Genomic DNA, 114,100 nt, shown 5'->3' with positions numbered 1-114,100 from the left:
GGGGTCCACGTTTTCCTCCACTCACTGTCAGTTGCATCTTTTCATCTAAACAGGGAGTTTGTGGAGCTTTGAGCTCAGATGATTTCTTATTTCTTCACAGCTCATTCAGGTGCAGTTCTCCTCAGGTGAAATCAGCTGAGCTGTTCATATTAAGGACAACAATGTTCTCCTTCTGTTTGCACTGGACTTGAACTTTCTCCACTGTGTGTGTGTGTGTTTTTGATTTATTTATTAGCAGGGTTTTTATTATTATTCCCAATATTTATTGCATGCTTTCGACCTTTTATCTTAAGTGTGTTGATGCTGCTGGAACTGTGGATTTCCCGTGTGGATTGATAAAGTATCTCTCTCTCTCTCTCTCTATTGGGCTGTATTTGAAATGAATTTCATTGGATTTTATTCAGTCATTTGATTTGATCAATGCATGTTTCATTAGTTCCTATTGAAATGTGTGTAGTATTATTTTATGATGTCCAAAAGTGCTTGCATTGATTTGATTTGAGCATAAATGAAGCGTGGAATAGCAGCAAGCTAAGCTGCACGTTTGCAGCCCTGTCCTTCCGGGGCCTTTCTGTGTTAAACTGCGGCTTCCCCGCTAAAAACCGGCTGTCTGTGAGGGTGTTTAAGCTCAGTGTCATTAAACATTAAAATCATATTCAATAGAGCCCAAAAAGCGCGATGGATTTGCTGATCGAAGCCTATTTACTGCGTGATTCCGCTGTCGAGCATGCTTCACTGAGACACGGTGGGGCTAACAATGGCGGAGGCGCTGTCCCAGAGTTCTCTGAGGCAAAATGGCTGTGAATGTGGCTGAATCGTGCTTGAAACCGTTGGAAATGGCGACTTTACTCATGTCAGCAGTGTTGCTGGTTGTTTCCTCAGTACTTGGCGGTTACTGTTGTGAAGAGCGGCCATTTGGCACCGTAAGGGAGGTTGTGTTCCCGGCCAGTGACTCCCCTACGGCGCCATCGTTCTAGCTTTTCGGCTACTGCTAATCTTGTTAGCAGCCGTGTCGCTGCGTCCGCCATTACAGCGAGTTCTTGTCATGTGACTCCTTTGCTGCTTCCCATTGGCTCCAACTTCTAGTGCTGTACAAGTATACCTCCCTCTGGCGGACAAACCTGGGAAGTGCAGGCAGCGCTGCACACACTATTTACACATTAAAAACCCATTTTATTTGCATTTATTCTTCATTTTATCCGCCTTATTTAGTCTAGATTTTTTCAGCAGAGCTTTAATGGGTTTTATTTCCATTTATTTGAACTTTCTTTCTATATTTTCTTACGTTTTCCTCCACTCACTGTCAGTTGCATCTTTTCATCTAAACAGGGAGTTTGTGGAGCTTTGAGCTCAGATGATTTCTTATTTCTTCACAGCTCATTCAGGTGCAGTTCTCCTCAGGTGAAATCAGCTGAGCTGTTCATATTAAGGACAACAATGTTCTCCTTCTGTTTGCACTGGACTTGAACTTTCTCCACTGTGTGTGTGTGTGTTTTTTGATTTATTTATTAGCAGGGTTTTTATTATTATTCCCAATATTTATTGCATGCTTTCGACCTTTTATCTTAAGTGTGTTGATGCTGCTGGAACTGTGGATTTCCCGTGTGGATTGATAAAGTATCTCTCTCTCTCTCTCTCTCTATTGGGCTGTATTTGAAATGAATTTCATTGGATTTTATTCAGTCATTTGATTTGATCAATGCATGTTTCATTAGTTCCTATTGAAATGTGTGTAGTATTATTTTATGATGTCCAAAAGTGCTTTGCATTGATTTGATTTGAGCATAAATGAAGCGTGGAATAGCAGCAAGCTAAGCTGCACGTTTGCAGCCCTGTCCTTCCGGGGCCTTTCTGTGTTAAACTGCGGCTTTTCCCCGCTAAAAACCGGCTGTCTGTGAGGGTGTTTAAGCTCAGTGTCATTAAACATTAAAATCATATTCAATAGAGCCCAAAAAGCGCGATGGATTTGCTGATCGAAGCCTATTTACTGCGTGATTCCGCTGTCGAGCATGCTTCACTGAGACACGGTGGGGCTAACAATGGCGGAGGCGCTGTCCCAGAGTTCTCTGAGGCAAAATGGCTGTGAATGTGGCTGAATCGTGCTTGAAACCGTTGGAAATGGCGACTTTACTCATGTCAGCAGTGTTGCTGGTTGTTTCCTCAGTACTTGGCGGTTACTGTTGTGAAGAGCGGCCATTTGGCACCGTAAGGGAGGTTGTGTTCCCGGCCAGTGACTCCCCTACGGCGCCATCGTTCTAGCTTTTCGGCTACTGCTAATCTTGTTAGCAGCCGTGTCGCTGCGTCCGCCATTACAGCGAGTTCTTGTCATGTGACTCCTTTGCTGGCTTCCCATTGGCTCCAACTTCTAGTGCTGTACAAGTATACCTCCCCTGGCGGACAAACCTGGGAAGTGCAGGCAGCGCTGCACACACTATTTACACATTAAAAAAACCATTTTATTTGCATTTATTCTTCATTTTATCCGCCTTATTTAGTCTAGATTTTTTCAGCAGAGCTTTAATGGGTTTTATTTCCATTTATTTGAACTTTCTTTCTATATTTTCTTACGTTTTCCTCCACTCACTGTCAGTTGCATCTTTTCATCTAAACAGGGAGTTTGTGGAGCTTTGAGCTCAGATGATTTCTTATTTCTTCACAGCTCATTCAGGTGCAGTTCTCCTCAGGTGAAATCAGCTGAGCTGTTCATATTAAGGACAACAATGTTCTCCTTCTGTTTGCACTGGACTTGAACTTTCTCCACTGTGTGTGTGTGTGTGTTTTTGATTTATTTATTAGCAGGGTTTTTATTATTATTCCCAATATTTATTGCATGCTTTCGACCTTTTATCTTAAGTGTGTTGATGCTGCTGGAACTGTGGATTTCCCCGTGTGGATTGATAAAGTATCTCTCTCTCTCTCTCTCTCTATTGGGCTGTATTTGAAATGAATTTCATTGGATTTTATTCAGTCATTTGATTTGATCAATGCATGTTTCATTAGTTCCTATTGAAATGTGTGTAGTATTATTTTATGATGTCCAAAAGTGCTTTGCATTGATTTGATTTGAGCATAAATGAAGCGTGGAATAGCAGCAAGCTAAGCTGCACGTTTGCAGCCCTGTCCTTCCGGGGCCTTTCTGTGTTAAACTGCGGCTTTTTCCCCGCTAAAAACCGGCTGTCTGTGAGGGTGTTTAAGCTCAGTGTCATTAAACATTAAAATCATATTCAATAGAGCCCAAAAAGCGCGATGGATTTGCTGATCGAAGCCTATTTACTGCGTGATTCCGCTGTCGAGCATGCTTCACTGAGACACGGTGGGGCTAACAATGGCGGAGGCGCTGTCCCAGAGTTCTCTGAGGCAAAATGGCTGTGAATGTGGCTGAATCGTGCTTGAAACCGTTGGAAATGGCGACTTTACTCATGTCAGCAGTGTTGCTGGTTGTTTCCTCAGTACTTGGCGGTTACTGTTGTGAAGAGCGGCCATTTGGCACCGTAAGGGAGGTTGTGTTCCCGGCCAGTGACTCCCCTACGGCGCCATCGTTCTAGCTTTTCGGCTACTGCTAATCTTGTTAGCAGCCGTGTCGCTGCGTCCGCCATTACAGCGAGTTCTTGTCATGTGACTCCTTTGCTGGCTTCCCATTGGCTCCAACTTCTAGTGCTGTACAAGTATACCTCCCTCTGGCGGACAAACCTGGGAAGTGCAGGCAGCGCTGCACACACTATTTACACATTAAAAACCCATTTTATTTGCATTTATTCTTCATTTTATCCGCCTTATTTAGTCTAGATTTTTCAGCAGAGCTTTAATGGGTTTTATTTCCATTTATTTGAACTTTCTTTCTATATTTTCTTACGTTTTCCTCCACTCACTGTCAGTTGCATCTTTTCATCTAAACAGGGAGTTTGTGGAGCTTTGAGCTCAGATGATTTCTTATTTCTTCACAGCTCATTCAGGTGCAGTTCTCCTCAGGTGAAATCAGCTGAGCTGTTCATATTAAGGACAACAATGTTCTCCTTCTGTTTGCACTGGACTTGAACTTTCTCCACTGTGTGTGTGTGTGTTTTTTGATTTATTTATTAGCAGGGTTTTTTATTATTATTCCCAATATTTATTGCATGCTTTCGACCTTTTATCTTAAGTGTGTTGATGCTGCTGGAACTGTGGATTTCCCGTGTGGATTGATAAAGTATCTCTCTCTCTCTCTCTCTATTGGGCTGTATTTGAAATGAATTTCATTGGATTTTTTCAGTCATTTGATTTGATCAATGCATGTTTCATTAGTTCCTATTGAAATGTGTGTAGTATTTTTTATGATGTCCAAAAGTGCTTTGCATTGATTTGATTTGAGCATAAATGAAGCGTGGAATAGCAGCAAGCTAAGCTGCACGTTTGCAGCCCTGTCCTTCCGGGGCCTTTCTGTGTTAAACTGCGGCTTTTCCCCGCTAAAAACCGGCTGTCTGTGAGGGTGTTTAAGCTCAGTGTCATTAAACATTAAAATCATATTCAATAGAGCCCAAAAAGCGCGATGGATTTGCTGATCGAAGCCTATTTACTGCGTGATTCCGCTGTCGAGCATGCTTCACTGAGACACGGTGGGGCTAACAATGGCGGAGGCGCTGTCCCAGAGTTCTCTGAGGCAAAATGGCTGTGAATGTGGCTGAATCGTGCTTGAAACCGTTGGAAATGGCGACTTTACTCATGTCAGCAGTGTTGCTGGTTGTTTCCTCAGTACTTGGCGGTTACTGTTGTGAAGAGCGGCCATTTGGCACCGTAAGGGAGGTTGTGTTCCCGGCCAGTGACTCCCCTACGGCGCCATCGTTCTAGCTTTTCGGCTACTGCTAATCTTGTTAGCAGCCGTGTCGCTGCGTCCGCCATTACAGCGAGTTCTTGTCATGTGACTCCTTTGCTGGCTTTCCCATTGGCTCCAACTTCTAGTGCTGTACAAGTATACCTCCCTCTGGCGGACAAACCTGGGAAGTGCATGGCAGCGCTGCACACACTATTTACACATTAAAAACCCATTTTATTTGCATTTATTCTTCATTTTATCCGCCTTATTTAGTCTAGATTTTTTCAGCAGAGCTTTAATGGGTTTTATTTCCATTTATTTGAACTTTCTTTCTATATTTTCTTACGTTTTCCTCCACTCACTGTCAGTTGCATCTTTTCATCTAAACAGGGAGTTTGTGGAGCTTTGAGCTCAGATGATTTCTTATTTCTTCACAGCTCATTCAGGTGCAGTTCTCCTCAGGTGAAATCAGCTGAGCTGTTCATATTAAGGACAACAATGTTCTCCTTCTGTTTGCACTGGACTTGAACTTTCTCCACTGTGTGTGTGTGTGTGTGTTTTTGATTTATTTATTAGCAGGGTTTTTATTATTATTCCCAATATTTATTGCATGCTTTCGACCTTTTATCTTAAGTGTGTTGATGCTGCTGGAACTGTGGATTTCCCGTGTGGATTGATAAAGTATCTCTCTCTCTCTCTCTCATTGGGCTGTATTTGAAATGAATTTCATTGGATTTTATTCAGTCATTTGATTTGATCAATGCATGTTTCATTAGTTCCTATTGAAATGTGTGTAGTATTATTTTATGATGTCCAAAAGTGCTTATGCATTGATTTGATTTGAGCATAAATGAAGCGTGGAATAGCAGCAAGCTAAGCTGCACGTTTGCAGCCCTGTCCTTCCGGGGCCTTTCTGTGTTAAACTGCGGCTTTTCCCCGCTAAAAACCGGCTGTCTGTGAGGGTGTTTAAGCTCAGTGTCATTAAACATTAAAATCATATTCAATAGAGCCCAAAAAGCGCGATGGATTTGCTGATCGAAGCCTATTTACTGCGTGATTCCGCTGTCGAGCATGCTTCACTGAGACACGGTGGGGCTAACAATGGCGGAGAGCGCTGTCCCAGAGTTCTCTGAGGCAAAATGGCTGTGAATGTGGCTGAATCGTGCTTGAAACCGTTGGAAATGGCGACTTTACTCATGTCAGCAGTGTTGCTGGTTGTTTCCTCAGTACTTGGCGGTTACTGTTGTGAAGAGCGGCCATTTGGCACCGTAAGGGAGGTTGTGTTCCCGGCCAGTGACTCCCCTACGGCGCCATCGTTCTAGCTTTTCGGCTACTGCTAATCTTGTTAGCAGCCGTGTCGCTGCGTCCGCCATTACAGCGAGTTCTTGTCATGTGACTCCTTTGCTGGCTTCCCATTGGCTCCAACTTCTAGTGCTGTACAAGTATACCTCCCTCTGGCGGACAAACCTGGGAAGTGCAGGCAGCGCTGCACACACTATTTACACATTAAAAACCCATTTTATTTGCATTTATTCTTCATTTTATCCGCCTTATTTAGTCTAGATTTTTTCAGCAGAGCTTTAATGGGTTTTATTTCCATTTATTTGAACTTTCTTTCTATATTTTCTTACGTTTTCCTCCACTCACTGTCAGTTGCATCTTTTCATCTAAACAGGGAGTTTGTGGAGCTTTGAGCTCAGATGATTTCTTATTTCTTCACAGCTCATTCAGGTGCAGTTCTCCTCAGGTGAAATCAGCTGAGCTGTTCATATTAAGGACAACAATGTTCTCCTTCTGTTTGCACTGGACTTGAACTTTCTCCACTGTGTGTGTGTGTGTGTGTTTTTGATTTATTTATTAGCAGGGTTTTTATTATTATTCCCAATATTTATTGCATGCTTTCGACCTTTTATCTTAAGTGTGTTGATGCTGCTGGAACTGTGGATTTCCCGTGTGGATTGATAAAGTATCTCTCTCTCTCTCTCTCTCTATTGGGCTGTATTTGAAATGAATTTCATTGGATTTTATTCAGTCATTTGATTTGATCAATGCATGTTTCATTAGTTCCTATTGAAATGTGTGTAGTATTATTTTATGATGTCCAAAAGTGCTTTGCATTGATTTGATTTGAGCATAAATGAAGCGTGGAATAGCAGCAAGCTAAGCTGCACGTTTGCAGCCCTGTCCTTCCGGGGCCTTTCTGTGTTAAACTGCAGGCTTTTCCCCGCTAAAACCGGCTGTCTGTGAGGGTGTTTAAGCTCAGTGTCATTAAACATTAAAATCATATTCAATAGAGCCCAAAAAGCGCGATGGATTTGCTGATCGAAGCCTATTTACTGGCGTGATTCCGCTGTCGAGCATGCTTCACTGAGACACGGTGGGGCTAACAATGGCGGAGGCGCTGTCCCAGAGTTCTCTGAGGCAAAATGGCTGTGAATGTGGCTGAATCGTGCTTGAAACCGTTGGAAATGGCGACTTTACTCATGTCAGCAGTGTTGCTGGTTGTTTCCTCAGTACTTGGCGGTTACTGTTGTGAAGAGCGGCCATTTGGCACCGTAAGGGAGGTTGTGTTCCCGGCCAGTGACTCCCCTACGGCGCCATCGTTCTAGCTTTTCGGCTACTGCTAATCTTGTTAGCAGCCGTGTCGCTGCGTCCGCCATTACAGCGAGTTCTTGTCATGTGACTCCTTTGCTGGCTTCCCATTGGCTCCAACTTCTAGTGCTGTACAAGTATACCTCCCTCTGGCGGACAAACCTGGGAAGTGCATGGCAGCGCTGCACACACTATTTACACATTAAAAACCCATTTTATTTGCATTTATTCTTCATTTTATCCGCCTTATTTAGTCTAGATTTTTTCAGCAGAGCTTTAATGGGTTTTATTTCCATTTATTTGAACTTTCTTTCTATATTTTCTTACGTTTTCCTCCACTCACTGTCAGTTGCATCTTTTCATCTAAACAGGGAGTTTGTGGAGCTTTGAGCTCAGATGATTTCTTATTTCTTCACAGCTCATTCAGGTGCAGTTCTCCTCAGGTGAAATCAGCTGAGCTGTTCATATTAAGGACAACAATGTTCTCCTTCTGTTTGCACTGGACTTGAACTTTCTCCACTGTGTGTGTGTGTTTTTTGATTTATTTATTAGCAGGGTTTTTATTATTATTCCCAATATTTATTGCATGCTTTCGACCTTTTATCTTAAGTGTGTTGATGCTGCTGGAACTGTGGATTTCCGTGTGGATTGATAAAGTATCTCTCTCTCTCTCTCTCTCTCTATTGGGCTGTATTTGAAATGAATTTCATTGGATTTTATTCAGTCATTTGATTTGATCAATGCATGTTTCATTAGTTCCTATTGAAATGTGTGTAGTATTATTTTATGATGTCCAAAAGTGCTATGCATTGATTTGATTTGAGCATAAATGAAGCGTGGAATAGCAGCAAGCTAAGCTGCACGTTTGCAGCCCTGTCCTTCCGGGGCCTTTCTGTGTTAAACTGCAGGCTTTTCCCCGCTAAAAACCGGCTGTCTGTGAGGGTGTTTAAGCTCAGTGTCATTAAACATTAAAATCATATTCAATAGAGCCCAAAAAGCGCGATGGATTTGCTGATCGAAGCCTATTTACTGCGTGATTCCGCTGTCGAGCATGCTTCACTGAGACACGGTGGGGCTAACAATGGCGGAGGCGCTGTCCCAGAGTTCTCTGAGGCAAAATGGCTGTGAATGTGGCTGAATCGTGCTTGAAACCGTTGGAAATGGCGACTTTACTCATGTCAGCAGTGTTGCTGGTTGTTTCCTCAGTACTTGGCGGTTACTGTTGTGAAGAGCGGCCATTTGGCACCGTAAGGGAGGTTGTGTTCCCGGCCAGTGACTCCCCTACGGCGCCATCGTTCTAGCTTTTCGGCTACTGCTAATCTTGTTAGCAGCCGTGTCGCTGCGTCCGCCATTACAGCGAGTTCTTGTCATGTGACTCCTTTGCTGGCTTCCCATTGGCTCCAACTTCTAGTGCTGTACAAGTATACCTCCCTCTGGCGGACAAACCTGGGAAGTGCAGGCAGCGCTGCACACACTATTTACACATTAAAAACCCATTTTATTTGCATTTATTCTTCATTTTATCCGCCTTATTTAGTCTAGATTTTTTCAGCAGAGCTTTAATGGGTTTTATTTCCATTTATTTGAACTTTCTTTCTATATTTTCTTACGTTTTCCTCCACTCACTGTCAGTTGCATCTTTTCATCTAAACAGGGAGTTTGTGGAGCTTTGAGCTCAGATGATTTCTTATTTCTTCACAGCTCATTCAGGTGCAGTTCTCCTCAGGTGAAATCAGCTGAGCTGTTCATATTAAGGACAACAATGTTCTCCTTCTGTTTGCACTGGACTTGAACTTTCTCCACTGTGTGTGTGTGTTTTTGATTTATTTATTAGCAGGGTTTTTATTATTATTCCCAATATTTATTGCATGCTTTCGACCTTTTATCTTAAGTGTGTTGATGCTGCTGGAACTGTGGATTTCCCGTGTGGATTGATAAAGTATCTCTCTCTCTCTCTCTCTCTCTATTGGGCTGTATTTGAAATGAATTTCATTGGATTTTATTCAGTCATTTGATTTGATCAATGCATGTTTCATTAGTTCCTATTGAAATGTGTGTAGTATTATTTTATGATGTCCAAAAGTGCTATGCATTGATTTGATTTGAGCATAAATGAAGCGTGGAATAGCAGCAAGCTAAGCTGCACGTTTGCAGCCCTGTCCTTCCGGGGCCTTTCTGTGTTAAAACTGCAGCTTTTCCCCGCTAAAAACCGGCTGTCTGGTGAGGGTGTTTAAGCTCAGTGTCATTAAACATTAAAATCATATTCAATAGAGCCCAAAAAGCGCGATGGATTTGCTGATCGAAGCCTATTTACTGCGTGATTCCGCTGTCGAGCATGCTTCACTGAGACACGGTGGGGCTAACAATGGCGGAGGCGCTGTCCCAGAGTTCTCTGAGGCAAAATGGCTGTGAATGTGGCTGAATCGTGCTTGAAACCGTTGGAAATGGCGACTTTACTCATGTCAGCAGTGTTGCTGGTTGTTTCCTCAGTACTTGGCGGTTACTGTTGTGAAGAGCGGCCATTTGGCACCGTAAGGGAGGTTGTGTCCCGGCCAGTGACTCCCTACGGCGCCATCGTTCTAGCTTTTCGGCTACTGCTAATCTTGTTAGCAGCCGTGTCGCTGCGTCCGCCATTACAGCGAGTTCTTGTCATGTGACTCCTTTGCTGGCTTCCCATTGGCTCCAACTTCTAGTGCTGTACAAGTATACCTCCCTCTGGCGGACAAACCTGGGGAAGTGCAGGCCAGCGCTGCCACACACTATTTACACATTAAAACCCATTTTATTTGCATTTATTCTTCATTTTATCCGCCTTATTTAGTCTAGATTTTTTCAGCAGAGCTTTAATGGGTTTTATTTCCATTTATTTGAACTTTCTTTCTATATTTTCTTACGTTTTCCTCCACTCACTGTCAGTTGCATCTTTTCATCTAAACAGGGAGTTTGTGGAGCTTTGAGCTCAGATGATTTCTTATTTCTTCACAGCTCATTCAGGTGCAGTTCTCCTCAGGTGAAATCAGCTGAGCTGTTCATATTAAGGACAACAATGTTCTCCTTCTGTTTGCACTGGACTTGAACTTTCTCCACTGTGTGGTGTGTGTTTTTTGATTTATTTATTAGCAGGGTTTTTTTTATTATTATTCCCAATATTTATGCATGCTTTCGACCTTTTATCTTAAGTGTGTTGATGCTGCTGGAACTGTGGATTTCCCGTGTGGATTGATAAAGTATCTCCTCTCTCTCTCTCTCTCTATTGGCTGTATTTGAAATGAATTTCATTGGATTTTATTCAGTCATTTGATTTGATCAATGCATGTTTCATTAGTTCCTATTGAAATGTGTGTAGTATTATTTTATGATGTCCAAAAGTGCTATGCATTGATTTGATTTGAGCATAAATGAAGCGTGGATAGCAGCAAGCTAAGCTGCACGTTTGCAGCCTGTCCTTCCGGGGCCTTTCTGTTGTTAAACTGCAGCTTTTCCCCGCTAAAAACCGGCTGTCTGTGAGGTGTTTAAGCTCAGTGTCATTAAACATTAAAATCATATTCAATAGAGCCCAAAAAGCGCGATGGATTTGCTGATCGAAGCCTATTTACTGCGTGATTCCGCTGTCGAGCATGCTTCACTGAGACACGGTGGGGCTAACAATGGCGGAGGCGCTGTCCCAGAGTTCTCTGAGGCAAAATGGCTGTGAATGTGGCTGAATCGTGCTTGAAACCGTTGGAAATGGCGACTTTACTCATGTCAGCAGTGTTGCTGGTTGTTTCCTCAGTACTTGGCGGTTACTGTTGTGAAGAGCGGCCATTTGGCACCGTAAGGGAGGTTGTGTTCCCGGCCAGTGACTCCCCTACGGCGCCATCGTTCTAGCTTTTCGGCTACTGCTAATCTTGTAGCAGCCGTGTCGCTGCGTCCGCCATTACAGCGAGTTCTTGTCATGTGACTCCTTTGCTGGCTTCCCATTGGCTCCAACTTCTAGTGCTGTACAAGTATACCTCCCTCTGGCGGACAAACCTGGGAAGTGCAGCAGCGCTGCACACACTATTTACACATTAAAAACCCATTTTATTTGCATTTATTCTTCATTTTATCCGCCTTATTTAGTCTAGATTTTTTCAGCAGAGCTTTAATGGGTTTTATTTCCATTTATTTGAACTTTCTTTCTATATTTTCTTACGTTTTCCTCCACTCACTGTCAGTTGCATCTTTTCATCTAAACAGGGAGTTTGTGGAGCTTTGAGCTCAGATGATTTCTTATTTCTTCACAGCTCATTCAGGTGCAGTTCTCCTCAGGTGAAATCAGCTGAGCTGTTCATATTAAGGACAACAATGTTCTCCTTCTGTTTGCACTGGACTTGAACTTTCTCCACTGTGTGTGGTGTGTTTTTTGATTTATTTATTAGCAGGGTTTTTTATTATTATTCCCAATATTTATTGCATGCTTTCGACCTTTTATCTTAAGTGTGTTGATGCTGCTGGAACTGTGGATTTCCCGTGTGGATTGATAAAGTATCTCTCTCTCTCTCTCTCTCTCTATTGGGCTGTATTTGAAATGAATTTCATTGGATTTTATTCAGTCATTTGATTTGATCAATGCATGTTTCATTAGTTCCTATTGAAATGTGTGTAGTATTATTTTATGATGTCCAAAAGTGCTATGCATTGATTTGATTTGAGCATAAATGAAGCGTGGAATAGCAGCAAGCTAAGCTGCACGTTTGCAGCCCTGTCCTTCCGGGGCCTTTCTGTGTTAAACTGCAGCTTTTCCCCGCTAAAAACCGGCTGTCTGTGAGGGTGTTTAAGCTCAGTGTCATTAAACATTAAAATCATATTCAATAGAGCCCAAAAAGCGCGATGGATTTGCTGATCGAAGCCTATTTACTGCGTGATTCCGCTGTCGAGCATGCTTCACTGAGACACGGTGGGGCTAACAATGGCGGAGGCGCTGTCCCAGAGTTCTCTGAGGCAAAATGGCTGTGAATGTGGCTGAATCGTGCTTGAAACCGTTGGAAATGGCGACTTTACTCATGTCAGCAGTGTTGCTGGTTGTTTCCTCAGTACTTGGCGGTTACTGTTGTGAAGAGCGGCCATTTGGCACCGTAAGGGAGGTTGTGTTCCCGGCCAGTGACTCCCCTACGGCGCCATCGTTCTAGCTTTTCGGCTACTGCTAATCTTGTTAGCAGCCGTGTCGCTGCGTCCGCCATTACAGCGAGTTCTTGTCATGTGACTCCTTTGCTGGCTTCCCATTGGCTCCAACTTCTAGTGCTGTACAAGTATACCTCCCTCTGGCGGACAAACCTGGGAAGTGCAGGCAGCGCTGCACACACTATTTACACATTAAAAACCCATTTTATTTGCATTTATTCTTCATTTTATCCGCCTTATTTAGTCTAGATTTTTTCAGCAGAGCTTTAATGGGTTTTATTTCCATTTATTTGAACTTTCTTTCTATATTTTCTTACGTTTTCCTCCACTCACTGTCAGTTGCATCTTTTCATCTAAACAGGGAGTTTGTGGAGCTTTGAGCTCAGATGATTTCTTATTTCTTCACAGCTCATTCAGGTGCAGTTCTCCTCAGGTGAAATCAGCTGAGCTGTTCATATTAAGGACAACAATGTTCTCCTTCTGTTTGCACTGGACTTGAACTTTCTCCACTGTGTGTGTGTGTTTTTGATTTATTTATTAGCAGGGTTTTTATTATTATTCCCAATATTTATTGCATGCTTTCGACCTTTTATCTTAAGTGTGTTGATGCTGCTGGAACTGTGGATTTCCCGTGTGGATTGATAAAGTATCTCTCTCTCTCTCTCTCTATTGGGCTGTATTTGAAATGAATTTCATTGGATTTTATTCAGTCATTTGATTTGATCAATGCATGTTTCATTAGTTCCTATTGAAATGTGTGTAGTATTATTTTATGATGTCCAAAAGTGCTTTGCATTGATTTGATTTGAGCATAAATGAAGCGTGGAATAGCAGCAAGCTAAGCTGCACGTTTGCAGCCCTGTCCTTCCGGGGCCTTTCTGTGTTAAACTGCAGCTTTTCCCCGCTAAAAACCGGCTGTCTGTGAGGGTGTTTAAGCTCAGTGTCATTAAACATTAAAATCATATTCAATAGAGCCCAAAAAGCGCGATGGATTTGCTGATCGAAGCCTATTTACTGCGTGATTCCGCTGTCGAGCATGCTTCACTGAGACACGGTGGGGCTAACAATGGCGGAGGCGCTGTCCCAGAGTTCTCTGAGGCAAAATGGCTGTGAATGTGGCTGAATCGTGCTTGAAACCGTTGGAAATGGCGACTTTACTCATGTCAGCAGTGTTGCTGGTTGTTTCCTCAGTACTTGGCGGTTACTGTTGTGAAGAGCGGCCATTTGGCACCGTAAGGGAGGTTGTGTTCCCGGCCAGTGACTCCCCTACGGCGCCATCGTTCTAGCTTTTCGGCTACTGCTAATCTTGTTAGCAGCCGTGTCGCTGCGTCCGCCATTACAGCGAGTTCTTGTCATGTGACTCCTTTGCTGGCTTCCCATTGGCTCCAACTTCTAGTGCTGTACAAGTATACCTCCCTCTGGCGGACAAACCTGGGAAGTGCAGCAGCGCTGCACACACTATTTACACATTAAAAACCCATTTTATTTGCATTTATTCTTCATTTTATCCGCCTTATTTAGTCTAGATTTTTTCAGCAGAGCTTTAATGGGTTTTATTTCCATTTATTTGAACTTTCTTTCTATATTTTCTTACGTTTTCCTCCACTCACTGTCAGTTGCATCTTTTCATCTAAACAGGGAGTTTGTGGAGCTTTGAGCTCAGATGATTTCTTATTTCTTCACAGCTCATTCAGGTGCAGTTCTCCTCAGGTGAAATCAGCTGAGCTGTTCATATTAAGGACAACAATGTTCTCCTTCTGTTTGCACTGGACTTGAACTTTCTCCACTGTGGTGTGTGTGTGTGTTTTTGATTTATTTATTAGCAGGGTTTTTATTATTATTCCCAATATTTATTGCATGCTTTCGACCTTTTATCTTAAGTGTGTTGATGCTGCTGGAACTGTGGATTTCCCGTGTGGATTGATAAAGTATCTCTCTCTCTCTCTCTCTCTATTGGGCTGTATTTGAAATGAATTTCATTGGATTTTATTCAGTCATTTGATTTGATCAATGCATGTTTCATTAGTTCCTATTGAAATGTGTGTAGTATTATTTTATGATGTCCAAAAGTGCTATTGCATTGATTTGATTTGAGCATAAATGAAGCGTGGAATAGCAGCAAGCTAAGCTGCACGTTTGCAGCCCTGTCCTTCCGGGGCCTTTCTGTGTTAAACTGCAGGCTTTTCCCCGCTAAAAACCGGCTGTCTGTGAGGGTGTTTAAGCTCAGTGTCATTAAACATTAAAATCATATTCAATAGAGCCCAAAAAGCGCGATGGATTTGCTGATCGAAGCCTATTTACTGCGTGATTCCGCTGTCGAGCATGCTTCACTGAGACACGGTGGGGCTAACAATGGCGGAGGCGCTGTCCCAGAGTTCTCTGAGGCAAAATGGCTGTGAATGTGGCTGAATCGTGCTTGAAACCGTTGGAAATGGCGACTTTACTCATGTCAGCAGTGTTGCTGGTTGTTTCCTCAGTACTTGGCGGTTACTGTTGTGAAGAGCGGCCATTTGGCACCGTAAGGGAGGTTGTGTTCCCGGCCAGTGACTCCCCTACGGCGCCATCGTTCTAGCTTTTCGGCTACTGCTAATCTTGTTAGCAGCCGTGTCGCTGCGTCCGCCATTACAGCGAGTTCTTGTCATGTGACTCCTTTGCTGGCTTCCCATTGGCTCCAACTTCTAGTGCTGTACAAGTATACCTCCCTCTGGCGGACAAACCTGGGAAGTGCAGGCAGCGCTGCACACACTATTTACACATTAAAAACCCATTTTATTTGCATTTATTCTTCATTTTATCCGCCTTATTTAGTCTAGATTTTTTCAGCAGAGCTTTAATGGGTTTTATTTCCATTTATTTGAACTTTCTTTCTATATTTTCTTACGTTTTCCTCCACTCACTGTCAGTTGCATCTTTTCATCTAAACAGGGAGTTTGTGGAGCTTTGAGCTCAGATGATTTCTTATTTCTTCACAGCTCATTCAGGTGCAGTTCTCCTCAGGTGAAATCAGCTGAGCTGTTCATATTAAGGACAACAATGTTCTCCTTCTGTTTGCACTGGACTTGAACTTTCTCCACTGTGTGTGTGTGTGTTTTTGATTTATTTATTAGCAGGGTTTTTATTATTATTCCCAATATTTATTGCATGCTTTCGACCTTTTATCTTAAGTGTGTTGATGCTGCTGGAACTGTGGATTTCCCGTGTGGATTGATAAAGTATCTCTCTCTCTCTCTCTCTCTCTATTGGGCTGTATTTGAAATGAATTTCATTGGATTTTATTCAGTCATTTGATTTGATCAATGCATGTTTCATTAGTTCCTATTGAAATGTGTGTAGTATTATTTTATGATGTCCAAAAGTGCTATGCATTGATTTGATTTGAGCATAAATGAAGCGTGGAATAGCAGCAAGCTAAGCTGCACGTTTGCAGCCCTGTCCTTCCGGGGCCTTTCTGTGTTAAACTGCAGCTTTTCCCCGCTAAAAACCGGCTGTCTGTGAGGGTGTTTAAGCTCAGTGTCATTAAACATTAAAATCATATTCAATAGAGCCCAAAAAGCGCGATGGATTTGCTGATCGAAGCCTATTTACTGCGTGATTCCGCTGTCGAGCATGCTTCACTGAGACACGGTGGGGCTAACAATGGCGGAGGCGCTGTCCCAGAGTTCTCTGAGGCAAAATGGCTGTGAATGTGGCTGAATCGTGCTTGAAACCGTTGGAAATGGCGACTTTACTCATGTCAGCAGTGTTGCTGGTTGTTTCCTCAGTACTTGGCGGTTACTGTTGTGAAGAGCGGCCATTTGGCACCGTAAGGGAGGTTGTGTTCCCGGCCAGTGACTCCCCTACGGCGCCATCGTTCTAGCTTTTCGGCTACTGCTAATCTTGTTAGCAGCCGTGTCGCTGCGTCCGCCATTACAGCGAGTTCTTGTCATGTGACTCCTTTGCTGGCTTCCCATTGGCTCCAACTTCTAGTGCTGTACAAGTATACCTCCCTCTGGCGGACAAACCTGGGAAGTGCAGGCAGCGCTGCACACACTATTTACACATTAAAAACCCATTTTATTTGCATTTATTCTTCATTTTATCCGCCTTATTTAGTCTAGATTTTTTCAGCAGAGCTTTAATGGGTTTTATTTCCATTTATTTGAACTTTCTTTCTATATTTTCTTACGTTTTCCTCCACTCACTGTCAGTTGCATCTTTTCATCTAAACAGGGAGTTTGTGGAGCTTTGAGCTCAGATGATTTCTTATTTCTTCACAGCTCATTCAGGTGCAGTTCTCCTCAGGTGAAATCAGCTGAGCTGTTCATATTAAGGACAACAATGTTCTCCTTCTGTTTGCACTGGACTTGAACTTTCTCCACTGTGTGTGTGTGTGTGTTTTTGATTTATTTATTAGCAGGGTTTTTATTATTATTCCAATATTTATTGCATGCTTTCGACCTTTTATCTTAAGTGTGTTGATGCTGCTGAACTGTGGATTTCCCGTGTGGATTGATAAAGTATCTCTCTCTTCTCTCTTTTGGGCTGTATTTGAAATGAATTTCATTGGATTTTATTCAGTCAAATAAATGGAAATAAAAACCCATTAAAGCTCTGCTGAAAAAATCTAGACTAAATAAGGCGGATAAAATGAAGAATAAATGCAAATAAAATGGGTTTTTAATGTGTAAATAGTGTGTGCAGCGCTGCCTGCACTTCCCACGTTTGTCCACCAGATGGAGCCACAGCATCATGTCACTTTACACTCACTGTATGAATCTAATAATAATATTAATAATCAATACTTAAATAAGAACTGATCAGTTAAATTAAAAGGTTACAAAAATCTAAGTAATAATTATATGTATTTAATCAACCAAGCCATTTATTTATTTTCAGATAAAATAAAATAAATATAAGGAAATTCATTGAAATTAAATGAAGTTAGACTAATCTTAAAAATATTTATATTAAACACATCTTTTTAAATAGAAAATAAGTCAAAATAAAATAACTCAATGTTGAATATAATTAAAGAAAATAATTTCAATATATAATGTATTAAATTAATTTAGTAAGTGTAGATTAAATAAAGCTATTAGTATATATGTGTACATATATATATATATATATATATATATATATATATATAGTACAAAAAAAATAAAAAATTGAAAATGAACGATACTAAACTGATGTTAAAAATATAACATAATTATAATCAATAGGTAATTTTTAAACCTAACAATGACCAATCAAGGACACCTTAAACAACTGAGATCTTTAAATGGAGTTTGGTGTGAAGTCTGCTGGTGTGAGAAAAAAGATTAAATGTAGTTTTGACAGGATGAAGTCAGCGTCTCTAACACACTCATCTCCATTCAGCAGTCTGTCAGTTCAACCAAACACTGGCTGAAATTCCTAATCTGACTAATTAACGACTTCTCTTTGAAACCTAATGTTTAGAGGTCGGACTGTTTGATTCTGTTTCTAAAATGAAACTTCAGCACAAACATGTGCAGGGGGTTTTTTTGCCTCAGTGTTGAAAAGTAAAAGAAACAGTCTGTACTAAAAACTGTCGTTTTTTAAATGGACTTCTGAATGGGAGGTTTTAACCTTGGACCGTCACAGCATCTGTCTGTGGATGTCATGGAAACCACACAACCGTGGTGTTTCCTGTTTTCTCAGCCGTAATGAACTGAACAAAGCCCGATCAGACTTCACGCTCACCGGTCTGTTTCTCCGCGGGGGGTCGGGGGGGTCGGGGGGGACAAAGCAGGGAAGCGAGTGATGCCATTAACTTCAAACGCCTTTGAGACACAGATGAGGGCATCGACAACGTCCTGTCTGCGGTTCGACCACATCCTGCAGCAGCCGACCCCCCATCAATGACCCTGTTGTTTCCCGTCAGCCAATCACACTCTCCCCTCTGGGTGGGGGGGCTGGCAAGGACACCGCTCCCTCTCAGCTGGACTTGACTCTGTGTTGAAGACTTTCCTCTGAGTCCTGCAGAGCTGGCAGCCCCCCACAGGATATTCTCTGGAACCGGACCTGGAGCCCCCCCCCCCCGACAGGGAGGGAGGCAGGGAGGTAAAGACCAGGACTCGCAGGAGACCTGGAGACTCTGAGTGTCGCCGTCATGGACCCAAGTATCTGCGCTCTGGAGCTGCTGGGGGTCTTCTTCTCGGGGGGGCCTGGCTCTGCTCTCTGGCCACCACCCTCATGTCCACCTGGCTCACCTTGTCCACGGAGCTCCTCCCCACCGAGAGCTATGAGCTGGGGCTGTGGGAGACCTGTGTGGTGCAGGACCTGGGGGGTCTGGAGTGCCGGCCCTACAACAGCCTGCTGGGCCTCCCCCCAGACATCAAGCTGGCCCGGATCTTGATGTGTGTGACGCTGGGCACCGGGCTGCTCGGGCTGCTGCTCGCCATCCCCGGCATGCACCTGGTCAACAGCTGTGACGGCCGGCTGTACGACCTCAGCTGTAAGAGGGCCCTGAAGATGGCGGGGGGGGCGCTGTGCCTGGTGGCCGGGGTGCTGGGTCTAGTCCCGGTCTCATACATCGCCCACCACACTGTGGTGCAGTTCTTTGACGAGTCAGTTCCGGACATGGTCCCACGCTGGGAGTTCGGGGACGCTCTGTTCTGTGGCTGGACGGCGGGGTTCCTTCACCTGGTGGCGGGGACGCTGCTGCTGACGTCATGTCTGCGTCTGACCAGGGACGACTGTAACACACCTGCCCCCATCCCTCAGGTGAGGGGGCCGCCGGGGTACCCCTTTATCAAGGCCAGGTCCGAGTACGTCTGAGACCTCTCCCTCCAAAAACCACATTTCATCCTGACCAGAATCAGGTCTCTGATCCAGAGACCAGACCCGGAGTAAAACTGTGTGTTTTCTCAGTGAAGTTCTGAATGACAGAGTCTCAGTGTTTTCTGAAGGTTCGACCAGAAACGTTTAGTCCTGAATCATCAGGAGACGAGTCTGAAATCAGTCGGCATCAGAGAGAACAGAACGAACCAGACTGTTCAAATCCACAGATGCTTTAACCTTCAACAGAAACCAATGCTTCATGAACCAAAGGAACCAAAGCTGCACTAAAACGTTTGTTTTCTCAGTGAAGTTCTGAATGAGAGAGTTTTTAACTCACTCCATGATTAAGTGTGTCAGTCTGAAACAAAGCTTGGACTCAGATAACTCAGGTTTTTGTTGTTTGTTTAAAACAGTAAAAATGTTCATTTTCTTAATGGACTTCTTCATGTCAGAAACAAACAGAAAAACTGATTTGAAATGTTTAATTTTCAGATGCAGATAAAATCTTTTTTCTCAGTTTCACATGTAAAAATGAAACATTCAGACTCTGATGAAGAAGTTCACTGAGAACAGACGACGCTCTGTCTCCGATCAGAATCAGAACAATCACAAAAAAAAAACCAAACATAAAATCAGATTTTAGACCTGAACTCTGTAATGAAGAACTGCATTCAGAAAACCAGTGTTTTTACTGACTGAGTTTCAGACTGAACCAGGTGAAACATGTTGTTATTGATCAGAGACGTGTTTAATTCTGCTTCAATCATCCATGTTTTATTATTTTCAACCAAAGATAAAAAACCTGCTGCTGTTTCCTGTTTGTGCAATAATCTTGTCCCTGAACGTCACAGAATATTCTCCTTTAAAAACCTTTGATTTCATCTCTGAGAGTCAGGATCAATACAAACTGATTGATTAGAAAACATGATCAATGTTCAGCAGGTTACAGATGAATTCACTTTGTATATATGATATAAAGCAGCAGCTCCAGTGACTGTTGGAGAGAGAAAATCATGTCCAATCAGACCCAGATGAGTGATTATTGATTATTGATTGTTGTGATTGCAGATGATTGTAAAGATGAGCAGCTTGTAAATAAAGTAGCTTGACAATAAAACGGACGTCTGAGTTTTACTGAAGGAAACTTAAAATCTGCAGGATTCTGAATGGAGTTCTGCAGGAGCCCCCACAGACCAGGACCAGGACTGAACCATCGGCTGACTGAGACTCCGAGAGCACACAGGTCCTGGTCCTGGTTCTGGTCCACGTAGAGCTCCTGGTCTTTTCCTGACGTCTGATTGGTCGGCTGCAGCTCCTCAGTAAAGACTTGACTGTTGTTATGCCTCAACAATAGGCTCTTTATGATCCACATCGGTCCACCAGGCAGTCCACCATGTGACCTGAGACTCTGACGTCACCTGACACTCAAGCAGAAGCTGATTGGTCAAAAACCAACCTGTCAGAAAACATTAGAGACAGACACAGAGCTCACAGTAGATCTTTAAACTGGTTCATGATGGTTCACCTGGTTCACCACTTTAACCTGTTTGACTAGTTGAACCATCATGAACCAGTTGAACCAGGTTAACCTGCAGTATAAATAATGTGTTTTCCACCTGAACAGACTGTTGATCAGAGCGTGATGTGTTCAGGTGTTTTTGATAACTTCTATCACCTGAACTCATCCTGGTTCTCAAACAGGAATCATAGAACCTGTTTCTCTGATTCTGTATGTGTACCTGAACATCACACACCCGTCAGGTAAAGCTGGTGTCATATGAGATGGTTCACATGGTTCTGGCTCTGTCTCTGAGACCTGTGAAGACCTCAGGGCCATGAAAACGCGTGTTCAGGTGCAGCTCAGGTGATGGTCTCTGCCGGTCTGGTCCTCACAGTGATGTATAAACCCACAGAGGGACACACACTCTGACATGAAAGACCAGGACCAGCAGGATCTCACCGCCTGCCGCCTCCTCTTTAATTGCCCTCTTCCTCTTCAGGACAATAGAGCTGTGATTTGGAAAAACCTGGTTCTGGGTCTTTGTCGATGGGGGTGCGTCATGTGGCGCGGACAGGAAGTGGACCCTTCACCCTTGCATTGTTTCACGGCGGCTCTCATCACGAAGCCAAACAGGGAAACGCTGCCACGCTCGGCTCGGTCTGCCAACGCTGACAAATCCTCAGGTCTGCATGGACCAGGTCCAGGAGGCTGAGCCGGTCCCTCCTGGTTCCTCCACATGTAGAGATGCTGGGAACCTCTGCTGATGTGTTTCTCAGATGCTCAGCTGCCATAGGACGACTGAGGACAGTCTGAGGACATTTTGTTGTGTCCTTTGGGATTGTGGGATTGTTTCTTTGTGAAATGCATCCTGGGAGTTGTAGTTGTATCTTTGTGTGTTTGGTTCTGATCACATGACGAACAGAAGCAGTTTTATTATCGAGCTCCAGGTGAGTTTCCACATTAGGCCTTGTTCAGACCACATGAATTCAGGTTCCAGCATCAGACCTGAACAGACCGTCAGGAACCATGACCAGGTCCTGTAATTTGATGACCTCTGACCTTAAGTCTGAGTGACGTCTCCTACGACATGTTCCTTCACACTGACCAATAGGAGGGTTACATCACTTCCTGTTTGTCTCCTGACAGTGTGTTTACAGTTTCCTGACGACACTGAACGATGATTGGTCCATGTCCAGGAGACAGCAGGAAGTTATAGACCGTCTGATTTATTATTTTTGAAGATGTTTCCTGAAACAGCAGCTCATCGTGAGACTCTCTGACCCTCTCTTGTGGTCCTGGTTCAATTCTGGATCAGAGCTGATAAACAGAAGAGACGAGACAGGAATGAATCAGGAGTTTTTCTTCCTGCTCTCAGGCTGTTTTCTGTCCATCAGCTCCTCTGTGAAACACAGTGAAAACAAAATGGCGGCGTGTCCCTGCAGACTGGAAGCTCTGGACTCATTGTTATGTTTCAGGAAAGAATGAGTCCGGAAACTTTAATCTGCTGGAGCCGGAGGCCATCTAAGACAAACAGCCAGTGAAAACACAACGGTCATAAATCCTGCGCTCCACAAACACACCAGAGTTTCAAATTAAAAAACCTGAGTGTTTGATATCAGGTGACCTCAGAGCAGAGGTCCGACGGAAACCCTTAGAGGACACAGTGAATATAACAGTGTTAGCTCCTGTAAGCTTCTATTAGTTTGTGTTAGCTTCTGTTAGCTTCTGTTAGCTTCTATTAGTTTGTGTTAGCTTCTGTTAGCTGCTGTTAGCTTCTATTAGTTTGTATTAGCTCTGGCCTGTTAACTCTTTATTGTTAGCTTCTCCTGATAGTTTCTATTAGCTCCTGTTAGCTTCTGTTAGCTTCTATTAGTTTGTGTTAGCTTCTGTTAGTTTCTATTAGCTACTGTTAGCTGCTGTTAGCTTCTGTTAGCTGCTGTTAGTAGATTGTGTTTGTTCAGACATGTAACCGTCTGTCTGACAGTCTGAGGGTCTGAGGACGTCGTAGTGGACTCACACAGTGAACAGGTAACTTTTGCTTTGCACAAATAATCCTTATTTATTACTGTGCTGTGTGTGTGCGCGTGTGTGTGTGTGTGTGAGACACTGGTGACATTGTTCAAACGGAGTGTGGACCAGAGCTCTCAGTATTGTAACAGTCAGGAACAAAAGATCCAGTTTTCATCTGAGTCCAACATCAACAGAGGACAGGAAGTCATTCAGCAGATCAGATGGGCCGAGTGTGTGTGTGTGTGTGTGTGTGTGTGTGTGTGTGTGTGTCCTCTGCTCACATCACATCCTGTACTGCAGTAAAAGTACCACAGAGTAAAAATACTCCATTACACTGGAGCTCCTGCAGTCAGACACACCAGGACTATCAGCTGTCAGAGACCAGGACCAGGACTGAGGAACACATTACTTACTTAGTTAGTTACTCAGAGTCCAGATCAGGGTTCATCAGACACTGAAAAGCAAGTTCTCAATCCACCAGGGGCCACACAGTCCTCGTCTTGTTCTGGTCTAATCCTGTATTGATTATCTGGGGTCAGAGTGAATTCAGGTCTCATGTGATGAGTGTTTACTGCCCCCTGGTGGCCACAGTGAGGAACTGCTGAAGTACAGGAGGGTTAGGGTCTCTGTGTCTTTAACAGTCCAGTTTGTATTGAAGACATCAGTGTTGGTCTCAGTGTGGTTAACAGCAGTCATTAGTCCAATTCTAACAACAACATTTAGTCTTTTTATCTTTTCTAAACACTTGATGTCACCTGTGTTCATGAGACTGACATCATGCAGTTTACCTGTTCACCACCAGAGGGCGACACCACCTCCTCATCACAGTCACAGATATTGGATCCATCAGAGCTCAGCTGATCAATGATCAATGATAATGAGAACATGGAGACAGCAGCAGAGTGTTGGTGTGTTCACACTGAGACACTCAGCAGAGGGATGAAGTCCAGAGGAAAACCTGAGTAAGTGAATCTGTTGATTGGTTTGATTTCTCCTCGTTAAAGCGACGTGGTTTCCTCTGGTTTTAGCTGCAGGAACTGGTTTATTCTGAACGTTTTCTAGTTGATGGAGTGTGTGTGTTTGGAAACAGTCACAGTGGTGTGTGCAGCAGAGACAATGTTTGTCCTCACCATGATCACTGAAGGAGCTTCTCTCCCCATGAGAGCAGGATGTGGTGGTTCATCATGTCAAATGCTGCTGACACAACAACAAGATCAGACTTCCTCCTCCACAGAGTCCACCATGTTTCTACAGGAGCCCAGGAGGGACAAACTGAACACACTGTGTTTCTCTGTTGATGCTGCAGCTTGAATTCGTTTTACAGACTCATAACTAAACACATTGTCTCCAGACATCTTTAGAAACGATGCTCGTCACTGACAGAGTGGTGGATGTTGTAGTCGACACCATTTTGTCCCCTGACGGCCACCATAGCCTCTCTGAGAGTTCAGGTGACAGGTGTTTGGTCGGCTGCAGTCTGAGTTCTCACCACTAGATGTCAGTAAAGCCTCTACACTGCTTCCAAATAAAACCGAACTGTTTATTGATCAGTGATCAGACTCTAACTCTCTGACCTGTTCAGTGATGCCTTCAGTCAGCTGCTCGACCTTTCACAATAAAAGCATGTGTTTGTCTCCTCAGGCTGCTCTACTGCCCCCTCCCCCTCCCTCCCTGTTGTAACCTGATGCTCACCTGAGAGACTCGTCCCCTCAGGTGAGGACATTCCTGGACCAGCTGCAGCAGGTCTCCATCAACAGGAGTGTTTCTCACAGAGGACGAAGACATGGAGCTGGAAACAGTGTGTGTTCTGCTGCTGCTGCTCTGCTGCAACACTACAGGTAAACTACACAACAAACTACACACAACACTACAGGTAAACTACACAACTACACAACAAACTACACAACACTACAGGTAAACTACACAACACTACAGGTAAACTACACAACACTACAGGTAAACTACACACTACACAACACTACAGGTAAACTAACAGGTAAAACCAACACTCACTATCTCTACAGGTTCAATACTTTTAAACGTTGAAATTCTTAAATAATAATTGATCTATCAGTCTATAGAACTGATCAGAGAGACCCACACACAGTCTGAACTGAGCTGACGTTTCATATCTAAAACCAAAACAAAATGTAAACCCAGCGAGTCCTTCACACGTCCTTCCTCTGAGAGGAGGAGGAGGAGGAGAAAGAGAGGACTGTGGAGGAGTGTGTTTGGCTGCAGGGACAGATTTCACACCAGAGACAGACAAAGACGTCCTGCTGAGAAACAGCTGATGATCAGACCCTCATTAACACTGAGCTGACTGCTAACAGGCTAACTGTAACAGGCTGACTGTACGCACTGCTAACAGGCTGACTGCTAACAGGCTAACTGTTAACAGGCTGACTGCTAACAGGCTAACTGCTAACAGGCTAACTGTACAGCTGACTGCTAACAGGCTGACTGTAACAGCTGACTGCTAACAGGCTAACTGCTAACAGGCTGACTGCTAACAGGCTGACTGCTAACAGGCTGACTGCTAACAGGCTAACTGCTAACAGGCTGACTGCTAACAGGCTGACTGCTAACAGGCTGACTGCTAACAGGCTGACTGTTAACTGCCTCCTCTGATTCACAGGCTGTGTGTTTAAACTCCTGGAGCTGCTGTTGATCAATAGACATGCTGATCAATAACATTTAATCATTGATCCTCGTTCACTTTAGTTCTGATAATCTGGAAGTGACTAATGAAACGTTCAGCTCAGAAAAACTTAAAATAAAACATCTTAAAAATATTAGAAAAACATAGATCTGGAGCTCCTCATCCAGATCCTAGTCCTGATCCTGGTCCAGATCCTGATCCTGATGAATGAGTGAGTGACCTGTAGTCTGGTTTCTGTCCAACAGGAAGTCCAGCAGGAGGAGACCTCCATCAGCTGCTGAACAAACCAGACGGTGAGACTCCTCTTCTTTAAATAAAAACTAAAACACATCAAGACAGACAGACCTGAACCTGGACCAGACCCCCCACCCTCCTGACCAGGACCCACACTGAGTCTCTCTTTGGTGGTTCAGGGTCTCTGTTCTTTATTTTATCAGGACCAGGGACCTCCTGACCCCCCAGGCATCTGAGAACGCAGGTCCTTCAGTCTCAGTCTGATCCTCATCAGACTGATCCTCATCAGACTGATCCTCATCAGACTGATCCTCATCTCGTCCTCAGACTCTCTTCTGTCGCAGCAGTTTTAGAAAGCTAAAGTCATAAGAAAGTCGATGTGGTCTGGGATCAGCCTGCGGAGGTTTTCACACTCTGCAGAGTGATGAGGTCTCATCTGTCTGATGAGGAAACATCTGTATTTAGACCCACAGCTGATGATGATGATGATGAAGCCTGAGGGGTCGCTGCCGTCCGTCTGACCTTCACACTTACTGCTGCTGCTTTTATTTTGAAAATCCTCACTAACGCTGTGTTGTTGGTCAGAGAGCGGGCGGACGGGGCCCCGGGTGGCGGCGGTGGCGGCGGTGGCGGCGGTGGCGGAGGTGTCGGCATCCCCCGTTCAGGCCAACGGGTTCCTGAACAGACTACGGAGGCCCAGGAGGAACATCTGGGACCGCAGCAGGCCAGATGTTCAGCAGTGGATCCTGCAGTTCATGAGCATGGGATACGATGAGGCGGTAGGTCAGAGGTCAGGGATCAGAGAGGCTTTTATTTTGACAGTTCCTGAGTGAAGGTGGGTGCTTCCTGTGTTCCAGAGGCTGGAGACAGACCTGTCGTACTGGAGGGACCAATGGCGTTCGTCCGATCAGGGACGTCAGCATCACTACGACGAGAACGCCGCCGTCGGGCCTCAGGACTCCGCCTCCTACAGACACGGAGCCAACGTCAACTACGACTACTACTGATCAGATTATTGATCGATCACACCAGATCAATGATGATTGATTTACTGTGGCTGTGGCCAATAAACAGGTGGATCAGAATCTGTGTTCTCTGGTTCCAGTGTTTCTGACTGAACAGGTCAGGTTCAGGTTTAAGTGGCTGGAGTGTGAGTCCTCGGTTTAGTCCTGGTCCGGTCAGACTGCGTCGTTCTTTGATGACCTCATCGTTCTCCTGAGGCAGAAACACGAGTCTGTAACCCTGAGTCTCAGGAGCTGAAACCTGATCCAGGATCAGACACAGAGGATTCTCTGACTGAAACCAGCCTCTGCAGGGTCTGTAGAACTGACCCTGGTCCAGCTGTGCTCAGGTCCATTTCAGACAGAGTTCTGGTCCCTGTAAGACCAGGTCTGATCACTTCAAGTCCATGTCAGAACCTGGCCTGGGTTCTACTGTCTCTGTGTTCGGTTTGGGTTGGGTCCAAACATCTTCAGACCAGGTCCTCCAGTCCTCAGATCCACCTCAGACTGGGTCCATCTCAGATCAGGGTTTTCATTATGTTCAGAGAATCAGATCCAGTCACAGGACAGAAACTAAAACCTAAAACCTGTTCCTGATTCAAGAGACCCAGTGAGCAGCTTCATTCAAAACCTCCACTGAAAAAAGTCTCATTTAAGTAAAGATGGACAGTGAGGTGACAGACTGAAAGTGAGTGGTATTTTTTACAGTGTAGATAAACATGTCACATGATCACCATCAGAGCTTCCTCCTGCTGAGCTGCTCCGAGGCTGCAGACTAAAATAAGCTCATTGGTCGAGTTAGTGTGAAAAGAAATGACAGCGTTTTATCACCACAGCTGTTTACGCCCCCCCCACACACACACACCCACCACACACACACACACCACACGCACACACACACACATGCACAGAGTGAAAACACCACAGAAGAAGACACAATCCTGAGGATCCTGTCCAATCAGACAGGTGATGGTGAACCTGTCGTACCTCACCTGACCTCTGTCTACCTGCAGAGTCTTAACTTCCTGTCCGTCCCTGATCAACGTCCCACCCTGCGTGAGTCCCCTGAAGTATCCGTCACTCCTCTGAGCTCAGGACTCGGTGAAGGAGAAGGAAACTCAACATGGCCGACGTCCCTGAGCAGCTCCATCTGGAGAGCACAGCTGTCACCACCTCCGGCATCAGACCCCATCAGACCTGGACCCAGCTGACCCCCATCAGACCATCAACACCCCTGGAAGATGGAGACTGACAAGTGGAGACGAGGCTGTCCAAGCTCAGGACACTCAACACATTCAATCTGGAACAGACGAGACCACCGAGTCCAAGTCAAACCAAACACCTGACCAGGTGTCACCTCCTCCATGTCTGAGCCCACCTGATCTGAATCACAGGTGATGGACCTGACCTCTGACCTCTGAGGTAACACAGCTGCACACTGACAGTGTTCATCATCTGGATCTCTGTGCTTCTGTGTCAGAGCGATGGTGATGAAGATTATCTGTCCAGTGTGAACACACACACACACACACACACACACACACACTGGATTTAATAAAACACCACAATAAAAGCCTGAGCACATTTCACACACACAACATGAATGTAATATAATGTAATGTAATATAACATAACAATATAATATTAGATTAGATTAATGATATTCTATTAGATATTCTATTTATTAATCAAATATTGTTTTGTGAATATTTAATAGAATTCTGCTTTTATCTTTGAATATTAGCAGTAGTAGTTTTTTGGTAAAAATCTGACCTGACGTGTTCAGATCATTTTTTTCAGTGGGAGAAGGTAATTTCCGACTTTCTGTCGTGTCTTGAACGCAGCATCAATATCCCGCAGCAGCAGGTGAAAGTTTCAGTTCTGATTCTCTGACCTGAGATCAGCCGCGAAATGAACCAAACTCCAAGTTACAGTCAATGAGAAACAATCAACCGCTGGTCTGTCTGTCTGTCTGTCTCTCTCTCTCTCTCTCTCTCTCTCTCTGTCTCTCTCTCTCTCTCTCTCTCTGTCTGTCTGCCCGGTTCAGGTTCTGTTTGTTCATGATCTTTACATCAAGCACCAAACTGTGAAGCTGTTTTTACGGACTGTATTCGCAGTAATGAACGCATCATTCATTACCAACTGTTTTGAATGTGAAAACTTCGTCGTGTTTTATTCTGGAGGGGTCTCTGGTTTCCGGTTACATCAGTTTTATTTGTGTGTTGCTGATCAGCGGTCCTCAGTCTGGCTCTGTGTTTATGGACCCGGTCTGGACCCGGTCTGGTCTCTGGGTAAAGTCCCGCTCCTCCGCCGCTCACTTCTTACAGTGTGGAGAGTATTTAACGGCGGCGCGGCGGCGCGCGGCGTCAGAGCGGCTGAACCCTCAGGTCTGAGTCCACAAAGGGAGCAGAGAGGACCTGGACCAGGACCTCCAGGACCAGAACCGGCAGCGCTCCACAGTATTTAACTTCTCTGTGCCGCGCGGTGCCGCTGCTGCGGCAGAGGATGGAGCAGAGAGCGGCGGTCAAGCTCCTCCGCCGCGCCTCGGCGCGTCTCCTCAGGACGCGTCTCCTCCCGCAGCTGCAGTCCGAGTCCGGGTCCGGCAGCATGTGAAGTCCCGCGACCTTCACCTGGTTCACTTTCTCCGCTGAGAGCTTCACGCGCCGCTGCGCGCGTAAAAACCCCGCGGATCACTTTTACGCACAGACAGCTGGAGCAGCGCGCGACCGAAGTCCCGACATGTTCTCCGAGGTGAGCGACCTGAACCAGACCTGGAACCTGAGCGAGCCGCTGGACTCCCCTGACCAGGACTGGAGCGACGCGCCGCAGGAGCGGCTGTCGCGCAGCGGTCACCGCGTGGTGTCGGTGTTCCTGGGCTCCATCATGGTGTTCGGCTTCCTCAACAACCTGCTGGTCCTGGTCCTGTTCTGCAGGTTCAAGACTCTGCGGACTCCCGTCAACATGCTGCTGCTCAACATCAGCGTCAGCGACATGTTGGTCTGCGTCTGCGGCACCACGCTCAGCTTCGCGTCCAGCCTGCGGAGCCGCTGGATGTACGGCCGCCACGGCTGCATGTGGTACGGCTTCATCAACTCCTGCTTCGGTGAGTCTGAGCCGGACCCGGTCCTCACCTGGTCTCTGACGCACAGAGCGCGTGCTGCTGCGGTTTCAGTCTGGATCAGGTTTTATCTCTGCTGTGGATCAGGGTCTGAGACCTTACACCAAACTCCATTCAAAAACCCACCGTTTTAAAGTTTCTACCAGTTTAAACAGGTCAGACTGAGGTGGGTCTGGGTCTCTGAGTCTCTGAGTTGGGTCTGGGTCTCTGAGTCTCTGAGTTGGGTCTGGGTCTCTGAGTCTCTGAGGTTGGTCTGTCTCTGAGTCCCTGGGTTGGGTCTGTCTCTGAGGTGGCAGTACTGACAGTACTCAGTGTACTGCAATAGCTCAGAGTCATTAGCAGGTAGAGTGTGTGTGTGTGTGTGTAGTGTGTAGTTGTCTCTTGTTGAAGCTTCATTAGCTTAGCGCCCACACAGAATCAGCTCAATACTGATCAATACTTGATTAAAATCAGCTCTGATATTTGTTTATTGATCCCCGTCAGTTGAAACTAATAACCTGTGAAGGTCAAAGGTCACCAATCAATAACCTTTAAATTAAAACTGTTTTTTCTTTTTTGAGAAAATGTTTCTTGTGAGACGACAGCTAGCTCTGATGCTAACTGCTGCTAACACTGCACTGTCTGTAGCTGTCAGTGCTAGTGCTAATATTAATATTAGCTGTTTATGCTACACAGCCTGGGAGTTCTCCTGTGCTTCTTCAGTCTTTGTGCCAAGCTAGGCTAAATACACTCTGAATCTATGTCTGTCAAAGACCCATCTACAGAGGAAACAACTGTTTATATCTGAGCCTGACGGCTAACAGGCTAACATGTCAGCTCAGTGATGTTAGCTCTCTAGCCAACAAACATTTTATCATTCATTCAGTCTATCATTGTTAACAGTACCACCAGGATCATATGGGATCAGGTTTTTGTGACTGCTGTGGTGTTAACAGCTCTGGGATAGAGTCAGTTAGCTTCAAGCAGCTGACTAAACACTGACTGTGCTAGCTGTTTGATGGCTAAGATAGGCTAAGCGAGGCTTGGTATAGTCAACCACAAATAGCTACTATAATATTGGATAACCTAGCTGTTAGCTGATGTACTAACCAGCTTCAATGCTGGATATGTAAACTAGCTACTGTAAGCTGTGGTTTGTCCCTGGTTAGCTAGGTATTAATGCTAGCAGTTTGTAGTTAGCTGATATGTTGGCAAGACGTAGCTACAACTAGCTTGAAACACCTCATATTGTAAGAATCATGCTAGCTATTTGTGGCTATGCAGGCTAGCAGTTTCCCTCTGCCCCCAGTCTTTGTGCTAAGCTAGGCTACATTTCTTCTTGTTCTGTCTTCAGGTATCGTGTCTCTGATCTCCCTCTCCGTCTTGTCCTACGACCGCTACAGCACCCTGATGGTGTGCAACAAGCGAGTCCCAGACTACCGGCGGCCCCTGCTGGCAGTGGGGGGGTCATGGCTGTACTCAGTGGTGTGGACGGTGCCCCCCCTGCTGGGCTGGAGCAGCTACGGCCTGGAGGGGGCGGGGACCAGCTGCTCGGTGACGTGGACAGAGCGGTCGTCGCGCTCACACTCCTACATCGTCTGCCTGTTCGTCTTCTGCCTCGGCCTCCCCGTCCTTGTCATGGTCTACTGCTACGGACGCCTGCTCTACGCCGTCAAACAGGTGGGTCACGTGACCACGGTGGCCAATCAGAGAGCAGGACTGACGCCTGACAACCTGTGGTCTCCAGACTCAGGGAGAGACAGGATCAGACTTTATGGAGGGTCAGTGAAGCATCCAAGTCACATGACTGAGCACACATTCCTCAGAGTCACACACACCCCACACACCACACACACACACACACACACACACACACACACACACACACACATAGTCATGTGAACCAGGACCAGGATCAGGTCAAAGACCAGGATCAGAACTAAGTCCATATTAATGAATTCCTGCTCTGTCTGTTCTGATGGGCTCTGCCCTGTGTTCTGTCTGTCAGGTGGGTCGTATCCGGCGGACGGCGGCCCGGCGCAGAGAGTTCCACATCCTCTTCATGGTCGTCACCACGGTGGTGTGTTACCTGCTCTGCTGGATGCCGTACGGCGTCGTCGCCATGATGGCCACCTTCGGCCGGCCGGGTCTCATCAGCCCCGTTGCCAGCGTCGTCCCGTCGATCCTCGCCAAGAGCAGCACCGTCATCAACCCTGTCATCTACATCCTCATGAACAAACAGGTGAGTCACTCAGGTGTGTTACAGAGCAGTAGTTTTATTTAGTTTGAGTAGAAAACAGTAAAAAGCAGCAGAGGTGAAAGAAGCAGATCAGAGACAGAGTGAGTGTGAAATCACATCAATTAAAAATACAGCAGGTTTGAGAGGACAGTGAATGCACCATCTGCCCTCTATGGAAGACCAACTCTGCCTTTTTAAGACAAAAACAATGACAAACAAAACTAGGTGTCGGACTCTCTGAGGGTCGACTGATGAACTCTTGGTCTTATCTCCATGTTTCTGGGTGTAAATGATTGATAGGAACAAAGATCTGTTCAATACTGAATCAGTTCAGTATTGATCAAGAAGCCTGACAATCAATACCAGACTCCATTGACAAAAATAGGAATTTAAGCGGGAGCTGCTGGAATACCACTGCCTCTATCTGTTACTGTGTCTGTGTTACTGTGTGGTACTTTTACTTCAGTAAAGTATCTGATTACTTCTTCCACCACTGAAAGTCTCACAGTAACACAGACACACTAACAGATGGAGGCAGTGGTATTCCAGCAGCTCCTGGTTAAATCCCTGTTTTTCTCTATGGAGTCTGGTAGAGATATATAGAGATGTTTCTGGTTAAACTAAAAGGATCTTCCTCTGTAATAAGAAGCTGTGTCTCTGTAGGAATCCTATCATCATGTTAGAAGAGTTTGTTTAAAACGTGTCAGTACAGATTATTGATCAGTTATCAGTTTAAAATTAGATCTATGTTGGAGGTGGAATTTCCCAGCCGCCCCTGAAGGCCTCAGGCTCAGGTGTTCTCACAGTGGACCGAGCTGAACCCTCTGAGCGTGACCTTCCCCTTCGTCCTCAGCTCGTGGTCGCTGCCCTCGTTGATCCTCTGGACCAGCAGCTTCTCGTATAAGAGGGGGTGGTACGCCCCCAGCGTGCACGCCGCGTCCACGTAACGCTCGTGGTAGTGACACAGGTCGGTGCGCCGCACGGACGGGATGAACTCATACACGCTGACCTCACGGCACAGTGACATCATCAGTAGGATCCCTGTGACATCACAGGAAAATAAAACAGGAAGTAAACATGAATAAATAAAGGTTTGATCTGACTGTCGGTGTCTCTGCTCCTCAGTTCTATCGCTGCTTCCTGATCCTGTTCCACTGTAAACACCACCTGACCGACACCGGACAAACCTCCATGCCCTCAAAAACCACCATGGTCCAGCTCAACCGCAGAGTCTGTGACGGCAGCCCCGCCGCCGCCGCCACCACACTGCCGCTCACCGTGCCCTGCCCCGTGGAGCTGGAGGGAACCAGCGCCGTGGTGTCAGACAAAACAGACCCAGCTGAACCAGCAGAGTCCTCCCCCTGAGTCCTCTGAGGACCAGAAACCTGACTAAAACTGGCTCAGACGGAGGGTGGAGGGGGCGTGGCCAAGAGGATGCCCCGCCCCCCCTCCGTGGTGTCATGTGTCACAGTAGCTCCGCCTCCTGGAAACATGTCACTGATGTGTGCTTGATGTCGCCCCCATGTGTTGGTGAAGTGTCGTAACGCCCGAAAACCTCAGAGGTCATCAGAGCCGAGGTACGGAGTCACAGGAGTGTCAGTATTTACAGTCTGAACCAGGAGGTCACGTACCTGCTCACACCTGTCTGACACACCTGTACCTCTGCGCTGATGACCCTGTATGAAGGGGGGCTGTCTGAGTAAAATGTGAATATTTTTCTATGGTCTCTGGTTTGTTGAACGTTTGTGTGGAGTTGTTGTAAAATGGATTAAAGTTCTGTGAGCTGCTCAAACTCTGACTCTTATTTATATCACAAACATCTATTAAATCTAATTTTATAATAATTTAAAATTCAAATGTAAATTATGTCTCAATTTTAAAAATTCATTTTAGTTTTTACTTTTCTCTATTTAATATATTTAACAATGTTTTTTGTTGTTCTTGGTCTTCCATAACTGGTAGTTTCTAAAGTAAATTTTAGAGTTTTTCTCTGTCGGGGCGTGGTGTCAGTGATCGTACCTATGAACCCAGACGACGGGGGGTTCGGCTGGATCTGGTCCTCGGTGTTGTCCTGGATCAGGTCCCACAGGCTCCAGATGAACTCTGGGTGGAGGATGTAGAACGGCTGCTCAGGGCGGAGCTGACGCCGCTCCACGTACGCCGAGAACAGATCGAAGTCCGGCTTCTTGAACCACTGCAGGAAAACACAGGATGTTTTGTTTTACAGAGTGTGTTTTACAGTGTGTGTCAGGTGACCAGTAAAGATGGCGTCCGTTACCGTGGAGAGGTTGGCGGAGTATGGAGCTGGATCCCAGACGACCAGAGTGACGTCCTGATACAACGAGCTGCTGCTGAACTGATGTTTGGGCCGGGCCACAATCTGGAGAGGGAGGGGTCAGAGGTCAGAGGTCAGAGGTCATCCACAGGTGATACACAGGTGAGGTTGGTGGGTGGAGCCTGTACCTGAGAGTTGATGATGCGGATGGTGGTCTTGTTGCCCACATCCTTCTCAAAGCCTCTGGTCGGGGCAGCGTTGAACCGAAGAACTGCATCATGGGAATCTGAGTCCAACAGGAAGAGGACAATTCAGGTTTGTCCCGTCCCTGAACCTCACCTGAACCTCACCTGTCTGTTGTTGTGTTGTAGATGTGACTTTGACTTGACATTATTTGTCCTCGTCCACCACCAGAGGGCAGCAAAGACTCTGTTGCAGTGATTTTGATCCAGGTGATGTGAACTCCCTGGCCCTGATCCAGGATGTGGTCTTACCAATCTCCGGTCCCAGCGATGAGTTCAGAACCGCTCCGGCTGAAGTCACCACGGCGCAGCTCTGGTACTGAGATCTCCGCAGCTCCTGCAGGGTCAGTGAAGGCACCAGCCGGTCCCAGCCAAAACCAGAGAACGGCTCCTCGGTCCCGTCCACAGTCCGGATCCTGGTCCTCCTCTTCAGGTCACAGTACAGCTGCAGACCGGACTTGTGGACCCCCCTCTGGCCCCGGTACACCACCTGGTGTTTGTTGGAGCTCAGCTGGACCTTCAGAACCTTCTGGAGACGAGGACTCAGCATCCTCACAGTCAGGTTCCCGGTCCACAGTCTCTGCAGGACCTCCAGAGACCGCCTCCTGTAGTAATCCCTGGACCTGAAGTCAGTCCTTCTTTTCCTCCAGTCCTCCTCTGAGCGTCCTGCAGGTCTCAGAGACCAGGTCCTGGTCTGAACAGAGGCCAGGTGGCGGGTTTCAGTCCTGCGGAGTCCAGAATCTGCTGCGGACCTGGTCTGATGAACTGAGGCGGATCTGAGGTCCAGGATGTGACACAGCAGGGACAGGAAGAAGAGGAGCCAGGCCAGCAGGACCACCAGGATCCACTTCCTCCAGGACTTCATTCTGGATCACAGAGTCCAGACCTGAGGGGAGGGGGGGCAGAGACTGGGTTATTTCAGATTCATTCTGCTGCTTCTCTAACTGCAACCCCCCCCCCAACTACCCCTCCTCCTCTGACTGCCCCTCCCCCCCGCATGTTAACGAGCTTCAGCTCATTAACAGTCCGGCAGAGTTCCGGTCTGTGTTCGGTAACCAGGCAACAACACAAACAGACTAAACAACAAACAGTAAACAGCTGCAGCTTTAATCAACACGTCATCATCAGTTTGTCTGTTCAACATTAAAGTTTGAATAAAGTTCTTCCTCTGAAGTTTGAAAGATTAAAACTCAATCAGTCAGAATCAATACCTGATCAATAATCAGCTTCATCAGACAGAAACATCCAGAGAACCAAACCCGACAGGAGCACCGAGGAGAGCCGAGGAAACCCGAGTCAAAACGTGAGAACTAACAGGTGTCAGAGTGCACGCGCCCTGTCCTCCGCCGTGTTTCCGGTCAGAGCGGCTGTAGGCGGAGAGGAGACCCGGGATCAGAGCTCGGAGAGCGGCTCACATCCTCCGCTGTGTCCGCAGAGAGAGAGAGGAGAGAGGCCGGAGAGTCAGACTGATGCTGCCCGGGCTGAGGGAGGGGAGGGGGGGGCTCTGCCGGCGAACAGCAGGTCATCACCCGGAACATCCTCTATGTTTGAACTCCAATGCCCAGCATCCCTCTGTGCTCTGATACCACATCTTTCTCCATGGAGGTCAAAGGTGAAGCAGGAAACCGGTGATTTCAGCTGGTCAGTGTTTAATGTTCTGATCGTTGTGATTTAGTCTGCATCTGAACAGACTCACGTGTTTCTACTGACACTAGATAATTAGTCTTTAGTTATTCCTTTAAAGAAATACGTTTTAAATACTGTGAGATTCAATAAGAAACTTTATTGATTGTGTTCCAGACAACAAATTAAATAATTCAAACACAGATTGACTGATAAATATATGCTGTGGCATTAGCTTTCTGGCTAACATTAGCTGTCTAACTGATATTAGCTCGCTGGCTAACGTTAGCTCACAGATTATAAGTGAATCAGAATCTGAGATATTAGTGATAAATGAGTAATATTTTAACTTTGTGACACATCACAGTGTTAGCATGTTGTTAACAGTCTGAGAGCAGACCGTCATTAAAACGTCTACAGGAAGAGCAGATGTATGAAACACGTGGGTTTAAAGAGCTAATGTGGTAAACAGCATGAAGGTAGAAATAATCAAACTAAAACACAGTAGAAATGATTTTCATATGACAATAAATAGAGAATGAAATGTTAATGTCAATAACAGAAAAGAGATCATTTTTATTTTCACTGCCAGTTGGAGGAACATGAAGCAGGAACAAACAGGAGTGAATACCGTAAATACTGATATATAAAATCATTTATATATAATAAATGATACACTGACCCCCCCCCCCCCCCGTTTCTAACAGAGGTTTACAGCTTTAACACTGTGTGTATTTTTGTCTCAACACAACTTTATTTCATAATGTCACACATTCCTCCTCCTCTGACATTAGGACTTTATCAGCTCTAACAGACACTCTGTGTGTTGTGTTGTATTGTGTTGTGTTGTGTTGTGTCCTGCAGCAGAGTGTTGTTGTCATGTGGACACTCATCATGTGATCAGCTGATTCTCTCAGTTCAAACTCAGACGTTTCATCACTTCAGCCTGAAGACACAGAGAAACACGGTGAGTCCATTTATTCTCTTCATATCTCTAAACTCTCTTTATTCTGTCTCTGTCACTCACTGTTGGTTTTATTGATTCCTTTTTATCTAATCATTGAATTCAATAATAAAACTGCCAATGAATTAACATCTGTAAAACACCCATCAGTTAATTTAATTCATGACTTTAACTCTGACTCAAACTGACTCAGTCAGGTTTAACTAAAGACACTACAGAAGAAATCTTAGTTAGTGTCTTTTATTTTGAAAGGGTCAATCAGCTGTTTGTTATTTAAAGGTGAAATCAGTGAAATCAGTGAACACGTTGAGATCATCGCCAGGGTGTGGTGACAGAACGAGACTGAACAAGCAACCAGCAACTGAGCAACCAACAACTTAGATCAAAGCAGCAACTTTAATTTAACTCAGAAACCTTTAAATAAAATAAAGTCTCAGCTCAGACATCTTCTTCTTAAAGACATTTAGACATAAAAAGCATTTAAATTCAGTTGTATTGTTTGTGAACACAGCTCTCAGGTCAGTTTGTTGTCTGTGAAGATGTTGTTGTTGTTTGTTGTTGTTGTGAGACACTGATTAAAACCAGAATGTTCTGGGGTTTAGTTTGAAACTCTGGATCCTACATGTCCCATAGTGCATCTGGATAGAGCCTGTCATCAGAGCCTGGCTGCTGGTTGGATGGTGGATGTTCGTAGTTTGATGACATCACTATGACATCATCTGGACACAGATAATGTCATACTGTCTGTCTTATTACTTAGTAATATTATTCCCGATAAGGACATTTTAAAAATATTTAAACTTTTCATTGAAATAAAATTTTAATTTTTTCCTTCGTAACGGCTTTTCTCAGACTGCTGTCGTTAGCTGTCAGCGTTAGCTACTGTTAACTGTAGCTGCTGTCGTTAGCTGCTAACATTAGCTCATATCCCGACATCGGACTAAAACGTAAAGTTAAAAGCCACAGAGATCTGATCAGTGTGTTTTGAAGATGAGTCTGACACCTGACAAACTCTATGTTTGTTGTTGTGTGTGAACAGAGAGAAGACGCCACCTTCAGGCTGCACTTTGACTTTAACTCCACCGTGTTGGGATCATTTCAGTGTCATGGAGCGTAAACTGGATCTTTCCCGTCTGACGGATGAAGAAGCCAAACACGTCTGGGAGGTGATTCAACGAGACTTTAACCTCCGCAAGAAAGAAGAGGAGAGACTCGGGTACGTACAGCGGCGCCCCCTGCAGCTACAGTGTATATTACCCATGATCCTCTTCTTCTCCTGCAGCAGGAACAGACCAAACTCTGTTTCTGATGCTTGATGTTTCAGTTTCCTGCTGGATATCAGAGATGAACTCTGGCTCACCTACAGCTCAGTCTGTCACTCACTGACAGCTGTAGGTTAGAGCAGCTCACCTGTGCAGGTGTGTCTGTGTGTAAACAGTAAAGTGAGAGTGTGACTGTGTGAAATCGTCCGGTTCATGTGAAGTCTGGAGGAATGCGAGCGTGAAAGATGTCGTTGTTGTTGCAGTCGATCATGACTCAGTCACACGGACCAGAGTCTGCTGCACTAAACAGAAAGCTCACAAAGACTCCCACTGTTTCCACTGAAGACTGCAACTCCCATCAGCCCCGGGGGCAAACTCATAAACACCCAGAGTCATAAACAGCTGCAGAGAGTCTGAGTTTAAATATGAAAATATTTTATTTAACAGCGTGAGATTTGCTGAGTCAGTGAGAGGACTGATGTCGATCACTGATAATCAATAACGACATGATCAGTTAGTGAAACACTGCTTCTGTCTGAGCTCTGTGTGAATGGATGAATACGTCCTCTGTTAGAGCAGGAAGCTGCTGTGATAGTCTGATTATCACTGTGACAATTACATTTCTACTGGAAACATCCAGATTAAAGTGATTACAACCAATGTGAGTTTGATTTGATTTGATCCTTCAGGGTTTAAACACGCTCTCAGTTTCATAACAGAAATGATTCTCTCAGCTTCAGTCTCACACCAGGACCGACTAAAATCCTGTTCCCTGGTCCATCTTCTCTGAGTCTCTCCTGTTTCCAGATGCTGCAGCTCTGAGTCCAAAAAACAATTCAGGGTCATTCTGCTGCTTCACTGTGACGAGAAGAGGAAACAGCTACAGCTGATCAGTTACAGGTTTTAAACCAATGAAGAAAAACAAAAACACATCTTTGTGGTCCTAACATTAGCCAGCTAACGTGCTGTAACTGATCAGCTGAAGCCGTTTCCTCTTCTGTTCGTCGTCATAGTGAAGCAGCAGAATGAAAACTGAAGCTTCAAACTCTCAGGAGGTAATTTCCTGCCACTAAGGGGCTCTCACTCTAAATGATCATTTAAAAACTTTTAGTTTAATGAGGTGGTGGAGCAGTGTGGGATCATGGGAGTTGTTGTCTTCACTGTCTCCTTCAGTGTGGATCAGATGATCTGATCAGACAGATCACATCCTCTGTTCTTTCATGAAACTGTGATGACGACAGTTTGACCTTCTCTGAACTCATCAGATCTTCTCTGAGGTTTAACTTCAGACTGAGTTCGACAGTGAACGCAGCACTAACTGAGTTCAGAGGAATCAGTGTGAGAGTGTGAATAACAACAGACGGTCTGTGTGAGGGTTAGAGTGTGGAGGCCCAGATTAACGATGGGAACGACTCGACCTCGTCCCTCAGAATCAGCCTCACAGATCACAGCTGCTGGTACAACCTCTTTCTACTGAGTCCATTCCTCAGACCAGAACCTGGAGGTCTGTCCTGTCTCTGCAGGACTCACCTGTCCCCCCTGTTTTCCCGCAGGGAGCTGAAGACTAAGATTGAGAAGGAGGACACAAAGCGAGAGCTGCTGGGCTGTCAGAGCAACGTGTCCGACTCACTGTGTATCCGCTGCCTGCAGCCATTCAAGTTCCTGGTCAACAGCAAACGCCAGTGTCTGGACTGTCACCTGTACACCTGCAAGTCCTGCAGCCGCTACAACAAGAAGGAGCACGGCTGGGTGTGTGACAACTGCCGCATGACCAGGTGAGACTGAACCACCAGGTGAGACTTGGTCAGGTAGGTCCAGATACAGACAGAGACTTCACACCTGAACCCAGGTCTTTGCTGATCCTCATTGACTGAGATAAAGTCAGAGATGAAACTGTGTTAACGTTAGCATGTTAGCGCTAACTAGCCTAGCCTGCTGTGACAGGTGTAAGGAAGCAGCCAGTTACCACAGGAGTGCTAAGATGTTAGCATGAGGTCAAAAGACCCAGAACGCACTGAGGAGTCACCTCTTACCCTCTGTGTTCTCCGTTGTGTTGTTGTGTTGTTGTGTTGTTGTGTTGTTGTGTACAGAGTGTTGAAGATGGGGACTCTGGGTTGGTACCACGACAATGTCAGAAACCGATTCAAACGCTTCGGCAGCGCTAAAGTCATGAGGTCACTGTACAAGAGGCTGAACGGAGACGGTGAGTCATCATCACACCTGTTACCTGTAGGACTCACCTGTGTGTACCTGATGAGGAGGTAGATAATATAACTCCTGTGTGTACCCCTGCAGGTGGTCGTGATGACGACACTCAGAGTATGCCAGACGTTCGCAGCCGTGAGTCAACGATTAAACGCACCCTGACCCTGTTTGTTTCAGTCTTTACCTGAGGTCACAGACTGTACAGGTGAGTTCACCTGCAGACTTCTCTCTCTCTCTGTGTGCACCTGTAGACATGTATAACGGTGCCGAGGACGACCCCGGAGAGGCCGAGGCTCAGCGCTACAAAGTGGTAAAGCTATAAAACCATGTGATGAGATTCAGATGTGAAGCTGCAGGTTTAACGTCACCTGTGTTTTCAGATGAGGAAGAGTAAACGTCTGCTGTCCGTTCATCCCATGGACTTCGACTCAGAGGAGTATCTCCCTCATTCACGACGACCGTCTGTCCAGGTACGCCACTCACCTGAGGCTGACGGGTCAAATCCCTCCTCAGGACACTCAGTCATGTGACCTGTGTCTCTCTCTCATGATGTCATGTGACCTGTGTGTCTGCAGCAGATGCAGGAGGATCGGTATTACAGGAACGACGTAGACTACGACCCGTACAACCACCGCCCCAACCGCAGGAAGAGTCTGGACCGATACGCCATGAGACCTGGTCAGTACACACGCAGAGTACTACAGGATCCTGCAGTACACAGAGTATTTACCTGTGTGTTACCTGTGTGATCAGATGACTACGGCGAGAGCAGGATGGTTCGGACTCGCTCTCTGTCTAAGATCAGCTCGTCGGTTGCTCGGCAGCAGTACGTCGACACCTCTGACGAGGACGAGTACCAGAGGTACCCCCCCATGTACCAACAGCCCCCCCACCGCCGCAAAAACAGCAGAGCATCTTCCCAGGAGAACCTGGGACAAGCCCCCCCCGTAAGACCAGACAACAAATCACCAATCAATCAATCAATCAATGATCACAGTGTCAGTGTGTTTGAACTCTGTGGTTTTCTCAGATTAACGAGCTGAACAAACGAATGTCGGCCATCGAGAGTCTGCTGAGTCGTCTGGAGGAGAAGATGACGCCGGCCGACGAGGTCAGACACTCCACTCTCTGTTATTGATCCATTAATGAAAAGAGTCTGATGACTGATTATTGATTGGTCGGTGTTGTCCATCAGTCGCCGCCTCCGTCGGGTCAGAACGAGGAGGAGAAGCTGAGGAGAAAGCTGAGCGAGTTGGCGGGGAACCTGAGCGATAAGGGTCCGTCGTCGGACGAGGAGGCCGGGAGGAAGCCCTTCTCTCTGGGTAAAGGTGTGGGCGGAGTCAGGGGCGGCCCCGCCCTCAACCTGAGCTCTGTGAGGGACAAAGAGCTGAGCTCGTCCAGCGACGAGATGCCCACCGAGGCTCAGAAGGTGAGAGAAGGTCAGGACTGCTCTGATTGGTCAGTGCTGCAGCAGGTAGGAACCTGGAGGTTTCTGAGTCCACGGATCAGAACCGTCCAGGTTCAGGAAACATTGGTGCTTCCACAGCATGGCTCCGCCCTCCCCAAAGAAAACAGTAGAAACAAATAGAAACACAAAGAGCTGCAGGAGTCGAGTCACAGGAACTTCCTGTCTGAAGGAGTCCTGATCCTTAACACTCAGTCCTGTTACCATAGCAACTAACCACTGCCTGGATCTACTGCTTAGGGTCTGGATCAGGTCCTGACCCTGGTTACCACATCAGGTGTTCCTGTGATACGCCCCCTGGTGGCCTCAGTAAACAACAACCTGGATTATTGATGATCAGATTGTATCAGTCGATCAGGTTCATTGATCTCTGCATGACTCCTGACTAACAGGCCGCTTCCTGCCTTAACTACCTGCTCACACACCAGGTGTTCATGTGAAGGTCAGCAGCTACCTGTCTGGACCAGGGTCCACAGAAATCTCAGGATCCTCAGAGTCTTCAGAGTCCTCAGAGTCCTTAAGGACCACAAAGTCCTCAGGATCCACAGAGTCCTTAAGGACCACAGAGTCCTCAGAATCCTCAGGATCCACAGAGTCCTTAAGGACCACAGAGTCCTCAGAATCCTCAGGATCCACAGAGTCCTCAGAGTCCTCGGGATCCTTAGGATCCTTAGGATCCATAGAGTCCTTAAGAACCACAGAGTCCTCAGAGTTCAGAGACCACAGAGAATCCACAGGGACCAGGTCTATCCTCGATGTCTCCAGATCAGAACCTTAAACCTGCTGCTCTGATTCATTCACCACTGAGAACAGATTATTTGTCAATAATAAATCAATTATCAACAGTCACTGATCTGAACCCAAGAGACTGAGCAGACCCGGTCCAGACTCTGGTGGTGTCTGTGGGTCCAGGCCGGTAGCTGCTGCAGGATCAGATGTTGTTTTCCAGCTGCTAACATCTGTCCCTCTGCCTGGCTTTCAGAGATCAGCTGCTGCCGCCCTCTGTGACCTCACCACTGAGGTCCTGAGAACCATTAATGCCACAGAAAACGCAATGGTCGAGTTCGGCTTCTCAGAGCCGACCGACCGGTCCCACTTAGCAGGGACTGACGTAAAGCAAGCAGATGATGCTTTCAGGGAACTTGAGGAAAATGTAAGCTTCAAACTCAAACTGCACGCCTCGTCCTCCCCCCAAACCTCCCCCCTCTGTCTGGTCAAACTAAGCCGACCCCCCACCACCCCCACCCCATCTGAAGCATGACGGAAACATGTGGACTGGCTTTAACCCCCCCCCCACAGAGCTGAGCATCAACAACAACAGGCTGAACTCTTGTCCTGTTAAATTACAACGTCCTGACCGATGAAATCCTGTTTCCTGGTCCAACTTCTCTGAGTCTCTGTCCCGTGTTGTCTGGACAGAGTCCAGAAAGAAAAGAGGAAATACGGTGCCAAGGTGCTAACGTTAGCCAGCTAACCTAGCTAACCCAGCTAATGGAAAAAAACAGGTCCCCGATATAAGCTGTAGGTTTTACAGGTTGTTTCTTGCTGACTCACATCTTCATGTTTCAGTTGTCAGCTAGCTAGGTCGTCTGTTTTCACCTGTGCTGGGTGAAGGTAGCTCGCTAACACCAGCTGAACTGGCTGAAACATGAAGATGTGTTTCATAGCTAGAAACAACCTGTAAAACTCAGAGCTCATGTCAGGGGAACCTGTTTTTACTGTTAGCTAGGTTAGCTCGCTAACGACCAGGAAACAGGATTTTCATCAGTCATGACGTCAGACGAAGACCATCACAGGATTGGAGAGGATTTTACTGTCAGACATGAAATCTTCAACTTTAAAAACTCAGAGTCTGATTCTCACTCAATAACTCAGAGAAAATTAAATTGTAAAAACCATCGTATGTGCTGGGTCTGAATCTAAAGCCCTGGACTCTTTAAACCCTCAGAGACACAGTCTGTGTTGTAACATGATGCTCAGCCCTGTCAGTATCAGTGGTGGTCTGCAGGTCTTAGCTCTCAGGTGACTCAGGTGTGTTTGTCCCGTCACCTGTCCAGGTGTACATCACGGCTGGTCAGTCGTACGAGCTGGAGTCGAAGCTTCGGAAGCTCGAGCAGAGCGCCAAGAACCGGTTTGGAGGGACGACCGACTCCGAGCTGTCGGAGCTGGAGGACGTGGTGGCTCTGACCGCTGCCAGAGTCCAGAGCGCCGAGAGCGAGGTCAGACTCACACCTGAACCAAAACTGACATCACCTTATCACAAGAAAACAAGCTACCAGACTCCATTGACAAAAACAGGGATTTAACCAGGAGCTGCTGGAATACCACTGCCTCCATCTGTTAGTGTGTCTGTGTTACTGTGTGACTTTCAGTGGTGGAAGAAGTAATCAGATACTTTACTGAAGTAAAAGTACCACACAGTAACACAGACACACTAACAGATGGAGGCAGTGATATTCCAGCAGCTCCTGTTAAATCCCTGTTTCTGCTCAATGGAGTCTGGTAGAGATATATAGAGATGTTTCTGGTTAAACTAAAGGATCTTCCTCTTTAATAAAAAGCTCTGTCTCTGTAGGAATCCTGTCATAATGTTGTCAGACACTTCTTTCTGCAGGTTTCAGACATCGAGAGTAAGATCGCTGCTCTGAGCGCCGTTGGGTCAAAGAAGAAGGTCATTATATTTATTTTAGTCACAATTGAAAATTATCTCAGCTCATTTCTTTATCCTGTGATTACAACAAAATGATCTTTTATCACAGAATCTTTTCCCATGTTTATAAAATCTGTTTCTCCAGGTTTCTGGATCTCATCAGAGAAAAAAGTCAACACAGGATTTTCCCAGTGAGTCATTTACATCATGTACAGATTATAGATTATAGATTACAGATTATATTTCATCTTCTTTCCTGTAACAGATTCATTCATTAACTTTATTTATTTTGTTTTTTTTCTTCACAGAGACAAACGGAGCTCAGTGGAAATCTAACAACATCTACTGAACCAGAGAACAGAGAACCTCATGTTGATCAGCTGCAGCTTCTGCTTTGTTCAGTTTCAGGTTTAAAATGACAAAAACTACAAATGAATCAAAACAAAAACATTCTCTGACCTTTCAAATATTGAGTTCAGTAAAACAACACGTTTCCATCACCTCTAAGTTCTTACATTTAATCTAAAACGATAAAATGAATATTTTATAAGGAGGCCCACATGGGTCAGTAATCCTGTTTAACCTGAGCTGAGTATTCAAGATCACAGACTGAAGATAAAACACTTTCTCTTCACTGATTATTCATTTAACCAAACAAACTTTAACTCAACAAAAATACTGTTTCATTTATCACACAGAGACATCATTAAAATACACTCACAGATTTCACCTCATCTTCTACAGTAAACATGTTTTCTCAAAGTTCAAAATGTATTAATCTAAAACACAAAAACATGAGTCAAAGATTTATTATGATTCATCTTTAAAATAGAAACATGATAAAGAGTTAATGTAGAAAAGACAACAGTAAAAATATAAATATAAAAGATAATATATTTAAAATCCTAAAAATGTACAAACATTGAAAATCTTAAATATATATAAACATAAAATCACCTGATAAAAATCATTTTAAAAGAAATATATATATTATTTCACTCTCTTTAATCTTTTAAGCTTCCATACAGTTTATTGATCATCTGTTTATAATCTTTATTGATTTGTTTGATTGTTTTCAGTCTTTCCAATCACTTCTGATATGATCAATAAAGTCGATCTTTTCCTGGAAAACAGTCAAATGTAATAAATGGACGTCAATAGAAACAGATTTGAAACATTATTTCCTCATGTAAATGTATTAATTGATCATAGGCAGAATATTATTGATCAGTATTGATAACCTGTGATGTTTGTGAATTTAAATGTTTAGTTTCTTTGATTATAGTGTATCATCATGTATTGATGATAAGAACATGTGGTGTTTCCCTCTTGTGTCAGTGTTTGGCTTCTGATCAATAAACTACAAGATCAGCTCTGTGATTATGAGTTATTGATCCTTTAACATGTCACACATACGTCACAGATTTCTGTTTAAAAAATCCAAACAAAATCACAGTTTTCACGTTTTTCACAGATAACAGCAAAACATAATTTTATTTTGAAACGTTTGACAGGAAGAAGAACTGATTTTAACTTTTAAAAAAAAGACTTCCTGTCTGTTTGTAAATCTTTGTAACTTGACGTGGTGAACATCCTCCCACCACAATAAAAGCCTCCTCCCTCCACTGTCACACTGCGGTGTGTCGTGTCGGGATGCGTTTACGGACCGGTACCAGCCCACCAGCGGCTCACCTGTCACTGTAACCCCGGTGTACTTCCCGGTCCCAGAGCAAACAACACCCGTTTTTTTTCTCACGAGCTTAAAATGTTTGCGGTGGCTGCTGACAATGGCGGATTAACGAGTTTACCGGCGGTTTTACCGACGCTGCGGTGACTGGTGTCTCCTCACGGAGGGATGTGAACGGCGACAACAGGCAACCACAGCAACTACCGGTAGTTTTTAACGTTTTTCCTCTCCGGTTTTCCGGGGGTGACTGTTGACAGCGGGCTAACGTTAGCTAGCTTAAATCAGGATGAACGGCGGCGGCAGCTCGGCCCGCAGCCGCTCCGGTCGTCCTCTGACCGCCGCATAGCACCAGAAAAACACGGTTTTACACGGACACCGATTTATTCAGAGTTTGTCCCAGTTCTGGAGACCGAGTCCACATGTTCTGGACTAAAAGAGACCGATGTAGATCATTCGGCCTCCGGTAAATTTCTCCGGAGCGATGCGGACTTCAGGATCCAGAACCAGGAGAAGCTGATCGCCGAACATTGACAGAAAAACACCGGATTTTAAACGGAAACCGATTAATTTAGTATTTTCTTTGCTTCTACCGTTCAAGTCTAAATATTCCAGATTAAAGGAGACCTCGGGGGATAATTCGGCACCCTCCTCCCGAGCTATGGGGACTTGAGGTCCGGACAGGACGAGGATCCAGAACCTGAGCGAAGCCGTCTCCGCCGAGCAGCGCCATAGAAATCAGAGCTGTTAAAGTCAAACAGTTTGTACTGAGGTTCCTGATTGTTCTGAACGCGACTCCTTATGATCCGGATCAACACAGACCTCTGCGGGTAGTTCGGCCTCAACCATGGGCACTCAGGGACCGGGCAGGAAGAGGATCCCGAACCGGGAGAGGCTGACCGCCGAGGATGATGCTCTGAACCAGATCGCCCGGGAGGTGAGTCTGATCATCCATACTGTTGTTGATCTGGTATTGATTTAATATGAAAGTCAGTCAGACCCGGTCACTGCGGAACAACACCTGAGTGTCAGTACAGGCACGGACTCACCTGAGGAGGAGGAGGGGGGAGGGCTGCACCCCCACAACCTCCCCCAAAACATGTGAACTTTCAAATTAAAATGTCATAAAAGAAAAACCTGAATCAAAAAGCAACAAATAAAATGTAGTTCGTTCAAAGGCAGAAGTGAACAGACAGAGGTACACCTGGACAGGTGAGCTCTCTGTCACAGCATTACATCATACATTCAATAATGAATTTAAATGATCTGAGCTCAGTTTTCAGTGTGTTGTTTATTTCATTCTTCTATGGTTGGTTTTAACTGTGTCGTCTGCTTTTATTACCTTTAGCTGTATTTACTGAGTTTTCTGTGTAGTTGTGTAGTGTTGTGTTGTTGTGTAGCTGTTTACAGTCAGCCTGTTGTCGTTGTTGTTTATGTTTAGAACAAAGCGTCTTTATGTTTCAGTCTGAATCTGCTCCACTTCCTGTCGACTGATCGACCTACATACTGACACTGGAATGTTTTGGGGGGGTTCTTCTTCTGTGGTTATACTAACGTAGCCAGTGGAGAGTCCAGTTTATTGTTGAGGAGCTGAGACTCCGAAACAGGAAGTGATGTCACAGGTCTCAGATTTGATTTTATTGATCAGTAGAAAATGAGCAGTGAGAGGGAAACACACACTCAGGAAACACACACTCAGGAGACACGCACTCAGGAGACACACACTCAGGAAACACACACTCAGGAGACAGTTGTTTTGGTCGTTTTCAGTGTCACTGAAGTGACAGACGAATAAAGTTAATTCAAACAGCTGCTTCAGATAAACTGACCTCAGATCAGCGATCAGCCTGAAAACTGGATCCTCCACCTCGGACTGGTTCAGTCTGTGAAACCAGTTCAACAACACACACACACACACACACACACACACACAGTCACAGTCGGACAAACACAGGTTGTTTAATCTCAGTGCTTCAGTTAAATCGAGTGTTTTGTGAATGGAGTCTGGTCTGGTCCTTACTGACCCACATATCACAACAAACTCAGCGTGTCTGTCTCTGACCTCCATCTTTAATCCTGTCGTTCAGACATTAATCTGCTCAGCTCATCAGTCACGTGATTTTAAATAAACACTGGAAACAAATGATTTAGATTCAAAATCTTTAAAAACAATGACTTTGACTTATTTTAGTTTAGTGTAGTTTCTGTAATAGTTTGTTTCTTTAAATGAATCATATTGTTCAATGTTCTTGTCATTGTTATTGACAGGGCTGTGTTTGTTTGTTTGTTTGTTGTTTTTCCTCAGACCAGCTGTCGTTCTCTGTCATCGTCTCAGGGACTAATAAAGTTTGTAGAACTGAATGTGTTTCTGATAAGAGAAGGTTTGAGGTGGTGAAGGTGCTCAGGTGTGTCTCAGGTGATGACAGGTGTGTCAGCAGGTATTCAGGTGACAGGGTGTGTTGTTGCCGTGGTGACGGAGGGAGTGTCTCCGGGTATGAAGACAGGTGGACGAGCCACATTCCACCTGAGAGAAAGTCTCTACGGGACTTTTATTTTGACAGAGTTTACTGTTGTTTCCTGTCTGATTATTTGTATAGACCAGAACAAACAAGTGATTATTGATGAATAATTGGAGATATTGTCCAGACCTGTGATGTGATCAGTAATCAGGTGTATTGATCGGCAGGCGGAGGCGAGGCTGGCAGCGAAGCGAGCGGCGAGAGCCGAGGCCCGAGAGATCAGGATGAAGGAGCTGGAGAGACAACAGAAGGAGGTCAGAGGCTTTTATTCTGAAATGCCATTTCCTGTTCTGTATGATGTTGTCATAGCAACAAAGCCTTAAACCTCCCTCTCACCCCACCCCTCTCCTCCTCCTCCTCTTCCTCCTTTGTTTACCTGTATTTAAAGTCCTGGATATTTGCATTGAGTTTGGTGTGACAGGTTTTCAGAGTTACTCCTCCTCTTTACCCAAGTCGCACCTGAGCTCACAGGTATGAACCACATGTTGCTGTGATTCACTGTGACTTTCACTTCCTGGGGATATCACTATCTCTGATGTCCTTTCAAAATAAAGCTCCAAGAAATCCACTCAGAAACCACAGAAAACCGAGGCTGCAGAACTTCATTCGGAATCCTCCTGTTTTTAACTTTCTTTCAGTATCACAGTAAAACACTGAGAGTTGTCTGAAGGTCCATGATACACTGACACCAGGAGCTGATCACAGCTCATTCTGCTGCTGTTAACCCCCAAAGCATCATGGGAACTGTAGTTCCAAGAGAAGAAAGACAAAGGCAAACATTAATATGAGGCTCTCTGTCATCATGTGTGTAGTAGTTTGACCTGTGGTAACCTCTGAGTAGCTCCAGGTGTTTTTACCTGACTGAGGGGTCAAAGGTGAGAGTGTGTGTGTGTGTGTGTGAGGTAACAGTGAGTGTGATTAGCTTTAATCATCAGTCAGTCAGTCAGTTGCTGCAGCTCAGAGTGGATCATGTCCTGTCCCAGCTCGGTGAGTAACTTTATTTAAACACACACAAACTAACTTTATTAACAACAGCTGCTCTGCACAGGTTTTACACACTGAACCGTTAATAACAAACAAGCAGGAGGCGTCTCTGCTCTTTAACAACAGCAGAGTCTGAGCCTTTGTTATTAATGTTCATTTAAATAAAGTTTTTACAGCAGGAAATACAGGAAGGAAAGTTATGATATAAAATCTAATGTAACAAACTGAAGTCATGTAATAATGAAGAGTCATGATGTGTCAGGTAAATAGAGTTTAATATCAGCTGTGTGAAAGGTGCAGTAACATGACTCAGACAGAGGGGGCGCAGCTGAGCTCTCCTTCAATTGTGTGTTCATGTCTCCTTCTGACCTCTGACCTCTGTCTCTCCTCTGGCTCCTCCTCCTCCTGCAGCTCTTCCACAGCCACAAGGTAACAACTAACTCCTCCATTCCACCTTAAATACACTTCCACTAAACCTGCCACTGCAGGAGCATTAAAACAAACACACCTGAACATGTTCTTCTCTTTAAACCTGAACTTTTCATCTTGTTCTTTCATATTAACACTCCGCCCCCCCCCCCCCCCCCCCCCTTTCTGCAGAAGTATTATGGTCTGGATAATAAATGGGGTCACATTGAACAGTGGATGGTAGGACTGTTGTTGTTGTTGTTGTTGTTGTTGTTGTTGTTGTTGTGCACGTGCTCAGACTCACAGAGATTAACAGCCTGTTTAATCCTCATATGAGTCCAGCACATAGACAGGAAGTGACTCAGTCAGGTGACTCACAGACAGGAAGTGACTCTGTACTTCCTGTTGAAACACCAGCTGATCAGACTGAACCTTCTTTCACTCTGTATTTAACACAGGCCCCAGAGCATGATGGGAAGTTACCTGCTTCATTGAACCACACCTGCATTCGTTCATCTTTTAGTTTCTCACCTGCCTGAATAAAAATGACAGACAGACAGACAGACGGACAGACAGACGGACAGAGAGACAGACAGAGAGACAGACGGATGATGATAGATTGTGTGTTGTAGATGCATGTGTGTTTCTGTTCCCTGCTCTGTGACTGACAGGTTTCCTCTGTTCACAGTGATTGGTTGATGCTCTCAGAGTAAACAGTTACCTGTTGATGTTGGTCTACCTGTTCTACCTGTTCAGAGGAAACCTGACTCAACTCTTCTTCTTCTTCGGCTCTTTAACTTCCTGTTGTCTTTCTTCTTCGTGGCCTTTCAGGAGGACAGCGAGCGTTACTCTCGCCACTCACGGAGACACACTTCGGTCTGTATCTCCACTTTCACCTTTACCTGTCCCCCACCTGTCCCCCACCTGTCCCCCACCTGTCCCTCCACCTGTCCCTCCACCTGTCCCCCACCTGTCCCCCACCTGTCCCCCACCTGTCCCCCACCTGTCCCTCACCTGTCCCTCACCTGTTGCTGCCTTACTGAAGTTAAATGACAGGTGTTTGTTACCTGTGATGATGTCACACCTGCGCCTGTAGATCTGATTTGTACTGACCTCACCTGGCTGCAGTGATGTCACAGCGTACACTGTGACATCACTGGTGGGCGTGGTTACAGGTGAAGCAGCAGAACAAGAGAACACACCCTGGATCAGGATCAGAGACCCTGATGGGTCAGGATCAGACCAGTGGATCTGGATCAGCTGACGTTGTTCTGGTGTGTTTCAGATCTCCGATGACGAGGAGAGGATGTCTGTGGGGAGTCGAGGGAGTCTAAGGGTGAGTCCACATTTGATCCACCTGAGACCAGAGACAAAGGTCAAAGAGTTAATACACTCACAGGTGATCAGACAGCACCTGATCAATAATCAATAACAGCTCCTGTTAGCTGGAGACAACAGCTTATTGATGTGAAACTAAAATCCAGTGTTTTTTGAATGGAGTTTGGTTTCTTCTCATCTGTAGCCGTCACTGATGTTTCCTGAAGCTGCTCGCTCTCTCGGCTACAGGGTCGGTCTCTGACATCACTTCCTGTTACTGTCTGTGATCAATAGTCAGTAGATGAACTCTGATAGAAGCAGATCAATAAGTAGATTGATGGAGTAACGTGCAGCAGATGTCTGTATGAACTGATCAGCTTTTAATTGATTATTTTATCAATCAATCCATTGATCCTTTAGTTTATAACATTGCAGAGTCATGCCTGTTATTGATTGATTGTCTGATCAACTAATCGATCAATGGTTTGAGCTCAGGTTTTACTGATCTGCTCTGAAACTAAAATCCAGTGTTTTTTGAATGGAGTTTGGTTGTTTCTGCTCAGATGAACTAACAACTCCAATCTTTTTTCCTTCCTTCCTTCCTTCCTTCCTTCCTTCCTTCCTTCCTTCCTCCTCTCCTTCCTTCTCCCCCCCCCAGCCTTCAGACTACAGTGGGTTTCTGGGCTCCAGTTCTCGAGCCTCCTCCAGGGCCAGTTCAGCTCGTGCGAGCCCAGTGGTGAGCTCCTGTCTCTGGGTCCCCCCCCCCCCCTGATCTGACTCTGTCGTCTGCTGCTTCACCTAATAATAAAACTTTATTTAACACAGAGGACAAACACTGTCTCCATGGTAACACAGATGGATCAGTAAGGTGTGTTTCTGTGTGCAGGTGGAGGAGAGACCTGACAGAGACTTCCTGGATAAAGTGAGTCACTTTAACTTTAAATGAAAAACATCAGGTCTGATCGTTTAACTAATGTTTTAAGATGAAAAGAAAATCTATTCAATAAATCAGTTTTTGATTGATAGTTAATTGTGATCATTTGATTTCAGCTGATTTTTAATCTTTGTTTCTGTAAAACGTTTCAAATTAAAATCTCATTCAGAGGAAGTGACTGAGTGAATCAGGTTTGAAAAGTTGAACTGGCTGTTAGTGAAGATGATGAAGATGAGCTGAGGTGATGAAGGTGTCGCTGCTCTTCCTCTCAGGGCTCAAGGACGGCGTCCACGCTGTCAGCCGCCACACTCGCCTCGCTGGGAGGAGCCTCGTCCCGCAGAGGAAGCTGTGACACGTCCTTCTCCGTGGAAACGGAGGCGTCCATCAGAGAAATCAAGGTTCGTTTATAATAATGAGAGAAACTGGATCCAGTGTTGAACCTGTGGAGTTAAACCAGTTCATGTTCACACCACAACCATGTTAATAACCTGTGACTGTGGTGCGTTCAGGGCCCTCTGAACTGTGTCTGTCTGTGGTGCGTTCAGGACTCTCTGGCGGAGGCGGAGGAAAAGTACCGTAAAGCGATGGTTTCCAACGCTCAGCTTCACAACGAGAAGACGACTCTGATGTATCAGGTGGAGACTCTGAGGGAGGAGCTGAGCGACATGGAGGAGGTGCTGTGGGAGGCACGACGACACTGTGATGACACCACAAAGGTCAGAGGTCACTCGTCAGACTTTCAGAATAAAAGCTCAGTATAAAATAATTTGATTAAAAATCATCATCAATGTCTGTTTTTTTCTACAATTAGTTATTTTAGTTTATTATTATTATTTAAGATAAATGTAGCATGTTTAATTAGTATATTTGGATAAACACCAAATAAAAAGACTATTTACTGAAGCTAAAGATGAAACTGTTGTTGTTTTGTTGTTGTGTTTCAGGAGTTTGAACGTGAGCGTCAGGCTCACTCTGTTCTTCAGTTTCAGTTTAAAGAGATGAAAGAAACTCTGAGACAGACGGAGGAGCTGCTGACGGTCAGTTAGACGCACAATATATACACAACAAATACACAATATATACACAACAAATACACAATATATACACAACAAATACACAATATATACACAACTATAACACAATATGTCTGAGCCAGGTTGTTTCCTGAAGATGTAACTTACAGATGTTCCCTGAATGCCTCACCTGTAGGCTAACATTAGCTGTTAGCTACCTGTATGTACTAACACTATGACTTTTCTTCATCCTCCTCCTCCTCCTCTGTATCTGTCTCCTCCTCCTCCTCCTCTCTGTAACCCCCCCCCTCGGTGAACAGGAAGTGTCTGAGCTGCGACTGAAGAGCAGCAGCTACTGTCAGGAGGTCTCTGACCTGCAGGAAGCTCTGCAGTGGAAGGAGAAGAAGATCTCGGTACAACGCCACAGAGCCTCACCTGCACCTGAGACTCACTGAGACTCACTGAGACTCACCTGAGACTCACTGAGACTCACTGAGACTCACTGGACTCACTGAGACTCACTGAGAGTCACTGAGACTCAACCTGAGAAATCTGACGTGAATCTTTGCTCAGCAGCTTCAAACTCTCTGACTTCATGTTTCTGAATATTTCTACTGTTTCACTTCACTAACTCCATGTTTCCTTCCTTACCTCCTTCCTTCCTTCTTTTCTTTCCTTGCTTCCTCTCCTCGCCTCCTCGCTCAGGCGTTAGAGAGGCAGAGAGAAATCTCCGACATCGTTCGGATTGAACGAGACCGACTCAGAGACGAAGTGATCCGACTGCGAGATTTACTGAAGGTGAAGGAGGAACACCTGTGTGATGTCATCATCTTCATCACCTGAATGTTAATGAGCTCAGGAGCCGACGCTGTGACTGGATGTTTCATAGATTTAGAGAACGTCTGTGCCCCAGAGACTGAGCAGAGATTATTGATTGATTATTGATTGTTGGTTTCCTCCTGGACAGAAACACGGCGTCGTTGTCTCACCTGAAATCACCACCAACGGGGAGACGGGACATGGCGAGGCTGACGATGATGTCAGTGCAGAGTCTGGCTCTCAATTGGCTCAGGAGGCATCACATGGCAGAGAGAGCATGCTGGGTAAGAGTCGGTTAAACCAGCTAACAGCTAACGGCTAGCAGCTAACACTGATCGATATTAACACCTGAAGAGTGTCGTGTTGATAATTCACTGTAATGATCTCAGTAACAGTTTGTGTGGAAATTAAAATGCAGAGATTCTCAGTCCAAGAATAAAATACTTAGTCAAAGTCTGGATTTACTGAATCAGTTTGAATTTAGTCAGAAAAAACCTGACTTTGTAATAAAAACTTTTATAGTCATTATTTTGACTTTAATTTGAAAATTATATCCTTTTTGATTGTTACGATGTTTTCTGTCAAAACCTTTTAGAGTTTTTATTGATTATTTATTGGTTGAGAGTTAAGTGTAGTTTGATTTGATTCTCTCTGCTCCTGAGAGACCAATAATTAATCAAATGTACATATAACCGTTTACCCACTGCATTCTGTTATTCATCATTATGAAGTAAATTATACGAAGTTTTAATCAATGAAATCATCAATATTTATTAATGGATAATCAAAAGTTTAATCATGAACTAAATAAATCAACTTTGATTTAATATTTAAATGTAAAATAATCAGACAGAAATCTGAAATTTTTTAAAAAGTTTTTAACATTGAATCCACTTTTTCTTTGACACATCTAAGCTTCCATACTGTAAACACACTGACAGTAAATGTTTGTCTGTGACTTGTTTCTGTTTGAGCTGCGTCGTCTCTGTGATAATATCCTGTGATGATTTGAATCAGCTTCTCGTTCAGGTCAGTTTCAGATTCCTCTTCCTTCCTCTGTGATCAGGACGGTGATCCGTCGAGTCGGTTCGGGTTAATTCCCCACATCTTTATTATTTAATCATCTGTAACCAGTGAATCTTCCTCGTCCTCCATCCTCTGCTTCGTCATGTTTCAGGGAAGGCAGCAGAGCGTCGTCCAGCAGGGGGCAGCAGAGTCCCACAGGACGACAGGAAGCTCAACCTCCAGACGTTTTACAGACGCTCTCAGTCTCTGAACGAGGAGAAGGACCAGCTGAGCAGGAGGGAAAAACATCAGGGAAGAAACAGAACAAAACCCAGAAACACTACGAGTGTAAAGGATCTGAGGTTTACAGCTCGGCAGGATGATGGCGTTAGAAAGAAGGTTCAGACCCAGCCAGGACCTGACCCAGCTTTAAAAGGCAGAACCAAACCTGACAGAGGCTCTGAATTCAGACCAGAGACATCTGCAGCTTCACTCCTGGCTGTCCCTGTGGTGGAAAAGAAGCGCTCCTTTGAAGGTCCGCTTACACCTGAGGAAGTGGTTTCACCTGTTTGCAGAACCTCGACTAGTAGACTCCTCAGATCCAGACTGGTTCCACCTCGACCTGCAAAGGACATCATCCTGGACAACAAGGCTGTCGTGTCGAGTTTCTTCTCTGCTGAAAAACTAAACTCTCAAAAACAAGACGCCAGAGGAAATGAGTTCATGGCAACGTGTTCGTCAACAGGAAGAGACGGACCAGGTTTACGAGGGGAGGTCGTGTCTGAGAGAGCTCAGTGCAGTAAAGAACAGAAAATAGATGAAGTTAGTTCTCCAACATCAGAGAAGAGTGAAATAAATGAAGCTGCTCCTGAAGAGACAATCACAGGTTTGTCTGTTAATGAGACGGTTGTGTTGACAGATCAGATCTCTGAGCAACAACAGACTCTGAGTGAAACTGATGACGGTGGATCTGAAGACCTGAACGATGAAACCCAACTGAAAACCTCAGGGCTCGATGGAGAGGAGGCCGTTAATGGAGGGACAGTTCAGGAACCAGAGGAGCATGAAGACCTGGAGAGAGGAGCTGAACGTCCTGACAGTAAAGACCAGACTGTTACTGTGTCCGGGTTAGAGGACTGGACTGGTCTGGAAAAGACGATTCAAAACATCCTTAGAGGGTTTGTTGAAAGTCTGGGTTTGGGATCTGAGACCTCAGGTTCTGTGAACCGGTGGATTTCAGACCTGGAGGAGACTCTGAGGAAATCTGTGCTGAATCAGCAAGAATCAACAAACCAAATGAAACCTGAACTGTCTCTGACAGATCCTGGATCAAGACCTGGACGACCTGCAGTACCGAACAGTTCAGTCTCTGAGGTGTTACAGGGGGAGGTCCAAACCCATGAGGTCTCTGTGGACTCACCTGGTTCCAGAGGTGAAGTCCAGGTTCAGGATCTCAGAGAAGAACAAACCTCAGAGGTCGTGTCTGGGATGAATCAGAGTGACGTAAAGGTGACGAGCTGCCAGAAGGATTTCGTTTTCATCGAGTCCTACTTTTCTGAACCGGTGAAGACCAGATCGGTGGAGTCTGCTTCAGATCAGGGTTTGGTAGAAACAGCAGTCATGTCTAAAACAAATGACCGAGATGAAGATCTGAAGGACGTCCAGCTGAAACGACATCGAACTTTATCGACAAACTCTGGTGCGGATCAGAGTTCAAAGATCAGACGACTTTTAGAAATCACCGCAGATGAAATCCGAGCGATGGCTGTTCCTGAGCTGGTCCTGAAGAGTCTCCGAGACGGGAGAGTCATCGATGAGTCGCCGCCGTCAAACCCTGACAACGTGGAGGAGAGGTCAATCGAAGACATGGACAGCTGCGAAGAGGCCGATGAGAAGGACACAATGCAGCAACTAGCAACGCAACCACAGTGCCAACCGGTGACGGAGGTCGTCATCGAAGACGTGAAAGTCGTTCCAGCATCGAGGAAAAGATGGAGTCTGGACGACAGGAAACAGAAGAACACAGCCGAGTGTCAGATCTCATAAAGACTGAAGTCAGATCTGATGTTTCTGATCAATGTTCATCAATAAAACCAATAAAACTGATTGAGTTGAATCCTCCTGTTTTATATCTTTAAATCAGTCAACAGCTCTGATTCCTTTACGAAGGTAAGATCATTATTTTCATTCATGGTTTAATGGATCATTTTATTTCCTTTGTGATTTGTTTCTAATTTAATTTCTGACTATCCATTCATAAATATTGATGATTTCATTGATTATAACTTATAGGAACTTCATATAATTTACTTCCTAATAAAAGAATAAACCCCCTGTTGCAGAGAGTAAACTCAGAGGATTACATGTGTGAGCTCACAGGAGCAGAAAGAATCTACATTCAACTCTAAAACAATCATCAGTAAATCTTCACATTATCTCTGATTAAACTACAAATCAAATCAGCTCACTAAACATGTAGTGATGTCATCAGGCTGTGACGAGAGGTCAGAGGTCAGTTCACTTCATTTTAAAGAGAAACTTTCAGAGTCACCAGATTTTTGTCTTATATAGAACAAATTCAAACCAAAGGACGGGTTAGTTAGATTAGTTATAGTTAGTGTCAGACTAGTGAGTTGTAGTTAGTTGGCTGTAGTTAGTTAATTGGCTGTAGTCGGTGTCAGATTAGTTAGTTAGTTAATTAGCTAGCTGGCTGTAGTCAGTGTTAGACTGGTTAGCTGTAGTCAGTGTTGTTCCCGGTGATGACCGGCGCTGTTTGTGTTGCAGAGCTGCGTCTGAAGAAGCTCTTTGAGGACAGAGAGAGTCTTCAGGACCAGGTGAGAGAAGAAAACTCACATTTAAAGAATGTTCTTTGATCAAACTGATTTACCTGACTTACCTGTGTGTTTGTGACCAGGTGAGGCTGCTGAAGTCCCAGCTGGACCAGAGACAGAAGATTGGCTCAGATGGAGTCCAGGATCCGAAGGGGGACGGTCTGGAGAACGGGATGGACTCTCACCTGCTGGACCTGCAGAGTACGTCCTCGTCCTCCATCCTATTGTCTCTCTGTCCTCTGACGTCTCTCTAACTTCTTCTGTGGTTGTTCAGGAGACGCCAACAGACAGATCAGCGACCTGAAGTTCAAACTGGTGAAGTCTGAACAGGAAGTGACAGCGCTGGAACAGAACGTGAGTCACAGATCAACTTCCTGTTTGGCTGAGGGTCAGATGACGAAGTCTGATCACTTCCTGTTTCCTCCTCAGATCATCCGTCTGGAGGGTCAGGTGACTCGCTACAAGTCTGCGTCTGAAAATGCAGAGAAGGTGGAAGACGAGCTGAAGGTGGAGAAGAGGAAGCTGCAGAGAGAGGTGAGTGTCTCCTCCTCCACCTGTTCAAACCACAGCTCTCTCTGACTCTGACCTATGGACGATTTGTTTTCCATCTCGTCGCAGCTCCGCTCAGCTCTGGACCGGATCGAGGAGCTGGAGGCGTCAAACGCTCACCTGTCCAAACGTCTAGAGAAGATGAAGGCCAACAGGAACGCCCTGCTCGCCCAGCAGTGACGTCACTCCTGTCTGAGCCAATCACAGCTCACCAGGACACTTTACTCTGCATGCAGCACCAGGCGGGTGGAGTTAAACCAAAACCAGGAGAATCATCAGTTAATCAATCAATCACTCAGTCAATCATGGATGTCTGTAATGTAGCTCTGATCCCTGTGCCATGAATTCATCCACCTTCACGTCTGCTCTGACCCTGGGCGGGTGGAGTTTACCACCTGAACATGTCTCTTATTGATCACTGATGTCTGTGATCGACAGCTGATCAATCAGTGACCTGGAGGTCAGACTGTGTCAGGTTCAGTTTCTTTCTCTGATTGAAGCAGGACCAGGTCTTGTCTTGATGTGGTGAGCCCCATCCCCCTGACCTGTCCAAGTGGTTTAGAACAAACACCACCAGCCTCACTGTTCAGCCCCTCCATCTGGACCAGGTGGCACCTTTCTTCTGACACTGGGGTGCACTGTCCCCCTCCAAGACTCAGCTGCAGCACAGACAGACCTGGACCTGGACCTGGTCAGACCGGATCAGCTGTAGGTTTTCTGTTTTGATGTGGAACTGAACCAAACTCTGTGTCAGCTCCATTTATCTTTAGTTTGATGTTTGCTGGGGCTGGGTGTCGACCTCTGACCTCTGGTGTCGACCTCTGACCTTCAGACGGACACTGACAGACGTTGACTTCACAGAGACAATGATGAAACATCAGACATTTAAAGAACCAATGAACAGTCAGAACAACACCTGGCCCCGCCCACGACAGCCAGGTACCAGAAGGGTGTGTGGCCACACGTGTTAATGAGACAGGTGGAGACTCACCTGAACCAGTTTGTCTTCATGGCACTGAGGATGTAAAAACACCAGCTGTAAATGTCTGAACACTCATGTCTGTAATTAACCATCGATGAATGAATGAATGAATGAATGAATGGATGAATGGATGAATGGATGAATAGGTGAATAGGTGAGTGGAGAGTTTGGTTCCAGAACACCACTGATCCTGTCAAACACCTGTTCAGGTCAGTATCAGACTTTATTTCCTGAAACGGTTTGAATCAGATTGGACTGGTTCCAAGATGGCCGCTTAGCCACTGTCACCGTCACTGTGACGAATAAAGTTTTGGAGTCAAACAGTGGACGTCGACCTGATGAATGAGTGTTTAGTTTGTGAATGTAGGTGAACGTACCTGTGTCCTCGTCCAGGTGTGCTCTGAGGACAGGACGGGGTTTATCTGTCCTATTGATCAGGATGTGGGTTATCAATATATCAGTGGTTATTGATCAGTGTGACGGGGTCAAAGGTCGTTATATTAAACTCATACAACATCTGTCTGTGTTTGAAACTTCTTTAAACCTTTGAACAGCAGTTTGACTGTGAAGTTTATTAACAGGTTAAAGCTTAGAGTTAGCCTGGTTAGCATAGTTAGCATGGTTAGCCTGAAGCTATAGCAGCCCAGGCTTCACTGATTAAAAAAAACAGCTCATTAAACAGATGTTAGTGAATCAGATCAGTGACTTTTATTGTGAAGGAGCAGCAGACACTTCCTCAGACTTTAATGTTTTCTACTGTCACAGATGATTTAATACAACGTGATGATGTAATAAACTGTGGCTCTCTGTAGATCCTGGTCCCAGGACTGATCTACAGCTTCGCTGTGGGAGAGGATGGTGAGTTAATGTTGGTTGTTGTTGTTTGTTGTTTGTTGTTGTCAGCCCATGTCAGAGCAGTGAACTCTGTGTTATTCTGTTTTCTCAGACAGGAGCAGGAAACACCTGAACCACCTGACCTACACTCACCTGTGAGTATGAAGTGTGAGTGTTTGTGCACTTTAGTGTGATGGTGATTTATTGTGAGTTAGTGTGAATATGTGATGCAGATAAACAGTGATGTCAGACTGTTTCTGCTGCCACAGCCACAGGGCTAACGTTAGCTTTCTGGTATGTTAGCCACAGAGCTAACGTTAGCCACAGAGCTAATGTTAGCCACAGAGCTAATGTTAGCCACAGAGCTAACAGGCGTCATAGCTGTGGTTCGTGGAGAGATTTCCACCTCAGTGTGAAGAAGAACTGATGAAGAGTCTGGGCTCAGGACAACAGGTGTTTTTAATTAACTTTATTTGTAGCAGGTGAGTGAACAGAGTTTCATAAAAGCTAAAAACAGTGACTGTGACTGAATGTTTTAAACCTGTGACCCAGTTCATCTGCAGCTGCTCCCTGATCTATTTCAGACCTGAAGCCTCAGACTGACTCAGACTTTTAATCTGAAGAGTCACCACTGACCTTCCACAATAGAAGCCCAGACATGTGTTTGTGTTTGAACTCAGTGAACTGGTCCTCTGATGAACGTGCACATGCTCTGGAGCCTCGTGCACAGGGTGGGGTGGGGGGTTCTATATGTGCACACGAGTGAAATCTGATCCACAGAGAAACATGGAGCTGAACTCAGACTGAAAATAAATAAAAAATAAACATGGAACATGAATACGATAAACATGGACCTGGTCCAGGTCCAGGTTCTGGTTTAACCCAGATTTACTCTGAACCTGGACTCTGTGTGTGTTTGTTGATGACTCTGGCCCAGGTCCAGACTCTCAGGCTGAGGGGGGTCTGGGTCTGTCCTCTGTCACGGTCTAATTAAAGCAGTGGACACGTGGTGCGTTCAGGTGATGTCAGTGAGTCATGTAAATGTCAGGACTGGTTTATCTGACACCTCTTATCTCTGTCAGACTGTGAGTGTGACAGGATGTGGCCCAGGTCCAGGTCGACCTCTGAGTCCTCTTCACATCAGACACCCCCACCCCCCACCCCCCCCGTTTCCCAGCATGCCTCAATTTGAAACCTGACCCCCCCTCCCAGTAAAAATAACCTCCACAGACGACTAAACAAGGCCAGGAGGCGTTCACTGACCCTGATAAATATAGGAAGCCACATGCAGCTCTAAATCCAGAGTCAGACCGGGAGAGTCCCGACCCATAATAGATCTGTTACAGTAGAAACTGGAGCCGAGTCATATTCAAATCAAACTTTATTCACACATGACAGCAGCACAGCAAAAACAGTCCAGACTCTGGACCAGACAGAGTAACATCAGAATAAAAAAGTAGAAAAAACAAATGTTTCATTTAGTAAAGTAAAGTCTGTTCTCTCAGAGTCTCTGACTGTTTTCAGTCTTTGGTCTTTATCAGACCAGGATCAGGTCTGAACTCACTGCTGGACTCTGGACCAGGACCCTGAGGAGGCCTCTCCTCCTGGTCTCTCAGTCCTGGTCCTCCTCCTGTCTGAAGTCCATGTGGGCCAGCAGGACCTGGACCTGCTCCGTGTCCAGACTCAGGTGCTCCATGTTCTCGTACCCGGGTTCAGGTCTGAGGATCTGGTCTGTGACGGCGCTCTGAGCCTCCTGCTGCAGCTGTTTGGCGGCGAGCAGCAGCTCGGCGACACCGCAGCGCTGCAGACTCTGCTTCACCTTCTCCTGCAGCTGGTTGCTAAGCGACAGCTGCTGGCGGCAGCGCTCCTGCAGCGCCCGCAGCGCCGCCGTCTTGTCGCGCTCCTCGCGGTCGATGCGATCCAGCAGCAGGGCCTTCCTCTCCTCCATGACGGCGTACAGCAGGTCCAGGCTCTCGCCCAGACGCCGCCTCTGCAGCTCCCCATTGTCCCGGACCAGCTGGCAGGTCCGGTCTAGCTGCGCCGCCTCGGCCTGGACGCGGGCGTCGGCAGCGGCGAGCAGCTCGACGGCGGCGCGGAGCTCGGCCTTCTGGCTCTGGTAGACGGCGAGCAGCGGCGACACCTGGCAGTCCCGGTGCTGACCGAACACCTTGCACATGGAGCAGGTGGGGGTCTGGCAGCTGACGCAGTAGATGTTGATGTGCTCGTCCTCGTGCTCCGGACACCGCACCTGCTTGGCGTCCTGGTCTTTGAGCGGCGGGTCGTCAGTCTGGCTCTTCTCCTGCTGCTGCTTGTACACGTCGATGATGTTCTCCACCAGCAGGTTCCTCTGCAGACCGTAGACCCCGTGCCGGTCCAGGACCACCTCGAAGCGGCAGGTGGGGCAGCGGAAGGTCCCCCCAGAGAAGTGGTACGGGTTCCTGGACTCATACAGGTCGTTGGCGCAGCCGCGGCACAGGTTGTGTTGGCAGGGCAGGATCACCACGGGTTTACTGAACATGTCTAGACAGATCGGACACGTCAGCTGCTTCTCCAGACCGTCCAGGGCCCCGAGAGGCCGGACCACCTGCCCCGTCTGGATGTCCATCGTCTGTGGGTCTCTGACAGTCTCTGACAGTCTCTGTGGGTCTCTGGTCTCTGGTCTGTGTCGTCCTCTGTGGTTTATGTGAATCTGCAGCTCCTCTGTTTTTATACCCAGGGAAGAGGACACTCCCCCCCCCCCCGATTCAGAGAAAATAGCCTCCTGCACACTCCCCCCCCCCCCGCTCAGACTGAACAACATGTTGTCGTCTGTTTTTTGTTGTTGTTGTTTTTTGACTGATTCACTTTTAAATCAACTGAAGCTGATTTATATTAATTTATTTTAGTGATCGTCAGCCTGACCTTTGACCTTTGTCTGTGTGTGTGTGTGTGTGTGTGTAGTAAACAGTAAACAGTGCAGGTTGTGTAACAGCTTCATGGAAACTGTTTCTACATGTTCACACTGTCGTCATCTCTGACTTGTTTATGATCCTGGTCGTGGTCCTGGTCCCTGTCCTGGTCCTGGTTCTCAGGAGCCTCCGAGGTGAGTTCACCTGGCGTCACATGACGTCAACGTCTCCACCACTAAGCTTCCAACAGGTCATTTCATTTAGCTCTGAGCTCTTCTACAAAAGCCTTTCTTCTTAGAAAGTTAGTGAGAGTTTGAAAGAGCGTGAGTAGAAACACAACGAGGCTGTAAAGGTGGACTGGTGAGTAGATGGGTTTTCATGTTAACGTCCCCGACAACCTCTGTAGTCTCATTTAGACACTCGTTAGCAACCGCCTTTTTTAAGACACGTAAAAGCTTCAAACATCAGGAGTGGGGGATTTACTGACCCATTTTATGTTGGAGAATAAAACCTGAAAATGTCTTGAGCTTGTGTTAAAACCACAGACCTTATTTCAGACATTTAACCAGAAACACACTGACAACAGGAAGTGCTAACATGCTAACATGCTAACTGACTTCCTGGTTTCAGGGTTAGGGTCACATGATGAGCAGTGAGCGCCTCCTCCTGTTCCACTGTTTGTCCACCAGGTGTCACACCTCACCTGTAACACACACACCACACACACACACACACACACCACACACTCACACTCTTCCTCAGGTCAGAGTGATGAAGGAGCACAACTCCTCTTGAGGCTCCTTACAGACCTGGACCTGGTCTGATCAGGTCTGAGTCTCAGATCCTTCAGGGTCACTTTGGAAACTTCATCAGTTTGTTCTCTGTTCTCTGTGATCAGTAATAATCAATAATCTCAGATCAATACGTCACTGATAGAGCCTCAGAGTACAGTTACCTGTCAGTACTCTGGGTTGTAATCCAGTATTTCTACTCTGTTACCTCAGGTTTGTCTGTGATCAGCTGACCCCGCTCTCAGCCAATCAGACAGCTCAGCCCCTGTTACCATGGAGACGGAGCAAGGAATGTGGAGCGGCTCCTGAAAGTAAACATGATCTCTGCCAGGGTCAAAGGTCAAAGCTCCGCCCTTCACAGGAAGTCGAGTAAAGGAACATATTCCAGGACTGAGTGTGTGATAATGACACACACACACACACACACACGTTTGGACTCGTGAGGACGTCACACATTCCCCACAGAGATACAAGACCACACACACACACACACACAGAGAGCTCCTGTTTTCAGACCTCAGAGAGAACTGCAGTAAAAAACACTGTTTTCTCTGTGGAGTTTGGTATGAGGATCTACATACAAAGTTAATGACTCAGCCATAGAGAGCTGTTCTATCAGCAGCTTAAAACCACAGTTTTCTCTGTGGAGTTTTGGTTTGAGAGCAGGAGGCTGAAAAACTGAGATTTAATCAAGTTTTGATTCTTTTTATTTTTGACCCTGACCCTCCACTCTCAGACAGACCTTCCAGGACCAGGCCCAGCAGAGTTCAAGGGTCCCTGAGGTTCTTCCAGTGGGTCAGAAGGTCCTTGAAAAAGATCTAGAAGTCTTTGAGGATGTTCAAGGTGTCATTCAGAGGGTTCCAGGGGTCCTTGAATAGGTGCAGTAGTAGTCCTTGAAGGAGGTCTTGAGCCCAAAGTCCTGAGACACATTCCAGGGGTCCTTGAAGAGACTGCAGTGGTCCTTGAATCCTCTCCAGGTCGTCTGAAGAGGCCGATCCGTGGTCCTTGAGTGAGTGTTACATTGGTCCTGTTGCCGTGGCGACCCTCAGAGCCAATCAGAGCACAACATTCCAGCCCCTCTGATCTTCATTACCTGACTGTGAATGGCCGGTCTGGTCGTCATGGAAACACAGCTCTGAATGAGGTGCTGCTCGCCACTGAGCGCGCTCAGATTGACCTCTCTGAGCTCAGGCTCCAGAGACCAAAACCTCACTCTCTCACCTGCAGACGATGACCCGCCTCCACCTGCCCAGGTAAACACAGTCATTCACCTGGAAACACCTGGACAGATGGAGACACTCAGACCAGACGTTTTTCTCTCTGCTCAGTTTTACTGGAAACTGATGAAAACACGAAAATATTCCTGAGTCACTCAGAGTTTAATTTTCCGTGGGGACAGTGAAGGCATCAGTTTGAGTCACAGTCAATGTGGTGGAAAAACATGACGTCACAAACTGAACAAACTGGGCGTTCACACGTTTTTACTCATCGTCAGGTCAGAGGAGATCAGACCTCAGATCAGCTGTTTCCAGTTTGACACGTTCACATCAACAGAAAAAAAAAAAACGAAACTTCAGTTTCCTCCATGTTTTCATTTTAATAGAGAAAAACATCAGGAAACTATGACTCAACAAAGTAAGGGACGAGCAACATAACAGATACATGACAAAATGAGTCCTTGGAGGGTTTCCAATGGTCCTTGAATGTGTTCCAGGAATTCTTATTTCTCAACAGCAGAGTAAGAACGAAACCTAGAGGGAAAGAATTTTTCTGAACAGAGTTTGGTCTCTTTTCTGACTTGAGAGGAATCAGAGGGTCCTTGAATATGTCCCAGTGGTCCTTGAGAAAGTTCCAATGATCCTTGAACACGTTCCAGGACTTTTTAACAACCCAGTACACTCTGTGTTTTATTTCTAGTCAATCAAACATCAGACGTTTCATTTTCTCTGTTCTCCTGCAGATCAATACATTCTCCTTTTGATTATTGGAATGATTGAGAAAGAAATCAAATATAAAACACAGACATATTCATAGAATACAACAGTTACATCTGACACACCTGTAACCTGTGACCTCACAGACTCACCTGTGAGTGTTTGAGCTGAGACGACTGGAGACTCCACAAGGACTAAAGTCTGTGGACGGACCTCACACTGTGTGGTCATGATAGGCCTCAGAGGTCAGAGGTATTGATCCTTTCATATTGATCAGCTGACCTGATCTGATTGATTTTAACTGTGTCACTGCAGTCTGTTGTAGTATTAGTACTAGTATTTTCAGTATGAGTATTCGTAGTATTAGTATTATTAGAAACAGTGAGTTATAACCTGTAACAGCAGCAGATCAATAATAGAGTTCATCTCATGGTTCAGTGGTTTGAGGAAGTTTAGTCCAAAACTCAAAGAGACTGTCATTGATTATCATTGATTATCAGAGAGCTGATCACTTAATCTCCAGCTGATCAATTGATCCTCTGTTTGTTTCACATCTGATTTGGTTGAGTCCGGTCGAAACTTTTCCAGATGTTCACCAGAGTTTGTACATCTTCATAGGTCCTCCAGGTCCTGCAGGTCCTGGTCTTGGCGAGCGGCGTCTTGTTGGTCCAGCAGGTTGTTGGGAGGGAGCAGAGTTCACATGGGTGCACCGTTGTCTGTCGTCACCAGGGAGCGCTCGGTGTCGGAGGCGTGCGAGGCGTCAATGAGCCTGGCGAGTCCGGTCCTGGTGGAGTACTTGAAGATGAAGGCCTTCATGAGGTCGTAGCGGTAGTTCCGGTTGAGGAAGTTGTAGAGGATGGGGTTGACGCAGCAGTGGATCAGAGACAAACACTGCGTCAGGTGCAGCGCCACGTCCAGGAAGTTCTCCAGCTGGCAGCTGAAGGGCAGGACGGCGAGCAGTGACAGCGTGTCCAGCAGGAGGACGGCGTGGAACGGCAGCCAGCACACCAGGAACACCACGATGTAGGTCAGGACGATCCGCCGGCTGACGCGGCGCTCCTGGTCCGAGCCGGGAGGGATTGCCGCTGCCAGGAGCAGGTAGAAGACAGCAATGACGGGGAAGGGGACGGCGAAGCCGAGGACGATGAAGCTCAGCTGGACGCCCGCCATCCACTCCCTCGGGTTCTCGGACGGGTAAACTGGCCGACAGACGGCGCCATCGTGGTGCGACGACTTCACTGCTCGCAGGAAGTAGGTGTCGGGGACGGAGGCCGCCAGCGCCAGCAGCCACACCAGCACGCAGATCAGCCGCCGTGCCGCCCTCTTCCTGCGGCTGCCAGGGGCATCGGCGAGCAGCGTGACGGACAGGTAGCGATCGACGCTCATGCAGGTGAGGAAGAAGATGCTGCTGAAGAGGTTGACACTGAAGACCAGGTGGGCAAGTTTACATACGGCCTCGCCAAATGGCCAGAGACCGCCGCGCAGCAGCGAGGTCACCCAGACCGGCAGCGTGGCCACGACGCACAGGTCGGCTGCTGCCAGGTTCAGGACGTACAGGTGTGTCTCGTAGCGGTTCCCATCAGAGCGCAGGTTGACCCAGACCACCAGGGCATTGGCGGCGAGGCCGACCAGGAAGATGAAGACGTAGAGGACGGAGAGGAAGTGGAGGAAGACGGCATGGCCGACGGCGCCCGAACACAGCAGCGTCTCCACGTGGGACAGGTTGTCGATGGACGTCAGGTTCAGCTCCTCCCACAGCTCCATGAGCTCGGTGAGGTCACTCGAACTCAGACTCATGACGAGGATAAGGACACCTGGAAAACAAAACACAGACAAGTCAGGACCTGGACCTGGATCAGAGTTTAACTCAAGTCTATTCAGAGGGACAGACAGATAGATGGACAGACAGACAGACAGACGGACAGATGGACAGACAGACAGACGGACAGATGGACAGATGTGTTGTTTCCAGATTTAGATCCAGGAAGTGACAGAACAACAGCATCTCTGTGTGATCGTCACCGATCAATAACGTCTGTGTGATCAATACTGAGCCAGCTGCAGCTGAACAAAGATGACGCTGTTTCAGACTCAGCATCCCATAATAATAATTTATCTCTTCAACCTTAACGACCTGATGGACAAATCACGAACCAGACTCCATTAAAAAACTCCAGATTTAAGATTGTCTGCTCAGAGACTTTAAATACGATCAGCTGCTGTTTGTAAATAAACAACCAGAGAAGAAGTGAGGAGGAGGAGGAGTTTTACTGCTCCTTCACTTCACCATAAAACCTCCACAGGACACTTTACACTGAAAGGTCACGACCTTCAAAATAAAAGTTTACTGCAGAGCTGAAACAATGAGACAGAGAAGCAGTTTAAATCTTTAATATAAATATAATGGAAGTGAATGAGCCTCCGTTGACTTTCATGTTATTTAGAACTCATATGTTCAGGTAATTTATCTGCAGTTTTCAGGTTTATGTTAATGAGCTCCCTGAGGCACCACAGCTCCAACCAGTCAGATAACAGACACCAGCTGAGAGGCTCCTGAACGCACCACCAAAATCCCATAAACCACCAGAGAGCACTTGAGGTGTCATGAAACACAGGCTGACCTCTGTCCACGGCCCAGCATCAACTACAGCCTCAGTGACGCTGAGGTCAACATCAAACACTCGCCGAACTCCGCTGAAAAGTCTCTCAATTAAACGACTGTTTCCTCACGGCGTCTTTTTAACGCGTTATAACGCAAATATTACGATGTTACGAATAAACCCGGAACACACTTCAGTCCGGCTCAGGTTTCATTCACCGTTGGTTGCACATTAATTGTTACTTTTTCAAACAGGTTCATTGATTTTAAGGCAGAAAACGCCGCCGTGGGCTGCAGTCATAAACGAGATAAACTGCTCTTTAGAGAGACTTTAAATTACACTGCAGTGAAGTCTGCTGGATCTGTTATGTGCCGAACACACAGGAGGACGCTCCTGTTCATTAGTCTTATTTAATAGTTTTCATCCTGAAGTAGAAATACATTGTTTTATGTTTAATCTCCAAAAATAAACATATTTTAATGGGACTCTGGGTTGAAGTTCTCACTGCGACAGATCTTAAAAATAAGGTGCGTCAGATTATTGATGATTTTTTTATTAGTTGCAAAAGTGTTAAAGAAATTGCTCAATAAAGTTCAGTGTGAACAAATGTCAGCGTTCGTGGACAATGTCAGACTCCGTTAAAAAAAAAAACTCAAATTAAGGTTCTTTGTGTAACGGCAGGTTGTAACAGATTATAACACAAATATAAAGACTTTTCAGGACCAAACATGACACAGTGATCAGTTCGGCTCAGATTTCTTACCCCATCACAGGACGTCCGTGCAGATACAGATCATTTTATGAAGAAGATTCGAAGTTATTAACACGTTACAGCGGAGTTGAACGATCATAAATCTGTTCATCAAAGTTAAGATTTCATTAAATCTGAGTGATGTCTGTTGTGACATTTTTCACCGAATACAACAGCGAGTATCAGTGGTTAGTAATCATGAATAAAAGTGTCTGTATAAAGTCCGTTCCTCGGCCTCTGAGTCAGAAATCCAAAAACAACACATTTTTAAACGGAGTCTGGTTTAAAGTCCCGAAAGTGCAACGGCGAGCGAAACTGCCCGTGTGAACCTGACAGGATGAGAGACGGACTCACTTTAAAACTCTGTGGTCTACAGCAGAGTCTGGGTCCGGGTTCTACTACGTCGCTCCGGTTAAATTCCGAGTCCAGAGGCGGGTTAGAGTCCGGCTCCTGCTGCGGACAGTCCGAGGCGGTCCGAGGCGGTCTGACAGGGTCCCCCTTCACTTTGCAGTGTAGTAAGCAGGAGGAACACCCCCCCACACACCCCTCCCCTCCCCCGAGTAAATCTGAGTGGAAGGCTGTCAGTGCGCATGCGCGGCGTTGTATTTGTTGGTTGCCACGCTCCGCTGCTCAGACACAGAGGAGGAGGGACCCGGACCCGGAGGGACCAGGACCTGCAGTCTCTGCTCCAGGACTCTGACTGAAAAACATCAAATCTTAGATCCTGAGCTCCGACAGGTGATGACGTCACACAGGTAAGGCTCTGATTCCTCCTCTGAGTTTTTACCTCGAGTCGTTTTCCTTGAAAATCCTTGAACATGTTTCCAGGCAGAGAGGTTGTGTTGGTGTTTCCATGACGACGGCTTAAAACCAGAGTTTTCTCTATGAGGTTTTGAACGTGTGAAAACAAACAGCTGTTTCCACATTTCCCAGCATGCACTGCTTCAGGTTCAACCTTTAAACCCTGGGTCTCTGATCCAGACTAAAACTCAGTCTTCAGACCCCCCCCCCCTCCTCTAACAGGAAGTGGGCCACGGCTCATGACACCCTCCAGGACCTCCTCCAGGACGAGGTTCCCTCAGACCCTCCTGGACCTCAGAGGGACCAACTGCAGGTCCTCCAGGACCGGGCTGTCCTCTACCTGAAGTACCTGCAGATCTTCCGGGATCTGGAGGAGGTCTACGAGCAGCTGGTCCAGCCCCAGAAGAGGAGGGCCGTCCGGACAGTCCTGGAGGGGCTGATGGGTCGACTCCTGGAACTCAAGGCTCAGATGGTGGAGCTGGACCTGTCCGAGTTCCACTACTTTGATGAGCTGCTGCTTGACCTTAAGATGACCCCGGTGAGTCCATGAGACCTCCAGACCTGATCCACCATCAGTCTGCAGGAGAACCATCAGACCTGGTCCAAAGTGGATCAGGTCCAAAGGGGATCAGGTCTGAGGCTGACCCCCTTTCTCTCTCTGTGTCTCCAGAAGGACCTGGAGGTGCCCCTCCCACGGTGTTTCCTCAGAAACTGGACTGAGCAGCAGAGACTCAAACACACTATCGTGTCCAACATCCTGGAGAAACAACGAGCCAATCAGACGGTGAGAAACGACTTGTTAAAATAACTTTAGCAGACTGTGAGTTTAATAAAGTTTAATAAAGTTCAACAGACTCTGATGTGTCTCTGGTCCTGGTCCAGACCTCCTCAGTCCCTGTCCTGAATCTGGAGGAGGCAGTCCGACTCCTGCAGGCGTCTGAGCGCGCTCGGCAGGGACGAATAAGAGCTCGGTTCATGACTGAGCTCGTCCAATCAGAGCGAGACGGCAGGAGACACACCTGGAGACCAACACACCTGAGCCTGGACCAGGCCGCAATCCAGATCCAGAAGGTACCGGGTCTAATCCACTTGAGGAGAACTGCTGTTTAATCCCATTAATCTAAATCTTAACAGGAAGCTGTGACATCAGCGTCATGTTCAGACAGGTGAGGTCAGGTGAGGGTCAGTTCACCTGTCAGCTCTGCCCCGACCCCGACCGTGAACTGAGCACGCTCAGTCAGGATTTCAGATGTCAGGTTTCCTCAGGTGGATCACAAAGGATTCATGTCACGCAGAAACACCTGAGTTTACCTGTAGAACACCTGAGTAAAACCAGTAGAACCCATCAGAATATTTTAGTTCTGACTTTACACCTGAATCAGCTCAAACACACATTCTACAGTTTTACATGAATCAATAATTGATTGATAGATAATGATTGATAAACAGGATGTTGATGTCTGGTTCGTTATCATGGAGACAGGAGTGAACACCTGAGTGTGTGTTTCAGGTGTGGAGAGGACACGTTCAGAGGAGGATCGCCAACAGAGAGCGGACTGAAGAGATGATCTTTCTCGGAATGGTAACAGAACGTTTCTAGTTTTATTCAAACATGAACTCTGGTTCCTCCAGTTCCTCCTCTTACGGTTTCTCTGGTTCTTCAGATCCCGGCTGAGCCTCCTGGTCCCAGTCCAGCCCAGCTCCAGGCCCAGCAGGTCTCAGCAGGTCTGAGGCTGATCCAGGACCAGAATGAGGAGGAGTACCGGAGAGCCCAGCTCAGTGTGAAGCAGTCAGTTCTCAGGGTGGAGGGAACCGACATGAAGGAGACTCTGCAGGACCAGATCCGACAGTGGTTCCTCGAGTACAGGTCAGACCAGAACCTTGGGTATCAGACACTTCCTGGTTCCCTCGGTTCCTCCTCTGTGATTGGCTCCTGTCTCTGTGTCCTGAGCTGATTGGTTCTTCTCTCTCAGAGATGCCACAGGGAGGTTTCCAGATCTCCCAGACGAGGAGGACGGAGGATCAGCTGCTCTGTTTGCTCAGAAAACACCTGAACAGGTAGGTGACCTCTGACCTCTGACCTCTGACCTCTGAGCAACTCGATGGCCTAAAACAGATAATGTTCAGGTTTCAGCCGAGCTGTCGGCCAGAGAGACGGAGAGAGAGGAGAAGAAGAAGAAAAAGAAGAAGAAAGAAGAGACAGAGGTAAAGACCAGGACCAGGACCAGGACCAGAACTAGGTTCAGGTTCTTTTACAGTGAGTTCACCACAGTCTCTGCTCTGTCCCGTAGACTGACAGATGTGGCACAGATGTTTCCAGCTGTTTCCTCCCTGATCTTTCTGCAGCACACAGAGTTTTCAGAGGTCGGTCCTCACAAAGATACAACACACACACACCACACACACACACTGTGTGTAGTTTAATGACTCGTTGTCAGAGTAAGGAGTAACTTAGTAACCACAGGGTGATATAATAACAGACTGACTTCACACACTGAGTAACTCCTGGAGTTACTTCACAGTGTGACTCTCCTGCTGGAGCCTGAGGGAGCGGTGACCTCTGACCCTGGTGTTCCACACAGGAAGTGGCTGCTCTGAGTCTCTCGGCTGCACCTGGATCAGTTCATCTCTTTTTTAACAGTGTCGTCTTGGTCAAACACTTCTGTCTCGTCCTGAGAAAATAAAAGCTCTGACACTTCCTGTTCCTTCGTGTGTGTTCAGATGTGTGGTGTTGCCGTGACAACCCTCAGATGACCGTTGACGTGCAGTTGCTCAGAGAGGAGAAGAGACAGGAAGTGGAACAGGAAGTCAGACTCCAGGTAAGTTACCTAAACTCACTCAGGTGAACACGTCCAGGTGAGCCTGTGTCTCAGGGTGCGTTTGATTTTGATCTCCAGGTGGATGAGCTGATGAGGGCGGAGCTAAAGACCTTCAAACTGGTCGTTGACAAAACAAAGAAGACCAAGAAAGGAAACAAGAAAGTCAAGGTCAGTAAATGACACCTGTTCAGGTGAACTCACCTGGGGGTGTTTGTTTCAGTGGGCTGGATGGACCAGACGGGTGGCGTCTCATTAAAACTCCTGATGCGTGTTTGTTTTTGTAGAAGAAAAAAAAAAACAAGAAGAAGAAAAAAGAGAGAGACCTGACAGCAGACAGGTGAGTTTACCTGAGCTGTGATTGGCTCCTGTCTCTGTGTCCTGAGCTGTGATTGGTTCTCTGTGTTGCAGGTCTCTCCAGTCTTTGTGTGAGGAGCTGGTTGAAAACTGTTTCCTCATCAGACCAGAGAACATCAGAATCTCTCAGTTCATCGGTAACAACACGTTCACACCTGAGAGATGATCACATGATCATCACATGCTGATCACCTCTGTCTGTCTCCTTCAGGTGAGTTCAGTTACCTGGCCTCGACTCTGCGACAGGTGAACATTGAACCGATGCCGTCTCTGTCTGACGTCCGACAGCTCGTCACTCTGTACGGCGTGCTGCCGCTGGGTCTGTCAATAACCTGTCAATAACCTGTCAATAACAATTCAAGGTTTCCAGGTTTTCCAGGATGACTGTTTGCTTCACATTAAAAGTTTCTGCAGGATTTTCCAGGCCTTGAGGCATTTCCAGGATTTAATTGGAAAGGATGACATTATCCTGGAAAACCTGGAGTATATCCTTGAATCTATCTTGAGCTTCTCCTGGAATTTGCAGGTGTCAGTAGAGCTTACACATCCTGGAAAACCTGGAAAAAATGAATGAATGTATAAACAGAGGCTGACAGTGGTCCTTGGTTTTCCCTCCAGGATCCCAGGTGGTCCTGGAGAAGACTCTGCTCCTGGCTGGTCCGTCTGGAGTCGGGAAGAAGATGCTGGTCCAGGCGATCTGCAGCGAGACCGGGGCTCACCTGTTCCACCTGAGCCCCACCCACCTGAGCCACAGGTACCCTGGTAGAGGGGGGGCTGCCTACCTGCTGCACCTGGTCTTCAAGGTGAGACTGCAGGTCTGGAAAACCTGGAAAATATCTAAAAGTCTGTCCTTTGGAGCATCATGGAAGTCCTTGAATGCTTGACAACATGAAAAATATCCTTGAAAGTCCTGGAAACACTGATGCTGGTATAAACAGATGTAGCAGGTGTGTGTGACGTCATCGTCTTCCTGCTCTCTGATTGGTCCGTGTGTCAGGTAGCAGGTGAGCTGCAGCCGTCGGTGATCTGGATTGAAGACGTAGAGAAAACCTTTTCCAAGAAAACCAGGAAGAGCAACAGAGAGGTGAGGAAACACCCGGACCAGGTCCAGGTCCAGGTCCAGGTCCAGGTCCTGGTCCTGGTCCAGCTCAGTCTCTGTCTCTGTTCCAGTCTGACCCTCGGAGGATGAAGAGGGACCTGCTGAGATCTCTGAGGACTCTGAGACCGGAGGATCAAGTCCTGGTGATCGGGACGACTCGGAGGCCATTCGATGCTGAAACCAAACCGTTCTGTAAAGTCTGGAAGAAGATCGTCCCAATCCCCAAACCGGACTACAGCTCCAGACTGGGTACAGCTTCATGTGGTCCACAGACTGGACCAGGTCCAGACTGGGTCCAGTATGTTGTCATTAGATGCTAACACGTTAGCATGTTAGCCTATTTGCTGTAATCTTCTATGCTACATTAGCATGTAGCTTCATGCTATCGCTAACATTTTTCCCATCAGCCCTGTGGAGGGAGCTGCTGCGCTCTCAGGGGGCGGAGCCTGGTCCGGGTCTGGACCTCAGCTCATTGGCTAAAATCACTGACGGTTTCACCCCGGGTCACATCCTGTCTGCGGTGCGCTCAGTGCTCCGCCCCCACAGGCTGAAGAAGCTCCGCCTCCAGCCGCTGACGGCCTCTGAATTCATCCAATCACTGTCGAGGATGGAGCCGGTGTACCAGGGAGGAGGAGGAGGCCTTCAAGGTCAGAGGTCACAACAGAAAACTTTATTTAAAAGGATGAAGAAAGTGCTGGAAACACTCTGCACCAGACACCACTGAAAAAAAACAGAGCAGCTGCAGGAACACCGCTGCTTCTACCTGTCGGTTTACCTGTGTTATTCTGTGACATTCGGTGGTGGAGGAAGTAATCAGATACTTTACTGAAGTAAAAGTACCACACAGTAACACAAACACACTGACAGATGAGGGAGCCAGCTCTGGTCCTCTGCTCATTAAAATGTCTGTTTTTTTCTTTGGAGTCTGGTCATGAAATATAACCTTTGTTTACAGGTAAACAGGTGTGTCTGATGCTCAGTGGTATGTAGGTGATGTGGGCAGCAGGGTAAATAAATCTCATGAGAGCGATCAGTAGAAACAGATTCAACATGAAATAGAAACTGAATGGATCTGGTTTCATTCAGAAATCAATGATTCAAGTTTCAGGTTCACTGATAAAAACTGTTTGTGTCCAGGTGTGGTTCAGTAAGACGCCGCTCAGCAGGAGGAGAGCTCGAGCCATCAACACCAACGAAGGAGCAGGAGGAGGAGGGAAAACAGGAAAGAAGAAGAGTAAAGGCGACAGAGAGCAGACGACAAAGAAGAAAACAAAGAAGAAGAAGAAATGAGTTGAACTGTTAATGTTAGAAAATCTTTTATTTTGAAAAACTCTGTTTTTATTAGTTTTATTATGACAGTGATAAAATAGAAAGTGTGAAGAGAATACACAAACAGATGAAGTTCAGTTTCCCGCCTCTGCTGTGACACTGCAGTTCAGTCCTGAGCCGCCAGGTGGCAGCAGAGCACCGTCTCTCTCTCTCTCTCTCTCTCTCTCTCTCTCTCTCTCTCTCTCTCTCTCTCTCACTCTCTCTCTCTCTCTCTCTCTCACACACACACACACACACACACACACCTGGATGTAATGAGTGTGACGCAGGTGCAGCTCAGACCGCAGCGGATCATCTCCAGTTTCCCGCTGAAGACTCCAACACTCAGGTATTTAACTGAACCACAGGAGCACATTAAACTGTACAGTGATGCACTCTGACCGCACCAAACTCTATTCACAAATCACGCTATTTGAACTTCTTTTCCCCTGTGAAACCCCGCAGGACGTGGTTAAAAAGATGTTGTTTATCAGTAGAAAACATCAATAAAACTCAGCGGAATTCAGTAGAAAGCCTCGGTGAGATCTGACACATCTGAAAACACTGTTAGACAGTAAACACACCACTGAGCAGGAGAGCTTAAATAACCTGTTTTTTGTACGGAGTTTGGTGTAAAGTCCATTTAAAATGACGTAATTGTGACGACATTTAGTACAGTTGAATGATATTTCCTGGTCATAATTTGGCATATAGTTAACTGAAGGCAGCGACAGTAAAATACACGGTTTTAAAACGCAGTTTGGTGTAAAGTCACTGAAACGCTAATGTGAAATATTACAATTTAAATCCCGAATTCACCAGAGGATCGAGATCATCTGTTAAATCTATTTGAATATTTTATGAATGTTACATTATATCATCATCGGAGGCGGCAAACTAAAAATAACGAGAATTTTAAATGGAGTTTGGTTCTGCGTGTCCGTTATGATACTTAACTACTTATGTGTATACTGTAATGATTAATTTGCCGAATTCATCAGAAGACCTCACTGATTAGTTAAATGTTTTCAAACATTTTTCTGTCGCCGTTTTATGTCGTCACTGAAGGCAGCTACAATAAAACGACAAAATCTTTAATGACGTTCGGGTTAAAGTGTGTCCCTGAAGAAACATTGCTGAGGCAACTACTATTGCAAAGACTATTAAATATTATAAATATCATCAAATATGAGCTCAGTTGAATGAATATTTAACAGCTAAGATCATCAGAACACCTCAGTGATCAGTGAAACAGTTTAAACTTTAACCGTGTGAGGAACAACACTGAGCGGAGCTTCCTTAAATCAGCCGGATTTTAAATGGAGTTTGTTGAGAGAACCTGGTTTAATGAACAGTAGAATCTGTGATGAAGGATTTTCTGATCATTTGTCGGTGCTGGTGAAGGCCTGGTGAAGCCTGTTGTCATGGTAACCACAGGTCAGTGAAGGCTGTACTGCGCTGATTGGCCAGCAGAGGGCGGGTCTGTGAGAACAGGTGATTCTCAGGTGATGTTTGTGGTGAAAACCTTTCTCTGCTCGGTTCCTCCGTCTTCAGTGGAAACAGATAAAAACCAGTAGAACCAGTGAAGGAAATGAAGAGTAAGCAGAGTTCCTGCAGCTTCTCTCCTCTTCCTGTCCAGGGTCTAAGGTCACCATCAGGCTGAGTCAGCAGGAAATCCTGATGTTTCCTGTCTCAGCAGTTTGGAACAGAGTGAGACCTCCCTGATCTCCACAGTAGAAACAGTAGAAACAGGGTCATGTTACACTGTAAAAACACCATCAGTATAATGACGTCCTGTAATAATAATAATAATAATAATAATAATAACAGACGTCTGACAATTTCATTATCAACGTGTTTTAATTTCAGTTTGTTCTGAAACAAATTTTAATATTTTTATTAGAAGAACAAGAAAAATAAAAAGTTTATTGAGCAGCAGAGAAGAAGAGTTTAACTCACAAACACATGACCACAGTCCAGTACAGACTAGTACAGACTAGTACAGACCAGTAGAGTCCAGTGCAGACCAGTAAACCCACAGACAGGTGGATTTAAATAACAAAGTTTGAATCACTGAGTTTTAAAAATGTTTTATTTTGTTAAACCGTCTGTAACCATGACGACGTTGTCTGGGCTGTGATGTCACCAGTGATGTCATCATCCTCACAGCGTGGTGAACTGGTTCAGAGCTGCTCTCAGCTTATCAACAATCTGACCAATCAGAGAGTAGAGTGGAGATGACATCACACATCAGCTGCTCTGTACAGGAGCCCCCCACCCCACCCCAGCTTACCTGCTGGTAGAAGGTCACCTGCTGCTCCAGGTAAAGCTGCATCACTCTGTTGTAGTCATAGATACGGTTGCTATGGAAATGATTCATCTCAGCTGCAAAGAGAAGGGAGAGGTCGGGTTACACTCAGTGTGTGTCTGTGTTGTGTAGTTGTTGTGTAGTTGTTGTGTAGTTGTTGTGTTACCCTGCAGACAGTAGCTCATGCAGCTGATCCGATGGTTCAGCGTCTTCTTGTCGTTGTTTGTGATTTTTCCTGCAGAAACTAAACGATCGGATTCTTTCACCTTCTCTACTGCAGCCTGACACACACACACACACACACACACACACACACACACACACACACACACTGGTGAGACCACACCCCCTTCATGACATCACACCTCACCTGACAAGTGGGTTCAACACAAAAACACACTGAAGGAAAAACATGAACAAAAATAAAAGTTTATACATGTAGTAGTGTGTAGTATCACAGTGTGTAGTACCACAGTGTGTAGTACCACAGTGTGTAGTAGTACAGTGTGTAGTATACAGTGTGTAGTATCACAGTGTGTAGTAGTACAGTGTGTAGTACACAGTGTGTAGTAGTACAGTGTGTAGTACCACAGTGTGTAGTAGTACAGTGTGTAGTAGTACAGTGTGTAGTACCACAGTGTGTAGTAGTACAGTGTGTAGTATCACAGTGTGTAGTAGTACAGTGTGTAGTACCACAGTGTGTAGTACCACAGTGTGTAGTACCACAGTGTGTAGTAGTACAGTGTGTAGTATCACAGTGTGTAGTAGTACAGTGTGTAGTAGTACAGTGTGTAGTACCACAGTGTGTAGTAGTACAGTGTGTAGTAGTACTGCAGTACCTTGTGTACAGTGATGATTTCTGGGAAACATCCCAGCAGACCTTTGTATTCACTGTTTGTCTCCAACAGGAAGTGAAGGTCCTTCTGAGGCTGTAGGTCAAAGGTCAGCAGAGGTGATCAGAGGTCAGATGAAAATATATTTTTATATAAATATACTGTAAGGAGTACTGTGAGTACATAGAGTAGGTGTAGTAGTATTTGACCATTTGACCTGCTGTGCGACGATTTGAGCGATCTCCTCGTAGGTTTTTCCAGCAGCCGTCAGAGCGTCAGTTAATGTCTCTTCTCCTAAAATACATCAACACCGTGCTGCGTTCAGGGACACTCTGCTTAGCCTCATCTTAAAATCACCAACATTCACCTTTAAACTACACACACTCAGGTTTCAGAGTGTCAGTGAACGCACCATCAGGAGCAGTTTATTAAGTGTGTCCTCACCTGGATATTTGCTGCTGTTGAAAACAGTCGACAGGTTTCTGAACGCTCGACCGATCCGCTCGTACTCTTTAGGCAGCGCTGCACACACACAAGCACGCACATTAATAAACACACATACACATCCCACTCCTGATGTTTGAAGCTTTTACGTGTCTTAAAAAAGGCGGTTGCTACTGAGTGTCTAAATGAGACTACAGAGGTTGTCGGGGACGTTAACATGAAAACCCATCTACTCACCAGTCCACCTTTACAGCCTCGTTGTGTTTCTACTCACGCTCTTTCAAACTCTCACTAACTTTCTAAGAAGAAAGGCTTTTGTAGAAGAGCTCAGAGCTAAATGAAATGACCAGTTGGAAGCTTAGTGGTGGAGACGTTGACGTCATGTGACCGTGGTGTAGTTGGTTTATAGCCTAACATTAGAAACTGGTTTATACTGACGTCCAGTGCAGCGTTTCCAGTGGGTGTGTCCGACGTTCAGCAGCTCTCTGACCACGTCCTCCATCGACTTTGTGAATCGATTGTAGTGCTCACACCTCTGCTCACTGCACATTAACACACACAGAAAACACACGTTACTATGCACAAACACACACTGTAAAACACACAGCTGTTGCTTCCAGTTCTTGTCTGCAGATGTGGCGTTTAAGGGACACGGTACTCTGGAGCTGACGGTGCCCTGGGAGGAAAGGACTGAGGACCTGGAAACCTGGAAAAACACGAGTCCCTCATCCTCGAAAGCCAACAGGAGGGACGGAGAACCTGGAAACTCCTGGTGGATGTTGGTTGGAGGGACTACCCAGGGCGTTGAGAATCCTCAGGGTCAGAGGACAAGTGCACAAGGAACTGTTCAGGCGAGTGGAGACAGAATCCAGATGGTTCTGGTTCTGGTACGACCAGGCAGAGGAGAAGGAGGGCAGGGCTGAGTGATGAGTAGACCTGGGTCCAGAACATCCAGCTCTCTGAGGTGTTGGGGTACCACAGAGTACCACAAGGTACCACAGGTTGGTGGGGCGACTGAAAGGAGCAGTTAGGAGCTGACAGTTCCCCCTCTTACGCTCCAGTCAGACCCTCTTTAACTCACCACTTCCTGTTTTTAAATGCTGCTGCCTGACAGATGAAACCCAGGGCAAAGGAAGTCAACAGGTTTCAGTAACTTACACCTCAGTGACGTTGAGTTCTGCAGCTTCAGGTTCAATCAGACTGAAGATCATTGGTCCCACCGTCTCGTCTTTCTCCGCCTTCCTCTTCCCCGCCTTCCACTCCTGAAACATCAGAACACTGCGTCAGCCAATCAGCACAAAGCTAACAAACCTCCTCACGGCGGGGGGGGGGGGGGGGCTTAACCTACTCTCTCGTCTCTGTAGGTGAGGAAGAGCTGAAAGACGTCGCTCTGAGAGACGACGGGGTGACGACACATCCGACTCATCCAGGCCTGCAGACGCTCCATCCTCATCCTGATGAAGTCCTCGTCAAACCTGCCTGAAAGCACAGGAACAGACTCAGAAGTCAGAGGTCAGAGGGCACCATGCAGGTGTCAAAGGCTCAGGTGCAGGTGTGGTTGTCATGGCAAAGGCTCACCTGTGACCTGTTTGTCAGGCAGCGAGGGGATGGGCAGCACTGAGCCGAACTTTTCCAGAAGACGCTCATACAGCCAATCAAAATGCTTGTAGCGATGATTGACAGGTCTGTTAGTCGTCTGGAGGAAGACAGAGGGTCAGAGAGTGAGTACTACTGTGTACTACTGTGTACTACTGTGTACTACTGTGTACTACTGTGTACTCTGTGTATTATTTGGCTCACGTTGGGGATGATCTGGTACTCGATGAAGCTCTTCAGTCCGTACAGTTTGGATTCTTTCTTCGGATCGGCGATCACACAGTCCAGAGGGGACGGAGGGTACAACCAGACTGGACCCACCTCTCCCATCTGATTGGATGATGCACAGGAGCCAATCAGAGAGCAGACGACATAAACTGTGATACAGTGACGAATAAAGTAGATTACTCACATAGACAGTAAGTCGGTCTCTGTTGTTAGCTGGAGGTTTGGCCAACAAGAAGACCTCTGGACTCGGACCTTTGGAGAATGGAAACCTGAGGACACACAGGTTCACTGGGATCTACTGAGATCTACTTTAAATCATCAGTTTGTTTGCGTATTTTGAAAGTTTGTGTACTTGTTCAGTGAGATCTTCACGGAGGGCCCGTGGCTGCTCCATCCTGAAGCTCCGCCCTCCAAGTCCATCTGCTCATTACCACGGTAACTGCCCACTGATTGGTCATCCCAGTCGTCGTCCCATTCGCCGTCATCGTCCTCAACTGCTGACGGAGACAGGAGGAGACAGTCTTTTCTGTCTTTAGCCAAACTTTTTCATCACAGAAACTGATCAATAAGTATTGATAAGATATTGATCAGATTGTAGGGGGCGCTGTTCGTACAGTTGGCACCATGTTTCAGATTACACAAACACAATGTATTTGAAAACTTACAATTATCTCCAGAAGTAATCTCTTACCTTGTTGTGTTTGAGTATATCCTCGACTGTCCCACCCCTCTGTAGTGTTACTGACATAAGCCCCGCCCCCTTCACCACCGCCAACGATTCCCACCTGAAAAACAGTGTTCTCGTTGAGGCCTCCGTATGAGTCTCAGAGACTCAGAGACTGGTCATCTGTAACAGGATGTGGGAGGAGCTGAATTCAGGTTCAGACTGATGTGAACTCACCTGTAAATATCCCTCAGGTACGAGTCCAGTTTGTCCACTGGAGTTCTGGGCCTGGATCCAACCGCCACCCACAGTCTGCACACACACACACACACACACATGAGAGTCCTGGCTCATGTTTACAGTGTACATGTTGTGTAGTTTGTGTAGTTTGTTTAGTTTGTGTTGTGTAGTTTGAACCTGGTCAATCACAGTCACCGTCTCTCCCTCTCTGACTGACAGCTCGTTGTTTCCTGGTTCAGCTGTGAAGTCATAAAGAACCTGAGCCTGAAACAAACAAACAAACAAACAAACACACACACACAGACACACACAGATCATGTCCTAAGAAGTATAGCAGAGTATTTGAAGAGAGAGTATTTGAAACTTCCTGTTGTTCCTGTTTGTTCTGTCTCATTTATTCACACTACAGATTAATATAAACTACAGATTAAACTAAACGACAGATCAATATGAACTACAGATCTTCATCTCTGTAATTATCAAACTCTTAATTTAATTCAGTTAAAAACAGTTTCTGTTTGTCTGTAATATTTAACATCTGAACACGTCTGCAGCAGAAAACTGAAACTTCTGAATAATATTTCTATGTTTTTCTCACATTATCATCCTGTTTCTTTTTGTTCCAGGGAATAATATCTTTTAATAACAGCTGTTCGATGTCCTCACAGGTTATTTTAATTTCCCTCCTGCAGAAATCACCAGTTTGTTTTCTGTTGAGGATTAACAACATGTCAGGAGGATCTTTATTATATTTCCTCTCCATCAGCAGAAACTCAAGAGTTTATAAAAATATTTTAACATCGTTCAGACTTTGTCACCAGACTCCCGCAGAGTTTTTACCTGCGTTCTCTTCATGTTTAAACAGTTAAGCTTCAGGTTTTTCCTGCTCTTTCTGTTTATTTTCTCTCGTGTTTAAACTTTTATTTTTCCTACATTAGTTTTCAAACCTGTTTCTGAAGTTTTCATCTGATTTCTTCTGTTTAAACTCTGCGATTCCTGACGCTTTAAATCCACTCATTTCCCTATGGAGTTCCTGCAGGAGCCCGCAGCCACCGTCGGTCCTGTGTTCGCTCTGCTGATGTGAACCAGCGGCAGGTGAAAGGGTCAGAGGTCACCGACAGGTACAGGTGAGCGGCCTTACCTTCAGAGCCATGATGACGTCCGCAGCGGGAGATTTTTATCCTGTAGTTTCGGGTCAAAGTTTCATCCTGTTCGGCTGTTCCCGGACCGACCAGCGACTTCTCCCGAGTCAAGGTAGACAACACACACTCACCACTTCCGGTGGATCATTTCACAATAAAAGCATCTGATTTCAGAGGCAGAATAAACTAAAGCGGAACTACGATGTTAATATAAAGTTATTCAGCGGGAGGTTTAACTGCGTGCATGATGTGTATTTACTGTTGTTTATGTGTGTGTTATTGATTCATTTAGAATATATATTTAATATCAAATATTTACTTTATGTTTTATTTTAACAGAAAACGTTTATTTTGGAAACACATTTAAAAAAAACACTCCTTTGCTGCTTTTATTTTGAAAATGTACCCGCCAGTTTCCTGTATTTTTTTTCTTCGTGGAAAACTTGACAGAATGACGTCACACACCCGGAACAGCTGAGCAGTGTTTAACAGTGTTTACCATTTTTTACAGTGTACTGGGCGTTTCCTGAAACTCCTGTTACACACTGAATTACACTGTAAAAAAACTGTAAAACAATACACTGTAAAAAGAATTACACTGTTAAAAAAACTCTTAACCACACTGTAAAACATTAGCACATACACTGTAAAACCAACCAAACTGAACCAGTTGATTTTTCTCTTCAGTAAAAAAAAAGTGAAACAATAGAACCCAGTAAAAACATCAGAGTAGATTCTGATAGAGACTCAGGAGGTTTAGTGTAGTTCACCTGTCGGTCTGCAGGCGGTGCTGCTGTACAACACTTCACACCTACTGCTGCTTTCAGGGCCCATCAGGAAACATCAGTCTTCATGGTCTCACTTCAGTTAATAATCAATCAATAAACAAATCAGTCAGAGTTTGGAAAACTTTATTGATTTAATGGTGATTTACAGACGGAGTCATGAAGCTGGAATTAGGTCAGAGTTAAAGAGAAAAGATTCATGTTGTGTTTCAGTCCAGGAACAAGAGGAACTAATAGGAGCTACAGGGTTCTATCATCAGGTTCTAATATCAGGTTCTGTCATCAGGTTCTAATATCAGGTTCTATCATCAGGTTCTAATATCAGGTTCTATCATCAGGTTCTAATATCAGGTTCTAATAGGTTCTATCATCAGGTTCTAACAGGTTCTAACAGGTTCTATCAGGTTAGTGAGGAACCCTGAGGATCAGGTTCAGATTAAAAGCATCAGGTTTGTTATTGATCTCTGATGCAGGAGACAATCAGCAGTTTCACTCTGTCATCATGCACTCCTTCAGTTTTTCCCACATCAGAGGCAGAGGTGCATCATGGGAGTTGGAGCCAGGAAGTTAATAAAGCTTCTTTTCAAAATAAAAGTCTAACAAACTACCAGGTGATCTGATTTAATCTCTAATGTTTGATCAGGTCCTGATTTTGAACCTTTGATCAGTTATTGATCATGTGATCAATAACGTGACTAAACCAGAGAGGTCTGATGTTCATGTTCGTCTTTTCAGACGTTCATCACGTAACAGAGTGAGAAGTTTTTCCTAATCGATGAGATGATCCTGTTTCAATATTTTAATGATCAATCAATCAATCAATCAATCAGACTCTTCAGATGGACGTCAGGTATTCAGGTGACTGGATGAATGAGTGAATAAGTGTGTGTCAGTTAGTTGTTGTTATGTTTCCAGACTCTGGGAGCGCCTCAGTGAATGCACCACCACATGACACCCACCGAGGCCAGCAGACCAATCAGAGAGCTCGCTGCAGAGGAGGGGGCGGAGTTACACAGGTCAGAGTTGCAGCACTTGAAGGTAAAACTGGAAACCTGGAAGTGATTGATAAAGATCAATCAGTGATCAGTTTACTGAACCCTGTCACCTGTCAGGATCCAGCAGGAGACACCTCACCTGTCTGAGACTCACCTGAGACCTGGACCAGCTCCTCCTGATGATGGAGGACTCACCTGAGACTCACCTGACACAGGTACATTCATCAACAGAGCTCAGTCTGACACCTGAACCTTTACTCTGACGAACAGGTCAGATTAAACCACGCCCACTCGACGGCTGTGTCAGCATGGAAACACTGTAAAGAGCCGTTCACTGATCCGTTCACTGAGGAAGTTTTAATTGATCGTTCTGAACTGACTCAGTGTTCAGTGCTGTTGATGGGAGCAGCAGCCATCTTGGATTCTGACGTTGGGGTTGGTGGATTTTTTCTGGCTGAAACTTCTGACTAGGAACTCAGAAATTCAGACTTCAGAGAAGGACCTTGAACGCTGCATAAATTCATCACATTCAGATCCCACATCACAAAGCTGCTGTTGCTATGGTAACCTGAGAGCGGTTTCCATGGGAACACGTTTGTCAAGGCGTTTTTGTAGTGAAGTGGGCGTGGTTTATTTTGAATTTGGTCGGAAGAACGAAGGATTGAGTGAACCTGAGTCCATCTGGTCCACCTGAGTCCACCTGAGTCCACCTGAGTCTACCTGAGTCCATCTGGACCACCTGACTCAGTCCACCTGAGTCTACCTGAGTCAGTCCACCTGAGTCTACCTAAGTCCACTTGAGTCTACCTGAGTCAGTCCACCTGAGTCTACCTGTGTCCACCTGAGTCTACCTGAGTCCACCTGGACCACCTGAGTCCACCTGAATGTTCTTCTCACTGTCTGTCTGTCTGTCTGTGTCTGTAGGTTCCTGATCCTGGTCCTGGTCCTGATCTTGATCCTGATCCTCAGAGTTTATTAATCCGTGAGATGTTTGTGTGATGTTTGTGAGCATAGGAGTTTTCAGTACCTGTGGGAACATCTGGGCCAGACGACCGTACTCACAGTCTGAGTACTTCAGGCACTGACGGTACGTCATCCCACCTGCAAGACATACACACACAGACCTTCAGTCTCTGTCCAATCACAGCTCAGGATTCTGTCCAGGTGCGTTCAGGTACCTCTCTCAGTGAGGGTGAGACAGGCGTCGTCGTAGCTGCAGTCTCGCTGTTTGGAGCAGCTGGCTGTGTAATCCTTACAGCTGTAACAGCGAATGGCGGAGCCTGAAACACACACACACACACACACACACACACACACACACACACACAGACACACATACACACATACACACAAACCTGGTTGAACAATAACAGAGTTCTATCTGTTTACATTTAAACATGACGCTGAAGTTTGGTTTGACTTCCTTTGTTTGATCATGTGACTTGAAATGTTATTACTCAGGTGTAACCAGGTGTTTTTTACCTGCAGGCCTCTCCTTCTACAGAACAACTGGTGAGATATTTCAGAGCTGCTCAGCATTTCTGGCCTCTGTCGGCCATCTTGGTTTAGAGTAGTTTGTGTTACTTACATCGACTGGCCAGTAGGTGGCAGCATCTGGAACACTGCAGAGTCCAATGTGGTGGCTGATTTTAACTTTACCATCAAACCCATGAATATACAAGAAAACAGCTTTTTAACAGCTGTAGAGGAAACTGTGACTGAAAGGGTTTAAAGTTTAAATGTTGGCTGTTTATTCTGTTTGAAATATTTTCATATAAAATCCACTGTCGATGATAACGCAGTCGACATAGCGTCGTAGCCACCAGACACAGATGAGGTCACAGAGCTGTATCAGAGCCAACATGGCCACCTCACTCTGTGTTCTTCTTCTTCTTTAGATCAGACAGGGTTTAACACATCGCTGCCTCCTAGTGGTGAAGTCAGGTCATACATTCACAGCTGTACGTTCTGTGTCAGAGCTGGACGATGTGATAAACATCAGATGATAAAAGGTTTATTGTTCAAGTTTCTCTCCTATCACAAAGCTCTGCTGTTTATCAGCTCTGTGATTGGCTGCTGACCTATCCAGGTGAACTGTCACTCTGATTGGCTGCAGACAGTCCAGCTCTGAAGTGTTTACCTCTGAGAATTCAGGTCGACCTCGCTATGAAGGTGCTTAGCTTAATTTAGCTTATCTTAGCTTAGCATAAAGACACAAGCAACAAGCAGTAGCTTCAGTTTGTTAAACAGAACAGAGGAAATAGAGTCACAGCAAATGTTCAGATGTGAACATACAGAGGTCCAGATGTTAGACCCTGACCACATCTGTAATCTACATCAGTCCACCCACACACAGGTACAGAAACAAGATTCAGAATCAGGTGATCACTCAGTAAACTGGATCAATCAATAATCAGTAACATTAACGATGACATCAGAGTTTCTTTAGTGTAGAAATCAAACATACCCAGTCCGATCATAGCGGAGCAGATCAGCAGACAGATCCCCAGGGAGCACTTCATTTTCACCTCGGCTGGTCTGTGCAGTCAGTCCAGAGACAGAGACATGAGGAGACAGTTTCCTCAGCAGAGTCCGTCCTGCTGCTCTGCTGTTAAAGATGAGGAGGAGTCGAGGTGATGGAGGTGGAGTCTGAGGCTCCGCCCAGGTGTGTGGGGGAGCTCAGACTCCACCTCCACAGAACAGCCAGAGTCATTGTTCCCGTTTTAAATATTAATGAGAGGCTGAAGGTCAGAGCAATGACAGGGGTGAATAATCATGAGTTCATCAGCTCATGTCTTCACTCTGATGTTTTAAACATCTGGATGGCTCCTGGTGATGAACTTTGACCTCTGTGGTCGACCCCTGTCAGTGACATCCACTTCACTGACCGTCTGTAAATGTCAGCGTTTGTTGTTGAGCTGAAGGACCTTGGTCTAGACTTGACCCCACTGACCTCTGACCTCTGCTGCAGCACCACCATCAGGTCACATGGTAACATGGATCATACTAACAGGATTCTCATCAGCCCCAGCTGCTAACTGGCTAACGTTAGCATGCTAACACACTAAACTAAGAAGTTTAAAGCTGGTAAACATGAGCCTGTAAGCATGCTAGTGTTAGCGTTAGCTGCCAGTGTCCTGACAGAGATGATGTGATGGTGCAATGGTGTGATGGTGTGATGATGGAGGGGGATGACAGCCTCAGTGTTCTGTCGTTTATCTCAGTGAAAAGCTTCAGTGTTTGGACCTCGAACGACCTCGACACAAACAAAGAGCTTCAGTTTACAGCTGAACAAAGAGCAGAGGAGGTCAGTGAACAACACACAGAGTGTTCAGAGCTGGGCCACAGCAGCCGCCTTGTTCTTCATCACCATCATCTTCATCAGGCCTCTGTTAGTGAGCCTTTAACTCAGGCTGACAGCCATCTTCATCTTCATCATATTTGATAATTTTATCAGAGAGAAAATCTACAGAGGTGATGATGAACTCAGCCTGATCTTCAGGCTTCAGATTTCCCTCTGACTGTAAATAGAACCTGTTGTTTTTCTCTGACGTGTTCAGATCGACAGGTTTTCTCTGAACGCACCGAGCAGCACTGTCACCACAGAGTGTTGCATTCTGGGTAGATTGTAGCCTTGTTTTGCTGCTATGCTAACGACACCTGCAGCTGCTGAAACATGTTCTGCTGCCTCAAAGGAAACAACCTCACCTGTGCTGCAGGTGTGATGATGTCAGAGCATCAGCAGCTGATTGGTCCACAGACAGCAGGTGAGCGGCTGACAGGTGAGAAGCTGCTTCATTCATCATTCATCAGTTTCTCCTCAGCAGCCATTTGCTTTGTACTCTGAGAACAGAGACGACAACAGCAGTACGACTGCTTCTACTGTCTCTACTGATTCTACTCTGACACCCAGCACAGGTCAGACTGTTTTTACTGTCTCTACTGTTTCTCCTGTTTCTACTGAGTCTGTTTCTGTTTCTTTTTAAATAATAACTGAACTTGTTCTGATGTTTTCAGACGGACATTGAACTTATCATGGATCTGGACAGCATCGGTAAACTCAACTCTACTGTGTTCTACTGTGTATTATATTTTACTGGATTGTATATGTGATGTTGTTTACTTCCTGTTTCCTTGTCCAGAGGGGCTGAATGAAATCCGTCCGTCTGTTTACAGAGCGGCCATGAAGCTTCAGTCTCTGCAGAGACTCTGTCACAGTGAGAACCTTCATCACCTTCATCATGTTGTTCTCCATCAGTGTGTTAATAAAGTTTTTCTTTCTCTGTGTTTCCAGTGGACGTTGTGTCTGTCCGTCACGTGACGGCGGCCGTCCGCTCAGTGGGCGGGGCTCTGAGGCTGAACAGACAGGAAGTGACCCAGACTCTGAACAGGATGTTTAAGGGCGTGTCACAGGAAGTGCCAGGTCATATGACCGCGGAGGCTCCGGAGGAGACCTGCGACCTGATGTTCAGGCTCTATGACAGGTCAGAGTCCAGGTCCAGGTTTTCAGTCTGTCTGGAATCGGTCCACAGTCACTCAGTCTGGTTCTATGTTTGTGGTTCAGGACTCAGACCGGTTCAGTTCCTGCTGCTGCTCTTCACACGGTGCTGATCGCTCTGTCCCACGACAACCTACAGCAAAAATACACAGGTGAGAAACCAGGTCTGAGGGTTTAAACAAGAGTCCAGGTCTGAGGGTTTACACCACAGTCCAGGTCTGAGCTGCTGTTTCAGTAGGAACCAATGAGAGCCACAGAGAGGAGGGAAGGTGTTGAGAGACGGATGTACAGGATGTGATGAGTTTAAACTCTTCAGACTAAACTTTATATACAGTTTTTATTGAAACCAGCAGGAAGAGCTCAGAGAGTTTGAACCTGTGAACAAAACTACACGGTTCTGAAGTTTGATCCATGTGGAGATGTTTCAGCTCAGTCTGGATATTTAGATTTCTCTGACAGTAAAAAAGACTGTGGTGTCGTCTGTAAATCAAGTAACAGGTGTCAGGATGAAGGTTCCTCAAACTGAAAAACACTCAGCTCAGGTGAGGAATAAAATTAACTGAGGACAGGAAGTGAAAAGTCTGAGAGCCTTTCAGAATAAAACCCTCAGTCTGTTGTCTGCAGCTCTGGTGACTGTCTCAGAGGCCGGTTCAGGATCCGTCAGCAGGTCTGGACTCAGGTGTTTACTGCAGGACCTCAGCCAGGTAAACACAGCTCAGACTGCATTTCCCAGCATGCCTCTGTTCTGCTCTCTCTCTAACAGGTGTGTGTGTGTGTTCAGGTTCCGGCCGCTGTGCAGGAGGAGGCAGTGTTCGGCAGCGTGGAGCCGGCAGTCAGGTCGTGTTTTAACGGGGTGAGAACGATGACGCTCAGCAGGTGATTGGTGGTTGTCATGGCAACACGCTGACTCTGTGTCTTCACAGGTGTTGACCCCGACAACAAGCAAGGAGCAGGTGCTGTCGTGGCTGCAGAGCGAGCCACGCCTGTTGCTATGGTTACCTACTCTGTACCGGCTGTCTGTCAGTCAGAGCATCAGTCACATGGTCCGCTGCCACACCTGTAAGAGCTTCCCCATCACCGGACTCAGGTGAGCAGACATCAGCCAATCAGAGGGACCCTAACCCTAACACTGTCCAATCAGAAGCTTCAGTACTTCTACTGGGGTTAGATTCTACTCAGACTTTACCTGTGCTGAGCTGCTGACACATCTGTACAACCAGCACCTGTATCAGCAGTCTCAACAACAATTAAGCAGTAGTTTTCAAACCACAGTGAACACCTGTGAACATATCCACACTAAACAACATGACATATATCTAATCACACCTGATCATCAGGTGATCCTGTAAGACAAAGTAAAGGTCAGCCATGGCCCACGTGTGGTATTGGATTATTTCCTGTGAGTGTGTTCAGGTATCGCTGCATGAAGTGTGTGAAAGTCCACATGTGTCAGAGCTGCTTCCTGACCGAGCGACAGACCAGGAAACACAAGACCCACCATCCAGTGCTCGAGTTCTGCACACAGGTAAACCACACACAGGTTAACAATACACAGGTAACAACAGACAGGTAAACCACACACAGGTAACAACAGACAGGTAACAACAGACAGGTAAACCAGGGACAAGTACAGACAGATCAGGAAAATGAGTAGGTACACAGGTAAAGAAAAACAGGTAACAGGTTTTCAGGTTTTAATGTTTGTGTCTCTGTCAGCCCACCTGGAGAGAGTCTCTGATCTCGTTAGTGCACAGCGCTCGTCATACCCTGTTGCCACGGCGACATACTCAGAGAGAAGCTGATAGGAGGAGAGTCCTGATATGGGCGGAGCCAGGGGAGACTCAGAACAGGTAAGACAGATTTCACAGGAACATGAAAACACCTTTTCAAACAAACCTGTTAAATGCATTTTTACAGGTGAACACACTTAAACAACTTTAAAGAACTCATTAATGTTTCTCAGTGCTCCGCCTCCTCCTGATGCCTCAACACAATTGGCTGACTCAGCTGTCTGTCACAGCCCCTCTGCTGACAGAGATGTTTCCCATGATGCCTCAGTGCAGCCTCTTCCTCCTCCCTGCTCCTCTTCATCCAAAGCTCTGCAGACTGACGAGGAGACGCCAATTCAGGAGGTGACCTCTGACCTCTGATGACCTCACTGTTATCTGTTTAGATACTGAGGGTTGTTGGATGATAATGTAATATGTTGTTATTATTGTTGTTGTTGTTGATGTTGACGACCAGTCGAAGGCGGCGGCTTTGATCACTGAGGTCAGGAACCTAAAGAGAGACAAATGGTGAGACTGAAAACCACAAACAACCAATCAGAGACGAGTCTTGGTTCAAGGGTCACCTTTGTTTTTGTTTGTTTGTGTGTCTGTTTGTTTGTTTGTTTGTTTGTCGTCAGGCTGTTGGAGCAGGAGATGCAGGCGTGGCGGCTCACCGTCCAATCAGAACAGGGTGTCCTGGAGGATAGGTGCTCGGAGATGGAGGTTACCATGGAGACGATGAGACAACACAACCTCCATCTGCAGGGCATGCTCACGCAGGTAACCCACCTGTACAGGTGATGACAGAGTGCTGTATATTACCTGTGAACAGGTGACAGGTGAGGAGGTTTCACCTGAACTAAATCACAGGTTTAAGTTTAGTTTCAGCTGTTTTGGTTTGAACCAAAGAGAAAATGTCTCCTGTCAGTTTTAACTCTCTAAGCCTCGTGCTGCCACCTGGTGTCTGCTTCATGAACTGCAGCTGTAGCTGAGTGAGTCTGTTTGTGTCTGATGAACAGGTCTAAATACTACATTACCCATGAGCCTCAGCTGCTGATCCAGTTTCTGCAACTGGCTCAAAACTCCAGATCCTGATAGACTGATCTGAACTGTTCAATGTTCAATCAGCTTTCACTCAGCCTGTGATTGGCTGTCGGTGAAATGCATGTTGGGAGTTGTAGTTGACGTCAGATATTTTCTGACACAGTCATCCATCTTTTCTTCAGGCTTTAAACAAGATGGAGGCTCAACAACACATCATCAACACGCCACATGGCATCGACACGGAGAACTCGGAGAGAGACGATGTCACGGCAACGCCTGACACACAGAGGAGCACTGAGGAGGAGGAGGAGCTGATGAAGGACGAGTGGAGCAAGGATGAACAACAAACTCCATCTCCCACAATCCACCTGGGAACACCTCCTTCTAATGACATCCACTGTGAGGAAGACGAGGAGGAGTCAGCAGATGACGGGTATCTCTGTCGTCCAATAGGAGAAGAGAATGGGCCAGAGGAGGCGGGGCTACAGAGAGAAGACACCTGTCTGACTGAAGAGGAGGAGGAGGAGGAGCAGGAAGAGGAGGATTGTTGGTTGTGTAGTCCAGAGGAGCTGCTGCAGGAAACTGTAGACAGACTGAAGACTGTGATGGAGACAGACTGGTGGAGAGAGAGACAGACAGGTGAGACACAACAGACAGGTGGAGAAAGACAGACAGGTGAAACAGATAGGTGAGACAGACTCTCTGTGAACACCTTTAATGAGCTCAGGTGAAGCGACACCTGCCTGACTGAAAACATCAAACTGATTTTTATTTTCCTGCAGGTGAGAGGAAGAGGGTGGAGCTTCTGGAGGCTGCAGAGCAGGTGGGAGACTCGGTGCACCACCTGGTGGACGCTGTGAGAACAAACACACACTGACGAGGTGAGTCCAGGTTATAAAAACTGTTTATTCAACATGAACTTAATGATTTTTAAATAAAGTGTAAAGGTAGAAAAAGTTCTGGAAACAACATGAGACAAAAACATCACCTATAGAACGGGTGAGAGGCCGTCACACTTGACACACTCCGCCTTCAGGTGAACATACAGCTGCCAAAATGATTATTAAATCACTTCGTTGGCTCCAGTCGAATTTTTCATTTGTGTGTGAAGTTTTAAAAATTAAAAACTTAAATCCAGTTTTCATGTTTAGCAAAATTTAAATTTGATTTGAAATCTGGATTCTTCTTCTGAAAAGGTCAAAACAAAATTTAAAAAATCAAATTAATATTTTTATATTCATGATGTATAAGTTAAAATCACATTTTTAAAAATCCAATTAACATTTTGAAATAAAATTTTAAGACTTAAAATGTTAAATTTCACTAATGATTTAGTTTCATGGAAAATGTCAAGATTTAAATTTTTGAATCTACCTTTTTTTGCAGCCAAATCAAAGGTCATCCTGATCTTCAAACTGGAATTTAAATGAGAATTTTTACAAAGTTTTAATTTTAAAGTAAAAATTGTGAGTGGATTAAATTTACATTGTTATTCAGTTTATCAAGAATAACAAAGATGAGTTTTTAATTTTTAATTTTGTTCCATCGTTCACACACAAATGTAAACAGATGATGTCATCAGGAAGCTTCGTTTTTAAACTGAAACCTGCTACATTTACTGATCACTGATCAGATTGATAAGGTTCAATAATCAGTGTTTAGGATCATGAAATATCCCGATCATTTCATGACCAGTGAAGGCATCGTTGATTTTAACGTTTATAAACAAAGCTCTGGTTCAGGTGTGCTGCTATCTCCGCCCCCTCCGGCCCCTCCCCCGGCGGGGTGAGGGGGAGGGAGGAGGGGTGTGGACAGCGGGGCCTGTGGAACCAGGGTGTTTCCTGCCAGGCACTGCCCGACGGAGGCCCTCCCTCCTGGGCAGTGGGGGAGGAGCTTGAGCCCTGGTTCGCCTTGTGGAGGGAGGGGGGCATGTCCTCTCCTTCCTCCCCCCTCTCCCCCGTTCTGACCTGCCGTGAGGTGGAGGGGGAGGAGTAGTAGACGTCTGAGCTGAGTCTCTATTGAGCGCGCTCAGAAGGAAACTGCTGCCGTGGCTGAAGGGGGAGTCGGCCGACGACTGACCTTTGACCCTGGAGGAGCCGGAGGCCCCCTCTCCCGGCACCCGGTCGGTGTTCAGGTCCGGGCTCAGGCTTCGGAACAGCTGACGGACGCAGGGCGGTGGCGGCCCGGAGGGGGTGGGGCCTCGGCGCCACAGGAAGCCTTTGGGGGGGTTCTTCAGGATGCGGTTGGTGCCGGGGTCGTAGAACCTGACAGGAAGTCGTTTGTATTTGACTTTTAACCCCTGCAGGTCCAGAGGACGCCTCTTCTTCCTGCAGCGTTTGGGGGCGGAGCCTGGTGAGGACGAGCAGGTGGGGGTGGGGCCTGAGGGTGAGCAGAGCAGGTAGACCAGAGAGGTACGTGACTGCACAGGTGTGATGATGTTGGAGTACGACGGAGGCAGGCAGCGCCATGTCTGCGCCTCAGGTGTCCTCTCTCCTGTGTCCTGATTGGCTGCCGGGATGCTGGTGGGCGGGGTCTCTGGAGCCGGCTGACGGACAGCTGGGACGACCAATCGGACAGTCTGAGTGCCATGACTGACTTTAACCACCTGAGGAAACAAGAACAGGTGAGACAACCGTCTAATATCTGAAACTCTGAGAACTCTGTCTGACTCACCTGACACCTAGACGCCATCCTGAAGCTCCGCCCCTTCCTCCTCCTCGTCCTCCCACGTGCTGAGTCACCGTCGTCATGGTCCAATAAGGGCAGGATGCTTGTGTCTGGCTCCGCCTCCTCGTTCTCACCACACCCCTTCTTGTTCTGTCTCCTCCTACCGTACCTGACCGCAATGACATCATCAGAAAAACAAAATAAAGCTCAATAAGATTTCAAATAAATAGATGAAGACTGTCAGTTAAATGATTTTATATTAAAAACCATAATGTTTGTATGGAAGTGAAATATTTCATCTGTTCATTCACACAGATCAGTCTGATCAACGCAGACTGATCAATACTTTAATATAATGTGACTCAGTGACTCAGCGTGTGTTTGTGTACAGTGTTTACGGGATAGTTACAGGATGTTTACAGGTTGTTTATAGGATGTTTACAGACAGTTTACAGGTTGTTTACATGTTGTTTACAGGATAGTTACAGGTTGTTTACATGTTGCTTACGGGATAGTTACAGGATGTTTACCTGGCCAGAGACTCGCTGTCAAAGTAGCAGATGAATCGTCCTCGTCTGAACTGCTGGACCAGGTGTTCCACCTTCTCCTCGTCCTCCTGTTCGATCTGGGCCCAGGTCTTCCCCCTGAAGGATTCTGGGATATATGCAGGCACTGGCAGGACCTCCTCTATGGGCAGAGTCCAGAAACCCTGGTCCTGCCTGCCCCCCGTTTTATGCTCACCGTGGAGGGTGGACTCAAGCTGGTGTGAATACACCTGGTCCTCCAGGTCCACCTGGACGTCCATCAGATGGCCCAGGTCCTGGCCCTCTGCCTGGCCTCTCACCTGGACAGGTGTATGTGGGGGCTGAGTGTCGCTGAGGGTCTGAGCTCGCTGTAAAACCACCTGCAGAGATAAGTCACAGGTTCAGATCAAATAAAAACTTCTGATCTCGTCCGGCCGTCTGAGTCCTACCTGCACAGGTGAGTCCCAGTCATCGCTCTGTGTTTCCATGGAAACAGGAAGGCTGAAGTGGAAGCTCTCTGTGTCGTCCTGTCGACAGGAAGCGGAGGTGACGCCGTAACAGCACATCTGGATCACCTGAGGTCCGACACAGACACAACACCTGAGTGAACCTCCCCAGAGTCTCAATCTACTGATCCAATCATTTTCTTGATCTGACTTCTACTGTTCTACTGTTCTTACGACTGATCTAAACATCAGTTTGTTCTGTGAAGATCTGCAGCAACCTCAGACCTGAAGTTCACCACAAACCTCCTCGATGGTGTGGTCCAGAGCGTTGCTGTGGTCTGTGAACGCCTCCTCTTTGTGAGCCTCCCTCCTCTCCCTCTGCCAGCACAGCCAGGGTCTCAGGTCTGAGGGTCCTGGTCTGGTCTCTGGTCTCTGGACCGGGTTGTGGTCTTTGTGTGGTTGTGAACCTGGGGCCCTGTGGGGAGGTGAGGAGGTGGAGGACTCACTGGTTTTCCTCCTGTTCGTTTTCCTGTGGGCCTTCCTGTGGACAGGGGGTGGGGCCTGAGACTGTATGGGCGGGGCCTCTACATGTGGAGGTGGGGCTTGTGGGGGTGTGAGGGTAGGGGCGGGCCCAGTGTCCTCCTGCTCTCTGATTGGTGCAGACAGCCTGTCCTGAACAGACCCTCTGGTGACTCCCTCTCCTAATTGGCTGTGGACGCCGCCATCTTCCTGCTGATTGGCTGGCTGACACGACAGGTCATCGGAGCTTGGCAAGTGTTCTCTGGTACCTAAAGACTGGCTGTCGTTGTCAGAGAAACGCAGTTCATCAAGCTCCGCCCTCGGCAACGGAGGGGTGGAGACTGACGGGAGGTCAGCGTGGGACGGCCTGATGGAGACATAAAAGAAACATACACAGCACAGTCACACCTGAAATCAGGTAACAGACAGGCGTGTTTGCTTCAGTTACCTGGGGTCGTTGTAGTGGTGCGGGTGGTGCTGCAGGACGTCCTGCAGGAAGCGCTCCAACAGGGTCAGTTTGGTCCGGCTGCTGCTGGCAGAGGAGACGGTGCTAGAGCCTCTGGAGGATGCTTGGACTGAATCCAGGTGTCTGAGACTGGTCAGGTGCTGAGACAGGAGTTTGATGATATCACTGATTTAGACTGGACGGTTCAGGTCATGTGACTACACATCAGATTCAGTATGAGTTAGGTGTAGTGTACCTGGTCCAGGTTGCTGTAGAGGACTCTGCAGTATCCACAGTAACCCTGTCTGCTCGGCTGACACCTGGATGGACCTGGCTGAGACTCCGCCCACATCCTGTCAGTCAGCGAGAACACCTGTCATCTGTCAGTTAACTCACTTGTCAACAGAGAACTCACCTGTCTCAGGTCAGTGTTTATTTAACCCTGTTGTTAGCTTAGCTGCTAAACCTTTGGACTGTTGGTCTCCAAACAGCAGAAATCTGATTCTTAATTTTCCAATAGAACTATGAAGATCAATATTTTATTTGATTAACCTCTAACAGAGACACCTGACACCTGAATATCACACAGGTAAAAAACAGGAAACACATCAAATGTCTAAACAAACAAATCAAACATGAAGATCAGTGATTTCCTGTTTTTAAATTCCTGAGAAAACTGAACAGAGTTTGGATGGTGGAGGAATAAGAGGAAGAATTGATGGACAGGTAGACTCACCTGGTGGCAGACCCTGTCTTCTTCTGGTCATCTGCTAAACACACACACACACACACAGTGATAATCAGAGGCTGAAATATATCGTTAATGAATCTGTTGTGTGTTCAGAGTTTTTACCTTCATCAGAGAAGTCTGACATCCTGCTGCTGACTGAACACCTGAAACACAGGTAACATCACCTGGTTCACACACCGATTCATACAATCACCGGTTTGTCACTGTAAACAGATAAATTCATGTTTCTGATAATAACAGATACAGTGAAGGGATCAATATGTTAGAACAGTGACATCATGTCTCAGGTGAGACACACCTGCTGATGACGTCATCGCGTGAATGTAAATGATCATAAATCAGCAGCTGATGATTCAAACTGATTAAACTTTATTTAATCTCATCCGTGAATTAAAGTCATTCTGTTTGAATTATTACCAGTCTTATTGATTAGTGATTAAAACTCATTGATGAATGTTTTTTATCAGACTTAGGTAACTCACCTGGAGGCAGAGCAGTCAGTGAAGTATCCGTCCAATCAGAGTGCTCCATGCTGTAACCAACGGTAACCAGGTGAGAGAATCAGGTTGAGAGTCCATGAGCCTGGGGCGGGGGGTGTCAGATCAACAGATTTATCGATTGTTAAAAACAGATTGATGATCTGAGCTTTACTATTGTTTACTTGTTGTTTGTTTGCTTTCTCCGCTCTGACTAATCACAGCTCAGCTCTCCCTGCGCTCTGATTGGCTGCCGCTGCACTCTTCGCTCTGATTGGCTCATTCTCTGAAGCTAACTGGCAATGCTAAACTCTCAGTTTGAACCCGCTTCGTTAAACCTGGGTTAAGGCCACGTTAAATCGGACTAACGGTAACCATGGTGACGCTGCTGGTGACGTGGCTCCACTGTTACAGCTGCTGTTAGCGTTAGCAGCCGGCTAGCTGTTAGCATGCCTTTAGCCTGTTAGCTGAGCAGCGGTCGTACAGAGGAGGTGATTGGCTGGTTCAGGTTAGTGACGCGGACATTTAGTAAAAGATAATCGATGGGTCCGTTTACCTGCAGCTGTTTATTTGTTGTTTACTTTCACACATTAAAAGCTTCTTCCGCCGCGCGCTGCTCCGCCGCTCTGTTTAGTTTCCGGTCTGACTCTTCTTCTGCGGCTCGAATTCCGGCAGTGGGAGACAGTGAGGCGGCGGCAGAGGTGCTGCCACCACCAGCTCACAGCGGGAACTACAAGCATTACACAGTAAAAATGTACACCAGTTTATTACCCGTTTAATGTGTTTTAAACTAACGTTCAGTCCTTATCAGTTCGCATTCCGTCTGTCCAGGCTACTAATAACTAATAATCACAGAACGATGATGATGAAATAACACCAGACATGTTTCAATGGGGTGAAAATAAATACTGTAAACATTAATATTTCTGTGCTTTTCAATTGAATGTGCAGCAAGTTAAAATATCTGTTAAAGAACAAACTTTAAAGGCTTTGTCAGGTGACTGTGGAGACACCTGGAGGTGAGAACACCTGAAAGAACCACAGAGCTTCAGTTTGTGTTGAAGTGCTTTTTATTGTGACATGATTTTAACGTTTGTGTTTTCAGATCTTGTTGAAAGCTGCGACGTCCATCGACTGAACGTAATCCTCGAAGGCTGTGATCTGCTCCTCCAGGATGTCTGTGCCCACCTGGAGACGACACGCAGGTAAGAAACAGGAAGTACAACAACAACATGGAAACAGGAAGTTACAGTCGAGCGTCACCTTATCGTCCTCAACCACGCAGTTGATCTGCAGCTTCTTGATGCCGTAACCGACTGGGACCAGTTTGGCTGCAGGACAGATCAATACAGCTGATCAGTTATTGATCAATGCACTGTAATCAATACATCAGAGTGATCAGATTTCTCTGCAGAGTTTTCAGATCGATAAGGGTCCATCACGTCTTCAGCCGAAAGATGGTGAGATAGATCATCATCAGCTCTGCACTGACACCTAATACTGATCAATAATCATTCACTACTGTGTACTATTACTGCTGTACAGTGTGTAGTTTTACTGCAGTATTCTTACACTGTCCCCAGACCAGCCCGTCCATCTGGATACTGCGAACACACTCCTCCAGCTTGGCCATGTCCGTCTCGTCGTCCCATGGCTTCACGTCCAATAGGATTGAAGATTTGGCGATGAGGGCGGGCTCTGAGGGGGAGGGAGAGGAGCATGTTACCATGGAAACCACTGTATGACTGCCACCAGCCGATGGAGGCCAAGAGACTCCCGTCAGATAAACAAGGTGTCCATCAGACAGTCAGCCGAAAGATGGTGATTGGATAATCATCACAGAGAGTCGACCAATCAGAGCTGAGACATTAACAGATCAATACAGCGATTGATCAGTTGTGATCGGTGACCTACTCTTGGCCTTCTTGGCAGCGTACTCAGCCAGACGCTCCTCCTTCAGCCGGGCTGCCTCTGCGTCTTCCTGTCAGACACAACACAAACCTTAACCAGGGCTTAATTAAGGCAGTTCATTAGTGACATCACCTATGATGACCTCACCTCGTCGTCAGAACCGAACAGGTCGATGTCATCGTCATCATCGTCTTTGGAGGCAGCGGGGGCGGAGCTGGAGGTGGTGTCGGCCACACCTGCAGGCCCGTACTGACCCAGAGGTTTCTTCACACCTGGAAGACTGAGAGCAGACAATGACATCACTGCCTCCACACACCTGCACGCTCACACACCTGATGACATCACCCCTCTCACCTGTTCTTCAGGGACTGGTAGGACTTGATGTGGTTGTACCAACGGAGGGCGTGGCACAGGTCGGCCGACGGTGGCGAGGAGATCGCATCGAAGACGACGACGTCGGCCTGAGAGGGCACGTACCTGAGGACAGAGTGTGATGTCATCACTGACACACCTGGACTAGGCACAGATCAGAACTGAGAATTACCATTTCACCTGAACGCCTCACTGGAGGTTCAACTGTTGGGTTATTAACCAGGATTACAATCAAGGAAATGAAGTATTTATAGTTCCAGTATGTGCAGTATTAAGTATTTGTAGGTAAAAGTGCCTGCAGTAAAATAATTTGTACTTCAAGTATTTGTAGTAAATATGATGATGATCTGTAGAACGAGTATTTACAGTAAAAGTATCTTCAGTAAGAGTACTTGTAGTTACAGTATCAGTAGTGTGTGTCTGCAGACTTGATTACACGTAGCATCAGTTAGCCTGTTAGCACCATGTGGCTCCATTCTGTAGCTCCATGCTAACACGTGTCTCCGTCCTCTCCTCCACCTTCACGTTAATGAACTCTGAACATTAACTAACGTCGGTTCAAGCTCTCAGACAGCGCCATGTTTTATTTTAACAGTTACTCTGCTAACGGCCTGTAGGCTAACTGTTAGCCACGCCACTGCTAACAGCCTGTAGGCTAACTGTGTTAGCCACATCAGATCAGCGAGGATCCAAGATGGCGGCGCCGGCAGCAGCAGCGCAGAACTCCAGCGGAGTTTCTACGGTGTTTCTACTGTTGTCTAGTGTTTCTACTGACCCCTCTATGTAGCTGCGGTCCGACAGGAAGTCGTTCAGCACTTTGAGGCCGGAGCCGGATTTCAGGTCACCGAAGCCCATGACGAGGAAGAACCGAGAAGGAGGGAGAAGGAGCCGCCGGAGGAGGAAGAAGAAGGAGGGAGGAGGCGGGAGGAGCCGGCTTTATACCCGGAGACAGACCCCTCCTCACCGAACACCGCTCCTCCTCCTGCCTGCCGGACCTGGAGGAGGAGCCCCCCCCCCGTCTGTATGAATCTATTTTATTATGATCATTAATATCAAGTTCTTATTAAATTCAGTCTGTTCTGATGTGAAGGACAAACACAGGAAATAATAAGATACGATGATGAATTATGAATTCAGATTCAGATGTGACCTGCAGACTGAGGCTCCAACAGATCCTGGATTATCTGAGTCCAGTAGAGTCCTGCAGAGTCCAGTACTTAAACATTTACTTCAGCCTCTGTGTTTGTTTGTTTGTTTGTTGTTCAGTCTGTTTATGACACAACATGTTTATGTTTGTCTGTACAGGTCATTACAGTTCATCCCCCTGGAAAGTTTCAGGAAAGTTTCTGCTCCTTTTTGTATTGTGACGAGCTAAACGACCTTTAACTTCTGATGTAAAGTCTCTGAGCCAACATGGAGTCCTGGCTCAGGTATTGATTCATCAGTTTACAGTCAGACATATTGATCAGGTTCAGACTGTTCTTGTACTCAGACCTCCAGGCTGATCCAGGTTCAGTGTTTAATAACTGATATGAGAACAGTAATCTGCTGTGGATGTGAATAGAAACACTGATCTGAGGGCAGCTGCAGTAAAATGTAAATGTGGATGTAAATCTTGGGCTTGAACAGAGAGCAGTTTGTCTTTGATGAACAGATGAAAAAACATCGACCTGCCTCGGAAACAAAAATGCAGTCAGACCTGTCGCTTGGTCACATGACCTGCACTGACTGGTCTCTGCTCTGCTATTGGCTGATGACGTGAACGGACCTGAACACACCTGGGAGATGTTAGACAGGTGAGTTTCAGTCAGACTCTGAGCTCAGGTCAGTCAGACTGTTTTCTGAAGAAGAAGAAAGATGGGCCAGGCTCGCTCCTCCACCTGTCCTCAGGTAACTCACCTATAGCTCACCTGACACACAGGTGTCCTCACCTGTCTCTGATCTGCTCAAACATGTTTTTATTCCTGTGTCTTTATCACAGTCTCCGTGATCTGTTTCTACTCAGAGTCCAGGACTGTCAGATTCTTGGTCCTGGACTCTGATCCACCACAGACTCTGAGCTCAGATGTCTGTGGTGGTTTAATGTCTGATCAGGTTGATTGATCCTCACGTCTTCAGTCTCTAAATCCAGTTTCTGTAGACAGACCCTGATCAGGACTAAACTGACTGTCCAGTACTGTAACCTTTTCGTTCACACCTGTGTTCAGGTGATCCTCATGGGTCTGGACTCTGCAGGGAAGTCGACTCTGCTGGCTCGGCTGCTGACAGGACAGGTGAGACTCACGTACAGACTTTATGTCGGACCAGTGGGTCCAGGTGTGAACAGTTCCCTGTGACTCCCCAGGTGATGGAGACATCACCGACCGTCGGGTTCAACGTGGGAACTCTGGACCTGGACAAGAAGACGTCTCTGACGGTGTGGGACGTTGGGGGACAGAAGAGCATGAGACCCAACTGGAGGTAAATAAACAAACACCTCAAAACAAACAAACACAAACAGCCCAGACCTTCTCCTCCTCCTCCTGCAGGTACTACATGGACGACTGTAAGGCTCTGGTCTTTGTGGTGGACAGCAGTGACCCGGGTCGACTGCCCGAGGCCCAGAAGGCCCTGAAGAAGGTCCTGAGTGACGAGAAGCTCAGAGGAGTTCCTGTCATGGTTTTGGCCAACAAGAAGGATCTGCCCAACTCCATGACTATCAGAGAGGTAAGAGGCACCAGGACCAGGACCTGGACCTGGACCCAGTTAGGAATCTTTGCAGTTAGAGATGAAGGATGGAGGAAGCATCCTTGTTAGGAAACAGCTACAGGTGAAGTTTTTTTGGAGAATGAGGAAAGACTAAGGCGACATCAGAGGAAGGAAGCAAGGAATGAGGAGCAGCAGGGAAGGAGGGAGTGAGGGAACGAGGACAGAGGAAGCTTCCTGTTTAACTAGCGAATTCAAATGTTTTACACCTGAGCAGCCACCAGGTGGGGCTGTTTCCTCTTCTCACCTTCTCTGCCCCCCCCAGATCTCCACCCAGCTGGATCTCCCCAGTTACACCGACCGGGCGTGGGAGATTCAGGCCTGCAGCGCTCTGAAGGGACTCGGACTCCAACAAGCCTTCATGTCGGTCAACAAACTGATCAAGAAGAGCTGAGAGGAGGAAGAGGAGGAGCAGGAGGGAGAGGAGGAAGAGGAAAAGCAGGAGGAGCAGGAGGAGGGAGAGGAGGAAGAGGAGAGCAGGAGGAGGAGGGAGATGAAGAACAGGAGACAATCTGAAGCAGTGGGCTGTTTAAACATTTTCAACGATTATTATTTATTCTGAATGAAACAAAACAAAATGTCAGATTTGAATGGAAAACATTAAGCAACATGTTTTAGTTCCAATAAAAAGATTATTGATCATGCAGCTCGATCAATAATCATCTTTAAAGGATCATGTAACTTCTTGTTCTTCTGTTTTAACTCATTAACTCTTCAGATTCTGTCACAGCGTAAAAAGCTCAGGATTGAAGAACTGGACTGAGTCTCAGACTGGACCAATGTGGACTCTGGTTTATTTAAAGAGACAAACACAGGATCAATGACTGATGATCAGTTAGTTCTGAAACAGCTGAAATCTGAGGTTAAAACCTGTGAAATGAACCTTTAATGTTCATCAGTCATGTGACCCTCCAGCTCTACTTCCTCTTCCTGTTTATGTTGTTGTCTGTTCTGAGCGTGTGCAGACTCTTCAGAGAGAACCAGGACTGGACCAGCAGCAGGACCGGGACCACCACCCAGACCCCGTTAAAGAAGACCAGGTAGACCCACAGGTAGAGCCAGCTGGATGTGTTCAGGTGAGGACTGCCAATCAGCCAATCAGGACAAAAGGTCATCCAGCCGCCGTACAGCTCGCACACGCTCAGAGTGATCTGGCAGGAAGTGTCTGTAAAATATGTGAATATCTTCTGTTAGAGTTTATAAGTTCTTGTAGTATTACTTAGTACCTGTTGTAGTATTACCTGTAGTACTTGTCGTTGAGTACTGCGTAGATGAGCAGCAGAGCGAGCAGAGAGTCAAGGACGACGGTCAGAATCTCTATGGAAACGATGGTCGGATCAGAAACTAACCAACGACTGTCGGCCTGACTGTACTCCCTCCCTACAGACAGACAGGTGGACAGACAGACAGACAGACAGATGGACAGTATCAGTATCTCCAGTATAAAGAACCAGAATCTAAATGTTGAAGTTGAAACTCACAGAGTTCAGCCAGTGGACCTTCAGACGTCTGCACTGTCCCAAACACAGACATGTAAACAAACGGACCCTCCTGTAAACAAACAAACAATCATAAACAAACAGGTCTTTCCTACAGACAGACCAAACAAACAAATAATAAATAACAGAACAAGTAAAATAATCAGACTCTTCCTGATTGGTCGTACGAGTGTCAGGTGAACGATGACATCATAGAAGAGCCACAGCAGGATCCACCTGTCCCTCACAGAGCTCTGCCCACCATACCTGTGAGTTAGCAGCACAGCAGCTAACACCTGAAAGCTACATGCTAACAGAGACAAGACTGAGACCAGAGAGAGGCCAGGGGGCGCTGCTGAGTCCATCTGAGGACTAGGAGGAGGGAGAGAAGGAGGAGGAGGAGCAGCAGGAGGAGCAGGAGGAGCAGGAGGACAGAGTACTACAGAAGCAGCAGTACCATGCTCAGTACAGGTAGTACTGTGAGTACATGCTCAGACTGAATTGTGTGAATGTGGAGTGACACCTCAGGTCCCTCCTCCTCTCTCTCCCCATTGGTCTGCTGGCTTAAAGCCACACACCCCCAGTCCTTTCATTGGCCGGTGAAGAGAACACCCCACTCCCTGGCTCTGCCCCCTCCCGCAGAGGTCAGAGGTCAGGGTCTGTAGAAACCAGAGAGTAGACTCACGTTCATGTTCTTTATTTGATGATGATGAGTTTATTATTAATCTAATTCATTCAGTTTAATAAGTATAGATTCACTGTTCATGTTACTGTTGGACTTTTACTTGTAATCTAGTATTTCTTCACTGTTATTACTATACTCACTGATAGTAACAGTAACTGTCTCAGTAATCTATTACAGTCCTGCAGATAAAATCAGACACAACAGACAGAAACATGGTTACACATGTTTTAATGTTTATAGGCAGAGTTCAGGTGAGTGTCACACACCTGGTGATGTCATGGTTAACAGGTAACTATAACACACCTGGTGATGTCATGGTTAACAAGTGACACAGGTCAAACAGGAAATGTTCTTTGGCAGCACAAACGTATTATTTGTTGAAATAAAAATAAAATCAGTGACGTTAAAACTGAAAACAACAAACTGATCAGTTTGTTTCTGATCAATCAGTTTGATCAGGGTGATATTAATACTTTGTGTTGTTAATAAGTAAGTAAACAAACATCAGGATGGTTATTGATTAAAAAAGAATGAAAACAACATTTACTGACACAAACTGCAGGAGACCAAACCTGTCAATCAGCTGATTGATTGATACATGGAAATCAGTTATTAGGACATCTATGATCTGGTTCAATTTATTGATCAGAGAAAATGTTTCAGACAGAAAATCAGAGAACGTCAGGAGAACATGGTTTATATCTGCAGGAAAAGATATTTGAACTGAGAGAGGAACTAGAACAGAAAACCAGACAGGAACCTTAGGAGAACATTAGGAGAATGTTAGGAGAACGCCAGAACCTTTGTGGTTTTGGGGAATGCTGAAAACGTCTGGTAGCCGTTGGAACCTTAAAGGATGCTGAATTAAAACCTGAGGGGAAACTCAGATGAATCTTAAACGATGCTCATGGAACATTGGTGGAATGTTAGAGGAATGTTAGAGGAACACTGGAAGGTTCTTAGTGGAACGTCAGAGGAACCTGTAGCACCTCAGAACTTTAGAGACCTGAGGGGATGTTAGAGGAACTTTAGTGGATCCTCAAGTCGACTGTAAGAACCTTATAGCGGGGATCTGTTTAGCACCATGTTTCCCTTAGTGTTCCCCAGGTTCTGTGTTTGATAGAATGTCATCAGGATAATGATTGGTCATTAAAATGTTTAGTGTTATTGATCAGATGATCATTGGTGATCAGAGTTAGATCAGTCAGCTGCTGTTTCAGAAAACAAGAGTAAATGTGGAAAGAATGTTTTAAATGAAGATCATCAAGGTTTCAGATCAGTAGAAGAATTAAATTCTCCAACGTCATAAAAAACTTGGTTTTCATATGAAGAGATCAATACACATGATCAGATATCTGAGCTGTGTGTGGAGCTTTATCAATAAAAGAGAAATATCTATCAATCACAAACAAATCTGAACTTTAAAGGAACAGCTCCACATTTAGATAAATTCTCTTCTTTTCCCTCTGAGAGTTGGTCTCCTGTATTTGTTCTTTATGCTAAGCTAAGCTAGCTGTTTCCCTTTGTTTCCAGTCTTAATGCTAAGCTAAGCTAACAGCTGCAGCTTCATATCTTAACGTCTAACTCAGAAGAGGAAAACAAGAAGAGGATTCACCAGAGTACAGAACTGAATCTGGTCTCAGATTTGTGGTTTATCTGAATATGAAGAAGTAGTTTAGGAGTCCTCCTCCTTCTCCTCTCTCCTTCTCCTCCTGTGCTCCTCCCTCCTCTCCATCCTCCTGCTGAGGCAGAGTGGAGGACAGAGTGTACTCCTGACTGACTCCCTCTGAAACCACCGACACATTTGCCTCCACTGCTGCCGCCTCATCACCTTCCTTCACCTCCTCCTCCATCATCTCCTCCATCATCTCCTCCTCCTGTTTCTCCTCCTGCTCGGCTGGAGCCAGCTGGGCGTGGACCTCAGTGAAGGGGACCTCCTGGTCGGTGCCGTCCAGCGGGGAAACCTGGACGTCGGCCTCGGTGGTGATGGACTCCCTGGTCTGAGCGGAGGCGTCAGGTGGCTGAGAGTCGGAGCTGCTGCGAGGCTAGAGACACAGAGGTCAGAGGTCAGAGGTCACGGGACGGTTACAGGAAACTTGGAGGAACCTTAAGGGAACTTTAGTGGAACCTCTTTTGAAGAATCTTTGGGGAACCTGAGGGGAACGTTACAGAAACTAAGAGGAGTGTTCCAGTGGAACCTCAGCTGAACCATGTGGAAACCCTTGGGTAATGTTACAGGAAACTTTGTGGAACCTTGGAGGAACCTAAGAAAACCGGACAGGACTTTTGCTGATTGCTGCACTTTAACTTTGTTACTTCTGTGCCTTTCTTATATTAGATTTTATTTTTATTTTTCTATTTTGGTCACCCTTGTTTCTTGCTGCTGTAACGTGAATTTCCCACAAGTGGGATAAATAAAATCTATCTTATCTTAGAAGAACCTTGAGGAACCTTTACCTTCCGGATGCTGAAGGTCAAAGGTGAAACCTTCAGGCTGGAGGTTTTCTGTTTGATCTTCTCTCGTTGTTCCACAGACACGATCTTTGTTCCGATCTTTGTCATCTTCTTCTCAATGTTCTGCCTGGAGAACGCCTTCTTCAGACTGTCCACCTGAGAGATATAGATGGTTACACCTGTCTGTGTACCTGTCTGTCTGTGTGAACACCTGTCTGTGCTTCTCACCTTCTTCAGACTGGATCGTTTCAGTTTCTCTGCCCTCGACTTCTCCATATTCTCCAGGTCGTGAAGCCACACCTCCTCCTCCTCATTCTCCGCCTCCAGACCGACGTCCTCGTCAGATGATAGGTCGATGGTGTGGAGCCCACCCTCCTGCGACTGGTTGCCATCAATGACGCCCAGCACCGGTTCCTCCCCTTCCTCTGGGATCTCATCACGAGGGAACGGTGGAGGATCCTTCACAAAAACACTGGAAGGGATTTCGTTCTCCTCCTGAAGCAGAGAACACAAGAACTCTGGGTAATCTAATGCCGTGAAACCACAGAGGAACCTGAGGCGAACCTGAGAGAGGAACCTGAGAGGAACCTCAGACAAACTTCAGTGGATCTTTAGAACAGTTATATTTGGACCTGGAGAGAATCCTGCAGGAACCTTCAACAAATCTTAGGAGAACATTCAAGGAACCTTTACAGACTGAGAAAGGAAGAGAGGACCACACACACACACATACACACACACTGTAACACACACTAACACAGTGCAGTGAGGAATTCTGGGAATGTTGAGTGTCAGTGAGAAGAAACAGAAACACAGTAGATACCAGGCAGCAGGTTAGAGTCCGGCTTCACCACCAGGAACAGAAAATAGAAACTGTGTCTACTGAGTGTTACCATGACAACGGCCTGAGAGTTTTCCAGTTCACTTACTGCAGCAGCCGATGACCAAATAAGGTCAAAGACTGAAAACCAGTGTTGGACAGAGAGAAGGAGTCCCTGACTGATCCACTGACCTCTGACCCCTGACCTCCTCTCAGTGTGCATTAGTCTCACAGACCTGGAAGATGAGGACTTTGAAGTTGTTCCTGCTGATCAGGTGGGCGTGGTTCGCCTCCAGCTTCTTCACCTGGATGCCCTGACGCTCCATCCTATCACGCACCTGCAGAAACACAAGACGTTTTAAACTACAGACAAGTAGGATCCACAGCTGACAGGTGACAGGTGTGGCCGTCGTACCTCCTTCATGGTGACAGACAGCTTGCGGCTCTTGTCCAGCAGTTTACTGACGGTGTTTGAGGTGTGACTGTGACTCTTGGACAGTTTGGTCATATCAGCCTGGATCCCTCTGACCACGCCCTCCATCTCCACCTGGTGCACCTGAAACAACAACCAATCAATAATCAATCAATCACCAATCAATAACCAGAGATCAGTCTGGGTCCTGACATTATGATGAGGGATATTTTTAGATAAATTGATGTTAACATGGTTGACACTGCTCCATGTCAGAAAATTATAGATTCTAGATAATAATAGATTATAGATTTTCTGTGATGTTGTTTGTTGCTGTGAGTTTAAATCCTCTGCTGTAACAAACTGCTGTATTTAAACTGCACCTGCTGTAATGTGTTATTAGGTCCTGTCTCAGTGAAAAACAACCTGATCTATAAACAAGGGTTTAAACCAGAGTCCTGACATCTAACCCTAACTAACACTTTAACCAGCCCTAATTCTAACTAACACTTTAACCAACTCTAACTAACACTTTAACCAACCCTAACTAATCCTAACTAACCCATGTCTCTGCTGACGGCCTCAGACCAGAAACTACTAACAGACAAAGTTTTACAGCAGATGGTTTTCCGGCAGCTGAGCAATGACGTCACAGGAAACGTTCATGAGTTTAAACTGACGCCTGTTTGAACCCTGAACCACAAACATGTCAGGAATCCACCAACAGATCATGTGACCTTTCACGGAGTCAGAAACACCAGGACAACATGTCTGTAATAAACTCAGTCCTGAGCTCAGCCCTGGACTTGGTCCTGGACTTGGTCCTGGACTCGGACCTGGTCTCAGCCCTGGACTGGGTCCTGGACCAGTCCTGGACTCAGTCACAGGTACTCGGTCCTGGTCTCCAGGTGTGGCCCAGCCCCTCTCACCTCCATTTTGTGCTGGTTCTCCTGCACAGCATCCAGCATGTTGACCAGTTTGTCAAGCAGCGTCAGGACCGTGATGGCGTTGACGGGACCCTGACTCATCTTCTCCGGGTCAAATCCTGCCAGGGGGGATGAGGGGGAGGCCTGGTCCTCCTCCTGCTGGTCCTGCTGGTCCTGTGGGTCCTGTAGGTCGTGGTTCTGGGGGGGGACCAGCAGGTCCTGGCTCTGGTGGGTCTCAGTGGTCACCATGATGACTCTGTCGAACCAAAAACTCCAAAAACTCCAAAACCTTCAAAGACTTTCCTGGAGCAGAAAAACACTGGAGCCTCTCCCTCGCCCGCCCTCTCTCTCTCTCTCTCTCTCTGTGTGTGTATGTGTGTGTGTGTGCTGCGCTCTGATTGGTTGGCTCGGAGAGAAACTTTCCGTCAAAGTTCTCGATGTCCACACCTTTAACTCCTTCACTGCCACAGATCAGTCTCCTTTACTGAGCACAAAGACTCTTATTGTGAAAAGATTAAATTCAGTTTGATTGTTTCCTGTCGGATCAATCAGAGGAAAACACACAAACACCAAAACAAACAAACAAACAAACAAACAGTTAGAATCAGAAAGTTTATGAAACAACCAAAAACAAATAAAAATGTAAACACTTAATAATGACATATGATAAAACATCAGGTGTAAAATAGATTTATTAGAATACACAAATAAAAACTTTATGATAAAATGTAAAGTCATACAACTCATCTGTTTATTTAAATACATTTATAAAACAAAACAATATCATGCAAATGTAATTAATTAAAATGAGACATTAGAAAAAGAAAACAGATTAAATATAATATGAAAATAATTTTAACTTTCAGTTTATGATAAAATAGAAATAAATAAATAAATAATCCTACATTAAAAAAAAAACCTAAATTACAACAAGTTATTAAACAAAATAAATGAAATGTTTTTAACTGAATGAACAGATGAAGTGTGAAAGGGTTAACTCACTCTCTCTCTCTGTTGTTTTCAGCCTCTCTCCACCACACCCAGGGGGGAGGGGTGTGTTACCATGACGACAGAGTTTAAGACACTGTGTGTTTGTGGAGAGAGAGAGAGAGAGAGAGAGTGAGGCTGGGTGAGCGAGTGTCTCTCGACCGCTGTCATATTTTTAAGGTGAAGTCATCTGGAAGGAACCCCCCCCCCCCCCCTTCCTCTCTTTGTGTGTTAATGTCTCTTGCCCGCTATTCATGTTAAACCTGTTTGTTTTCTAACCAGACTCCATTAACAAAAGCCTGAATTTAAGTTTCCTCTGCAGAGCTGATGCTCACAGCTGAACACACTGAAATGCTGGAGCCTAAAAACAGGCAGATTTTTAATGGAGTCTGGTGGAAAGTTCAGCTGCTGTTTGAATATTGTGAGGAGGAACTGTGAGGGGACGTCAGGGTTAAAACTGGGTCATATAGTAACCTTCATAGAACCTCAGAGAAACCTTAGTGGAACTGTAAGCTCAGCTGATCTGAAGTGGAACGTTAAAGGATCTGCAGGGTTAAGTTGGTGCTTGAGGTTCTTTACACCACTGACAGAACATGTTCAGAGGTGTAAACAGGAAGAGACTCACATTCATATTTGTGTGTGTGGGGTGGGTGGGGGGGGGGTGGTTCAGGAATTCCCTCCCACAGTCTGAGAGGAAACTCCCAACAGAACCTCTGAACTCTGAACATCTGTTTAAAACATCTGACTCACTGATCATAAGAACAGTTACCACATGAACTGGTGACACAAGATTTTCTTTTTAATGTTAGTTGTTGTTTTTGTTCAGAGAAGAAAATGACCTACAATAGAACATATTATTTCTAATGTAAGTCATTTGAATTAGTACATTTTCTTCTCTGATTTTATTCTGGGACTTTTAAAGATTTTATTTTCGTCTTTATTGTGTTCTAGTGACTCTCTCTCCCTGTGATGCGCGGTTTGGCCTCCAGGGGGCGAACACGGGAAGAGCTGCAGCTCATTAGAGCGAAGAAGAAGAAGAAGAAGAAGAAGAAGAAGAAGAAGAAGAAGAAGAAGAAACCGTGAGAATTGATCAGCTGACTGTCGGAGCCGAAGCTAAAGCTAAAGCTAACAGTGAATCTGATATTTTCCTCTCTCCGCGGAGACAACATGGCGTTCATCACCGCCAACTGGAACCCGCTGGGAGAAGCTTTTTATCGGTCAGATTATTTCTGCTTTATTGGTCCCACAGTACCTAATGTTAGCTGCTCAGCTAACCACAAACAGCAGCCGGACAGGGTAACTGTTAGCCGTTAGCTCGCTGCAAATCTAAGTAAATCCAACAGCAGATTGTGTTTTTATTAGAGCTGTTTTAATGTGTCTGTGTTCGCTCTCTTAGCATTGTCATTGTTGGTCATGTGACACTGCTAATGTTAGCTTCAGGCTAGCTTTATATTTTATTTCACAGTGTGTGAGTGGACTGTCATTAGCTGTTAGCAGACAGCAATGCACAACAGGTGAGTGAACTTCATTACAAACACAACAGGTGAACAGGTGATCACAGGAGATCACTTGACGAACTGAGCAGAAGATTCCGACCAATCAGCATCAGAGTTCAGACAGGTCAGCAGGTGTCGTTAACGTCACTGGGAAGCGCAGCAACTTTAAAATGACAGAAATGTAAATGGAGTCTGGTGGAACAGAAGAGACTGTGTACTTGTTTGTGTTTCCATGGTGGTGGTGTTTTTTTTTTTTACAGGAAGACAGAGCTGTATGAGATGAGCTGGAACCTGCGAGACGGACTCAGAGACAGTTTGGTGGCTGCAGCTCCGTACGGAGGCCCGATAGGTACACACACACACACACACCACACACACACACACTCACTCACACTCTGACCTGTCTCTCTCTTTCTCTCTCTCTCTCTCTCTGACCTCTCTCTCTCTCTCTCCTCCTGTCTCCTCTCCTCCTCTGACCTCTCTCTCTCTCTCTCTCTCTCTCTCTCTCTCTCTGTCTGACCTGTCTCTCTCTCTCTGTCTCTCTCTCTCTGACCTCTCTCTCTCTCTCTCTCTCTCTCTCTCTCTCTGACCCGTCTCTCTCTCTCTGACCTGTCTCTCTCTCTCCTCTCTCTCTGACTCTCTCTCTCTCTCTCTCTCTCTCTCTCTCTCTCTGACCTCTCTCTCTCTCTGACCTCTCTCTCTCTCTCTCTCTCTCTCTGACCTCTCTCTCTCTTCTCTCTCTTCTCTCTCTCTCTCTCTCTCTGACCCGTCTCTCTCTCTCTGACCGTCTCTCTGACCCTCTCTCTCTCTCTCTCTCCTCTCTCTCTCTCTCTGACCCGTCTCTCTCTCTCTGACCTGTCTCTCTGACCTCTCTCTCTCTCTCTCTCTGACCTCTCTCTCTCTCTTCTCTCTCTCTCTCTCTCTGTCTGACCTGTCTCTCTCTCTCTGTCTCTCTCTCTCTGACCTCTCTCTCTCTCTCTCTCTCCTCTCTCTCTGACCCGTCTCTCTCTTCTCTCTCTTTCTCTCTCTCTTCTCTCTGACCTCTCTCTCTCTCTCTCTCTCTCTCTCTCTCTCTCTCTCTCTGACCTCTCTCTCTCTCTCTCTCTCTCTCTCTCTCTCTCTGACCTCTCTCTCTCCTCTCTCTCTCCTCTCTCTCTCTGACCCTCTCTCTCTCTGACCTGTCTCTTCTCTCTCTCTCTCTCTCTCTCTCTCTCTCTCCTCTCTCTCTCTGACCCGTCCTCTCTCTCTGACCTGTCTCTCTGACCTCTCTCTCTCCTCTCTCTCTCTCTCTCTCTCTCTGACTCTCTCTCTTCTCTCTACCTCTCTCTTCTCTCTCTCTTTTTCTCTCTCTCTTTTCTCTCTGACCGTCTCTCTCTCTCTCTTCTCTCTTCCTCTCTCTCTCTGACCTGTCTCTCCTCCTCTGCCTGTCTCTCTGACCTCTCTCTCTCTGACCTGTCTCCTCTCTCTTCTCTCTCTC

General features: G+C 46.1%; 17 protein-coding genes and 3 long non-coding RNA genes across 47 annotated transcripts; 11 read left to right on the top strand and 9 right to left on the bottom strand.

Annotated features, from left to right (window-relative positions):
• The first annotated feature begins 18,314 nt into the window (after positions 1–18,314).
• LOC108881137 (putative claudin-24) lies at positions 18,315–20,426 on the top strand. Its single transcript, XM_018672966.2, is given in 2 exon segments — positions 18,315–18,684; positions 18,687–20,426. Coding segments are annotated over 2 exon segments (666 nt in total). The 5' UTR covers positions 18,315–18,638; the 3' UTR covers positions 19,307–20,426.
• A 2,221-nt stretch (positions 20,427–22,647) lies between these two features.
• On the top strand, positions 22,648–26,801 carry LOC108881113 (augurin-A). 3 transcript variants are annotated; one of them, XM_051069594.1, is made up of 6 exons: positions 22,648–22,838; positions 23,623–23,782; positions 24,462–24,658; positions 25,728–25,775; positions 26,302–26,495; positions 26,574–26,801. In XM_051069594.1, the coding sequence occupies exons 3-6, from the start codon at positions 24,604–24,606 to the stop codon at positions 26,721–26,723; spliced, it is 447 nt and encodes a 148-aa protein (XP_050925551.1). In that variant the 5' UTR covers positions 22,648–22,838; positions 23,623–23,782; positions 24,462–24,603; the 3' UTR covers positions 26,724–26,801. The 3 variants fall into 3 exon arrangements, with proteins under 3 accessions (XP_050925551.1, XP_050925552.1, XP_018528430.1); XM_051069595.1 differs by having other exon boundaries at positions 23,604–23,782; XM_018672914.2 differs by lacking the exon at positions 23,623–23,782.
• Positions 26,802–28,470: 1,669 nt separating this feature from the next.
• LOC108881136 (pinopsin-like) lies at positions 28,471–34,047 on the top strand. The gene is made up of 4 exons (XM_018672965.2): positions 28,471–29,820; positions 31,169–31,494; positions 31,823–32,056; positions 33,179–34,047. Exons 1-4 carry the CDS (start codon positions 29,457–29,459, stop codon positions 33,416–33,418), a joined length of 1,164 nt encoding a protein of 387 aa, XP_018528481.1. The 5' UTR covers positions 28,471–29,456; the 3' UTR covers positions 33,419–34,047.
• Positions 32,070–36,054, bottom strand: LOC108881134 (beta-galactoside alpha-2,6-sialyltransferase 2). The gene is made up of 6 exons (XM_018672964.2): positions 35,782–36,054; positions 34,823–35,456; positions 34,517–34,614; positions 34,332–34,433; positions 34,073–34,247; positions 32,070–33,094 (listed from the first exon to the last, which is right to left on the bottom strand). The coding sequence occupies exons 2-6, from the start codon at positions 35,433–35,435 to the stop codon at positions 32,844–32,846; spliced, it is 1,239 nt and encodes a 412-aa protein (XP_018528480.1). The 5' UTR covers positions 35,436–35,456; positions 35,782–36,054; the 3' UTR covers positions 32,070–32,843.
• Positions 36,055–36,086: 32 nt separating this feature from the next.
• On the top strand, positions 36,087–46,119 carry mlpha (melanophilin a). Of its 3 annotated transcripts, none has more exons than XM_018672962.2 (17): positions 36,087–36,211; positions 37,058–37,160; positions 38,260–38,373; positions 39,973–40,194; positions 40,510–40,622; positions 40,715–40,759; positions 40,876–40,934; positions 41,005–41,094; positions 41,200–41,302; positions 41,378–41,571; positions 41,655–41,735; positions 41,820–42,053; positions 43,072–43,242; positions 44,147–44,308; positions 44,704–44,760; positions 44,885–44,930; positions 45,048–46,119. In XM_018672962.2, the coding sequence occupies exons 3-17, from the start codon at positions 38,264–38,266 to the stop codon at positions 45,086–45,088; spliced, it is 1,728 nt and encodes a 575-aa protein (XP_018528478.1). In that variant the 5' UTR covers positions 36,087–36,211; positions 37,058–37,160; positions 38,260–38,263; the 3' UTR covers positions 45,089–46,119. The 3 variants fall into 3 exon arrangements, with proteins under 3 accessions (XP_018528478.1, XP_018528476.1, XP_050925548.1); XM_018672960.2 differs by having other exon boundaries at positions 38,197–38,373; XM_051069591.1 differs by lacking the exon at positions 43,072–43,242 and having other exon boundaries at positions 38,197–38,373.
• A 193-nt stretch (positions 46,120–46,312) lies between these two features.
• On the top strand, positions 46,313–60,302 carry lrrfip1b (leucine rich repeat (in FLII) interacting protein 1b). 18 transcript variants are annotated; one of them, XM_018672949.2, is made up of 19 exons: positions 46,323–47,360; positions 49,110–49,196; positions 50,338–50,355; positions 50,527–50,574; positions 51,166–51,210; positions 51,620–51,670; positions 52,310–52,387; positions 52,538–52,573; positions 52,858–52,983; positions 53,095–53,301; positions 53,530–53,622; positions 53,919–54,011; positions 54,304–54,396; positions 54,566–54,701; positions 58,207–58,256; positions 58,337–58,454; positions 58,528–58,607; positions 58,683–58,787; positions 58,872–60,302. In XM_018672949.2, the coding sequence occupies exons 1-19, from the start codon at positions 47,271–47,273 to the stop codon at positions 58,980–58,982; spliced, it is 1,665 nt and encodes a 554-aa protein (XP_018528465.1). In that variant the 5' UTR covers positions 46,323–47,270; the 3' UTR covers positions 58,983–60,302. The 18 variants fall into 18 exon arrangements, with proteins under 18 accessions (XP_018528454.1, XP_050925540.1, XP_018528457.1 ...); XM_018672950.2 differs by having other exon boundaries at positions 46,326–47,360; positions 53,131–53,301; XM_051069589.1 differs by lacking the exons at positions 53,919–54,011; positions 54,304–54,396 and having other exon boundaries at positions 46,326–47,360.
• A 1,679-nt stretch (positions 60,303–61,981) lies between these two features.
• Positions 61,982–63,316, bottom strand: LOC108881131 (tripartite motif-containing protein 54). Its single transcript, XM_051069593.1, has one exon. The coding sequence runs from the start codon at positions 63,221–63,223 to the stop codon at positions 62,231–62,233; it is 993 nt and encodes a 330-aa protein (XP_050925550.1). The 5' UTR covers positions 63,224–63,316; the 3' UTR covers positions 61,982–62,230.
• A 93-nt stretch (positions 63,317–63,409) lies between these two features.
• On the top strand, positions 63,410–65,172 carry LOC108881132 (uncharacterized). Its single transcript, XR_007812750.1, has 3 exons — positions 63,410–63,700; positions 64,511–64,691; positions 65,034–65,172. It is a non-coding gene; the product is annotated as an uncharacterized LOC108881132 (long non-coding RNA).
• A 589-nt stretch (positions 65,173–65,761) lies between these two features.
• On the bottom strand, positions 65,762–70,097 carry ackr3b (atypical chemokine receptor 3b). 2 transcript variants are annotated; one of them, XM_018672954.2, is made up of 2 exons: positions 69,937–70,097; positions 65,762–68,045 (listed from the first exon to the last, which is right to left on the bottom strand). In XM_018672954.2, the coding sequence occupies exon 2, from the start codon at positions 68,026–68,028 to the stop codon at positions 66,928–66,930; it is 1,101 nt and encodes a 366-aa protein (XP_018528470.1). In that variant the 5' UTR covers positions 68,029–68,045; positions 69,937–70,097; the 3' UTR covers positions 65,762–66,927. The 2 variants fall into 2 exon arrangements, with proteins under 2 accessions (XP_018528470.1, XP_018528471.1); XM_018672955.2 differs by lacking the exon at positions 69,937–70,097 and adding an exon at positions 69,595–69,922.
• A 123-nt stretch (positions 70,098–70,220) lies between these two features.
• Positions 70,221–77,061, top strand: LOC108881112 (dynein regulatory complex protein 11-like). The gene is given in 20 exon segments (XM_051069590.1): positions 70,221–70,337; positions 70,606–70,921; positions 71,054–71,167; positions 71,266–71,454; positions 71,894–71,965; positions 72,048–72,250; positions 72,357–72,441; positions 72,511–72,588; positions 72,675–72,747; positions 73,105–73,202; positions 73,281–73,370; positions 73,487–73,539; positions 73,611–73,693; positions 73,768–73,875; positions 74,175–74,359; positions 74,554–74,640; positions 74,727–74,904; positions 75,063–75,280; positions 75,282–75,302; positions 75,793–77,061. Coding segments are annotated over 20 exon segments (2,418 nt in total). The 5' UTR covers positions 70,221–70,323; the 3' UTR covers positions 75,946–77,061.
• A 743-nt stretch (positions 77,062–77,804) lies between these two features.
• On the bottom strand, positions 77,805–83,577 carry LOC108881129 (sorting nexin-9). 2 transcript variants are annotated; one of them, XM_018672952.2, is made up of 17 exons: positions 83,418–83,577; positions 82,454–82,540; positions 82,274–82,348; positions 82,064–82,157; positions 81,725–81,869; positions 81,557–81,641; positions 81,349–81,474; positions 81,127–81,244; positions 80,897–81,027; positions 80,707–80,810; positions 79,987–80,090; positions 79,549–79,626; positions 79,322–79,398; positions 79,111–79,200; positions 78,438–78,552; positions 78,257–78,348; positions 77,805–78,174 (listed from the first exon to the last, which is right to left on the bottom strand). In XM_018672952.2, exons 1-17 carry the CDS (start codon positions 83,427–83,429, stop codon positions 78,127–78,129), a joined length of 1,581 nt encoding a protein of 526 aa, XP_018528468.1. In that variant the 5' UTR covers positions 83,430–83,577; the 3' UTR covers positions 77,805–78,126. The 2 variants fall into 2 exon arrangements, with proteins under 2 accessions (XP_018528468.1, XP_018528469.1); XM_018672953.2 differs by having other exon boundaries at positions 81,725–81,866.
• A 222-nt stretch (positions 83,578–83,799) lies between these two features.
• LOC127142261 (uncharacterized) lies at positions 83,800–84,797 on the top strand. The gene is made up of 2 exons (XR_007812748.1): positions 83,800–84,597; positions 84,633–84,797. It is a non-coding gene; the product is annotated as an uncharacterized LOC127142261 (long non-coding RNA).
• Positions 84,313–87,809, bottom strand: LOC108881127 (CD59 glycoprotein). Its single transcript, XM_018672937.1, has 4 exons — positions 87,666–87,809; positions 86,377–86,478; positions 86,226–86,299; positions 84,313–85,255 (listed from the first exon to the last, which is right to left on the bottom strand). Exons 1-4 carry the CDS (start codon positions 87,718–87,720, stop codon positions 85,133–85,135), a joined length of 354 nt encoding a protein of 117 aa, XP_018528453.1. The 5' UTR covers positions 87,721–87,809; the 3' UTR covers positions 84,313–85,132.
• Positions 87,810–87,956: 147 nt separating this feature from the next.
• dytn (dystrotelin) lies at positions 87,957–94,953 on the top strand. Its single transcript, XM_018672929.2, has 16 exons — positions 87,957–89,116; positions 89,216–89,252; positions 89,341–89,415; positions 89,493–89,682; positions 89,763–89,848; positions 90,321–90,400; positions 90,478–90,549; positions 90,620–90,783; positions 91,110–91,221; positions 91,413–91,546; positions 91,660–91,828; positions 91,941–91,993; positions 92,104–92,245; positions 92,692–93,148; positions 93,292–93,390; positions 94,815–94,953. The coding sequence occupies exons 2-15, from the start codon at positions 89,234–89,236 to the stop codon at positions 93,384–93,386; spliced, it is 1,848 nt and encodes a 615-aa protein (XP_018528445.1). The 5' UTR covers positions 87,957–89,116; positions 89,216–89,233; the 3' UTR covers positions 93,387–93,390; positions 94,815–94,953.
• Positions 93,396–98,942, bottom strand: zdbf2 (zinc finger, DBF-type containing 2). 4 transcript variants are annotated; one of them, XM_018672925.2, is made up of 11 exons: positions 98,894–98,942; positions 98,344–98,443; positions 97,964–98,064; positions 97,847–97,880; positions 97,367–97,463; positions 97,114–97,271; positions 96,450–97,032; positions 96,150–96,275; positions 95,707–96,080; positions 95,183–95,345; positions 93,396–95,114 (listed from the first exon to the last, which is right to left on the bottom strand). In XM_018672925.2, exons 3-11 carry the CDS (start codon positions 97,983–97,985, stop codon positions 94,260–94,262), a joined length of 2,412 nt encoding a protein of 803 aa, XP_018528441.1. In that variant the 5' UTR covers positions 97,986–98,064; positions 98,344–98,443; positions 98,894–98,942; the 3' UTR covers positions 93,396–94,259. The 4 variants fall into 4 exon arrangements, with proteins under 4 accessions (XP_018528441.1, XP_018528443.1, XP_018528440.1 ...); XM_018672927.2 differs by having other exon boundaries at positions 97,847–97,877; XM_018672924.2 differs by having other exon boundaries at positions 97,964–98,004.
• Positions 98,943–99,389: 447 nt separating this feature from the next.
• Positions 99,390–101,564, bottom strand: eef1b2 (eukaryotic translation elongation factor 1 beta 2). The gene is made up of 7 exons (XM_018672931.2): positions 101,396–101,564; positions 100,603–100,725; positions 100,396–100,528; positions 100,252–100,318; positions 99,910–100,035; positions 99,601–99,668; positions 99,390–99,525 (listed from the first exon to the last, which is right to left on the bottom strand). The coding sequence occupies exons 1-7, from the start codon at positions 101,473–101,475 to the stop codon at positions 99,439–99,441; spliced, it is 684 nt and encodes a 227-aa protein (XP_018528447.1). The 5' UTR covers positions 101,476–101,564; the 3' UTR covers positions 99,390–99,438.
• Positions 101,565–101,670: 106 nt separating this feature from the next.
• arl11 (ADP-ribosylation factor-like 11) lies at positions 101,671–104,039 on the top strand. Its single transcript, XM_051069580.1, has 5 exons — positions 101,671–102,510; positions 102,828–102,893; positions 102,965–103,080; positions 103,149–103,326; positions 103,631–104,039. The coding sequence occupies exons 1-5, from the start codon at positions 102,478–102,480 to the stop codon at positions 103,757–103,759; spliced, it is 522 nt and encodes a 173-aa protein (XP_050925537.1). The 5' UTR covers positions 101,671–102,477; the 3' UTR covers positions 103,760–104,039.
• Positions 104,040–104,141: 102 nt separating this feature from the next.
• Positions 104,142–105,540, bottom strand: ebpl (EBP like). 2 transcript variants are annotated; one of them, XM_018672935.2, is made up of 4 exons: positions 105,032–105,540; positions 104,847–104,916; positions 104,604–104,745; positions 104,142–104,526 (listed from the first exon to the last, which is right to left on the bottom strand). In XM_018672935.2, the coding sequence occupies exons 1-4, from the start codon at positions 105,206–105,208 to the stop codon at positions 104,283–104,285; spliced, it is 633 nt and encodes a 210-aa protein (XP_018528451.1). In that variant the 5' UTR covers positions 105,209–105,540; the 3' UTR covers positions 104,142–104,282. The 2 variants fall into 2 exon arrangements, with proteins under 2 accessions (XP_018528451.1, XP_018528450.1); XM_018672934.2 differs by having other exon boundaries at positions 104,142–104,530; positions 104,607–104,745; positions 105,032–105,527.
• Positions 105,541–105,739: 199 nt separating this feature from the next.
• Positions 105,740–110,513, bottom strand: cavin2b (caveolae associated protein 2b). The gene is made up of 6 exons (XM_018672930.2): positions 110,144–110,513; positions 109,218–109,358; positions 109,039–109,140; positions 108,211–108,477; positions 107,986–108,138; positions 105,740–107,573 (listed from the first exon to the last, which is right to left on the bottom strand). Exons 1-6 carry the CDS (start codon positions 110,387–110,389, stop codon positions 107,181–107,183), a joined length of 1,302 nt encoding a protein of 433 aa, XP_018528446.1. The 5' UTR covers positions 110,390–110,513; the 3' UTR covers positions 105,740–107,180.
• A 1,285-nt stretch (positions 110,514–111,798) lies between these two features.
• On the top strand, positions 111,799–113,010 carry LOC127142262 (uncharacterized). The gene is made up of 3 exons (XR_007812749.1): positions 111,799–111,992; positions 112,079–112,344; positions 112,884–113,010. It is a non-coding gene; the product is annotated as an uncharacterized LOC127142262 (long non-coding RNA).
• Positions 113,011–114,100: the final 1,090 nt, after the last annotated feature.

Source organism: Lates calcarifer, unplaced genomic scaffold (genome assembly GCF_001640805.2).
Source record: "Lates calcarifer isolate ASB-BC8 unplaced genomic scaffold, TLL_Latcal_v3 scaffold_43_93, whole genome shotgun sequence".
Lineage (NCBI taxonomy): Eukaryota > Metazoa > Chordata > Actinopteri > Centropomidae > Lates > Lates calcarifer.
Note: the sequence above shows the minus strand (reverse complement) of the source record. Positions and strands in the feature narration are given on the sequence as shown.

What these genes read in the sequence shown, in the direction of transcription:
- LOC108881113 (XM_018672914.2), top strand. Translation starts at nt 24,604, where the DNA reads ATGGAGCTGGAAACAGTGTGTGTTCTGCTGCTGCTGCTCTGCTGCAAC. An exon ending in GCTCTGCTGCAACACTACAG is followed by an intron (nt 24,659 to 25,727) that starts GTAAACTACACA and finishes TCTGTCCAACAG; the next exon opens with GAAGTCCAGCAGGAGGAGAC. An exon ending in GCTGCTGAACAAACCAGACG is followed by an intron (nt 25,776 to 26,301) that starts GTGAGACTCCTC and finishes GTTGTTGGTCAG; the next exon opens with AGAGCGGGCGGACGGGGCCC.
- LOC108881136 (XM_018672965.2), top strand. Translation starts at nt 29,457, where the DNA reads ATGTTCTCCGAGGTGAGCGACCTGAACCAGACCTGGAACCTGAGCGAG. An exon ending in CTTCATCAACTCCTGCTTCG is followed by an intron (nt 29,821 to 31,168) that starts GTGAGTCTGAGC and finishes TTCTGTCTTCAG; the next exon opens with GTATCGTGTCTCTGATCTCC. An exon ending in ACATCCTCATGAACAAACAG is followed by an intron (nt 32,057 to 33,178) that starts GTGAGTCACTCA and finishes TCTGCTCCTCAG; the next exon opens with TTCTATCGCTGCTTCCTGAT.
- LOC108881134 (XM_018672964.2), bottom strand. Translation starts at nt 35,435, where the DNA reads ATGAAGTCCTGGAGGAAGTGGATCCTGGTGGTCCTGCTGGCCTGGCTC. An exon ending in ACTCCGCCAACCTCTCCACG is followed by an intron (nt 34,248 to 34,331) that starts GTAACGGACGCC and finishes GTTTTCCTGCAG; the next exon opens with TGGTTCAAGAAGCCGGACTT. An exon ending in CCCGTCGTCTGGGTTCATAG is followed by an intron (nt 33,095 to 34,072) that starts GTACGATCACTG and finishes GTGATGTCACAG; the next exon opens with GGATCCTACTGATGATGTCA.
- mlpha (XM_018672962.2), top strand. Translation starts at nt 38,264, where the DNA reads ATGGAGCGTAAACTGGATCTTTCCCGTCTGACGGATGAAGAAGCCAAA. An exon ending in AGGCTCAGCGCTACAAAGTG is followed by an intron (nt 40,935 to 41,004) that starts GTAAAGCTATAA and finishes CTGTGTTTTCAG; the next exon opens with ATGAGGAAGAGTAAACGTCT. An exon ending in TCAGGGAACTTGAGGAAAAT is followed by an intron (nt 43,243 to 44,146) that starts GTAAGCTTCAAA and finishes TCACCTGTCCAG; the next exon opens with GTGTACATCACGGCTGGTCA.
- lrrfip1b (XM_018672938.2), top strand. Translation starts at nt 47,271, where the DNA reads ATGGGCACTCAGGGACCGGGCAGGAAGAGGATCCCGAACCGGGAGAGG. An exon ending in GGAGTCGAGGGAGTCTAAGG is followed by an intron (nt 51,671 to 52,309) that starts GTGAGTCCACAT and finishes TCCCCCCCCCAG; the next exon opens with CCTTCAGACTACAGTGGGTT. An exon ending in CGTCCATCAGAGAAATCAAG is followed by an intron (nt 52,984 to 53,094) that starts GTTCGTTTATAA and finishes TGGTGCGTTCAG; the next exon opens with GGCCCTCTGAACTGTGTCTG.
- LOC108881131 (XM_051069593.1), bottom strand. Translation starts at nt 63,223, where the DNA reads ATGGACATCCAGACGGGGCAGGTGGTCCGGCCTCTCGGGGCCCTGGAC.
- ackr3b (XM_018672954.2), bottom strand. Translation starts at nt 68,028, where the DNA reads ATGAGTCTGAGTTCGAGTGACCTCACCGAGCTCATGGAGCTGTGGGAG.
- LOC108881129 (XM_018672952.2), bottom strand. An exon ending in CTGGAAACGCTGCACTGGAC is followed by an intron (nt 79,627 to 79,986) that starts GTCAGTATAAAC and finishes GTGTGTGTGCAG; the next exon opens with CGCTGCCTAAAGAGTACGAG. An exon ending in CATGAGCTACTGTCTGCAGG is followed by an intron (nt 78,349 to 78,437) that starts GTAACACAACAA and finishes TTCTCTTTGCAG; the next exon opens with CTGAGATGAATCATTTCCAT.
- LOC108881127 (XM_018672937.1), bottom strand. Translation starts at nt 87,720, where the DNA reads ATGAAGTGCTCCCTGGGGATCTGTCTGCTGATCTGCTCCGCTATGATC. An exon ending in CTCCGCTATGATCGGACTGG is followed by an intron (nt 86,479 to 87,665) that starts GTATGTTTGATT and finishes TGTGTGTTTCAG; the next exon opens with GCTCCGCCATTCGCTGTTAC. An exon ending in TCTCACCCTCACTGAGAGAG is followed by an intron (nt 86,300 to 86,376) that starts GTACCTGAACGC and finishes TATGTCTTGCAG; the next exon opens with GTGGGATGACGTACCGTCAG.
- dytn (XM_018672929.2), top strand. An exon ending in TACTGCAGGACCTCAGCCAG is followed by an intron (nt 90,401 to 90,477) that starts GTAAACACAGCT and finishes GTGTGTGTTCAG; the next exon opens with GTTCCGGCCGCTGTGCAGGA. An exon ending in AGGAGACGCCAATTCAGGAG is followed by an intron (nt 91,829 to 91,940) that starts GTGACCTCTGAC and finishes GTTGACGACCAG; the next exon opens with TCGAAGGCGGCGGCTTTGAT.
- zdbf2 (XM_018672925.2), bottom strand. Translation starts at nt 97,985, where the DNA reads ATGTCAGACTTCTCTGATGAAG. An exon ending in AAGACAGGGTCTGCCACCAG is followed by an intron (nt 97,464 to 97,846) that starts GTGAGTCTACCT and finishes GCTGACTGACAG; the next exon opens with GATGTGGGCGGAGTCTCAGC. An exon ending in CACCACTACAACGACCCCAG is followed by an intron (nt 97,033 to 97,113) that starts GTAACTGAAGCA and finishes TGTCTCCATCAG; the next exon opens with GCCGTCCCACGCTGACCTCC.
- eef1b2 (XM_018672931.2), bottom strand. Translation starts at nt 101,475, where the DNA reads ATGGGCTTCGGTGACCTGAAATCCGGCTCCGGCCTCAAAGTGCTGAAC. An exon ending in CGGGCTGGTCTGGGGACAGT is followed by an intron (nt 99,669 to 99,909) that starts GTAAGAATACTG and finishes TCTGTCCTGCAG; the next exon opens with CCAAACTGGTCCCAGTCGGT. An exon ending in GCGTGGTTGAGGACGATAAG is followed by an intron (nt 99,526 to 99,600) that starts GTGACGCTCGAC and finishes TGTCGTCTCCAG; the next exon opens with GTGGGCACAGACATCCTGGA.
- arl11 (XM_051069580.1), top strand. Translation starts at nt 102,478, where the DNA reads ATGGGCCAGGCTCGCTCCTCCACCTGTCCTCAG. An exon ending in GCTCCTCCACCTGTCCTCAG is followed by an intron (nt 102,511 to 102,827) that starts GTAACTCACCTA and finishes ACCTGTGTTCAG; the next exon opens with GTGATCCTCATGGGTCTGGA. An exon ending in CTCGGCTGCTGACAGGACAG is followed by an intron (nt 102,894 to 102,964) that starts GTGAGACTCACG and finishes GTGACTCCCCAG; the next exon opens with GTGATGGAGACATCACCGAC.
- ebpl (XM_018672935.2), bottom strand. Translation starts at nt 105,208, where the DNA reads ATGGACTCAGCAGCGCCCCCTGGCCTCTCTCTGGTCTCAGTCTTGTCT. An exon ending in TCATCGTTCACCTGACACTC is followed by an intron (nt 104,917 to 105,031) that starts GTACGACCAATC and finishes GTTTGTTTACAG; the next exon opens with GAGGGTCCGTTTGTTTACAT. An exon ending in AGGTCCACTGGCTGAACTCT is followed by an intron (nt 104,746 to 104,846) that starts GTGAGTTTCAAC and finishes GTCTGTCTGTAG; the next exon opens with GGAGGGAGTACAGTCAGGCC.
- cavin2b (XM_018672930.2), bottom strand. Translation starts at nt 110,389, where the DNA reads ATGGTGACCACTGAGACCCACCAGAGCCAGGACCTGCTGGTCCCCCCC. An exon ending in AACGATCCAGTCTGAAGAAG is followed by an intron (nt 108,139 to 108,210) that starts GTGAGAAGCACA and finishes TATATCTCTCAG; the next exon opens with GTGGACAGTCTGAAGAAGGC. An exon ending in TGACCTTCAGCATCCGGAAG is followed by an intron (nt 107,574 to 107,985) that starts GTAAAGGTTCCT and finishes CTGTGTCTCTAG; the next exon opens with CCTCGCAGCAGCTCCGACTC.